Source organism: Spermophilus citellus, assembly GCF_964194105.1.
Source record: "Spermophilus citellus genome assembly, chromosome: X".
In the NCBI taxonomy this organism is placed as follows: Eukaryota; Metazoa; Chordata; class Mammalia; order Rodentia; family Sciuridae; genus Spermophilus; species Spermophilus citellus.
The window spans coordinates 147,584,915-147,724,748 of record NC_138190.1 but is presented as its reverse complement, the minus strand read 5'-3'; the positions used below and the strand labels follow the sequence as shown (position 1 = coordinate 147,724,748).

At 47.1% G+C, this 139,834-nt stretch overlaps 8 protein-coding genes, 1 long non-coding RNA gene and 1 pseudogene across 33 annotated transcripts; 6 read left to right on the top strand and 4 right to left on the bottom strand.

Annotated features, from left to right (window-relative positions):
* Nucleotides 1-3,598: 3,598 nt before the first annotated feature.
* LOC308639576 (olfactory receptor 13H1-like) lies at nt 3,599-4,536 on the bottom strand (annotated as a pseudogene). The gene has a single exon. The product of its transcript is annotated as an olfactory receptor 13H1-like (transcript).
* Nucleotides 4,537-19,455: 14,919 nt separating this feature from the next.
* Nucleotides 19,456-20,394, top strand: LOC308639830 (olfactory receptor 10V1-like; the record flags this gene model as incomplete). The annotated part of the gene is made up of 1 exon (XM_081278167.1): nt 19,456-20,394. One exon carries the CDS (start codon nt 19,456-19,458, stop codon nt 20,392-20,394), a length of 939 nt encoding a protein of 312 aa, XP_081134293.1.
* A 14,834-nt stretch (nt 20,395-35,228) lies between these two features.
* Nucleotides 35,229-38,243, bottom strand: LOC308639698. Its single transcript, XR_014020100.1, has 2 exons — nt 36,200-38,243; nt 35,229-35,564 (listed from the first exon to the last, which is right to left on the bottom strand). It is a non-coding gene; the product is annotated as an uncharacterized lncRNA (long non-coding RNA).
* Nucleotides 38,244-47,758: 9,515 nt separating this feature from the next.
* IKBKG (inhibitor of nuclear factor kappa B kinase regulatory subunit gamma) lies at nt 47,759-93,296 on the bottom strand. Of its 8 annotated transcripts, none has more exons than XM_081278247.1 (11): nt 92,009-93,296; nt 91,764-91,876; nt 58,780-58,981; nt 57,000-57,211; nt 53,678-53,796; nt 51,549-51,701; nt 50,495-50,591; nt 49,316-49,459; nt 48,985-49,127; nt 48,706-48,767; nt 47,759-48,394 (listed from the first exon to the last, which is right to left on the bottom strand). In XM_081278247.1, exons 3-11 carry the CDS (start codon nt 58,964-58,966, stop codon nt 48,252-48,254), a joined length of 1,260 nt encoding a protein of 419 aa, XP_081134373.1. In that variant the 5' UTR covers nt 58,967-58,981; nt 91,764-91,876; nt 92,009-93,296; the 3' UTR covers nt 47,759-48,251. The 8 variants fall into 8 exon arrangements, with proteins under 8 accessions (XP_081134373.1, XP_081134372.1, XP_081134370.1 ...); XM_081278246.1 differs by lacking the exons at nt 91,764-91,876; nt 92,009-93,296 and adding exons at nt 90,456-90,495; nt 90,530-90,628; XM_081278244.1 differs by lacking the exons at nt 91,764-91,876; nt 92,009-93,296 and adding an exon at nt 62,999-63,464.
* Nucleotides 63,622-79,443, top strand: G6PD (glucose-6-phosphate dehydrogenase). 4 transcript variants are annotated; one of them, XM_081278231.1, is made up of 13 exons: nt 63,622-63,760; nt 64,739-64,866; nt 73,476-73,513; nt 73,609-73,717; nt 74,640-74,857; nt 76,354-76,512; nt 76,743-76,868; nt 77,285-77,378; nt 77,490-77,676; nt 77,934-78,169; nt 78,262-78,338; nt 78,465-78,557; nt 78,651-79,443. In XM_081278231.1, the coding sequence occupies exons 2-13, from the start codon at nt 64,747-64,749 to the stop codon at nt 78,739-78,741; spliced, it is 1,548 nt and encodes a 515-aa protein (XP_081134357.1). In that variant the 5' UTR covers nt 63,622-63,760; nt 64,739-64,746; the 3' UTR covers nt 78,742-79,443. The 4 variants fall into 4 exon arrangements, with proteins under 4 accessions (XP_081134357.1, XP_081134356.1, XP_081134358.1 ...); XM_081278230.1 differs by lacking the exon at nt 63,622-63,760 and adding an exon at nt 64,004-64,176; XM_081278232.1 differs by lacking the exons at nt 63,622-63,760; nt 76,743-76,868 and adding an exon at nt 64,005-64,176.
* FAM3A (FAM3 metabolism regulating signaling molecule A) lies at nt 90,788-102,829 on the top strand. Of its 3 annotated transcripts, XR_014020127.1 has the most exons (11): nt 90,788-90,920; nt 91,198-91,270; nt 93,332-93,445; nt 94,005-94,028; nt 96,650-96,773; nt 96,903-96,961; nt 97,352-97,402; nt 97,720-97,804; nt 97,887-98,013; nt 99,020-99,295; nt 102,703-102,829. XR_014020127.1 is itself a non-coding variant. In XM_081278257.1 (10 exons), the coding sequence occupies exons 2-10, from the start codon at nt 91,258-91,260 to the stop codon at nt 99,113-99,115; spliced, it is 693 nt and encodes a 230-aa protein (XP_081134383.1). In that variant the 5' UTR covers nt 90,788-90,920; nt 91,198-91,257; the 3' UTR covers nt 99,116-100,710. The 3 variants fall into 3 exon arrangements, 2 of the variants coding, with proteins under 2 accessions (XP_081134383.1, XP_081134384.1); XM_081278257.1 differs by lacking the exon at nt 102,703-102,829 and having other exon boundaries at nt 99,020-100,710; XM_081278258.1 differs by lacking the exons at nt 90,788-90,920; nt 91,198-91,270; nt 102,703-102,829 and having other exon boundaries at nt 96,595-96,773; nt 99,020-100,710.
* A 669-nt stretch (nt 102,830-103,498) lies between these two features.
* SLC10A3 (solute carrier family 10 member 3) lies at nt 103,499-107,593 on the top strand. Of its 10 annotated transcripts, none has more exons than XM_081278242.1 (4): nt 103,499-103,658; nt 104,262-104,295; nt 105,169-105,545; nt 105,804-107,593. In XM_081278242.1, the coding sequence occupies exon 4, from the start codon at nt 105,931-105,933 to the stop codon at nt 107,362-107,364; it is 1,434 nt and encodes a 477-aa protein (XP_081134368.1). In that variant the 5' UTR covers nt 103,499-103,658; nt 104,262-104,295; nt 105,169-105,545; nt 105,804-105,930; the 3' UTR covers nt 107,365-107,593. The 10 variants fall into 10 exon arrangements, with proteins under 10 accessions (XP_081134368.1, XP_081134362.1, XP_081134361.1 ...); XM_081278236.1 differs by having other exon boundaries at nt 103,499-103,928; XM_081278238.1 differs by lacking the exons at nt 103,499-103,658; nt 104,262-104,295 and adding an exon at nt 104,418-104,634 and having other exon boundaries at nt 105,169-105,269; nt 105,369-105,545.
* Nucleotides 107,594-108,234: 641 nt separating this feature from the next.
* UBL4A (ubiquitin like 4A) lies at nt 108,235-111,083 on the top strand. Its single transcript, XM_081278259.1, has 4 exons — nt 108,235-108,360; nt 108,560-108,665; nt 108,902-109,110; nt 109,213-111,083. Exons 1-4 carry the CDS (start codon nt 108,313-108,315, stop codon nt 109,321-109,323), a joined length of 474 nt encoding a protein of 157 aa, XP_081134385.1. The 5' UTR covers nt 108,235-108,312; the 3' UTR covers nt 109,324-111,083.
* A 5,825-nt stretch (nt 111,084-116,908) lies between these two features.
* On the top strand, nt 116,909-119,278 carry LAGE3 (L antigen family member 3). Of its 3 annotated transcripts, none has more exons than XM_081276724.1 (4): nt 116,909-117,319; nt 117,362-117,599; nt 117,954-118,082; nt 118,843-119,278. In XM_081276724.1, the coding sequence occupies exons 1-4, from the start codon at nt 116,971-116,973 to the stop codon at nt 118,955-118,957; spliced, it is 831 nt and encodes a 276-aa protein (XP_081132850.1). In that variant the 5' UTR covers nt 116,909-116,970; the 3' UTR covers nt 118,958-119,278. The 3 variants fall into 3 exon arrangements, with proteins under 3 accessions (XP_081132850.1, XP_081132849.1, XP_081132851.1); XM_081276725.1 differs by having other exon boundaries at nt 116,912-117,319; nt 117,380-117,599; XM_081276723.1 differs by having other exon boundaries at nt 116,909-117,599.
* A 3,263-nt stretch (nt 119,279-122,541) lies between these two features.
* PLXNA3 (plexin A3) lies at nt 122,542-139,621 on the bottom strand. Its single transcript, XM_081276627.1, has 33 exons — nt 139,134-139,621; nt 136,721-137,343; nt 135,786-136,325; nt 135,012-135,194; nt 133,675-133,803; nt 133,504-133,604; nt 133,079-133,202; nt 132,840-132,996; nt 132,653-132,752; nt 132,270-132,384; nt 131,927-132,127; nt 131,700-131,796; nt 131,371-131,561; nt 131,141-131,286; nt 130,951-131,071; nt 130,693-130,829; nt 130,434-130,604; nt 130,064-130,157; nt 129,742-129,981; nt 129,511-129,654; nt 129,198-129,432; nt 128,970-129,112; nt 128,635-128,891; nt 128,426-128,492; nt 128,185-128,331; nt 127,933-128,092; nt 127,687-127,790; nt 127,353-127,449; nt 126,889-127,079; nt 126,292-126,461; nt 125,570-125,782; nt 125,250-125,400; nt 122,542-123,598 (listed from the first exon to the last, which is right to left on the bottom strand). Exons 2-33 carry the CDS (start codon nt 137,315-137,317, stop codon nt 123,503-123,505), a joined length of 5,619 nt encoding a protein of 1,872 aa, XP_081132753.1. The 5' UTR covers nt 137,318-137,343; nt 139,134-139,621; the 3' UTR covers nt 122,542-123,502.
* Nucleotides 139,622-139,834: the final 213 nt, after the last annotated feature.

Sequence of the window (139,834 nt, the reverse complement as noted above, 5' to 3'; positions counted from 1 at the left end):
AAAGTCATGGATCAAATGTTTTCTCTCATATGGGGAAGCTAGAGCAAAATAAGGGGGGAAAGGAGATCAGATATCATAAAAATAGAGGGAAGGTCACTAGAGTCAAAAGGAGACAGGGGGAGGGAAAAGGGACAGAAAATCAGAAGAAATGCAAATTAAATGTGATACAATTATGCCATGTGCATGTATAAATATACCACAGCTAATTCATATATATAATTCCTTTTTATGTATATTCATATATATGTATATATTTGTATTTATCCAATTAATAATAAACAAATTAGTAGAAGTAAGACTAGTAGAGTAGAGGAAGGAGAATAGGGAGAAGGAGAAGGGAGAAAAGGGGAGGAACTGGAGCCTGAAATGGAGTAAATTATATCCCATGCATGTATGATTATGTAAAAACAAACCCAACTATCATGTACAATAATACAAGCAAAAAGTATATTTGTAGGGGCTGAAGTTGGGACTCAGTGGTAGAGCACTTGCCTAGCATGTGTGAGGTACTGGGTTTTATTCTCAGCACCACATATAAATAAATGAATAAATAAAGATCCATCAACATATATTTATATTATTTATCTAAAAGTATATATATATATATGTATGTATGACAGTGGAACTGCAAATTAATAGAGCTTAATTTTTAAATTGAGTTAACTAGAGTGAGATTCAGATTGTGAATGATCTTGCTGGTGAAGATCACAACAGACCATAGGATTGTGGAGTTGGTATGACCCCTCTCTACTTGGTAATTCATTTCTGGAAGATCAGCCTGAAGTTTACCTTTTCAGTTTTCTCTATGATCATATGAGCTTACTTAATATCACTCTCAATAAAACTTCTTTTTTCCCAAAGTAGCTAAAATACATATTTTTTCCTCTGCAACTAAACGCAATCAGAAATTATGGTTCTTTACTTTCCTATTTTTCTTTAGTTACTTCACTACCATGATTGAAATGTGTTGTGTTACTCATGGTTTCCTCTGCAAAGTGGGTTTGGGTTACCAATTTTCAATTCTTCATGATTGCTTTTAAATTTTTATAGATGATTCTACATTCATTTGTGTGTTCCATATTTTTTTTCAAAACAAAATAGAAAATATAAGGTTTCTGGCCATAACCCCTGATATTTCTTTTGCTTCATTACTCTCATTCTCCTTGTCCTTTGTTCTCATCTAGATATCTTTTTGAAACTGACAACATGATTGCTGTAACCCTAGACTTTGAATCACAAGTCTTCAACCCCAAATCAATCTGACTATATTACCATATGTTCTCTCATTCTTGCTCATGAGAGGTTGACACAGTGAAAAATTTGAAGCCTCCAATCTAATGTGAATATTCCATGCTGCCTTCACTACACTCAGTACTTTTTCTCTCCTGTGCCCAGGCAGTGTGAATAGATGGCCCACTTAGAAGCAGTTCCTTGTATTTGTATATTACATTCCCACTTACAAATCAAATACCCAGAAGTCTAACAGTATGTTTGCATGCTATAAGGGGATATTTATTGCCTAACAACAGAGTAGACAACTGAAAAGATTCACAATCATCCAGCGCCCATGCTATACAGAGCCACCAGCTCTGTCCACATCCCAGAATGGTGGGATCGGCTACATAGTTGGAGTTTTCATTCATGGACATATGTGTCTACCACAGGTAAAGCTACCAGCCTCTTTGCTCAAACCCAAGCATGGCCTAACCCTCTGTAGTAGATTGCAATGTTTTTCCCAGTTCTGTGTGTGTGTGTGTGTGTGTGTGTGTGTGTGTGTGTGTGTGGTTGGAAATAAACCAAGGGGTGCTCTGCCACTGAGCTACATCCTCAGCCCTTTTTATTTTGAGATAGGATCTCATTAAATTGCCCAGGCTGGCCTCAAACTTGTGACCCTCCTTCCTCAACCTCCTGAGTTAGTAGTATTACAGGAGTGCACCACCATACCCACTTTTCCCCAATGTTAATCATCCCTTTCACTCATGTCCGTAGTCACATGACTTTGAAGTTCCTCCCTCTAGTGTCAGGAAATATACTTCTATATACCACTTGAGCTTGACTGTGTAGCTACTAGAATTTGGGAAAAGTAACAACATGCTAATTTTATTCCATCATCATGAAAAGAATATGTCCAATTTCCAGATTACCTTCTGGTCCTAGACGAATGAGAGAGTCATGAAGTAGGGCTATTCTAGCTGTGCAATATTATATAGTGTGGGTTTACTGTCACTTGTGATTTATTTACACATTGCTTTATTGATGGGAACTTAAGGCTTTCACTCAAAATTCCCACAAGTCCAAAGAGTGCTTTAACAAGCAGTTTTGCACAAACATATTACATCCACATATAAGCATTTCTGTGGTGTTGAAGGCATGATAAACATGCAATGCCAAAACATTTTTTCCTATTTTCCTGGAATTCATGACTAATTTCCCAGCCATGAAAAAGAGAGTCCTCAAAACACCTCCATTACTAAATTAAAAGGATATCCCATTCAGTGCCAATACCCTCTATATGGGCCTCCTCATAAAAAGGACAAAGGTGGTAGAGTTGCCTTTGGGGAGAAATCACTCAATCTTCCCAAGATTCTCCCTTGTTGAGAATGGTACAAGGACAAGTACTTCAAGTATACAGTCTATGAGAGTCTGAAAAAGCAAAGATTGATATCTTGTTCCAAGTTGGATATTTTCAAAGCTACGGGGTTTGCAGATCTGCCAGAGTACTCTCAAAATAGCAAATGCAGAGGGTAAAGTCACTGGCAATTGAGGGTCACCTCCCCAGCCAAATAGGTCATCCAAACGTTTGGTCTTTGTTGCTACTGAAATTGTCCCCCGCAAAAAAAGGCTGTGCCAATTTTTATTCTCCCCCTCAACTGTATCTCCCCAAACCCTCATCAACACTATTATTATCATTTTTGTTAACACGCTAAATAGAAAATGATATTTTTGCTGTTGCTTAAGTGTGAATGTTCACTTCATTTTTTTACTGGGTTGGGTGCTTGTGTCCTTGTCACCAATTTTTACTGGAGTACTTTATCTTCTATCTTAATGATTTGCTAAGAGATTTATATATTTATGTACAGACTATTGATTATTTTTCTGTTATATACTTGCAAACTTTGCTCCTCATATGGAGCTTGCATTTTCTTTTTATATACAGCAGTTTATACTTTATGTCACTGAATCCTTGTTCTTAGGCCAGGCATGGTGACACACACCTGTGATCCCAGTGTCTCAGGAAGCTGAGGCAGGAGGATTGCAGGTTTAAAGCCAGCCTCTATGACTTGGCAAGGCCCTGAGCAACTTAGTGAGACCCTGTATCTAAATAAAATATTTTAAAAAGGGATGGTGTTGCTCAGTGGTTCAGCACCCCTGGGTTCAATTCCAGGTAACAAAAATTTTAAAAAAATAAAAATAAATCCTTGTTCTTGTGTGTTATTCAGATGCTTTGCAAGCCCTTTTTCATTTCGGAAGTGTCACTCAAAGATTCAAAGTTGCTAGGGCAGCTAAAGTCCTTGAGCTATACTATCACCGCTGGGTGATAGTTTGAAAAAGCTAAGATTGATATCTTGTTCCAGCATGCCATTGTGTCCTTGAGGCATCAGGATGTGGCCCTACAAGTTACTCTCCTGAGAGCAGCTTTCACATCTTTATTTCTCAGAGTGTAAATTAAGGGATTTAGCATAGGGGTCACTACTGCATAAAATATAGAGACAATTTATCTCCATCTTGGGACTTTTTGGTTTGGGGTCTCACATAAATATATATTAGTGTCCCAAAGTAGATGGTGACCACGATCAGGTGAGAACCACATGTGGAAAAGTCTTTAAGCCTGGCCTTCTGTGGTTGGATTCTTAAAACATCCCTGAGGATACAAAAGTAAGATATAAGAATAAAAATTAAAGGTACTGGCATTGAAATGACAGCACATGCCATCATCATAATCTCTAGGGAAATGGTATTAGAACAGAGCAATTTAAAGATGGCTTGGACTTCACAGGAGAAGTGATTGACTGCATTATGCCCACAGAAACTGACAGGAAACAGCAAAATAGGTATAATAGTGATCAGGAGGGCTGTTATCCAGGAAACCAAAGCCATTAAAATACACACTCAAGGAGACATGACTAGGTTATACCTGAGTGGGTCTGAAATAGCCACAAATTGGTTGTAAGCCATAATGGCAAGAAGGGAAACACTCAGCCAGTGCCAAGAAGGCTTGGATAGAAAGCTGGGCAAAACAAAAGCTGTAGGAGATGGTGGGGAAGTTCTGCAATGAGTTTACCATGATCAGAGGCATAGCACTGATGGAGAACAGAAGATCCAGCACAGACAAGTTACCAGGAAGAAATACATTGGGTTATGCAGCTGAGAGTTGACTCCAACCAAGAAAATGATCATACTGTTTCCTGCCAAAGTTACTATGTAGAGAAACATCAGTGCCCAAAAGAGAACACTCTGGGATGCTGGGTGCCTGGACAGTCCCATGAGAATGAATTCAGTCACTTTGGTGTGGTTTCCAATTTCCTGGTAATTCATTTCCTCTATCCACAGCTATAGGACGGGAGGAAAAAGCATAGGAATCAACTCTTTGTAAACTACCAAATTGAATAAAGCACATCAACCCTTGACACAAGCTCATTTCTGAGATTTTCAGCCCTTAAGCCTCCAGCAGCTTTAGTAGACCACCCCCAATCCTCCATCAAAAAGAATACAGTAGTCAAGGAAGAAAGACCGGAGGTTATAGCAAGTTTTGTGGCCAACAAGCCTCCTATGTGCTTCCACACCAAGTTAAATGAGACCTGATCACAGATAGAAAGGGACTGCCTCATCATTCAAGGACAGAAGGATAACAGTATAGTGGCACTGAGTCAAAAAGAGAGAAGGAGAAACAGACAGTTGGAAGGTCAGGATATTTAGGGGAGGGATCCTTTGCTCACCTTCCTTCAAAAAAAAATTGGAAAACTACTCACATACACACAGGCATTTTTAAACTAGTATCTGAAATTTGTCATGTTTAAATACTTGAAAAGATATGATTTCCTCTCACTGTGAATATTCATAATTTAAAACTACCCCTTCATGGATATTCCTTGGAAAGACTTTAGCAGTATGCATACCTGGGTTTGAAGAGTGGGCACTAAGAACATATATTCTGTCAAAGGCCACTGAAAGGGCTTGTTCCATAGGGAGCTCCTGGTGAAAAGGCTGCTGCCATGTCCTTCATCCCAGAATAGGATACTCATTTTGGAAGGTGGTCACTTCTTGTTGCCATTAGGGCCAATGCTAACTTCATGCATGTATGCTTGAGTGAAAATACTGACCCTCCTCTTCCAGGGACTCCATCTGGAGGTCTAACAGAAGTGGCTTCTTTGCATTCAAAGAACCCTGCAATATTGAGGTATTGTCAATACTATTCCCAAGGAAAAGGTACCAACAAGGTCTTCACCAAGAACTCCATGGGTTGCATGTATTTCCAAAAATGTCATTCTAGCACCTCCCCGCCAGGTGTAAGATGAAATCATCAACAAATTATATCTGTGAGATGGCCTGAGCAGGTGACTTAAACCAACCCAAACACTCAGTGACAGTGGGGAGAAATTCAGACCAAGAGTCCCTTCCTGCTCTTGGCACCAAAATTTATTTTATCAAGATTAATTCTCCTTTAGGATGAGCATGATGAGCTTTTTGTAAACAACTGTCAAATCGTCAATGCTTGCCCAAATTCAATGATTCTTTGGACAACCACAAAGTGTTCACTTACCTAAAGTGTTAACTTCCAGTTCTCCTGGAGGGTGGGAAGAACTGTGGTCTCTGTTCAGAAAATGGTTTCCTTTGGACAGAGGCCAACAGACCCATCATTGGTGATGTTAAGGACCTAAGACCTGTATACGTCAATAGTTAATAAATTATTTCTAATTGCTTCTTCAGAGATAAGATGCTTCTCTCCTATTTCTGTAAAAGCAAGCAGTGAGCTAGGAAATGAGTATGTGGACAGAGATGAATATTTCTTTTTTCCCAAGGGGTGAGCTAAAATTCACTCTCTTTCCATAACTATCAATGTTTCCCAACAACTTGGTCCCCAGATTCTGAGTTCCTCATGGGATAGGCACAAGAGACATCTCTCTAGTCAAAAGTTTTCCAAGGATATCAGAGGCTTAGGGGATACCAACAAAGTCATCTAAATCTGAGTTAATCTGTAGCCCTCCCTTGCAACCCCATTGCCTACAGTTCAGAGTTGTAGCAAAGCCAAAGTAAGTAATATTAAAGTCCAATCCTCTTGCTAGAGATAAACAAAAGCCAAGTGTATCTGGCACATCTCCTGCTAGACTCACACTCTAGAAAGAGAGACTCTTCCTAATCACATGTCTCACAAAGTGGCTCTGGAAAGTAATCACAACAGTCCAATCTTGAGGAAAGGAAAGTTGGCTTGTGAGGCAATGTTGATGGCTTATTAAGCAGACAAAGACTTGGGAAACAGAAAAGAATCTTGGCAAGAAAGCCTCAGGAGAAACAATTAGAAGTTTATGCCAACTATAATACTGAAGTTGTGAGTAGCCTCTGTGGGCAGCCACAGTAAATGTGGTCCCTGGTGAAGCAAACAAACTGACTCTTTGAGCCAAAGAATTATAACAAATAACAAGTTCATGCTGCAATGTCACAGCCCAATGCAAGGGCTTTCTCCACTCCTTGTCCAAAGTTATATCTTAGGAGTACTCTTTAGACTCCTTCAGGAACCAGTGATTCTTATCCAGACACCAATATCAGACACACTGCCATTATTTATTCTGCATATCTTCTATGTCAGGGTCTGTGCTGGCTGCTGGGAGGGAGGCAAAGTCAACAAGAGTTCACAGACTAATAAGAAACTAGACACAGATATATAAAGCAGACATTAAGAATTAAGCATTAGGGCTGGGGATGTGGCTCAAGCGGTAGCGCGCTCACCTGGCATGCGTGCGGCCCGGGTTCGATTCTCAGCACCACATACAAACAAAGATGTTGTGTCCGCCGAGAACTAAAAAAAAATAAATAAATATTAAAATTCTCTCTCTCTCTTTCTCTCCCTCTCTCACTCTCTCTTTTAAAAAAAAAGAATTAAGCATTAAAGTAGGACATGGTAGTGCCTGTAATCTCAGCTCCTGAGGAGTCTGAGGTAGGAGGATCACAAGTTTGAGGCTAGCCTGGCAACATAGCGAGACCTTGTCTCAAAAGAGAGACAGAGAGAATTAAGCCTTAATTAAGGCTTAGGATTAAGAAACATGAAAGGAAAACTGGATGGGCTGGGGCTGGGGCTCAGTGGTAGAATGCTCGCCTAGCACATGTGAGGCCCTGGGTTCGATCCTCAGCACCACATAAAAATAAATAAATGAAGATGTTGTGTCCAACTACAATTAAAAAACATTTAAAAAAGGAAAACTGGAGGCAACACTTGACTGAGGGGTGCAATTGAGCTGCAGCCAAAAAGATCACCAGAGTTCCAACTTCAACTCCACCACTTCCTGGCTGTGTGATTTGGGGTGAACTATGATACTTAATCTGTCTCACCTTTACATTTATCTCTTCGCCCTATTTCATTGTTTATAGGAATAACTAAAAGAATATATGTATAACTAATCCACTAGTACGTGCTATGGTTTCGATATGAGGTGTCCCCCAAAAGCTCATGTATGAGACAATGCAAGAAGGTTCAGAAGAGAAATGATTGGATGATGAGAGTCTCAACCCAATCAGTGAATTAATCCCCAATAGGGATTAACTGGGTGGTAACTGTAGGTGCATAGGGTATGGCTGGAGGAGGTGGGTGTTGGGGTGTGGCTTTAGGGTACATATATTTCATATCTGGAGAGTAGAGAATCTCTTTCCTTCCTGATCACCATGATATGAGCTGTTTCCCTGTCACACTCTTCTACCATAATGTCCTGCCTCACCTTGAGCCCTGAGAAATGGAGCCGGCCGTCTATGGACTAAGAGCTCTGAAACCATGAGGAGCCCTCAAATAAATCTTTTCTCCTCTACAGTTGTGCTGGTCAGGTCCTTTAGTCACAGCAGTGAAAAAGCTGACTAAAACAGCACAAGCATCCATTCAAGAAAAAGCCCAACACTGACCCACTCCCATAAGGGAGGTCTGATCCTATGGCAATTCATACAGGGTTAGTCCATCATTAGCAACAACATGCAGAGTATCAACAGTCTATGCCAGTACAGTTTCTTTGTCTCTCCTTTAGTGCAGTTATTTAGCCCTACCATGTTCCCCATAGATGTTTAATATAAGTAGGTGGAATAAATTCTGGGAAATATGAACTAGATAATTAAATATAAAATGTAAAACATGGAAGAAGCAATAGGGAGGTCAGTCAATGAAAGAGTACAGAAACAATTTTTCAAATTCATATGGAAATTTAGTTTGTGATAAAGGAAAAATTCAATAAATGATAAAGGCCACATTCAATAAGTGGCATTTTGGACAACTTGCTCTCCATTTTTAATACACACATGAATGTTCACAAAGTGGATCATTACCTAATTCCTTATATAAAAATAAATCCTAGGTGGATCAAAGAGTGAAAATGGAAAAATTAAACACACAGGTGGATATATTCATATTCTCAAGTACTGAAAACATTTTGAGCTGAGAAAACATAAAGGAGAAAAACAATAATGTGGTTACATAAAATTAAAAATGTATGTGTAGCAAATGAAAAGTGGAAAATAATCATAAAAGTTGGACAGGGCTAATTTTGTTAACAGAGGGGGAAGTTGGAAACAATTTAAAATGTGCACAACAAGATCAACCATGGGAAAGAAGGGAGGATCCAGATGACCAGGGAATCTGCTCTGGCCAGAGAACAAGGCACTAAAGGAAACGGAAAGACGGGACGGGGGCAGCATGCTGAGCCACTATCTGCAGCCAATGGAGGGCTTCCTGTTGGGCTTATTGTGCTAGGTTCTAAAGATGTACCTGATTTCAGAAAATTCCAAGGACACCAGGGCCCCAGATGCCATCACTCAATGAACTGCTCATTCCAGAAGTGAGAGTTCAGAGGTTAGAGAAGAAACACAGAAAAACAAAGTAGAAGAAAGATGCTGTATGTTTAGTGTTCAACTTTGAGTAACTCATTTCCTTAGTCTTAGGCTGATTTTCCATATCATTTCCCTACCTTCTGGACCTACGATGCAACCTGGCACCAGGGCATGGTGGCAATGAGGCAGCTTTTACTAGTGAGAAAACAGCATAAGAGAAGGTGGAGAAAGGAGCCAAATAGAAGAAGATCTCCATTGAATATTCCTTCTTGATATTCCCAATATCTCCCAAGTTCTCTCATGGGCCAGCAGTGCATGAGAGACTATCCAGCAGGTGTATCTATCTCTTAATGGGTATTTGAGACACAGAAAGAAATCTAGAGGATGTTTTATAGCAGGAGGGTTTCAAATGATCCCACACCTGGACTGTCACCTGTAATTGGGAGCTATTGGTCATGTTTGTCACTATTCCAATAGAACATGCAGAAGAAATTGTCTTCAAAGAAAAGGAAGAATGAAATGGATGCACAGTGATGAAAGACACAAATAAGTAGAGAGTTCTGATGGTGTCTGGGTCTGGAAGCCCAGCTATAGTTCTGTCATACACTATCCCCTATCTGGTAGTCATAGAAATTCTCATGGTTTCCTGGGCTATTTGGAATTGGTTTCTGCTACTTTTGACCAATAAAATCTTAACTAGTGCATCTGTTAACTCTTCCTTAAAGAACAAGGTATTGGGAGATCAAAGGACTACAGCAGACACCATTCATTCTAGTCTTTCAGGCAAAATAAAGAGAGTCAAAAAATAGCTCAGAGTCTCTGGGTTCTACTTTGCCAGCTAAGAAATCTGGTTAAATGTGAACAGCCCAGGACACTGAAAGAAGAGAGGTACTTTTAAAGACCCCTATGAACTTGTCCTGGGAAGAACTTACCATGTCTCTTCCTTGCTGGCTATGATTCATTGAATTGTGTCCACCAAAAGATCTTTCCACACACTCCTAGAACCTGTGAATAGGGCTGGGGATGTGGCTCAAGCGGTAGTGCGCTCGCCTGGCATGCGTGTGGCCCGGGTTCGATCCTCAGCACCACATACAAACAAAGATGTTGTGTCCACCAAAAACTAAAAGAAATAAATATTAAAATTCTCCCTCTCTCTTTAAAAAAAAAAGAACCTGTGAATACAATTTTATTTGGAAACAGAGTCTTTGCACATGTAATCAAGTCAATATGAGGTCATTATCATGGACCCTAATCCAATATGACTGGTTGGACTATAAAAAGAGGAAAGTTAGAGATAGACTCATACAGGGAGGCAGCCATGCAACAACAGAGATAAAGATTGGAATGATCTGTCTAACATCTAAAAGCCAAAGAACACCAAAGAATGCCAGCAACCACCAGAACCTAGGTGAAACAAGGAAGGATTGTTTTTACTATAAGCCTATGGAGAGAGCTTGGCCCTTCCAATTCCTTGGTTTTGGATTTTTTTTCAGTGACCAAAATACCTGACCAGAAAACTTAGAAGAGGAAAAGTATTTTGGATTCACAGTTTCAGAAGTCTCAGACTATGTTTAGCCAACTCCATCACTCTAGGCCTGAGGTAAGACAGAACATTATGGCAAAAGAGCGTGGAAGGGAAAGTCACTCAGCTCATGGTAGCTGGGAAATAGAAAAGGAAGAGCTAAGGGCAGAAAATATAATCCCCAAGGGCACACCCCCAGTGACCCACCTCCTCCAGCCATGTCCCAACTGCCTATAGCTTTCACTACCTCCCAATAAGTCCATTCAAATTATTAACCCGCCAAATGGATTAATCTACTGATGAATTCAGAGCCCTTATTATCCAATCATTTAATCTCTGAACATTGCTTTTGGGAGACATTCCAGACCCAAACCCTAATAGTAGTAGACTCCAGAAATTGTAAGAGAATACTTTTTTGTTGTTTTAAGTCGTGGAGTGTGAGGTATTTTGTTCTGACAAGCCTAGGAAATTAATACTAGTGTGAAAATTTATAATCCACAAACTGTTCCTGGAATGTGATAAGTATTAATATTGAGTATATACGAAAATAGCGTGTGTTTACATGTACTGAATCTAATGATTAAAAATATGAGATTTCATTTGGTATGTCTCTATCCAATTTTGCTACTAATTTTATTTTATTTTTCAAAAGCATCAATGTATGATAGATTGGAAAAACAAAACTAAAAAAGAAAAGTGCTTCACTAAAGAGAATTGAGAGCACCACATAACATAGCTAGCAGAAAATCCTCAGAGTTTCTAGTAAAAAACAGCCGTTGTTTTCTAGTTTGCTGCTGAACCTACTTTCTCTATAACTTATATTTCACTTGTAGTTTTAGGAGAAGGCTAGGAAGAGGACTTAGATTCATACTATCAAGTCACTGTCTTGTCCAAAACTTGTAAGTACTTATTGTGCTATTGTACCAAAGTTAAAATGCCCTTATTAATTAGGATGATTCAGAAGTGCTATATTTTATAGATTCAGATAAGGTAAGACCAGTGGTGGTAACATTTTTTAATGTTACGCCCCCCAAAAAAGAAAGAGAATAGAACAACAAAACCAAAAACCCAGGGCAATGTCCACCATATAACTAGATAACAAGGTATTCTCATGAATGCCAAAGGCTGGGATGGCTAGGACCAACCCTGGCACCAGCCTCTGTAGAATCTTGCATCAGAGGAAAGGAAGCAAGGGAGCACCTGGTGGATCTAGAACTCCAATACTGACCTACCTTAAGGCAATTCTAACTATGGAAATTTTTGTGGTTGCCACAAATAAAAGATTAGAAATGAAAAGAACCTACTGATATGTAGCTAACACTTTTAAAACACAAAGAGACTGTGATTTGTAAGCTCAACTGAGAAAAAAATAATAACCAGATTGTTTCATCACATTTTAACCCAATACATAGAGATGGTTTTATTGAGGAGAACATAGTGTCCAGGTCATGTAATTGCTATGGCTTCCTTACTCCCTCCAGGGGCAGTGGAGTTTTTCTCCAGAAAGCTCAAGTATTAGCTAAGAGGGAAAAGGAATGATGAGATCCCCAATTGGGAAAACATTCTTGCATATTGGGCACTCCTATTTATAAACAATTTGGAAGTTGAGAATTTGGGGAAATCTGGAGGGTCAATAAATGGCACAACTCTTCCCTGCCAGAGTGAGTTCTTAGGCCATTGAGAAAAACCATAGTCATGCCAGCTCTACATTGGGAAAGGCTGGTTGGTGGATGCAGCTTGCTATAGGAACTAAATAGGTTTGTTAATTACCTAAATGTCCCCTTGTCTGGGCTCGAAACAACCCATTGCAGGAAGATGTTGGGTCCACACTGCAAGTTCACGTCCCCAATACTGTTACTTCTTCCAAGCTGGATGAAAAGGAAAGGAAAAAAAAAACCAATCACCCGTATTCAGAACTTTTGAAAAATTAACCACTTGATCAAGAAATGTGGACCCACTGCATATTTCACTGCATGTCCATAGGGCATCTCCTTCCAGAGAAGAGAAAGAAGAGTTACCCCCAGCATGCACACCTAACATTTCACATATTTTTATACCTCTTAACTCATTGAGCTTAACTATTGAGTCTGTGTTGTACCTGTGGCCAAAAGTTTATTCATTTTTTCCTCCACATTTTTACTGGTGCATTAAAGTTTTACATAATGTGGAATTTGTTGTCACATATTAGGTATATGCATACCATATAACAATATGATTTGATCAGTATCTCTCCCTAGCACCTCCACTCTTCTCATCCCCTAGTAAAAGTTTACACTTTATTCTATTTTCCAAACCCAAATTATTTCTAGCCACCATTGCCCAACATATCTCATGAGAGGTCCTGCAACAAGATCAAATGACAACGGGGCTGGGGATATGGCTCAAGCAGTAGCGCGCTCACCTGGCATGCGTGCGGCCTGGGTTTGATCCTCAGCACCACATACAAACAAAGATGTTGTGTCCGCCAAAAACTAAAAAATAAATATTGAAATTCTCTCTATCTCTCTCTATCTCTGTCTCTCTCTCTAAAAAAAATAAAATAAAGATCAAATGACAACTATTGCATTCTGTAATAATAAAAATCCAGAGTTGGGGTTGTAGCTCAGTGGTAGAGTGCTTGCTTGGCATGTGTGAGGCACTGGTTCGATTCTCAGCACCACATAAAAATAAATGAATAAAAATAAAGGTCCATACATCTAAAAACACATATGAAATTTTTTTAAATACAAAATAAAAATCCAACCTACAAGATATTCCACAATTAATTTTCCTGGGGAGACAATAAACTTTAAGATTCTCCTCACAGAAAAGCAAAGCAGGAGGCATCACAATACCAGACCTCAACTTATAGTAAAGAGCTATAGTTTAAAAAAAAGCATGCCATTGGCACCAAAATAGGCATGAAGACCAATGCAATAGAATAAAAGACATAGAGGGAATCACACATGAATACAGTTATCTGATACTAGACAAAGTTGGCAAAAATGTACCTTGGAGAAAAAATAGCCTTTTAAACAAATGGTGCTGGAAAATTTTGAAATCCATATGTTGTGGAATGAAATTTAACCCCTATCTTTTACCCTGTGCAACATTCAACTCAAAGTGGATCAAAGACCTAGGAATTACACCAGAAACCCTGCAACTTCTAGAAGAAAATGTAGGCCCGACACTCCAACATGTCAGCACATGAACCAATTTCCTCAACAAGACTCCTAAATCACAAGAAATAAAATTTAAAAAAAATCAATGTGGGATGGCATCAAATTAAAAATCTTCTTCACAGCAAAGGAAAGAGAGTGAAGAGAGAACCTACAGAATGAGAGAAAATCTTTGCCATCTACATCTCAGATAGAGCATTAATCTCCAGAATACATAAAGAACTCAAACACAACACCAAAAAAAAAAATAACCCAATGAATAAATGAGCAAAGGAACTGAACAGGCACTTCACAGAAGAAATACAGTCAATAAATAAATATATTTATTTATATCTCTATCAATTAGAGAAATGCAAATTAAAACTACACTGAAATTCCATCTCACTCCAGTCAGGATGGCAATTATCAAGTATACAAGTAACAATAAATGTTGGCGAGGATGTGGGGAAAAAGACACACTCATACACTGCTGGTGGGACTGCAAATTGATGCAGCCAATATGGAAAGCAGTATGGAGATTCCTTGCAAAACTGGGAATGGAACCGCCATTTGACCCAGTTATCCAAGTCCTCAGTACATACCCATAGGACTTAAAATCAGCATACTACAGTGACACAGTGACACAGTGTCACAGCCATATAAATGTTTATAGCAGCTCAATTTCCAATATCTCAACTATGCAACCAGCCCAGTGCTGTTCAATAGGTGAATGGAAAAAGAAAATGGTATATATACACAAGAAGAATGACATTATGGCATTTGCTGGTAAATAGATGGAGCTGAAAACTTTCATGCTGTGAAACAAGCTAGGCCTAAAAAGTCAAAGGTCAGAATGTTTTCTCTGATATGCAGAAACTAATCCAAAATAAGGGGGGAGGCAGTTAAAAAAGAGAGAGAGAAAGGGAAAGAGAGTGGGGAATTTCATCGAACTAGAGGAAAAAATCAGTAAAGTAGACTGAGGGTTGAGGAGGAGGACAAAGGAATGGGAAAGAAAAGAACAGTGGAATGAATATGACCAAACTTTCATGGTGGGTCCCACTCACACACAAAAATAGACTATCATGGATTAAAGAGGGATCAGTGGAGTAGGTGGAGGGGAGCAGGGAGGAGGAAGTGCTGGTGACTGAATCAGAGTGAATTAGGTTCCATGCTTTTGTGATTATGTGAAGGTGTATCCTGGTGTTATATCATAACTAAAAAGAATTCAAAAATTCTTGAAAATTTTTAAAAGATTCTCCTCACAAATTCAAGTTCAAAGACATTAGAGAAAAGCCTACATTTTTTTTAGTTAAAGTAGAAAGAAATTGAAGTCCTAATTCATTATCTCAAATGTCCCCTCTGCTCAGACTCAAACAGAGGTTCTGAGTGGTTTGTGGAGCCAGAGATTTGCATTTTGAGCCACTATCCACAGGAATGGGTGCTATGCATTCAGTGCCAATTCACTGTTACTCACTATCACTGCTTCAGAATGTCTAGGAATTACTCCAAGACAGAAGCCCCAGTTAAGTTAGGTCTCATTTGAGGCACTTTTCTTTTAAAGCATTAAGTCTATATTTGACACCTCTTCCTTTCCATTCCCTGCTTCAGGCCTCATGGCTAGGTATCGATGATACTAGAGCTGCCTGTTACAAGAGCCCAATATTTCCATGAGCAGGCACTGTCAGCTTCCAAGTGCACATGGTTTTCTGCTGTTTTCCAACTTAGCTCAGGAAGGATCAGTGACTTTGTAACCAGTCCACATTTCCCACGTATAGGGCAAGACCACATCATGGAGCTTTTCCAAAAGCCTGCTCTGTGGGTGCTTAGAACAATAAGGTTTCCATGGCCTTTGTTGCTATTAAAAGCAGTAGGCCTTTAGTTTTAGAAACTGTGACCAAGAGAAGAGAGAGATCAGAGAGGAGGATGGAAGAAGACGAACGTGATAGAGCTAGGAAAGTGCCACATGCCCAGCTTGGAGTGTTGGAAGCCCCTTGTCGGGTGGAGGCAGTGACAGAAAGTACCAGAATGATTCAAGGTAGATTTGTGTGATTCTAAGCTCAAACAGGGCTGTTTGGAATCTCTGTTTTGGGGTACATAAAGGGGCTAGGAAGGAAGCCACCTCACTGTTGCTGCCTAGAACCCAGCAGTGTTGCTGGCCCTCCAAGGAAGTAAAAGCTTCCAAGACATGAGAATGGCTTTGGCTGATTATTACACAGAAGATTAGGCAGCTTGGTAGTGTTACTCTTGAGGTTCCATAATTTATTCCCCATGTCACTCAATGGAGTAAGCCACTTTGATGATCATGAGTTTGCAGACTACAATGGAGATCTTGAGATCCCCGCCCATACCATCTCGTAGTTATGACACAGATGCACAGAATCTTAGCAGGGGGGAGGGTGGTACCTAAGAGGCCACCAGTCTCAGGTTCCACTCCTCTAGCATGACTTGATCACTGAATTGCACCCAAGCCAAACTCATAAGTTTTCTGCCTCTCAACTCAGCCTGGCGGTCTCTTCACACAGTGGTAACTGCATAATTGGAACTACAATTTTGGCAGATTTGACTTAAACAACATTGTCAAGACCTGCAGCATATGCAAGATTTACAAATAAAATAGTAGCCATTAGGGTTTAGGTTTGAATTCAGCTGTGTGACCTAAGGAGACAGTCCCCTCTGTGTCCTCACCTCTCCTAGGACTTTCTGAGTTCTGCTTTCACTGCTATTAAATGCAAGTTACAGACTGGGGCAACTCCTCTAAGGATACTTCCCATCCTAACAGTCATCAGCAATACTTCAGAGGGCTGTTCCCTGTGGTCCATACGGGCTGGAAAGCCACCATCTGGGCTCTGGGAAGCTGTGTTGCCAGGTTCTGGCCATTCAGTCATGCCACTACTCCCCTAAGGATGGGCTCTTCATCCTTCTTAGGATTGCCAACAGCAGCAAGATCTCTAGCAGGATTGTTCCCCAGGTTTCTACTTCAGGCATCCATCTGGCTCTCCAAGGTAACCCTAGGCCTCTTCTCTAGGACTATTCAGTGACATGAAAAAGGAGCAGAAAAGGATACCCTAGCAGCCTTCACAGCCTGGCCGCTGCTCTGTGCTCTACGCTGGGATATGCTTTATACCATGGAGTATAATAAGAAAAAATAGCAAACTGTTTCAATGTCAAAGTAGTAATGGTGATTAAATTATGATTACTTTTATTTTTTATTTGCTTTCATTTATATATTATTAATACATATGTGCTATTAATATTTTATTTTATCATAATAAATCAAATTGTAATGCATCCATCCTATGCAATGCAGCAGTTAAAAAGAATGAAGTAAATCACTATGTGCTTTTTGAGAACCTGTATCAGACATATTAATACATGGCTTCTTCCAAGAATAAGAGCAGTGTGTATATTATGATCTCGTTCATATTTTAATGTGTGAGTGTGCTGATTATATATGTCTGTATGAGTGTGCCTGTTTGTGCATGTGTGCACTGTGAGTATGTGCAGGTGTGTGTCTTTACGTGTCTGTATACATTTGATTGTGTGACTGTGTGTACATATGTGTGTGGTGCATATGAGTCCATTAGTGTGCATTTCTTTGCACAAGACAGATGGAAAGGAAATGCTGCTTACTGCTAAGAATGGTTCTCTCTGAAGAGTAGTGGAAAGGACTGAAGAAGCAGAAACTTTGACATTGATTTTCACTTCTTACTTGTGTTTGGATCATATGTAACTTTTACTAACATCTTTGTATTTTTCAGTATTTTTAAGGTTTAGGGTCCAATGAAACAAAGCAATCCCCACATCTCTGCAGCACACTGACATGCAAGAAAAGAGTGAAAGTGATGGGGCGTGGCAAAGCTAAAGCCAAGAAAGACACACAAAAACCAAGAAGCATATTTTCACTCATAGAGTTTTCAAGGGAGGATGAAGGGGGTGTTGAGAAGGTTGAGCATGTGCAGAGTGGGAGGCTGGGCTGGGTCACAGAAGGAGTGTGATCTCAGGCTGGGTTGGCCTCCATCCGGACAGAGGACTTCAGACAGGAACTTATTGTGGGTTTTAGGACAGGGCCAGCAATGGGGAGAGGACCAAGGGGTGGGTCACCAGGGAAAGATTTTGTGACCATCTACTTTGAAGTGAAGTGAAGAGTGGACACATTGTTCTCTGGGGATCTGTCCATCTCAAAGACTTCAAGTGCAACTGACTGGGAAACAAAAACTGCAACCACCATCTATACCAAGCAAAGCTATCATCAAAATTGGTTTTGTGGTTTCATTGGCCCCACACTGAGCCTCAGAGTTTCCAGTAGAAACACTGTGTCCTGAAGAAATAAGCTCATTTAGGTGGCAACTCCATTCCCACAGGGCCCTTAACCCTTATTAATTCTTGATTTGCTAAATCTCTAAAATCTTTAGAAACTTTTTTCTATTTATCTGTGAAAATGGATGCACAAGAATAAATTAGAGGCTGAAAATAAGGTTTCCTGTTTGTAACTTAGGTCTTTTGGAGGCAAGGAGGAAGTGAATGTCCCTGAAATCTGGGAAGCAAATCAACCAGAGGTATGTCACATTCCACTCCCCATTGTCCCTGACCTCTCCTGACTCAGTCCTAGTCATTCCTACCCTGCAACCCTGCCCAGCCCTTTGCTCTCTGTTTTTCTCACTCTATGCCTAACCTGGAACTAATCGTGGAAGATGCAGAAATGAGCCACAAGTATTAATTCAACATTTATTTATACTCCTAACAGGTGCCAGCCTCTGTATGAGAGGCAGAATAAGACCATTCTTGCCATCCTGAAGCTCACAAACTACTGAAGTGGACAGAAAAATAAAGAATTACAGAATTTTCTCAGCACAGCAACATATGCCTATAATCCCAGCAGTTCAGGATGCTTCAGCAAGAGGATCTTGGGTTCAAGGCAAGCCTCAGCAATTTAGCAAGGCCCTAAGTAACTTACCAAGACCCCATCTGAAAATTAAAAGGGCTGGAGATGAAATTCAGTGGTTAAGTACCTCTGGGCTCAAACCCAATACAAAAAAAATTATAGAACTTGGTGATAAACAACATGATTGGGGAAGCCCAGAGTACTATGGGAACATAGGGAAGGGACCAACCCATCTGAGCAACTGAAGAGGCCAGGAGAGGTGTCTAGAAGGAGGTACCACATAAAACTAAGGCTTCCCTGCAATTGAGGAGCCCAAACAGTGGAAAGGTGGCAGTTACTGCAGGTTATGTGTCCTTCCTTTCTACTGTACAGTTCACAGCCTGTCAGCTGCAGGAATCTTGGGAGTTTGGGAGTGGTAGTAAGGATAATATAACTAATGTACAAAGTCAAAAGTGTGTAAGATGAACTAACCAAACCTTCCTTCCTACAGCAATGTCAGTGACCCTGCAGGCCCAGTCTCCATTTCAACCTACTGATTCATCAACCTTAGCCTCTCACTCCCACTGCACACAATTCTTCAAAATGTAGGACAGCTCGGATAGAAACAGTGTCATTAGGTCTATGAAAAATAACTTCATATTCGAATTCTCTCATCTTGGTTCATCTTTGTAATAACTCAGCAGGTGAACCAAAGTGACCTAATGTCAGCAGTTCTTCATTCTCCATGAAGAGTGGGCAGAATTGGAAAGCTAATAGAATGAAAGCAAAGGCTAAGCCTAAAAACCCTGGCTGCACTCCCATCTGTGGAAAGAGCTCCATAGCATCCCACAGCTTGGAGAATTGCTAGCAAGCTGTCCTTTTCAGCCCAAGAATTCTATAAAGGAGAATATAGGATGGACCCATTGCAGAAAAACCACACCTTAAGCTCTGAGTTTATTATCTTGGGCTTTGGGGACTTGGAAGAACTGAAAATCTTCTTTTTTGTACTCTTTCTAGCCATGCACCTCATCACCCTAGCAGGACACACAACTATTGTGCTCATCACCCTCATTAACACCTGTCTCCAGACCCCCATGTATTTCTTTCTCCGGAATCTGTCCACCATTGAAATTTGCTATATATTAGTCATTGTCCCCAACATGCTTGCCAATTTCCTGTCCAGGAACCAGCGGATTCCCTTCCTGGGCTGTGCCTTGCAAATGCACCTCTTCATCGCCCTGGGTGGAGCTGAGTGTTTCCTGCTGGCTGCTATGGCCTATGACCGCTTTGTGGCCATCTGCAACCCCCTGCGCTACACACTCATCATCACAAGGGCCCTCTGCCTGCAGATGCTGGTTCTTGCATGCATCAGTGGCTTTGCACTCTCACTCACCCTTACCATACTCATATTCCTCCTGCCCTTTTGTCAGTCCCATGAGATTAATCATTTCTTCTGTGACATTCCTGCCGTGCTATTCCTGGCCTGCTCTGACACACGAGCCAATGAGATTGCAGTCTTTCTTGTCTGCATGCTCATCCTGCTGTTTCCCTTCTTGCTGATCCTGCTCTCCTATGGATTCATTATTGCTGCCATCCTCAGAATCCACTCTGCTGAAGGCAGGAGCAAAGCCTTCTCCACCTGTGCTGGCCACCTGTTGGTGTCTCTTCTACACTATGGTTGTGCAATATTCATTTACATTCGCCCCAAATCCTGCTACACCCCAGAACAAGACAAAATTGTGTCCTTAATCTACACCAATGTAACCCCCATGCTCTACCCTATGATCTATAGTCTGAGGAACAAGGAAGTAAAGGGTGCCCTGAGGAGACTCCTGGAGAGCCCCAATCGATGAAGCAACAGCCCATCAAGTAGAAGGGGATGATGTGGCCCACCAGGACTGACCTGACCTCTTTCAAGAATCCAGTCATCTCACTATGCACCTTGTGGACCCATGCCTCCCTATGAGGACTTCTGCATGGTTCTCACTGCCCCCTTTTCTGGGTGGTCAGAAACATGGAACAGATCCTAAGGTTTTCTGGGACATGGCAGTCCTGCAGTGTTTGTAGATGTTTTTTGCCCCCTCATGGGGGATTCCATTTGTCATCTGGAGCACTATCAGAAATGTGGACACTGGCAAGCAGAAGGTTACAAGAGGACCCAAACAAAACTTCTTTGGCCACAGAACCAGGAGGGATAGAAATAGAAGGAGCTCCCAGAACCAAATAAGGTAAAGTAAAGCAGAAAGGCAAAGCCAGCTCAGTCATAGAATTCCTGCACCACCAGAAAATAACCTAAACATTACTTGATATACAGCAGTGCAAACTGAAGCAACGGCACTAGCATTAATAGTAGCCTATGACGTCACTTCTACTTCTTGGCCAACTGATGCCCCTTCGTCCTTCAAATCTCAATCAAAGACTTAGCTGTTCCCCAAAGCCCATGAAACCTGCTCCTTCCTGACCCACCCAGCATACCCAGCTGCCCCTCCCCTGTGGCCTCATGTATATCATTTAATGCTGAAATGGCTTTTCTGCCTCCCTTACTGTTCCTAGAAGCCCCTTGAAAGTGAGAACTATGATTAATCTGTGTCATCCCAGTGTATGGCACATAATCAATGCTCAATAAAGATCGTTGAACTTAACTATGCATCCCCATGAGTGATTCAGGGACAAAGGTCAGGTGTACTAATCCTGAGAAAGGGCTTGTTGTCTCCACTCCACCCCACAGATTGGACTAGATGCCTTGAATTCCTGTGTTTCCCTCCACTATAGTACTTAGGAGGAAATATTTATTGAATAAATTAATGAGCACCTCGAGTATACCAGATACTGGGTTTGATGATGAGTATACAAAGAATTTTAAGACAAGGTCTCTGTTCTCAAGGAGCTCACAAATTAATCTGAGTTACTAGGCACTAAAACAATTCATTTTAATACAATAATTACTTTTTATTTCTTCACGAAAAGGAATGAATCATCCATACCATCAAATATAGGAACACCTACATGCTGTTAAAAGGGTCAAGAAACAGGGAGCCTAGGTCCTTGATGGGTCTTTCACTGAGCAAATAAAACACCACCAAGACACCTTCCTCTGGACTCTGTGTTCAATCAACAATATATTTCTTTATGGATTGAATGAAAAAGAATTCCCAAATGAGGCATGAAACAAAAATCCTATAAACATCAACTGTAACCTCCTACTGTTTCCACCATCATGCCTAGGTGATGACCCTGCCCTCGGGGCCATAGCTCAGGACACAACTGGGCCCTTCCACATTGCCCCTCCTCCTTCAAGCTACACTCTCCCCTTCAGAGCAGGGCAATGCTGCAGCTTGGAATGGACAGGGTAGCAAAAGGGGCACTAGCATGAGGTGCTTTCAGAGAAATTTGATGACAATTTCAGGTTGCTCAAAGGAACTTGAAGTGGTAGCTAAATTAAATCTGTGTGACTTTGGAGAGAGAAAAATAAAATGAGAGCAGAAAAAAAGAAATATAAGAACAAGATAGAGATGGAAATAGTTACTCTCTGAGCAAGTTTAGGTAGGTGTTCCTCCTTCTCTCACTTCAAGAAACATTAGGTCCCTCTGGTCACATCTGTAAATCCTCCCCTAATTTTAAAATGAACCAGTAAAATTTTGACAACTATTGAAGATTTATGAAGCGTAATTTTTTTTCTCTTGGTGTTGGGGATTTAACCCTGGGGTAGGGGACATTTAACCACTGAACCACATTGCCAGCCCTTTGTTATATTTTATTTAGAGACAGGGTCTCGTTGAGTAACTTAGAGTCTCGCTAAGTTCCTGAGGCTGGCTTTGAACTCACAATCCTCCTGCATCAGCTCCCAAGCCACTAGGATTACAGGAGTGTGCCACAATATCCAGTAAGGGTAGATGTTTTAATATTATTTTCTCTACTTTTGTTTAGATATCTGATTTCCATTTTTAAAAAAGTTTTAAAAGCTAAACACTATTGACTAGTCACTTTTAAAAATATTTTTAACTTGTAGATGGACACAATGTTTTGTTTATTTATTTTTATGTGGTGCTGAGGATGAAACCCAGTGCCTCACATGTGCGAGGCAAACCCTCTACCACTGATCCACAACCCCAGCCCTTGACTAGTCACTTTTGTCTACTTGCATAGAATACCCTTGCCTTCAATCTCTCTCTCTCTCTCTCTCTCTCTCTCTCTCTCTCTCTCACACACACACACACACACACACACACACACACACACTCAGACACACTGGTAATTAGGCAGTCTGGCAGCAGTTAGTAGGAAGAGGTCCCCTTCACTCAGAAGCACTGCATAGATTGGGCTCCGGGGTGAAAAGGGAATGAACACCATCAAAAGGGCCATCTCACGCCAGTCAGCATGGCAGTTATCAAGCATACAGACAACGATAAATGTTGGCAAGAATGTGGGGGGGGAAGGCACACTCATACATTGCTGGTGAGATTGCAAATTGGTACAGCCAATATGGAAAGCAGTATGGAGATTCCCCAGAAAACTGGGAATGGAACCACCATTTGACCCAGCTATTCCACTCCCCAGTCTATACTCAAAGGACTTAAAAACAGCATACTACAGGGACACAGCCACATCAATGTTTATAGCAGCACAAGTCACAATAGCTAAACTATGGAACCAACCTAGATGTCCTTCAGTAGGTGAATGGATAAAGAAACTGTGGTATATACACAATGGAATATTATTCAGCATTAAAAGATAATAAAATCATGGCATTTGCAGGTAAATGGATGGAGTTGGAGAATATCATGCTAAGCAAAATAAACCAATCCCCAAAAACCAAAGGCCAAATGTTCTCTCTGATAAGTGGATGCTGATCCATAATGGGGGGTCATGGGAAAAATGGAGGAACTTTGATTGGGCAAAGGGGAGGGAGGGAAGGGGAGGGGCATGGGAGTAGGAAAGATGGTGGAATGAGATGGACATTGTTACCCTAGGTAAGTGTATGATTGCACATATGGTGCTACACTACATCATGTACAACCAGAGAAATGAAAAGTTGTGCTGCAATTGTGTACAATGAATCAAAATGCATTCTGCTGTCTTATATACCTAATTAAAATAAATAAAAATTTACCAAAAACAGAGCCATCAATGGCAGGTGGCTTGTTAGTCTGGATGAAAGAAGTACCTGCAACACCAGCTGAGCTTCTCAAAGCAGAGGGCCCCCACCCCTGCTGTTCCCAGATGGGTTGGTCCTGACCCCTGAGCGTTATCTTTTACTGTCCCCAAATTGTGGGAGGAGGGATCAGAGAAGACCAAGGATGCAAGGCACACAGTAGTGTGGGGGCTTCCTGGGTCCAGCACAAGAGCCCTCAGGGGGCTGGAGGCCTTTAGTGGCCTCCAACAGGAAGGGCAAGGACAGGCCCACCAGCCCTCACAGGTAGGGCCAGACCCTCCCATGGTCCTCATCATGTGGGCCAATGCCACCCCCTCCCCCTCCCCAGAGGGACAGCTCCACTCAGACATTATTTCTAAGAAAGGGACCCAGGAATCATGCAAAATAAGGTAAACAGTCTTCTCAACACACAGGTAAGAAATAGTGCCTACCTGACCTCAGGTGGACTAGGGAGAGTGATTAAATGGAAGTTGAGATAAGAGATGAGGATGCTGTGGAAATGCCTGTCACCAAGACAGAGAAAGAAGGAGAAAGAAACATTTGGAGAGTGGGGTAAACACAGTGAGTTTGGTTAGGGGTTGGTTGGTTTTAAGTTGCCCATGGGGCATCCAAGTTCACATAACATACCGTCAACCCTCTAGGTATGCAGATGCAACGAACCTCAGGTCAAAAGTACTCAAAAATTATATCTGTACTAAACATGTACATACTTTTTTTTATTATTCCTTAAGCAACACAGCCTAAAAACTGTTTCTATAGTATTTTTATTGTATTCAAAATCGTAAGTTGGGCTGGGGATATAGCTCAGTTGGTAGAGTACTTGCCTCCCATGCACAAGGGCCTGGATTCAATCCCCAGTACCACCAAAAAAAACATAAATACTCTAGAGATCATTTAAAATATACAGGAGGATATGCACAGGATACAGTCAAATATAATATCATTTTACATGAGGATTTTAGTATCTTGGGGGGGGGGTCCTAGAACCCATCCCCTATGGAAATCAAGGGACGGTTACACTGGTTTGAAGCTCAGAAATTTAAGATCTTGAGGATCTAGCAAAAAGCTATGTTTAGTGATCATTGTCCTTGAATTTATATATCCTGACCCTGCTACCTCTTAGGCTTAATCATTAAAGACTCTGCCTAATGTGTCTTAAAATATACTTATTATGTTCTGAACAAGTCATCTCTAATTTCAAAACACAAAAGATGTGATTGCCAGAGTATTTGGGCTAGGACTTGTGCTGTGGAGAGGAGGGGCCATCTTTTGCTGAGCATTTCCTGTGTGTCTATGTGTGTTTATTGAAACAAAAGTGTACGTGAGTAATTGGAATGGATGGAAGGAAAATATCTCATTGTGTAATGTTGATGAAAGCTGATGAAACAAGCTATCAGTTGCTCTCTAGAGGAATGACTTTCAAGATACGATGAGAACTATGTGTAGAATTTAGAAAGGGTTACTTTTAGGAAGCAACTCAAAGCCACAAAGACAGATTTGTGCAGCATTGGCCCCGTGGTGTCTAACCTGACCCCAAGCTTCAAGTGACTTCAGAGACTTCATCATAGCACAGTATTCCTCATTGCATTAGAAAGAGGTGCCAATTAGAAAAACTTTCAGAGTAAAAATTCAGCCCCAAATGAATTGTACAGGATAATTAAAACTTCATCCAAGTATTTCACTTGGGAACTAATTAGAAGTTTTTCTCACCAATTGAATAACTTTCTGGATGTGTTTGTTTGTTTGTTTGTTTGCATGCAAATGTAACATGTTAGAGTCACTGTTCTGCACACTAAACAGGAATTAGCTTATTTTCCCAGAAATATGCCACCTTTTCATCTTTAATGGTAAGATTGGTTGATATTTATTTTCTTTTCCAAAGTTGCCTATATTTTCTATGACATTATATATATATATATATATATATATATATATATATATATATATATATATATATTTGAAACCCTATATCTAATAAAAGGCATGGTAGAGATACAATGGAATTCTAAAAAAAAAAAGAGGTCATGAAATGATGGATAGATGATGATAAAGAACAAAAGGGAAAAATAGAAAATAATAAGCAGTATAGTAGATTCAAACTTGACAATATTACCAATTGCATGAACAGTAAATTTAAATATTTTAATTAAAAAGCAAATTGTAGGGCTGAGGTTGTGGCTCAGCTGCAGAGTGCTGGGTTCGATCCTCAGCACCACATAAAAATAAATAAATAAAATAAAGGTATTATGTCCATCTACAACTAAAAAACAAAATATTTTTTATAAAAGAGCAAATTGTCAGACTGAATGAAAAAGCAAAACAAAACTATGTACTAAGCATCATAAATTCACTTTAAAGGGCTGGGAATATAGTTCAGTGGTAGAATCCTTGCCTAGCACATACAAGGCCCTGTGTTCCATCCCCAGGACTGCAAACAAAAATAAAAAGGAAGAAAAAAAGAAAAGAAATTCACTCTAAATATGAAGACATAGGTATGGTAAAAGGAAAGAGATGAACTATGCAAACTTTAATCATAAGAAAGTTTGATTGGCCATATTAATAGTCAAAGTACATTTCAGAACAAGAAATATGATAGGATGGAGGACATTTGCTAAAGATAAAGCAGTCAATACATGAAGAAACATAGTAACTTTAAATATGTATGCACTATATATAACAGAGTTTCAAAATACATGGAGTAAAACTCACAGAAAAGAAAGGAGAAATAGATAAATACACAATCACGGATGAATATTTTAACACTCTTCATTTAGCAACAAAATTGATAGAATAATATTGCAGAAAATCAGAGACAGAACAGCAAATTAAAATTTACATATGTAATAGGAAAGAAGTAATTTGAACTAAATGAATAAAATGTAAAATAGATAAAGAATACAGAAAAAATCCATGAATCTGAAAGCTTTTTAAAATATTTTTTGTAGTTGTAGATGAACAGCATACCTTTATTTTATTTGTTTATTTTTATGTGGTGCTGAGGATTGAGCCCAGTGCCTCACTAGGCAAGCACTCTGCCACTGAGCTACAACCCCAGCCCTGAAACCTTTTTGAATGCCAACAAAACCGATATAAAGAATAACCAGTGAATATTAGAAATAATATTTATAAATAAGTTTACCAATTTAAGATGAAATGAACAAATTCCTTGAATGACACAAATGGCTATAACTGATCTGTGAAGAAGTATAAAACCTGAGTAGTCCTAAATCTATGAAAGATGTTGAGCATGCTTAGGTCCACATGACTTTGCTGATCAATACTATCTACTATTTAAAGGAGAAATAGTATCAATTGTCAGGAGCTGTCCTGGATGCAGACACCTTTAAGTCCTAATGCACCAGGTTTTGACCAATTATTGCTTTCAGTCTGGCACGGCAGTGCCAGGTCACAATAACTTGGGGTTACCCCATTCAGATAATGAGGTGTGGCTCCAGGTGTAGGCATCATCTGCGGGGGGTTGACATACACTCACCTGTTCCTCTGTAAACCTGACCCCTTGCCTGATTTGAATGGCTTCTCCCTAATAAAAGGGTTCAGCACATGCTCCTCTCTCTCTTTCTTGCCTGTCTTGCCCCCCTTGTGGGAGCTGCAGTCAAGGAGCAGTCACTGAACCCAAAGAAAAGGTAGTCTCTGTGTCTGTGTCTTTATTTATTCCCTATAATTCACTTGGAGTAACCCTGATCTGTTTAGTCATGTGACGTGACAATCAATCCTATACAAATTCTTTCAGAAAGTACAGGAGGGGGAAGCACTTCCCAAATCATTTTATGAGGCCAGCATTACATAATACAAGAAAAGAAGACCACAGACTATCTGGGGATGTAGTTCAGTGGGAGAACACTTGTCTAGCATACCCAAGGCAATGGGTTCAATCCCCAGCACTACAAAAAAGGCTACAAACCAAGATCCCTCATGAAATCATAGTGTATGCAAAAAAAAAAAAAAAAAAAAAAAAAAAAACTTGATAAATTTAACAACCTGAAGCCAGCAATTTATAAATAGGTTGATGTGTATCAATACCAAGTGTAATTTATCCCAAAAATTAAGGATCAATTTTGTTTTTAAAAAACCAAGCCAGGCATGGTGGCACACGCCTTTGATCCCAGTGGCTTGGGAGGCTTAGGAAAATCGTGAATTCAAAGCCAACCTCAGCAACTTAGAACTTAGCAAGACCCTGTCTCTAAATAAAATATAAAAAAGGGCTGAGGATGTGAGTCAGGGCTGAGGATGTGGCTCAGTGGGGTTCCTGGGTTCAATCCCAATACCCAAAAAGAAAAAAAATCAATAACATGAACAATAAATAGAGGAAATAGAGGAAAAATACAATCATTTCAATACATGTAGAAAAATCATTTGACAACATTCTATCAATATTCATGATTTTTTAAAAATTCTTAGAAAACAAGGAATAGGAGGGACCTTTCTGGACCTAATAAAGGGAATCTGCAAAAATCCCATAATTAACTTCACACCTAGTTATTTTTTAGTTCTCGGCGGACACAACATCTTTGTTTGTATGTGGTGCTGAGGATCGAACCCGGGCCGCACGCATGCCAGGCGAGCGCGCTACCGCTTGAGCCACATCCCCAGCCCCTTCACACCCAGTTAAAGGCAGAATTTCCTCCCCAAATTTGGGAACAAAGCCTGTATGGTCACTTCCACCCCTTGTATTCAATGTTGTTCTGGGTACCTGTAATGATTAATTTGAATTGTCAACTTGATTGGATTAAGAGATGCCAAGGATTAAGAGGCTTATGGTGTATTGATGAGGGTGTGTGTAGGAATGACTGGCATGTGGGATAGCCAACTGAAATGGAGACTCTCCCTAAGAGTGGGCAGAACCATCCAATAGGATGATGGCTTGGATAGAATAAAGGTTGGAAGAATAAGGAAACAGCAGCAAATGCAAGCTTGATTGCTGCTGAGACCCTCTGAAGATATCAGACACTCGTTCCTTCACTCTTCCAAAGCAGACTCTGCCAGTGATTCCCCAGAAGCCTTTGTTCTTGGACTAGGGTAGCACCATTAATCCCTCTTGTTCTGAGGCTTCAGCCTCTTGGACTGTGCAGCTAGCGACTGGTTCCTCCAGCTCTCCAGCCTGCAGATGGCCATGGTGGACTATCCAGCTTCTGGTCGCTTGAGCCAACCTAAGAAGTCCCCTTTTTGTAATTATACTTCCTGTCGATTCTGTTCCTCTAGAGAACCCTGACTAATACAAGATCCTAGATGATAAACTAGGTTAAAAAGGAAAATAAAAGTTGTACAGGTTAGAAAAAAGAAATAGAACCATCTTTTTTTCTGACATGTTTGCATATTTAAAATTAGTAGTAGTACTAGTAGTAGTAGTAGTAGTAGTAGTACCGGGGATTGAACCCAGGGGCACTTAACCACCAAGCCACATCTCCAGACCTTTTTATTAGTGATAGGGTCTCACTGAGTTGATTAGAGCCTGTTAAGTTGCTGAAGCTGAATCCCAAAGAAACAAATGCCGAATGTTTTCTCTGATATAACGGGGGTGACTCATAGTGGGGTAGGGAGGAAGAGCATGGAAGGATTAGATGAATTCTAGATAGGGAAGAGGGGTGAGAGGGAAAGGGAGGGGGCAGGGGATTAGCAAGGATGGTGGAATGTGATGGTCATCATTATACAAAGTACATGTATAAAGACTTGAATTGGGTGTCAACATACCTTATATACAAACAGAGATATGAAAAAAATCATGGTATATATGTGTAGTAAGAATTGTAATGCCAAAAAAACAAAGTACATGTATAATGGCATAAATTGGCGTGAACATACTTTATACACAGAGATACGAAAAATTGTACTCTATATGTGGAATAAGAATTGTAATGCATTCCACTGTTGTTGTGTATTTAAAAAATAATAAAATCAATTTTTTAAAAAGTTGCTGAGACTGGCTTTGAACTCATGATCCTCCTGCCTCAGCCTCCCAAACTGCTGGTATTGCAGGCATGTGCCACCATGCCCACACATATGTGAAATTCTTAAGTAATGTGCAAAAGAAGAAAAAAGTGAAATTTTAAAAACCTGTATCACTTACAATAGTATTCCCAAACATGAACCACATAGTGAAGCATTTGATAAAATATGTGCAAACTACAGACTATTGAAAAGAGAAACTGAAGAACACTTACAGAAATGGAGAAAAATATACTTTGCATAGATTGAAAGACCCAGTCTTAAAGTGCTCATACTCACCACAATATCTATAGTACAATCCCTCAAATCTTAATCATGTAGAAATTAAAGCTTATTCCAAAATTGGTATAGAAAGGCAAAGGATTATGGATAGGAAAACCACACTTGAAAATGAAGAATAAGGGTTGTGGTTGTGGCTCAGAAGTAGAGTGCTTGCCTACCATGCGTGAGGCACTGGGTTCAATCCTCAGCACCACATAAAAATAAAAAAAAAATTTTAAATGAAGTTATTGTGTCCACCTGTAACTAAAAAATAAATACTTAAATTAAAAAAGAGAATGAAGAATAAAACTTGCAAAATTGGAAAACTCATACATGACTAGCAGAAATGTAGATTGGTACAAACACTGGAAAACAGTTTGTTGGTTTCTCTTATGAAGTTAAATTTACACTTACCATATTACCCAGCAATCCCATTTTGTCATTTACTCAAGAGAATTTAAAAAGACTTGTGTATAAAATTCCATATCAGATTTATTGATAAGAACTGCAACTTGGAGACAACCCAAATTTCCATCAACTGGTGAATGATGATGGACATATAAGTAAAAATGCAAGTAGCACTGATTCTCCCTCAGGGCCATGTTCTGTCCCTTCTCTCTCTCCATCTCAGAGACTCATCTTTCTTGTTGTCTGCATGGGGTCCTCATTTGTTGCTCCTCCTCATGACTCTGGTGCCCTGTGAACAGCCCTGTTTGGGTGTTAAATGGGAGCACCTTTCAAGAGAAGGCAGGAGAATCTGCACGCTTCCTCCCCCTGACCCCAGGAAGATCTCCTCCCTTTTGCCTTCCTCTAGGATTCTGTGCATGAATTTAGGGAGTAAACAAGCACCACAATGAATAGAAGAAACACCTTTGGGAGGGATGATGCAAGAGATAATCCAAACAAAGGAGGATACTCTGGGAACCTCAGGGAATGAGGCCTCAGATGAGAGATGAGTACAGTGGGTACAGCGGGGGTTCAGGTCCCAGGTGATTTAAATATCTCAGACAAATGGTTATTTAGAGGCAGCTCAAGTTAAGAAAGGCTCACCCTCTGGACACAAGCCCTTGAGTCACTCTGAGGGTCCCCATGAAGCACCTATAACATTTCTAGGCAACTGATGAGCAGATCTACCTGACAGTTGCTGTTTTGGTTCTTGATATTTGCTGCCTGGATTTTATATTTCAGTGCCCATAAACTTGAGTGCACACGTCAGTTGCTCAGACTTTGATTTAAATTGTCTGGATTCAGTTCCAGCTGTAATGCAGCTGGATTTCTGAACCAGCCCAGCAGAGGGTCAGGTCCTGGGGCATGGTGAACACACTGGGTGTTATTTCCTGGGGTGGGAACCTGCTGGACTTGTGAACAGTTTTGTCTGAGCCTCCTCATTTTACCATGAGTCCCATTCCTCTAACCCTGTGACAACCACTGTGCAAGTTTGAGAGAACAGAAGCAAAGTTGACTCATAAGTACTCAACTTAGAATTATAGAATATGAAAGTTTGAAGGAACCATTAGGAACATTGTGTTAGTCACCTTTTCATTGCTGGAAAAAAAAACCTGAGAAAAACAACTTAAGATGAGGGGCTGGGGATGTGGCTCAAGCGGTAGCGCGCTGGCCTGGCACGCGTGCGGCCCGGGTTCGATCCTCAGCACCACATACCAACAAAGATGTTGTGTCCGCCGAGAACTAAAAAATAAATATTAAAAAAATTCTCTCTCTCTCTCTCTCCTCTCTCACTCTCTCTTTAAAAAAAAAAAAGATGAAAGATTTTTGGATTACATTTTCAGAGATTTCAGTCCATGGTTGGCTGGTTCCAAGATAGAAACATCATGGTTGAAGGATATGGCAGAAGAAAGTTGCTCAGTCCATGGCAGCTATGAAAAAGAGAAATAGAGGGAAAGAAAGGGGCTGGGGACAAGAAATACCCTTCCAGGGAACCCCCTACCCCATGACTTACTTTCTCCAACCATGCCCTACTGCATATAGTTTCCACCACTTCCAAGAAGTTCATTCAGCTACTAGTATGTTCACAAGGTATGTTGATAGCCACATGGTTCATTATACCAGCTGGGTGAGTGACTTTTGTGTCACTGTGACAAATGCCTAAGAAAAACAACTTAGAGGAGGAAAGATTTATATTGGCTCACAGTTTCAGAGTTTTCAGTCTATAGGCAGCTGACTCCAATGCTGAGGTGAGGCACAGTATCTTGGAGGAAGGACATGATGGAACAAAGCTTCTCAGCTCACAGGAGCCAGGAAGCACAGGGGGCAGAGGGGACAAGATATAACCTTCCAAGGTATGCCACTACTGACCTACTTTCTTCAACTAGGTCCCATCTCCTATAGTTTCCACCAACTTCCGACAATCCATTCAAATTATTAATCCATCAATGGATCAATCTGCTGATGAGGATTAATCATAAGTCCTCATGATCCAGTCACTGCCCAAAAGCCCCACCTCTGAACATTGTTGCACTGGGGACCAAAGCTTCAGAATATTAGCTCTTAAGGGACATCCCAGATCCAAATATTTTCACCTGAGGCTTGAATTTCTTCTATACCAAAGAATCAAGCTGGCACAACAGAAAGGCCTTGGTGACATTGCTCTTTCTCTTTCAGTGTTCATTTGTGCACCTCAGGCTAAAACAGCAAGTCTAATTTCTACCCTTTCTACAACAAGCCCCCACTCCAGCTCAGCACCTTGTCTCAGCTTTCATCTATTTCTGGCCCTGACTGAACCTCAGGTGTCTCCTAGGACACCATTGGTCCACCAGAAAAGGAAGCTGCTCATATCCTTCAGCTTGGGGAAGTTGGGTTGGCATTCCCTCTGCTTCCACTGGGACTTCCAGACCAAGTCCCACTTCTAAGGAGACTCTTTCTCCTCTGAAATAGGACTGACTTCAGCACTGCCTGGCTCTGATACCCTCTCACTCTCTCTTCTCCAAGCTCTTTCACATGAGAACTAGATACCTATAAAAATAGCTCAACTAAAGAGCAAAGAAGAGACAGGCAACCACATAGACCATGATGTCAGACAACTAAGCAGACTATAGAGCTAATACCCTCTTGCCAGCCTCCCCTGCAGCTGGAGGTAACCATGTGACATGGTTCTAGTATGGGTTTTGTTTGTTTTGTTTTTTGGTACTGGGGATTGAATCCAGAGCTTTATCACTAAGCCACATCCCCACCCTATTTTTATTTTGAGTCAAGGTCTTGCTAAGTTGCTTAGAATCTCACTAAGTTGCTGAGGATAGACTCAAACTTGTGAACCTCCTGCCTCAGCCTCCCAAGGTACTAGGATTACAAGCTTGCACCACCTCCAACACCATTACAGTGGGAATCAAATTTCAACATGAGGATAAGGGAACCAGATCACATCCAAAACATAGCAGCAACCCAAGCTTGCTATAACAATGTTGTGATTTTTTTCCTCATTAAAAAATCTTTATTTTAATTCCATTATGGTCATAGAACATACCGTGTATAATTTCAATCCTTTTAAATTAGTTGACACATGTTCTATGGTCCTGAATATATATAGTCCACCATGATGAAGAGTGCATATGCACCTGAAAAGAATGTGTATTGTGTTGCTGTTGTTCTTGTTGCTATTGAGTGAAGTGTTCTACAAAGTGTGAATTAGTTGAGTTGATTGATGGTGCTGGACATGGTGGCATGCAGCTATAATCCCAAAGACTCAGAAGCCTGACGTAGGAGAATCACAAGTTCAAGGCCAGCCTCAGCAACTTAGTGATACCCTTTCTCAAAAAATAAAAATGTATCCCAGTCATATAGCACCCATGGGTTCAATATTCAGTACCAGGAAAAAAAAAGTTGAATGATGGTGTTGCTCAAATCATCTGCATCTTTATTTTCTGTCTACTTGTCTCATCAGTTAGAGAAAAGTGTTGACAATTCATTAGGACATTATGAGCAAATGTTTCAGGAAGAATTCAATCCCTCTGGCTACTGCGTGGAGACTAGACTGTGGGGATGAGCACAAAAGAAGCAGGGTGATCAATGAGGAGCCTGTCATAATAACTTGTGCAAGTATTGATGGTGGCTTAGATCAGACCTGTGGTAGTATTCAGGGCATTATGAACTGGTTGACTATGCATATATTTTGAAGATAGAACAAATAGGATTGAGAAATTGGGAGTTGAGACAATACCAAGGATTTTGGCCTGAGCAACTGGAAGGATGGAGTGATCTCAGATGTGATGGAAAAGATAATAATGTAAAGCATGTTTGGGTGAGTGGAAATAAAAGCAGATCATGTTTTGAGAGATTGCATGAATATTTTATTTATTTATTTATTTATTTGTTTTGTTTGTTTATTAGAGTTGTAGTTAGATACAATACCTTTATTTCACTTATTCATTTTTATGTGGTGCTGAGGATCAAACCCAGGGTCTCACATGTGCGAGGCGAGCACTCTACCATTGAGCCACAGCCCCAGCCCCTGAATGAATATTTTCACTGAAAAAAAATAAGACACACAAACAAGTTGCCTAAAAGCATTTTTTTTTGGTACTGGGAGTAAATCCAGGAGCACTTAACCACTGAGTGACATCCCAAGCTTGTTTTTGTATTTCATTTAGAGACAGGGTCTCACTGAGTTATGTAGGGCCTCACTAAATTGCTGAGGCTAGCTTTAAACACATGATCCTCCTTGCCTCAGCCTCCTGAGCCACTGGCATTACAGGCATGCACCACCATGCCTGGCTGAACATCCAATGTTGATGGAGATGTCTCTCAATCTCAGGGTCTGCTCTTAGCACAGCAGAGTCCACTAATGCTACTAGAGTTAAAATGTATCCCCATGACATACACTGTAATGACCTATGGGGCATTTTGCATTTTAGAGGGAGTCTCTTGGGATAATCTCAATTTCATGTTGTCATCAGCTCTTTGTTCACCAGGTTTTTATCTGACAATGGCAGTATGTTTTCCAAATACTATGTACCCTGGGTGGTGCAGCTTAGGATAAGTGAGTAGGGAACAAGGACCCTCCAGTGATATTCTGCTAACATCACTCCTTACTTTCAACCACTCCTGGCAAGGCTCATGTCTTAGGGATTATATATTTATATGCAACTAAAATACTAAGAAAATATTCCAAAATCTTGACAGTAGTTAAAGCTGAATGATAGGACCCAATTGACTATTTTTCTTCTATTTCCTAAATTGTTTTCAATTACCTTGTACTGCTAGAATAACTGAATCTCAGAACCTCCCTTAAAACCTGAGAACAATGGCAAGAATATTTGGAGGTTCTGGATCTTAAAAGAAACAAAGACACTGGAATAGCATCTCAGATTTATTTTCTGGAGTAACAAACATTTGATTACAAAACAAAACAAATAGATCCTAAAGCCTAGGAGCCAAATTTAAAAATAAAAATAGGCCCCCCCAAAGCAAAGTAGGATATCCTACAGTATTTACTGTAGGAATCATCAGCCAAGGGAAGGACTTACTGCCTAAAATGGTGCTCAAGGTAAAGCTTAGTCCTATTCTCCCTGCTGAGGCTTAGTGAAAACTGGGGGCACGAAGCGCTGCAGGATCCACACCACCAAGGAAAGCCAGTCAAGACAGAAGGAAATGAAAGTTTGGAGTTGGCCAGGATCTTCAGCAGTTAATCATCTAAAAGGGAAAGAGAATATCAAGTAAGGGGGCAGGAGGGGCACTTTCCTTGTTTTGCCTCCTCACACAGGTGCAGAGCACCCCCCTTATTCAGACTTCATTATAGTGCTCCCTTGGACTAAGACTAGCCCTGGCCACTTGCTGTCATCTTCTACCAAGCCCTTTGTATAACTGACACAGCAAAGATGGGGCCATTCACATTGAGCTTCTTCTGAACTGGCCCTCAGAGATCAGCATGTGCGTCCACAGGCTATGGGAAAGGCTGGCAGTGTGCAGGTACAGATACTGGTTAAGACATCACCCACACTATTGATTTTACCTGTGCTCAAGGTGTTCGTCTCACTCTGAGACTTGCCTCTGTTGTCTGCCACCTCCCACCCGATACCCTTAGGCTACCCTGGACAGCATCATCCATTGTCCCCTGACTCCCTTTGGGCTGGTTTTCCCCATCACTTCCCCCATCCTTCTGCCCAGGCCATGCCCTGCCCAAACTCTACAGTTACAGTTCTTTCCTGCTCCTCTCTCAGTCGTCACCTGCCTGAGGAAAACCCCTCCAACTATCCCTGGTCTGTCCCCTAGCTGCCCAGACCACTGGGAGGATCCTGAAATAGGATACAACTGAAACAATCAGTTACCTGGACCTCCAGCGGCTGGCGCAGCATCTCCACCAGGCCCTGGCGCGTGTGGAAGGACACCAACTGCAGCATCTGCCTCTCCTGCGACACCAGGGCCTCCAGGGTCACCTGGGCCACCAGGGTCACCAGGGTCATCAGGATCACCAGGATTCTCGGGACCTCCTGGGCCACCAGGACCTCCTAGGCCACCAGGACCTCCAGGGACACCAGGACCACCAGGACCAGCAGGACCTCCAGGATCTTCAGGACCCTCAGGACCCTCAGGACCCCCAGGACCGCCAGGGCCAACCGGCCCGACCTGGCCGGCGGCACCACCAGCTGCAACCACTGCAACCACTGCGACACCTGCACCTTCGTCTGCTGCCTGCATGGCTCCTCCTTCATCAGCCTCAGGGAGCCCAAATACTCCCGCCTTTTCCACCGGAAGCTGTGTGACCTACTACTCCCAACACGAAGCTCCGTTTCTTAGTGCAATGTAATGCGGGATATCCAGAGCGCCTGCGCAAACACACCCGCTGGCAAGGCCTCCTGTCCTGTAATTGGTTCGCACCAACATGACCCGGAAGAACCCCTATATTTTCTAACCAATGATCACTCCCTCATAAAGCTCCACCCTCTAGAATAGGAGGCGGGGCATATCTAGTGCGACTGCGCAAACAGATCCCCATAGGCTGCTTCTGAAAAGTGGGCACTACCTGAAGTCTCAGACACTAGTAGGCCGTATAATTAATGGATTTCCCAGTGTTGCTATGTACAGCCTACGTACAGCCAGTTCCCCAGTCCACATGCCCAAACACTAACCCCTGAGACTGTTTAGCATATGACTGGTTCCCTTCAATCCCACTCCACCCCAAGCACGCCAGGGAGTCCTAGAAGATGCCTGATGCCCCTGCTGACTGGTCCCATGTCTCTCTGTTATGTGAGGGAGGCAGGCTTCTCTAGGCCAAACTGGTCCTGTCTCCCACATGTGATCCAGTCCTGGGGACACATGGCCAGGGATGCAAAGCAGCCACTCCTGGGTTCTACCTGTCCCCATCCTCAGGGAGCACCTAGGCAAGTTCTTGGAGCTAGGGTGAGCCTTATTCCTTCAGCTAGACTAGGGGCTGTAGGGAGAAGCTACTACCCCTTGGGCACTGGTCTATTTCTGTGTGTGGAAGTGGATCAAGTCAACAGGAAAGGTACAGTTGGAGGTGGGCAGGGTGGGACCAGCATTGCCTCTGAGGCATGTGTCTGCAAAGGACACTATTATATTAGAAGGTAACTGGACCAGGACTAATGTGGGGCAGAAGTAGTTCCTTAAATACAAGGCTGTTGTGTATGTCTGCCCTGCCTTCTTGTCTAGATGTTCAATGACCAAAAAAAAAAAAAAGGTAAAAATGAAAAATCCCCTAAAGTCTTGAAATCTCTGTTCTCTAAAAGTTTTGAGACTGGTAATGGTCAAGATAAATAGCTTAAAGAAAAGACAGCTTTTACCAACAACCTGCTGGACAAAATCCTCATTGTCATCCTTGTCCTCAGACTCATCATTTCTGCATCTGTATATTCATCATCTTTTCTTTTCTTGTTTTTTTCAGCCATAACAGTTCCATTATTTTTACATCACTTTTCTGTTGGCTGCTTATAGGACAACATTGTTCTAGGTTTTTCTCCATCTCTATCTCTCATTGGCTCATTGTTCCCAGTTTCTGTGTAGCATCTCAATGGAGAGGGAAGGATGCTGTCCTGGGCTATAGTGTGGTGCTCAGAACAAAGGAAATGGTCAAGAGCTATTGAAATCAGTGCTATAGTGGGGAATATTCATTGCTGAAGACAAAGATAAAAGGGGCTCCCAATTGCAGAGGATCAAGCATGGATCTTGATTTGTAATTAGCATTCTTCTCTAAAGAAAACACAACTCGGGGGATAGTAGGAGATAGGAATGGTAGCAGAATACAACAGTCACTAATATGCCATTATGTAAAAATGTGAGTGTGTAACAGATGTGATTCTGCAATCTGTATTTGGGGTAAAAATGGGAGTTCAAAACCCAATTGAGTCAAATGTATGAAAGATGATATATCATATATATCATGAGCTCTGTAATGTTTTGAACAATCAATAAAAAAAATAAAAAGACTTAAAACATAAAAAAAAAAAGAAAACACAACTCATTAGACAAATGACCAATTCCAGAGTAAGGCAAAAAAAGTACAAGATGAACTGGAATATCTGTCCCAGAAGAATAAGGAAGTGTTCTACAATCAACAGGGACACATTTAGTAGGACTAAGGGGGAAAAAAGAGAGAGAACACAAATCAAACAGAGGCACATTACTAATGACCTTATATAAATAGCAAGTATGCATGGAAACCAGGAACCATATATGATTTCCTTTATTTCCCTAACCTTCTGTACTTCTGAGTCAATCAAGAATTAGGAGCAAGGGCTGGGGTTGTGGCTCAATGGTAGATCACTTGCCTAGCACACTGGGTTTGATCCTTAGCACCACATAAAAATGAAATAAAGATATTTTGTCCACCTACAACTAAAAAATAAATATTAGAAAAAGGAATTAGGAGCAAGCCAGACTTAGTGGCATATGTTAACTCATGGTGCCTGTGAATGTGAGTTTATTTGGAATTTGGGTTTTTGTAAGCATCATCAGGTTAAGATGAGGTCATACTGAAGTAGGATGGACCCTAAATGCAATACAACTGATACCCTTGTTTTTTAAAAGAAGGAAAAAGGCAGAGAGAGAGAAGAAGTCCATATGAAGATGAATGCAAACATGGAGTGATATGTCTATCAGACAAGAATTCCAAGGATGGCCAGCAACCACCCGAAACAAGAAGAAAGTCATGCAACAACTTCCCTACAACTTTCAGAGAAAGCATGACATGGTGACACCTTAATATCAGGCTTCTGGCCTGCTGTACTATAAGAGAATAAATTTCTATTCTTTTAAGCCACCCAGTTTCTGACACTTTGTAGCAACAGCCCTAGAAAACTTATGCATCTTCCAAGTTTCCAGTTTAACACTTCAGCTCCACTTGACACCTTAAGCTCTGATTTCTCAATCCCCTAACAGCCAGCCTCAGCACCTACCTGCACATATAAGAGAAAATGTATGGGCACTACAGCTGTAACAGGCATAGGGCCACAGGGCTGGTCTTAGGGAGCTTACCTGGAAGTAGAAGAAGGACTATTAAGAAAGGAGAAGGAGATGTGGGGTGGAGGACAAGAGAAGGGAGAAGGGAGTGGGAATCGAGGTGTGATGTGTGCATGTATGGAAAGGGCACAGTAAAATCATTAATTTGTACAATTAGCATGTTGATTACAATAAAACTAAGTATATAAAATACAAAAAAGTATCTTATTGATTGTATTAAAAATAAAACATTTTACCTGGGCATGATGGAGCACACCTGTAATCCCAGCAACTCAGGAGGCTGAGACAGGAGAATCACAAGTTCAAAGCCAGCTTCAGCAATTTAGCAAGGCCCAAAGCAACCTAACGAGACCCTGTCTCAAAATAAAAAAATAAAAAGGGCTAGGATTGTGCTCAATGGATATGGTAAAGATACTGGGGATGTAGTAAAGTGTTCCTGGGTTCTAATCCCTAGTACCAAAATAAAATATTTTGTTTCATCCATAATACAGAAAAAGAAGGTATATCTGATATATACAGAAGAACATCAATATTTCTTTATTATAACTGGTTTTATCCCCACATCCTAAAGATAATTTATAACATTATGTCTACATTAAACTCACCTCACAGCTTGTATGCTATTCTCAGTACCATTCACTTGCCTTATCTCACCTCATGATCATTGCCACCACATTCAAGAGTATTTCATGCCTCCTAATCTTGCACCAAAGATAGTTTAGTAATAAATGATGTTTAAGTAATACTGGCACAATTTTTAAAAAAATCTTCACATAATGGCTACACTCCACTTTTTTACAAAAAAAAAAGGTATAAAATCTGTGACAATTACACAGTGAGATATGGCAGATTATCATATTTATGGTAAGTATCAGTAGCTCCCTGTTCATAAATACGAATAGCTCTCTTGGAATAAAGTAGTATGCCTATTAAGTTAATCTATGTACATACAGTTATACTGATTTAGTTTAAGTAAGACAAAAACAAAAGGAAATAAAACTAAAAACCAAGCTGCCTACAAGTGTGATATAGGAATATAGGGAACTTTATCTATTAAAAAAAAATGGTACTGGGAATTTAACCCAGGAGTGCTTAACCACTGAGCCACATCCCCAACTTCTTCTATGTTTTTGTTTTGAGATTGGGTCTTGCTAAGTCCTTGGGGTCCCACTAAGTTGCTGAGGCTGGTCTTGAAATTTGCAATCCTCCTGAGTTGCTAGGATTACAGGCGTGTACCATCGTGCCTGACTATAAGATGTTTTATAAGTATTAAGAACCCTGGCAGGGCTGAGGATGTAGCTCAGTGGTAGAGCACTTGCCTAGCATTTGCAAGGCCCTGGGTTCAATCCCCAGCACTGAAAAAAAAAAAAAACCTTGGCAGACACAATTCTCAATTATTCTCAATTTTGTCATTCTGTTATCAAACATTTTTTAATTTTTTGGTAATAGATGGACACAGTATCTTTATTTTATTTATTTATATGTGGTGCTAAGGATGGAACCCAGTGCCCCACACATGCCAGGCAAGTGTTCTACCACCGAGCCACAACCCTAGCCCTGTTATCAAACATATTAATAAAATAGACTCTAAAAAAGCAAATCTTGCCAGGCATGGTGTCATGCACTTGTGATCCAAGCAGCTCAAGAAACTGAAGCAGGAAGATCACAAGTTCCAGGCAAGCCTCAGCAACTGATTGAGACCCAGTATCAAAATAAAAAATAAAAATAAAAAAGGGCTGGGGATGTGACTCAGTGGTTCAATCCCTGGTACAAAAATAAATAAATAAATAAAAACTTTCTTGCACAGGACACTACCACACTCAATGGAGGATCATTCTCTCACACTGTCCCAAATCCCTCCAGAGTGTAACTGCCCTCACTTGAGGCCCTTGGGCTCAAGGGTGCCCAGGAGCGAAAGATGGAAGCAGAAGGGACAAGTAGGGAAGCTGGCAGAAAGATCCATTATTATTTTTGCTGTTCCCATATGCTTATGCCAGCAGCAACTTTGAGAGCTTATTTGGAAGTTCTAGCAGGGAAGCACACCTACTTGCATATCCTTGACTAAAGAACAAGGGTGGTCCACCCTCTTTGATCATACAGCTTCAGGAGGGATGCATATAGAGAAGTGGGAGAAAGGACACCCAGCTAGCCAGCTAGATCTGCTAAATCAACCCTGGTGACCGTGGGGTGACAGATGTCACAGCCAGATTTCTCTCATGTGTTTAGCTGCATCCTCCTGAAAAAAAAAAAAAAACTCAAGGTCTTTGATAGTTTACCTTTCTAAGATGATGTTTCAGGTTTACTGTGAGCACCTCCTGCCTCATACCTGAAATAAGCCATTTCTCCAGAGAGCCCTGGTTCCCCCTCAGTGGGAACATTTCAAGACCACAGTCTTGATGCCACCTGCTACGGGGTTATCATTGCTTCCAGGCCATTTCAGGAGACAAATAAAGAAAACCTGTAGTTTTTAGAAAAATAAAAATAAGGGGTTGGAGTAGTAGCTCAGGGGTAGAGCACTTGCCTAGCATGTGTGAGGCACTGGGTTCAATTCTCAGCACCACATATAAATAAAGGTATTGTGTCACTCTACAACCAAAAAAAATTATATATATATATATATGATAAAAATGAGTTCATGCTGATAGTTCCAATTCAGATTTAATACCTTGGATTTGTCACTTTCTATAGTTTCCTATTCCCTGCAGGTGTTTTCAAACCTCTTTTTTTCCCTTTAAACTTTTTAAGTTCAGTTGTTCTGTTATCAATATCCAATGGCTCCAGTATCTGAAGTTTTTGTCTCATGACACCTTCCTTGAACATAGCACCTTTTCTCATTGTTGTTTTGGTTTTGGTTTTCTGTATACTATTTGTTCTGCAATACTTTTTAGGGTGGACACACAGCCATACATCCTGTCCATATTGGAAAAACCTTATTTTCCAAGTATGGCAAACATTTGTCCACTCTGGCTCTGCCAGGCTGAGAAATTAAATCTCACTCCACCCCCAGGCCTGGGACATTCAGAACCAATGGAATTCTAGGAAGGCTGCTATCTCCCAATCTCCCTGCTTCCTGACTGACAGTATCTACCACAGTTGCCTGTCCAGTTGCTTCTCTGGGGACCCAGTAGCAGCCATCAATTGCCTGCCCTCTAAAAGCACAGACACTCTCACTTGAGGAGGCTTGCCTCTACATGAGGCAGAGAAAGTAGCCTTGGCCCAATACCAGAGCAGATGCCAGTCTTCTGGTTGGTACCATCCCTGGCTGTCTGGGGAAAGGACAGAGTAGTATCACTCAGTTTCATAAGAGGAAGTCAGACAATCCCCTAATCTCCACCTCCAATTCTTCTGCCCTTCTAGTTAGTGAAATAGAACCAAGAATTCATGAAAAAGTCACTTGTCAAACAGCTTTAGGAGATGTAAATGTTGGTCTGTAAAAGTCACTTGTCAAACAGCTTTAGGAGATGTAAATGTTGGTCTGTATTTCTGGGTCTTTATTTCCATTTTCATAGGTGACTTATATGAAGCTAAACAGTGCTCTTAGATGACTTTTTTTGGTTTGGGTTCTGGGGATTGAACCCAGGGCCTCACACATACTAGACAAGTACTCTGAGTTACATCTCCAGCCCTTTTTATTTTTTGAGACAGGGTCTCACTATGTAGCTGAGGCTGGCCTCCAACTTGCCATCCTCCTGCCTCATTCTCCTGAGTATCTGGGATTACAGATATGTCACCACCAATGCCCAATTGACACTTTTTAATACCAGCTTTATTGAGGTTTAATCCATAGATCATACAATTCACCCATCTTGAAGTACACAATTCAATGGTTTGTAGCATATTCGTAGATAAGTGCCAACTATCACCATAATCAATTTCATAACATGCTCATCACCCCAAAAATAAAGTCTGTATCCATTAGCAGTCACTCCATCTGACCCCAAGTCCTCTAGTGCTAGGCAATCACCAACTTTCCTTAAACAACATCTGAAACCTTTACAGTAATAACAACCTAATGGAAAATCGTTTGGGGAACCACCTAAACTAGAATGGCCTTCACAGTTATCCCGTCTACCTAGGGTCAGGCACTGTCCTAAGTGCATGCCATCACCTCAAGGCTCAGAGAAATTAAGTGAGGGGCAGAGCAGGACATGTCCATGTGGTCTCAGAGTCTGTGTTCTTGCCTATTCATGATAAGGCCAACATGATCTAGACATTCAACTTCTGAACAAACTGTTTAAATGTTTATAAGAAGTCCCCCCACAGGTAGTCACCCAATGCCTAAAATAGGTTTTCAGTGCTATAGTTTCTATCATATTAATATAGTAAATTCCAGCAACCACCATTTATAGACAGGTGATGTCCGCAAAAATACTGACAGAGCAATATTAATGACAGTGTGAGACAAGCTCATACCATCAATAAACATGCACTATCACTTCGTGCTGAGCACTGTTCTAGGGATTTTGCCTGACTAGGACGGATGAGGCTTCTGCTCTCCCTCCACTAGAGGGAGAGCAGAAACAAAACAGAAAATAGGTCACTTTAACTGTCTAGCCAAGAATTAAAACAAGGCAACATGATCTAGGATTAAGACTTCAGATGAAGGAGGTGATGTTTACACTCAGAGCTGAATGACAAAAAGAAGGCAATTACACAAAGATTACAGGTCAGAGTCTTCCTGGCAGAAGGGACAACAGGGACAAAGGCCTTAAGACACAGAAATGTTGTATGTTTGAGGAAAGGAGGAAAAAAGAACAGTGTGGTGTGACTGGGCCAGCAGGGAAAGGACATGAAATGAGGTCAAAGCAGCATAAGGCTAAGGATGGAATTTAGGTCTCATGAGTAAGAGAAAGCTGGGCGTGGTAGCACATACATGAAGCCCCAGGTACTCAGGAGGCTGAGGCAGGAAGGTGGCAAGTTCAAGGCCAGCCTCACCAACTTAGTGAGACTCAGGCTTTATGATGGCATGCCTTATAAGGGGGCTGTGTCTCACTAAGTTTTATTCTTTCAAAAAGAATAAAAAGAAAAAGGGGCTGTGGATATAGCTCAGTGGCAGGGAACCCCTGGATTCAATCCTCCAGTACCAAAAAGAGGAGTAACAGAAAGCCGCTGGATTATTAAGCAAAGTAGAAACACAGATTTACCAGATCACTGTGGTTGCTGTGTAAGAAACAGACTGGAGAGCCTGCAGTATCAAGTGAAATCAGTGAGGACAATACCATAATAGTCCAGGAAAAACATGGACTGAGGAGGATTTCACACGGAGCCTGGCTGAAGCCAAAGTGGACTTTAAAGCCCTCCCCTAACTTTGACCTTCCCTTTCCCTTGTCCCAATCTTGATAGGTGGCCCAGCATACACAGTTTAAACCAAAAGTCCAGGAGCCGCCCTTAATTCCTCTTCCACTGCCCCTCCACAGCCAGGCATCAGTCATCTTGTTGGCTGCAGCTCAATACTCAGGACTCTGATGCTACTCTGGCCCGAGTCTCCCTTCTAACAAAGTCACCTCTGCAGATTGGCTCAGAGCTCAGCTCTTTCCCCTACTGTCACAGCTTTAATGAATGTCTGTCCATCTCTTTTGACACTGGTGCCCCTATAGAGAGGAGACTGACACAAAGGAAGAATATGTGACAACAGGGAATGATGGGGGGGAACCTTTTCATTACTAGTAATTCCAATACTATATCCATCCAAATGACAGCAGGATGTACACTTGGGAGTTTCTGCTTCATTTCACACATTATACATAACTTCATCCCCTGGCCTTTCCACACCAACATACTTAAGAACACAACCCATATGCAAGATGTTCAAAATGCTGGATGTACCAGCCATTGGTAGCCAGATGATAATGTGCAAGTTGCTGTCTTAGGGTCAAGAAAGCTGAGGATGCTTCTCACATGTTTGCTTCAACTCACCAAACAGCCCCCTCATAAGGCATGCCATCATAAAGCCTATGTCACACCTGTTCAGCAGGGCCCTACATGCCGTACTGCATCTGTTTCTAGTTTGACACCATTTTTGCTTATTGTTTGTGTTCGTGTTGTTTTGGTTACTAGTGCATGGGAATACTCTTGTACTCTGCTTATTGGCTGTCTGGATTTCCCTTGGACTTTAGCCAAGAGGAGTGGACACATGCCTGAGCAACAAGGTAATGACATGGGTTCTGAGTAGAACATATTTCTAGCTGTATGGATTTATGGGCCTCAACTAATAAGGCAGGCTGGTTCCCTCATGGGAAGAACAATCAGTTGTTCCACAAGCCCAACCTAAGTAAGGCCAGAATAGAAGAAAGTAGAATGCCCTATGTCTGGGCAAATGGTAGGATTCAAAACCTTTGGTCTAATATGTGGCGAAACCTGCCCAGCACTAAGGGGGAAGCACATAACAAGGGCACTCAGCCTCTGGAAAACATATTGAGTCCTAACCAGTCAGGTCTCATCCTAATTCTGACTCAACCAGTCCAGGGGGCCCAGGCCAGAGTGTTTTTCAGGCTTGCAGATAACTCTGCTGTATAATCCACCTGGAAAAGTTCCTCAGTGTCCTTGGGTCTCACCTTCTTTCTATGCCCCTTTCAGAAGAGGGTGCTCATCAGGAAGGAGCTCCTACACGCCTCTGTTCACCCTCCTGAGAAGCATAAAACCTGTCCTTACACAGCTAGTGGCCACTACACAAGGTGCAAAAGGTCCTATTGCAACCTACCTTATCTGCCTCTCCCAGTCATACCTGCTGGCCCTGGCAGTTGTGTCCACTTGGAGACAAGATGTCCCCCGAGTTAATCCACACCAAATTCTGTAGCCTGGTGGCTACCACCACCCTGGGGACCAAGTCCTGCTAGCAGATCTGCAGGTCTTAGAGTTACCTGCCTTTGGGTTGCATTTGCCCTGATCTTTAACATCTGAATCAGATAACCTCATACTGGGTTGAATGGTGGCTCCAAAAAGATAAGTGTAAGTCCAAACTCCAATAACTTGTGAATGTGGCCTTTTTTGGGAAAGGGGTCTTTATAGATGTAGTGAAGGTAGGGATATCAAGATGAGGAGATCATACTGAATTACCCCGATAGACCCCACATCCAGTATCTGGTATCCTTAAAAGAAACAGAAAACATAGAAGAGGCCATGTGACAAAGAGGCAGAGATAAGAATAATGGGTGTACAAGCCAAGAACTGTCAGCAACCACCAGAAGCTAGGAAACAGGCCCAGAACTTATTCTCAGAGCTCCAAAAAAAACAACTTGACTTCAGGTATCTGGCTTCCAAGAAATGAAAAAATAAGTTTTTGTTGTTTAATGGCACCAAGTTTCTGGTGATCTGTTAGAGCAACCACCAGGAACTCATGCACCACTCCAAAACAAAATAGTGCTCTTACAGAAAAATTACAGGAATACGATTTAAGTGCAGTACCATGAGCAGAGAACCTGTCTGGGTATTTAACACTTCCCCAAAGTACTGTGTGATAGACATGTGGGCATTAGGAAATAGAAAAGTTTTTCCCCACTTCCTATAGATGCTAAGAAAGCTCCCAGCTGAGGCTTATTTTTAAAAGTCCTAATATCCTAATTCTAGTCATTCTTCTCACTATCAAACAGCAGAAAGCCCTGTGAAAAAGCCCAGGGATAGATCTACATCTTGTTCCTAACAAGGGAGCTTGGAGGGCTGAGGGAAGGAGGGCTCAGGACTGAGAAGTGAATGATACATAGATACTGGAGTGTTTCTCAATTTCCAACTTCCTTTCCTTTACTAGAATTGCAGAGTTAGTTCCCATGGCTTCAATATCCTAGGAAATATCCAGACCTTTACAAAACAAGTGAAGAGTCCCCTATTCTTCCTCATCTGCCAATCATTGTCAACTGGCTTCCATCTGTAAAGCCAAGGAATCTGGGGCTGATACAGCATCAGACACTTCTAGAATGTGATGAACCACAACAACCACTCACACTGGGCAATACATGCTTGGCAAAGACAAGGGCACACTTTGGTGTTAGAAAAAATAAAGTATATGCGTGTGAAGCATCCATCAGACCACAAAGTGCTCACAACTCCAAACCCAAAACAATGGAAGGGGGAAAAGGATAATGTGACTATGTAAAATAAAAAACACTCAAGGCCAGAACACTACACTGACAAAATCAAAGGGGAAAAGAAACATGCACTTTCTGTTACAGATAAGAGCTAATCTTGCCAATGACAAAAGAGCCCCTAAAAAAATGAGGAACAAAAAGTAACAATCTAATAGGAAAATGGATAAAAGATATGTACAGCCCATTCACAAAAGAATTAAAAAGGGTACATACCCCTTGGAAAATATGCTTAAGTTCCCTCTTAGTGAAGAGTGGCATGCCCAGCAGGTGGCAAAAATACAAAGGTCTACCCACCTCTTGCTTAGCAAAGATACACATGATTAGTGCATAAGCATTTTCGTTGCACCATTATTTATGAGAGCAAAAGGACTACAAACAACCCAAACGCCATCAGCAGCAACTGGTTCAACCAACCCTGGTACAGCTGCAAAGTGGAGTATCACATGGCCCAGGAGGAGAGGCTGGAGCTCAGAGCCAGCAAGTCGGTAGCCAATGGAAGGAAAAGTGGTCCTCCCTGAGAGTCCCTGGCCCAACCTCTCTGCATGGATGGGAAAAGAAGGATGGATTAGCCACCAGACACAGGTAGTTCAGGCAGATAGGACAGAAGGAAAAGAGCAGAGAATCAGGTCTGACTCAGGCTTCATCTTCCCTCAAAGAGGGGACCTGCAGACCAAGGGGCTTAAGCAAGAGCTCTGCAGCAAGCTCCTAGGACTTGCTCATTATCCACCAAACCCTTAATTCTGAATTAGGCAGGTGGGAGAGGAAAGCACAAATCGAACTGTCCTGGGTGTGGCGTCTTCAGGCAGCCTTGCATCTGCTGGCCCTACTCGATGCACTCCATGACATGTATCTGTAGGGTGTCCATATCAGGAGCCTGGTACTGGCACTTAGGACAACAAAAGTCAGGTGGCTCCTCAGGGGGGCTTCTCCTTTGGTTGGGTACGGCCGGGTGAAAGGAGTGGTGAGCTGAGAAAAGAAAAGAGGCACCAGGAAGTGGGTCTTGTGTACAAGCTGGGTACTAATCAGAGGGAAGGGGAGGTTGACAAGGTACCAAAACTGGATAGGACTGCCATGTTCAACCATTAGGATCAACACCACTGTGTGACCAGGAGCCAGCACTACCACCACATTCTCCCCTTGGCCTCAGGGTGGGGCAGGGTGGGGTGAGTGATGGGAGCAGCAGGGATACCCACCTTCAGGGCTGAAATGAGCCTTCTTCTAGAGCGGTACACTGCCCTCCCCACCCACCTCCTGCAGAACAATGCTCACTCACTCACCTGGGGTAGGGGGTAAAGGGGGCTGGGAGGCCTCTACATGCCGCTTCCTCATATCCTCAATCCTTTGAAAACAGAAACCGTCCAATCAATGCATGCATTTTTGTGAGGCTCCTACCTGGGGCAGCAGAAAAGGCCATTGGAAGGATAGGGTGGACGGAGAGGAAAGGGAAGTACAGGGAACCTAATCTGAAAGCCAGGGGTCATCAGTCTCCTGCAATTACTACTGGTCACTGCCGAGTGCTACGCCCACTCCTCACATGGCCACTCTTGGAAGCCTACCTGGCTGATTCCTGGCAGCTGGCTTTTAGCTTGCTATACTCCCGCTGCAGCTGCTCCAGCTGCTCCTGCAGATGCTCTTTCTTCTCAGCCAGCTTCTCCCGGGCCTCCCTCTCAGCCTGGAAGTCTGCCTTGTAGATATCCGCCTGGCAAAATTCAAGAGAGGGACACGCCCACCACCCATTGGGCACATCATGATAGGCCTGGGGTAACAAAGTGAAACGTCCTCATGCCCTCTGTGAACCTCTGGCAACACAGAGGGAGCAGATACATCAGCAAGTAACCCCAAGCACACTGGGAGGTCAAGGATCGCAACAAGGAGGAGAGACCTCACCTGGGCCTTCAGGACTGGTACCGTCTCCATCACAATCTTATGCTGCTCAGCCTCTTCCTTTAGTTTGTCAATCACTTCCTGCTTGGCCACCAGGGCCTCCTCAGCCTGCTGGAGCTGCTGCCTGAGATCCTCCAGCTGCATTCCCTAGAGATTGGCAAAGGGCACTGACAGAGCCTCCCAGAACAGGGCAGGGTGGAGCCATTACCCAGGTAGGCCACTGCTTCGAGTGAGAATTGAGGACAAAAGGGAGCCCTGGCTGGCCAAAGCTGGGACAACACCAGCTCCTTGGACTTCAGGGCCAATCACAAGATCTCAACGTATGCAAGAAAGCTGCATCCTGGTACTTCCCCACAGGGCTTAAGAAATGCTGAGGTTTTTTTCTCAAGACATATTAAGGATATTGGGATTGAGGAGAACTCTGAGGCCATCTGGTTCATCCTCCCACCAAGGCACTCATTCCCTTCACAGAATCCTTCAACCCTTTAAGGACAAGAGCCACACTCCATCCTGAGGCTGCCCACTCCATATGCTACCAACTACAGACCCACCATCTAAGCCTCAATCCATTAGTCCTTCCACTCAGCTATCTGATCAAAGGTCCGCTCATCCCACACAGACATCCCTCCCCATAAACACACATACACACTTCCTCCGCTCCCCCCACACCCCGCCTCCGTCCCAGGATTTCGCTCCAGAGATTAAGTGCCATTTTTGTAACTAACTTTTCCTCAGGTGACCCGGTTTCAGGCTTAATCCTCATAAATCTCCGCAGAGTACATCTGTGGTTGACAATATCCTTCTTAAAATGTGATTGCTAAAACCGCACCCAGTTTAGGTCTTGTGAGGACAAACTAGAAAAGTTTCGGCTCTCTTTCCATGCTGGGATACAATCAATACTAGAGCTTTTCCTGGCTCAGGGAAAATTTAGCCAAGAACTACACTGGTGAGGGCTGAATGTGTCCCTAGGCCAGCCCACCCTGGGGCCTGGCAATGTGCCCCATATCCCTGTGGCCTTCTCTGAACTGTCACAGCTGCAGCCTAAGGAAGGTCTAGGGCAAGTCAAGTATCCCCCCCCCCAATCTAATTCTTTCAGGTCTCAAGAACTGTGATCTTGTCTGTCTTTGGGGAGACAGGAAGAGGTGAAGTCCTCTCAAGACAGCGCAGGCTGGCCATACTCACTCGCTTGCGCTCGCTGCTCACCATACTACTCTTGATGTGGTTGTCATAGTCTTGGAAGAGCTGATGATAGGCTACCTGCAATTGGGCCAGCTTCCTCCTGCACAAAAAAAGGAGCTTTCATTGGAGAAACCACTTTGTCCCAGCCCAGGCATGGCTTCCCTGCCTCTAGCTCTACCCTCTTAATTCTTGTCATATCACAAACCTGGAATGGGGCCTTCCAAGGGTACATCTGGACTCCTAAGGTCATCAACTCTGAGGCAGGCTTTGCTGACAACAAATATTCACTGCAACTGACTTGGTTACTCAATAGTTCCTATCAGTTTCCTTAAAGCCAACAATTTTAAATGTTTATAATAAGGACTAGGGGTGTAGCTCAGTGGTAGAGTGCTTGCCTAGCATGTGCAAAGCCCTGGGTTCCATCCTCAGTATTGCAAAACAATAAAAAAATTAATAAAATGTTTGTCATAAGGTGGAACTATCCTGTAATCTTCAAAATTGTCAACTTCATGAAAAGCATAGAAAGGCAGGGAGAGTGTTCTAGATTAAAGGAGACTGAAAAGGCATGCCAAGGAAAGGAACTTGGGATCCTAGACCAGAAAGCAGTAGAAGGGCTGGCAAGAACATATGGAGAATACAAAGGGAAATATGAATGCAGACTGAACCAAAGATAATATTTTTGTCTTAGCCAGGTGCAGTGGTACACGTCTATAATCCCAGTGACTCAGGAGGCTGAGGCAGAAGGATGGCAGATTTGAGGCCAGCCTCAGCAACTTAGCAAGACCCTGTCTCAAAAAAATATAAGAAAGGACTGGGGATATAGGGTCAGCCAGTGATATAGCACCCCTGGGTTCAATCTCCATTACCAAAAAAATTTTTTTGTCTAGTCTCAAAGATGAATTATTTGACTATGATAACAATGGACTCTACTATTAGCAAGGCTACGGGGGAGAGTCAACCCTCATCCACATCCAGTCCCTACGAGGGCTCCCCAGAAGGCAGGAAAAGCCACAGGCCCATTGGCAACCCCCAGTACCACCCCTCCATACCAACTCACTTCTCCTCCGAGGCAGCCTGACGCTCCATGCGCAGGGCGGCCTCCACACTCTGGCTCTGCATGCGCAGCTGGTCCACCTGTACACTGTGTTGCTGCTGCAGTGCCTCCCGCTCACTCTCCAGCTGCTTGGCCTGCTCACTGGCGGCCCGCACCCTGGCACAAGGAGGAAGAACACATTGAGGGGGCATCAAGAAGGACAGCATGGGCAAGGGGTTAGGTTCTGAACACCCTGTGACTGCAAGCTGACTCTGGGTGGCAGAGTGGAGGCACTGCCACCAAAAATAGGAAAGAAGACTGGGAGCCAGGTGGAGAACAGATGATAAGGAGCTCCACCTGAGATAAATTTGCTCCAGTACAGGGGCCCAGGAAACAACCAAGTGCAGATGGCTAGGAGACTAAAAGCCAAGAGAAGGGGGTGAACTGAAAAAAGGATGGGCCACCTGCATCCCAAGCCGCCCACTACAATGTGAGAGGAACCTCCAGGAAGGTGCTGGGGCCTCAACAAGAGCAGTCTCAGGGAAGGGGTGTCAGGACAGACTATTCTAGAAAAAATAGGGAGACTGCCCACCTGAGAATGCAAACACTGAACTCAACAGCAAACCAGAGCTCAGCTCCAGCCCTGTTGCTGCCCACAGCTCAGCTGGAGTCCCAGCTGTTTGCAGGCTCAGTTCCCACACCTGGATCACAGGGAGTTGTAAGACAGGACGTGACATCAATGGCCCTGGTAGGGAATTTCTCTCTCCATCTCACTACAACAGCTCAGGCTGTCTCACCTCAATCACCCCATGATCCCCAAATCCTCTGATCTGAGCCTCACAGCTTCCTTAATCTCCAATTTCAAGCTCCAGCCTCATTATCCTGCTGCTCCAGGGCCTTCAATAGCCACTACCCAGGCACAGTGGCATATGCCTATAATCTCAGCAACTTGGGAGACTGAGGCAAGAGTATCTCAAATACAGGCCAGCCTCAGTAACTTAGCAAGACCCTGCCTCAAAATAAAAGATAAAAAGGGCTGAGGGTGTAGCTCAAATCCCAGTATCACATAAAAAACAAACAAACAAAAAAAGCCACCACTGCAGCAGCAATGGTGGATGTTTCCATGTGGCCCTGTGGTAGCCTCCAGCTGAAGGTCACCACAACTCTGACAAGGCAGGCCTGAACTATCAGGCCTTCTCCACTTCTGCCTTTGCTCATGCTTCCTCTTCACCTCCACCACCAGCTCTTTCTGGACTGGAGTCTAGTTACCCTCTTCTGCAGAAAGGTTTCCCTGACAACTACCCCATGTGCACAATGACCACCTTAATACTGCATTAAGAGGGCTGAGGCCACCATGTCAGCTGCATCCAAATGTCTGGAGAGCAGCAGCAGGGCAGTATAAGAACCACAGCACTATCCCTGCACTTTGACCAAATGATCCCACTTAAAATGACCAAACTCACTTTGCAAAAGAATAACAGGCAGGCCTGAGGCAGCTAGCTTTCAAGGTTGACCCTCAGCTGGTGCAAGTTCCCTGCACTGCTCTGATGCTTTCCCTGCTGATAAGGGTGGCTCCTGTGCCCAAACTCTGTATAAACAACATTCACTAAGGTGAGCACCCACACATTCTGCCAGGATTCAGGAATTTTAGTATGTGCCTTGGAGAGGGTGCCAACATGAGTAGCCCCCAGAAGAAACCCAAGGTGCTAGCTCCATTAGGCACATGTGGGAAGTGGTTTACTCTGTATACCTCAGAGGGGTACACAGAGAGCCTGAGGCAGGCTTCTCCAGTCTTCAGCTAGGGATCTTATACTAGAGGATCCCACAGTGCACCCTACCCCTGTGATAAACCTCAGCCTGGAAGGCAACTATGTGCTGCGTCCTGGGAGTGCTTCCAGAGAATCACCTATCAGAGTGTGGCCTTGGGGGCCCATGAAAAGCCTCCAAAGGAAATAACACAAACTCTAGCAAAGGACTGGAAAGCCTAGAAGTAATAGCTAGGAGCCATGTCCTGGATACCTGGACCAGAACTGTCAAAAATCTGCCATAACAGACATCTGCCCTCTCATAGAGGAATCCCCAGAGGCTTCTACACCCTCCTCATTTGAAACCCTGGAAGTGGCCTCCAGGACTGGCTTTCCCTCCCTACTCACCTGCCCTCCAAATCCTGCCGTTCCTTGATGGCAGCCTCTAAACGACTCTGGCTCTCTTGGAGCTCCCCCAGCAAGGATGTCACCTGGGCTTTCACAGAGGCCTTGTCCTCAGCCATCTGCTATAGGAGAAAAGGTCACCTCCTGTTAGTGCTACTTTCTGCCCAGCTTCCCACTCCTGGCATCCCCAGTCCATAGGGGGCAACCTGCAAATGACTGAGGCATGTGCACCCTCAGGGCTTCTCTCCTGCCCTCATCACTTTCCAAACCCAGACACCCCAGAGCCTCATGAGTGTGATGGCCACCTGACCTTCCCCAGTGGTCCACCTTGACCCTTGCTGCTGGATGAGATATATTTACCAGTCTCTTCCCATCCCTCCCCAACTCATCTCATGCCTCACCTCCAGCAGCTACCCAACCCTAGCAAGGCAACTGAGGCAATGTGAAGGGATCAAGTCCCAAGAGTCCATGCCTCCTAGTCCTTCCTGCATCCCTGTGGATAGGGAACACGGGACCCCAAAGAGACACAGGAGCATAGAGGTATCTGGAGTCCTGTGTGGCTCCTGACAGCTCAGGTACTACCCTGGCCACCAGACCATAAGGGCTGAACCTGGAGGCCATGTGACTATGGCCCCAGCAGGCAAGCTCTCTTATCTTTGAGAGTCGATGCCAAAGGAGGCAAGACTTGAACAGCAACAAAAATATAAGCCTAGTCTGTGGGCGTAGGGCCCTTAGAAGGTGGGAGGTTTCACAAAGCAAGAGTGGATACTGAATCTTTTTAAATACTAATAACAAAAACTCTCTGTGCACAGTGGCACATGCCTGTAATCCCAGTAACTTGGGAGGCTGATGCACAAGGAAGGCAAGTCTAAGGCCAGCCTCAGCAACTTAGCAAGACTGAAAATAACAAATGAAAAGGTCTGGGGATGTAGTTCAGTGGTGGTAGGGGGACTTTCTGCAAACACTCCATTCAAACCCTGCATTTAAGAAACTTAACCCAACTAGGAAAGCTGAGGCAGGAAGATGGCAAGTTCAAGGCTAGACTGGGCAACTTAGTGAGATCCTGTCTCAAAATAAAATTAGGCTAGGAACATAGCTCAGTGGTGCCCTGGATTCAATTCCAAGAGAGAGAGAGAGAGAGAGACAGACTTAATCAAACTTTAATAGGGCTTTCAACAGCCTAAGGCCATGCTAGTGAGATGCACCAGGCAGCTTCCCAGATGCTGTATGGAAATGCTCACAGCTGTTAAAATAACTATCTATTCTGGCCAACACCTAACATAGATCACTGACCTTTCTTGGAGCATTTACTACAAGAACTGTCAGCTATGAGTCCTTCCTCTGTCTCAGATATCTGTGTATCTTCTACAACCTATCAGTGTCTACCTCAAGGACTTAAGAGCTATTCCTTTGAAATGGAATCATCAAAAAAGATGTTTCCACAGTCTCCCAGTCTCTTTGGGAGAACATAATCCTAACTTTATTAACTGCCAGCTCAGAGACACACTGGCTTCATCACCTAGATGCTGATACCCTTTGTCATTTTTCACTTGGGCCCTTCCCCGCACCTGACACTCTAATTCATAGTCTGCCCCCTCTCTTTCAATGCTAGGGTTGGAACCTCAGGCCTCATGCATACTAAGTACACTCTCTACCACTGAGCTACATCCTAGCCACCATTCTCTCTTTAAAATACTGGTCAACTATAGATCTCAGCTCTTTTCCCTACTGACAACAGTTACTGAACAAAATCTGTTTTCACAGTTAAAAGGAATGCCCACCTTTATTTGACACTGGTGTTCTTATAAAAAGAAATGCACAGAGAGAAGGTCACATGATGACAGAAGCAAACACTGAAGAGATGCAGCTGCCAGCCAAGGAGCACCAACGACTGCCAGGAGCCACTAGACACTGGGAGAGGACCTTGAATGGATTCTCCCTTGCAGTCCTCAGAAGGAATCTACCCTAACCACATCTTGAACTCAGTCTTCTGGCCTCCAGAACTGGGGGAAAACAGATCTGTTGTTTAAGCCCCCAGTGTGTGGTACTCTGCTTCCGTAGCCCTAGCAAACTCTTTACACTTCCACAAATGAGAAACAAGCACCTTGAGCCAGAAGTTCCCAGTAATGAGGCACACAGCATATGCCTTTCCTCCAGGGCTGGCAGTCTGCCTGCATCAGGTGCCCCCCACTCCCATGCCCCCACCTTGCCCTTCCCGGACAGCACATATCCTGCTCAACTATTGTCCCAGGATCTTGAGAGCAGCCAAGCCAGAAAGGCCCTGAAACACCCTCCTCAGCCCACAGTAAGCATGCCATCCTTTGGGGACAGTACACTGAAGAGCCAACTCACAGGTCCATGAGGTGGCCACAGCCTGAACCTCCCAAAGTTGAGTCTGGGTCCTGCCCGGCTCCTAGAGGATGACCTCTAAGGCTCTTGAACATCCTGCCTGATGAGCATGTCTGGTTCACCTGGGTTTTAGGGCCCAAGCCAGGTAATCTATGCTGATGCCATGACGCAGGTGGGGGCCTTGGGCCACGTAGAACTGGATAAACTTTGGGGTAGCTGGTGCCTGAACCACCCAGGTCACCAACTATGGTGCTCAACGCCTACACGATTGACCCCAATAAAACCCCAGACACACTGGTCTCATCATTTAGATACTGACACTCTGTCATTTTTCACTTGGGCCCTTCCCCCAACCTGACACTTTCATTCATTCACTCTTGGTCTTTAGATACCAGGGACCAAGTGAGCTTCCTGGCTGACTATACTCCATGTACATTGTTCCACATGGCTAATGAGAGAAGCAAGCACTGTCTGCAGTGTTCCCTGGGAGGCCACCTAGAAGCTCACACTGGCCTCTCCTGGTCCTTACTCTATGAACCTTGAACCTCAGCTGACTTTAATCCATATCCTTCCACTTTAATAAGCTGTAGCTGTGAGTATGATGGCTTCTCTCAGGTGAGTCCTGCAAATCAAGCCTGAGGGTGCTCTGGGGGACCCCTGACCATGGGTTCCTTGTGGGAACACCGGTGTCCCTATGGTTTACAGAACATAGGTGAAAGCCAGGATACAGTGGTCCATACCTGTAACCACAGCAACTCAGGAGGCTGAGACAAAAGGATTAAAAGTTTGAGGCCAGCCTCATCAACTTAGTGAGACTCTGTCTCAAAATAAAAAAATAAAAAGAGAGGGGGATGTGGCTCGGGGGGTTAAGTGCCTCTGGGTTCAATTCCTGGTACAAAAAAAAAAAAAAAACAGTATGCAGGTGTAACTACAGCCCCAAGCTCCAAGGAAAGAGCCTGCCCTGCCTGCTACCTACCTGCTGACATAACTTCAGGTCCTCCACCTCCTTCAGGGCCTCCTCCCTCTGCTTTCTCAGGTCCAGCTTCTCCAGGCTCAGTCTCTCCACCAACTTCCTAGCCTCCTGAAATTTGTGCATGAGGAACTCCTTCTCCTCCCTCTGGCTGACTTGGAAATGTAGAAGCTCCTCACAGCGCTCCCGCAGCATCTGGTTGCTCTGCCGGATGGCATCTGGGGGCACAAGAGACAGCAAAGGGGAGGTGAGTCCCGAGAGTCAGGCAGCCTGGAGCACCAGCCCCTGCAGGAGCTTACACAGGTATGAGGCCTACAAGGCCCAAGGTCTGAAGCTGGGCTAACCATCACAGCACCCTCCCATAATACTAGGTGACCTCTCCCTAAGATAGATGGCTTCTAAACACTCCCCTTCATTTTTTTAAACACTTTCAAAATCAACTACTAATGATATGCCCGTAAGTTTCTGAAATACCACACTAAACATGTGAGCTTCACTTTAAGGAGGATGGCAAGTTCTAGGCCAGCCTGGGCAACTTGGAGAGACTCTGTCTCAAAATAAAAAATAAAAAGGGCTAGGCTTATAGCTCAGTGATAAAACACCCCTGGGTTCAATCCCCAAAAAGAGAAAAAAAATAATACACATTTGGGACTCAGAGTGACAACAAAAAGTGCTGGGTGCCCCACCACTCCCAGTGCCTCTCCCTCCCCCAGCAACTGTGAGCCAGGCCATTTCAAAGTCCCTACAGCAAGTGTCCCAATTAACTAGAGGCCACCTGGGTACTTGAGGCCCACTCAAACCAAAGGACTAGCAGGCCAAAGGAGGAAGACTACCCCCAAAAACCAGGTGGCATGATCATGAGCTGGAAGGAAAAGGATGAGGGGGAGGGAGACAAGGATGTTCCACTTGGTGGGAGGCAGGTGGGAATGTGCATCTGCTCTCTGAAAGCCGGTGAAGCTGAGCAGCACAAGGATGAGGAGAACTGTCATGGAGACATGGATGCTGACCCAGGAAAACATTGGTGCCCAGCCACACTAGAGGACAGAAGGCTTTCTGCTGAGGCCTCCAGAGGACTGCCTCAGTTGCTCCAGAAAGCCACTGTCCCAGCCAAGAGCCAAGCCCCACCCACAGAATCTGGTACTGCCCACTTCCAGGATCAACAATAGTTAATGATTGATCACTGCATGGATACAGAGACCTGGCCAAGTTTGGCTCAACTTGAAAAGGTCATTCCAGCTCCAGAGTTCCCTGTACTCATAGCCCACTTCTCCCTCTGCCCAGCCTAACTTTTTTCCCTGTCTTTCTCATTCCCAATATCAGTCCTGAGAACACTCTAAACACATTTCCTGAGCCAGGCATAGTGGCGTGCACCTGTAATCCCAGCAGTCAGTAGGCTAAGACCAGAGGATCACAAGTCAAAGCCAGCCTCAGCAACTTAACAAGGCCCTATCTGTAAATAAAATATAAAAAGTGCTGGGAATGTGGCTCAGTGATTAAGCACCCCTGGGTTCAATCTCTGCTAACAAAATAAAAAATACACACTAATCCTGCACACTAATTTGCACCTAAATGTACTTCCAGCAAACCCCAACTGAAACCAAGCCAGAGGGCGGCTAAGCTTGAAATGCTAACTAGAGACCACCTGGGTATGCTCTCAGGCACATACCCATCCAGACCTAACAAACATGAAGGTGCAGGTGATAGGAATAAACGTTCCACTCAGCAAAGGCTGGACCTCCTAACTTTTCACTCCACTCCACCCCACCACCCCAACCACTGGACCCACCTCGGAGCTCTTGATTCTCCTCTAGACAGCGCTGGAGGGTCTCAGGGATGCCCTGCTCCGAATGTAGATGTAGCATGGCCGGCTTTCCCAGAGAAGACTCTTCACCCAGCACGTCCTGGTCCCCTGCTGGGCCACCACTGGGCTGCACCATCTCACACAGCTGATTCTTCCAGAGATGCCTGCTCATCCAACAAGTCAGTGTCTGGAAAAGAAAAGCAGGCATCACATGACACCATACAGAATTCTCTTACCCAGCAGGACAAGGTGGTTACTCTGTGCAGAAGCTCTGGGCCCATATTTGCAGCAGAATGCCAACCACTTCATCTAGTATAACCAGATGCTGAAATGGAGTTTTGGTCTGAGGTAGCACACATTCCCACTCCAAAGGGAGGGGATTAAGACTGGGGATACAGCTCAATGGTACGGTGCTTACCTAGCATGCACAAGGCCCTGGATTCAATCCCCACTACAGGAAAAAAAAACACAAAAATCCAAAGGGAGAGGATTATTTATAGATGGCAAATGCCAGTATTCTGGGAATCCTACCCTATCCCTTCCCACACTTCTAAGAAGTGGAGGGTCAAGGCCTCTTACCCTCACCTAGTGTGATAAGTTGAATAATAGCCCCAAAAAAAGATATGACCATGACCAGGCACAGTAGAGCATGCCTATAATCCCAGCAGCTTGGAAGGCTGAGATCAGAGGATGGCATGTTCAAGGACAGCCTTAGCAACTTAGCCAAGACCCTCAGAATCTTAACAAGACCTTGTCTCAGAATAAAAATAAAAGGGCTGGGAATGTGGCTCAGTGATAAAGCATCCCTGGCTTCAACCTTTGGTACAAAGAAAAAAAAGATATGGCCATGCCCTAAACTTTGAAACCTATAAATGTAACTTTATTTGGAAAATAGGTCTTTGCAGATGTAGTTTAATCAAGGATCTCAAGATGATATTATCCTGGGTTATGTGGGTGGGCCCTGATTCCAATAACAAGGATTCCTGTAAGAGAGAGAAGAAAAAGTAGAAAACAAAGGGAAACACACAGGGAGGAAGCCATGCAGAGATGGGAGTGATGTGAGAACAAGCCAAGAACAATTGCACCACCAGAACCTAGAAAAGACAAGGGAGGATCTTCTCCTAGAACTTGCAGAGAGAATATGGCCTGTTCACCCTCTGATTTTTAACTTCTAGCCTCCAGAACTGAGAGATTAAATTCATGTTATTTGAAGCCACCCAGTTTCTTGTCATTTTCTGGCAGTCACAGAAACTCTTACACAGAAGAGGGGCTTCAAGAATACCATGCCAGGTCTAAGGAGTGTTCCCTAGAGTTGGGAAGATAAAGGTAAGAAGAGACTTGTAGTGTCTGACATGTACTGAGAAATTTGAAATAGAGAGCAGGACCTGAGACAGCAAAGCAGAGTAGGTGAGCTGCTCTTGTTCGCTTGAGTTTAGATAGAGACCATGAGGAGCAGTATCAGATCCACCATTTCATATCCACCCAAGAAGACTGATTACCAGGAAGTGGAGGTCAATCCCAATGTAAGTTTCCAGCAGCAGGCCTGATGCTAGGAATGTTGACTTTAACACTGATTAAATCTGGTTGTTTTACTGGGCTAGTGGTGCACACCTGTAATCCCAGTGATTCAGGAGTTGGAACAGGAGTATCCCAAGTTTGAGGACAGCGTCAGCAACTTAGACCATGTCTCAAAAAAATAAAAATAAAAATGACTGGGTCCCAACAGCTGGGGAGGCTGAGACAGGAGGATCACAAGTTCAAAGCCAGCCTCAGCAATGGCGAGGCAATAAGCAACTCAGTGAGACCCTGTCTCTAAATAAAATACAAAATAGGGCTGGGGATATGGCTCAGGGGTTGAGTGCTCATGAGTTCAATCCTGGTAAACCCTCCCCCAAAAAAGAGAGATCTGTAGAGGTAGCTCAGTGTCAAAGTACCAATGGATTCAATCCCTAGTACCAAAAAATTTGACTGTTTTGATTGTTAGCACTTACAACATCTCACTTATACCCCCACTGACCCAAACACAGCAGCTGACCTGACATCTCCATCTTTTTCCACATACTTTCTTCCTTGGCTTCCATTAACAACCCAGTCTCCTGGTGTCCTTCCCACTTCAAAGACTGATCCTGCTCAGGCTCTTTCACTAAGTTCTCATACCTTCATGTAGAGGTACCCAGAGCTGTCCTAGAACCACTTCTCTTCTCTAACTATACTCAATCCTGTAGTCATTCCAAAATAACACCCAAAAATAGACCTCTTTTCTGAATTCCAGACTCACATATCAAACTTGATATACCTATTTGAATGTCTAATAGTCCTCTCAAAACTAACTTCTCAGGGCTGAGAATATAGGTCAGTGGTAGAGCACTTGTCTAGCATCCATTAGACCTTGAGTTTGATTCCCAGCACCACAAAAAAGTGAATGAATAAATAAATAAATAAATATAAATAAATAAATAAATAAATAAATATAAATAAATAAATAAAGAGAGAACTGGGCATGGTGGTGCACAGCTGTAATCCAGTGACTTGGGAGGCTGACTTAGAAGGCCAGCCTTGGCAACTCAGTGAGAGACCCTGTCTCAAAATAAAAAAATAAATAAATAAAGCATTAAAAGGTCATGGATGTAGCTCAGTGGTAAAGCACCCCTGGGTTAGATTCCCAGTACCAAATAAATAAATAAATGGGGAACTCCTAAGTATATACCCAAGACAAATGAAAATATGTCCACATATGAATGCTCATAGTGGCATTACTCAAAACAGCAAAAGAATGGAAACAACCCAAATGTCCATCAACTGGTTAATAAACAAAATTTAGTACATCCACATGCTACAACATAAACAAATCTTCCAAACACTATGGTAAGAAAAAGAAACAAGTCACAAAAGAACACATGTTGCATGATTCCATTTATGAGAAATGTACAAAATGGACAAATCCACAGAGGAAAAAAAAGCAGTTTCCAGGCTACTTAAGGAAATGAGGTGAGTGAGGCCAGAAGGGTGCTTAAAGGGCCCAAGGCTGTTTTTTAGGGTGATAAAAATGTTCTGGAAATAATGGTGATGGCTATACATCAGTAGATATGCTACAAACTATTGAACTGTACACTGAATAGGTCAATTGTTTAGCATGAGAATTATTTCTCAAAAAAGATGTTATGGAAAATAATAACGGAAGAGAATTTTGAGGAGTATAAATTAAACACTTGGTTACTAGTTGATAATTGTAAAGTGAGAGATGGGTTTATGGAATTTACTAATCTTTCCACTTTAATACATTTTTTAAATATTTACTTTTTAGTTTTCGGCAGACACAACATCTTTGTTTGTAAGTGGTGCTGAAGATCGAACCCAGGCCGCATGCATGCCAGGCGAGCGCGCTACCGCTTGAGCCACATCCCCAGCCCACATTTTTAAAATTTTTAATAATAAAATGTTCACAGCACCATTGTCTCTCACACCTGGAATACTGCAATAACTTCTTAACACACCATCCTGGTTCCAGTCTTGTCCCCTACAGTCCATTGTTCTCATGGTGGCTATAAGATCTGCCTAAAAGATAATTCAGGCTGGTGTGGTGGTGCACACCTGTAATCTCAGATACTCTAGAGGTACTCAAGAGGCTGCAACAGGAGAATAGCAAGTTTAAGGCTAGCCTGAGCAAGTTAGCAAAACCCTGTCTCAAAACAAAAAATAAAATGAGCTGGGGATGTAGCTCGGTGGTAGAGTACCTCTGGATTCAATGCCCAGTACCAAAAATAGGTAACTCAGGTCACATCCCTCCTCTACCATGAACCTTACCTTGGCTCTCCCTTGCTCTCAGTATAAAAGTCAAAGGCCTACAAGACCCTATACCATCTGGTCTCCCCATTCCTCCCTCTCCAACTATGCTGCCCACGTTCCCTGTGCACTTCCTCCGTGTTTCTAGAATATACCAAGACGACCCTCTAGTTCTCAAGTCACAGAAATGGTATGAGGGCAGGTAGAGAGTAATTGTTTTGCAAGTGAGCAAACTGAGGCGCGTGAGGTAAGACGCTTAGCTGTCAAGCTATACTCCAGTCCTTTTTAAAGACTTGCACACAAATTTGATGAACAGGAAATGTCTCAGGACTAGAAGAGTTCCCGCACTAGAGACATGGTGAGACAGAGACCGCCGCGGCAAGAGAGGAGCAGAACCAGTCCCACTCGCCGCCCAAATAACCTGGGTCCTGGTGTTCTAGAAGCGCGAGGCCGGAACCGGTAGGGCCCAACAGGAGAAGCCTGGACATCAGAAGACGTTTCAGAGGCAGCAGAACGCCCGCCGATGGAACCCTGTCTTGGAAGAAGGGGACCACACCTGTCACCAGTGTAGGTCAGACGTGAGAAAGACTGGAGCAGCGGGCTGCGAAAGTTTCCTGGGCCCGGACACTCGGAGAAACTCCCCTGTCCGGAGGCCGCCCTTCCCTTCCCCGATATGGAAACCCCCGCTTCCGGCTTCCGGCGTCGTTGTCCTGAGATCCGGAAGTAAAATACACAATTCCTGACCCCAGGAGTACAAAAGGCTGGCAAGAGATGCAAGGCCACTGCAAGGCCATTTCTTGTTCCTGAGGGAAGCCAGAACCCGCTAGCCTAAACTAGCCAGCAGAACACTCCCCAGGGACAAGCGCCAGTCTCTACTTTTCAGGGCTTTACCATTTACACTACCCCTACTCTGAAGGCAGCGCATCCAGACGCTAGGCGTTCCTCGACGGTCCCACCCCTGACACGGGAGGGGCCAAGATCAAAAGGCAGAAAGCCCCGCCCAGAATCCAGAAGGGTGCCTGGGAGGCGTGGCCACGCTACTGGCGGAAGTAGAAAACCAGACCTTAGGGTGAGGCTGATCTGGCAGTAGGGACGCGGGGAAACTGCCTGGGACTGCCCCGTGCCCATAAAGCATCCCGATCTCGTGCAGTGAGGACAACCGGCGGATCAACCATCAGTGCAGGTGCCCGAGGGGCGGGGCTGTTCATGCGCGGGACTGGTCAGGGATGCGCGCGCACTTATCCTCGCCCCTCCTCCCTCCCTCCTCTCCCCCTCTCCCCCCCTGCCTCTCTCCCTCTCTCCCTCTCTCCCTCTCTCCCCCTCTCCCCCTCCCCCCTCCCCCTCCTTCCCTCCTCCCCCTCTCTCTCCCTCCCTCCCCCTCTCCCTCCCTCCCTCCCCCTCCCTCTCTCTCTCTCTTTCTCTCTCTCCTTCTCTGGAGAGGGGCCGGCAAGGCCCCGCCCCGGGCGCCTCGCCTGAGGCCGGTCAGCTCAGCTGTGGCGCCCGCCCCCACTGGTTAAATGGGCCGACGGGGCTCAATCCCCGGAAACGGCCGTGCATTCCGGGGCTGCGAGCGCGGCGGGCGACGGCGACGAGGCGCAGGTAACCGGGCGGGCCGGCGCCGCATCGGCAGAGGGTGTGCTGCCCACCACTGCACCACGCGGCCTTTTAATAGGCGCTCTTTTTCTAGACAGTCTTAACCGATCCCTTTGTACCCGCGGTTCCAGATTGGGACCTTGAGGGCCAGACCCCGAGAGAGGAGGGGACTTGCCGGAATCGCCCAGCTTGACAGGGGGAGGGCTGGAGCTAAACTCCATCATCTGCACAATCCAACGTGCTCCAGTTCATTGTGGAGTTTCTGGCAAAGTCCACAATGAGATGGTCCAGGACATGTAGTGCGATGCTCTGGCAGGATTTTTATCCACTTGCCCAGAATTGATGCTGCAGCTAAAATCCATTCATGCTTTGAGTAATTTTGTAATGTACACCCTGAAAAAAGGCAGCCTGGGAGAGTAAGGCTGGAACCCAGAGGCAGCAGTTTCTAACCCACCAACCCCGCTGCCCCACCCCCACCCCCACCGTGACCATTCCCAGAGAATGGTTTCAGTAATCCGTCATGACTCAAGAAGGAGACCGACTTGTCAAGGAGCCTTTCTTTCACCAGAGAGCACCATGGCAGAGCAGGTAGCCCTGAGTCGGACCCAGGTGTGCGGGATCCTGCGGGAAGAGCTGTACCAGGGTGATGCCTTCCACCAGGCTGATACACATATATTCATCATCATGGGTGCATCGGTGAGTCTCCCCCAGGCCCCAGTCTGAAAAGTCATACTTTGAATGTGGCATTGTGCAAAACACGTCTTACTCTGTGCCTCAGCTTTCCTGATTGAGTTTTGTGGGACTGCATGGGCTCTGATAAATTGAGCTCTACCTGTTGCCCCTGCCTGTGTGCCACTAACCTCCCTACACTACCTGGTACATACTTGTGAGATGTTTCTAAAGTCTGGTCACCCATTCAGTATAACCAGGAGTCCTAGAGCTGCCAGGTCCTAAAGGACCATGACTTCTTCCTTTTCAGTGAGGAAAACAGATGCAAACAGGGAATGCTATTCATTCTGAATTCTTTTTAAACCAGTTTGTGACTTGACAAATGTCACATGGTCAGTTCTAGAAGAAAAATCTGGAGCCCTGTCTCTGCCTCTTCTCTCTGTACCAATGAAGTTCCCTGATCATAAATACTGGGTCTTTCTTTGAACACTTCCTCTTTGCCACAACTTCCAAACCCTCCTGAAGAGCTCTGCCCACCCCACCTGGCCTCAGTTGTCTAGCTGGCACAACTGAATTTTGCTCTGATTGGAAAGGCCAAAGAGTAGAAGCAAAGGCAGAGGAATTGCATATTGACAGTACATGGCTGGACAGGAAAAGGAGTGTGGCCTTAGTGGATCTGTGGTCCCTGATGAGAGCATCCTCCCTTGTGTGCTGTGCGGCAGCAAGACAAGTACAGTGACTGACTGGACCAAGGTTTAATGGCAAAAATGGTTTCAATTCTTTACTTTTAGCCCTGGATATGTCCCGAACTCTGCTCAACATTGTGTGATCATCTTCACCCTGAACTTATTGTGTAATCTTGAATAAGAGTTCCATGAGAACTAGTTAGTTCTTGACAAGGTAGGTGCAACACGGTGCATGTTGTGAGACCCTCCATGCTGGAGGAAATCTGTGGTTCTTTGTTCATACAGAACATGCCACCCCCTTTTCAAACCTGCTCCCTGCTGCCACTATTATATTTCTTTCTTCCCCCTGTAGTAGTGGGGATTGAACTAAAGAGTACTCTACTTCTGAGCTACACCCCAGCCCTTTTTGTTTTGAGATAGGATCTTGCTAAGTTGCTGAGACTGACTTGTGATCCTCCTGCCTCAGCCTTGCCAGGACCTGGGATTACAGGTCACCACCATGTCCAGCCCACCATTGTATTTCTGATCAGAACTTAGAAATAATGAGGAGGAGAGCAAGGGAGAAGGGCTCTACCACTAGAAAAGCAAGTGCAAGCCACCCCAAGCACTGTACTCTGACACCTAGGAACCCTAAAGTCCCCTGGAGGTACCCAATTGGGGCACACAGTGGGACAGGCTTGGCCTCAGACAGTCCCATTTGAGGAGCCATACTTGTGACAGCCACAAACCTTAACACCTCAGAATCTGACCATTAGGCCTTCATTCCAAGGATCAGACTGGAGCAGCAAGTAAATAAGGATGATTTCCCTTCCCCATCCCTACCCCATGTTCTCACAATCACAGGCCAACAGTGACCTAGACCACAATGATGGATCATAACCCCAGACCCTCAACTCTTGGATACCTCACTGAGAGAATCTAAGCTTGTTGACTACAGCAAGCGTGTGTGTGTGTGTGTGTGTGTGTGTGTGTGTGTCTCCAAACCTCAGTGTTTCCTCCTAGCAAACAAGTCTTGGCCTTCTTAGGCTGATGTGTATGTTCCTGCTGGCCTTGGGTTAGGCAACTGTGTCTAATTGCAATCAGTAGGGTTCCCCTTTGCTCTCCTCTGCTCTGGGAGTGAGAACTAGAGGCTTCTAGAACCGAAATGGGAAGTGTTGGCTCCAGCAGAGGGGAGTGGAGAAGACAAGGGATGTTCTAAAGAGCCCCATTGTTTCTCCTCCTCACACCCACCCCCCCCCCCCCGCAGGGAGGGCCTGGAGTCCATGCAGGGGCATTTACACCCAGACAGCACTTAGAGTAGCTCCCATTCTTAAACCTCCTTCCATGCCTGACAGCTCACTTGCTGCAGGAGATAAGCAGGGTACCAGCTGTTCTGAGAAACCAGCATGTTCTCCATTCATTCAACATGTAGCAAGTACCTCTTTCAAACCACAACAGCCACAGCCCCTTCCTCATGGAGCTGATAGACTGTGGGAAGCCAGAGCCCCAAAGGGAGTAAGCAGACCAAGAGGGGCTCACAAGAAAGAAGCCACCAATGTGCCCCTGTGTCTCCTGCCCCCTTCAGCACACAGGTCCCATGAAGAAGGCCTGGAGAGTAAGGCCTTCAGGTAAGGGCTGGGGGTGCATCCCATATGAAAGGAAGAGGAAGTACCCACAGTCCTAAGTCAAGAACAAGCTCAGTATGACCTAGAAACCAAAAGGAGACCAGCAGCTGGGCAAGCAGGACACCCCAAGGCCAGCTGGGCCCAAGCGGTCATCCTCTGCCACTTCCTCCCTTGCAGGTTTACCCAACCCTCACGTACATGCCCAGCTTCCTTCCTGAGAGCGTCCTGATGCTGTTACCAAATGGGGCTTTGAGCCACTCAAGGTTCTCCTATTTCTTAAGACTCCAACCCACTTCAGGAAGAGAGTGGAGGTACTTGCTGTCCAGAAAGCACTAGCGTGCAGGAAGGAACCTTGGGCATTAAAGGATATCCTCCCCTGCCTGGGGACCTTGGTGAAGCTGGAGAGTGACACTTCTATAGGAACAAGGGAAGGAGAATCCCACTGGGAGTCCATGTGGGCAGAGCATCTCACTGCAGGACCCTCTCCTCCCTGGGTCTCATTTTCCCCACCTGGACCATGATGGCCATGGCATGATGGGTGCTTATGATTTATCCAAATGACCTGGCTGTTCCAGCCCCTCCCTCTTCTTAGGACAGACACTTCAAGGCTGACTTCCCCCTTGGGCTGATAAGATTCTTGCTGTATCATGATGTCATTGGCATTCCCCCAAAGGCCTGGTGACTCAAGAGCACTGGAGTATAGGAGGGAGGCCCTATTGTTGGTTTTTCCTGCCTGAACTTACCTCAGCAGAGCCAGGTTCTCTCACCCCAGTGGCCAGGAGCCAGCTGGGCCTCCACCAAAGCTCAGGGCTCCACCTTGGTGAATCCTTAATGCCAACAACTCTTGGGGACAAGATGGCTCATTCCTTCTACTGGGCCTCCACCCTAAAACCCTCACACCAGAACAAAGGGTTGCAGTGATTTGGGTTTATAAAACAGGAGGCCGAGGACAAACCTCAGGTGACCACAGGCAAGTAGTAGCCCAACTCTCTTTTGCCCTACCTCTTCCTAGTAAGGTGAAATTTGTCCTTGAGTAGACCCCTTCCCCACCATGATTCTTGGGCAAAGCAAACAGGGTAGCAAACCTGAGAGGCTTCTACCTGCTGTAATTGTGCCCACCCCCACATGTTTAGATTTTAGGTCTCCCTGTATTCCTTGCTCCAGACGATTCTGGTGAGAGCCTTGCAGAACAACAGGAAGGGCAGGGCCAACCCACCCTGAAGAGAGCGGCTGCCCCCCCCCCCGCACCCCCACTGTTCTTGGTCTACCTCACCTCTCCTTTGGGTGACTTGGAGCTCAGCAGATTGTGGGTTGCAGGGATTGAGCTGAAACAAGGTGAGCAGGTTCTATCTCTAGTTAATCCCAAAGGGAACACAAAAACAAATAGCTCCGGGGTGTGGGGCAACTGTGACTCAGCAAACCAATCCCCTGCCACCAATCCATTGCCTGGAGTCTGTCCTGATTCCTCCCAATCCATTGGAATTTTATCATAAGCAAACATTGCCTTTTAGAGGGTTTTGCAGGCCAGGATTCTTACTGTTTCTTTCAGGGTCAGTTCCCAGCAAGCTGGCCCTTTCTGGAGCATGTGGAGTCCACATTGAACCATCCAGACATAAGCAGTGTCCTTACCAGCCCTGCTGAGGGAGAAAGCCAGAGGCAGGCATTGACAGTGCACTGAGAAACTGAGGGCCATGTTGGGGGAGCCCCTGGCCCAGGGTTGGGGGTCATCTGAGATAGACCTTGAGGGATCAGCAAGGGCAACCATATGATATGGTAGGTTAGAAGCTTCACTCAGCAGAGATCTGAATGGCCTTCGAGAACTCAGTAGACCTTTGAGTGGCCAAACTGGGCATCAGACAGGGGATTGATGCAGATGCATGAGGAGGTCTGACAGGCAAGCAGAGACTGGCTGGCAGCAATTCTGGGATATTTTCCTGAACACAGTCACCATAGCATTGCAGGCCAGGGAGGCCAGAGGTTCACATGAGTTTGTTTTGTTGTTGTATGATTTTAGTTTTGTTATTGTTGTTATGTGTTTTGGTTTTGGTTTGGTTTTAGGACCAGGGATTGAACTCAGCACTACTTTTCCACTGACTACATAATCATTCATTTCTGTTTTGAGACAGGGTCTCACTAAGTTGCTGAAGCTGGCCTCAAACTTGCAATCCTCTGCCTCAGCCTCCCAAGTAGCTTGGATTATAGGCATGCACCACTGTGCTCAGCAGTATTTTGATTTTTTTTTTTTAGATCAAGATACATCTGCAGGGGCTGAAGTTATGGCTCAATGCTAGAGCACTTGCCTCACATGTGTGGGGCACTGAGTTTATTCCTCAGCACCACATAAATAAATAAAATAAAGGTATTATGCCCATCTACAACAAAAAATTAAAACAATTTAAAATTTTTTTACAAAAAGATCTGCAGGGAAGGTTTCTACAACTTAATTTTGCATGAATATTCAAGTCTTTTATCTTATCCCTGGAGATGGATTTCCTGTCTGGATTGAGTTGAGATCTTGGTTGGGACAGTGCTTTGTGCCTGTGCCACCCACTCACCTCTCCCCACAGAGTGGCAGGGCCCCATAAAGTGTGGGTTCACAGACCAGACCTTCCCACAGTCTTGATTATAGGGTCTAAAATGAAAGGGCCTTGCTCCATTATTGTTCAAGAGCCCGCTCGCTGGTCATTCTACCCCTTCCTCTTCCATCTAGTTTGTCAGGTTACAAAATTAAAGCTTGTTAGGCTATTGATAGTAACTGGGTGACTGAACTGGATGAGCAGATTGGCTTGGAAAGGAGGGATGTTGTTATTCTTCCTGGTGCTTCTGCTGCCCAAGAGAATGAGGTGTCTGCATAGGCCATTTTAATGGAATTGTATCATTGTCTCAGTAGTAGGCCTGAACGTTTATTTCTAGTTCTGTTCTTTTTCTGGTAGCACTGAAGATTGAACACAGTGGTGATCTACCACTGAGCTACATCTCCAGCTTTTTATTTTTTATTGTGAGACAAGGTCACACTGAGTTGCTTAGGCTGGCCTCCAACTTGCAATCCTCCTGCCTCAGCCTCCTGAGCAGCTGGGATTACAGGCATATGCTGGCTCTATTTCTAGGTTCTTTATAGCACTTACTTTTGTAGTCTGGTGTGGTGGCTTGCACCTGTAATCCCAGGGATTTAGAAGGCTGAGGCAGGCAGATGGAAAGTTCCAGGCTACCCTGGGCAACTTGGGGAGACCCTGTCCCAAAATTAAAAGGGCTGGAGAGCTGGGGCTATAGCTCAGTGGCAGAATGTTTGTCTAGCATGTGTGGGGCACTGAGTTCAATCCTTAGCACCATATAAAAATAAACACATTCTGTCCATCTACAACTACAAAAAAAAAAAAAAAAAACTTTAACAAAAGGGCTGGGAATGCAGCTCAGTGATACAGCATTCCTGGGTCAATCCCCTATACCAAATAACATTTACTTTTGTTAGTGGAATTGTTCTTCTCCTCCAACTTCTTGTTGCTAGTAAGTATAAGGCAGGTGGTATGTGCCTATTAATTTTTTATAATTTTAATTGGAATATATGTTGAAAAGAATACAGACTATAAGGGGACAGCCTGATGACTTTAAAAACTTGAGACACCTATATACCTTCTACCACATCAAGAAACAGAACATTATCTGCACTCTTAGGGGAATTTCTAACCCACTCCCCACCCTCTGATCAGTTATTATTTTTGTCACTCTTTTTGGTACACATGACAATACACAGATACAGAACATTTTCATCTTCCCTGAAAGTTCTTGAGTGCCCCTTCCCATCCCACCCCCTATTCCAGGCAACTACTGATTTAATTCCTGTACTAATAGGCTAATGTTGCCCATTCTAGGACTTTATTTAAGTGAACTCAAAGGTTTAATCTTTTGTGTCTGAGTTCTTTGACTCAGCATAATATTTTTTGTGACTGGTCAGTGTTTCACAGATCTGTAACATGTTCCTCCTCTGTTGCTGAGTAATATGTCTTTGTTTCTTCACCTGCTGATTCATTTGGGGTACTTTCAGTTTGGGTCTGTTTTCAATTAGATTGCTGTGAACATTCATGCACAGATTTTTGTGTGGCCTCCTGCTTTCATTCCTCTAGGAGTAGAATAGCTTCCTTTAATGAGAAGCTGCCAAGCTACGTTAGAGAGTGCCTGACCATCTCATTTCTCCCACCCACATACGTGAGTTCACACCAACACTAGGTGTTCTCAGTCTTCTAGATTACGATCATTCTCATGAGTGTGAAATGCTATGTGGTTTGCATTTTTTCTGACAACTAACAATCTTGAATACTTTTAATGTTTTTAGTAGCCATACATTTCTCTTCCTTATGAAGCATCTGGCCAAGACACTTACCCATTTTTAATTGGGTTGTTTTCTTATTGTATTGTAGGAGCTGCTTGTATATTCTGGATGCAGATAAGTTGAGTGAATACTGTCTCTCAGTCTGTGGCTTGTGTTTGTTTGTTTGCTTTGGTGCTAGGTATCCAACCCTGGGCCTTCTGCATGCAACGCATGCATTCTGCCACTGAGCCACCCCTAGCACCTCCATGTTCTCAATAGCATTTTTTGATGAGACAGTTTTTAATTTCAGTCAAGTCTTAATTTTTCAGTTTTTATGATATTGCTTTCTGTGTCCTAATAAATTTTTTCCGGCTCCTATCTAATGATTTTTAAACCTAGAAACCTTGCTAAACTCTTATTAACTCTAATTATTTATCTGCAGATCGATTTCAGGTGGGTTTTTAATAGACAAACCATCATCTACAAATAATGACAGTTTTACTTCCTCCTTTCCAAACCTAAATCCATTTTCATTTCCTTCCTTGTTGGACTGGCTAGTTCAGCATCTACTAAAGAGCCAGTGCAGGTATTCTTTTCTTGTTCCTGGTTGTTTACAGGGAGTTATTTCAACGTTTCCCATTCTGTATTGTGTCTGTAGGGTGTTCCATAGATGCCCTTTATCAAGTTAAGGGATTCCCCATTTTTCTACTTTGCTAAAAATTTTCATCATGAATAGATAATACTCTGAAACCCTTTATCTACATTTCTTGAGTTTAGCAAGGTTGCTAGATTTTAAAAAATCAATATGTAGGAGTAGGCAAAGATTTCTCAGTTTTTCCTTTACTCTCTTCTCACTGACTGATTTTTGTTTTTTATATCACACCAATCTTTTGTTTCCCAGATAAATCCACCTTTGTTATGATGTGTTACATATTTTAACATGGCAGAATTCAGTTTGCTGACGTTTTCTATAGGATTCTTGTATCTGCATGGGTATATGTGAAAAGTTTTCCCATGTGCCTTTCTCATCAAATCTCACGGCCAAGGTTCTGCGAGAACTAGAAAGTGGCTTCAGGAAAGTTTCCCTTCTTCTGTCTATAGGAGGAGTTTGCTTCAGAATGAAATTCTCTCTTCCCTGATTTTGGTAGAACCCATTGACAGTGCCAGGAGTTATCTTGGTGGGAAGGTTTGTTATCACTGCCCTACTCAGGTCCCTTGCTCCATGTTGTAGGTTGAACTTTTGTAGAAATGTGTCCATCTCATCTAAGTCGTTACTGATGGAATAAAGTTGTTTATAAACTCTCTTCTGTGCTTCCCATCTGTAGTTCTGTTCCATTGTACCCCCAATTATTTGTGCCTGTTGAAAAAGCCATGTTGCAAAGGGTTTTCTGGCTGTTATTAGTCTTTTTCAAACACCAAATTCTAACTTTGTTGATCTTTTCCTTTCATTAGTTTTCCATTTTATTAACTTTTCATTTTTTTTTTATTTTTTAAGTTGTAGATGGACACGATACCTTTATTTTATTTGTTTATTTTTATGTAGTGCTGAGGATTGAACCCAGTGCCTTAGACATACCAGGCAAGTACTCTACCACTGAGGTACAACCCCAGCCCGACTTTTCTTTTTCATGATTTCTTTCCTTATAATTTTCTTTTTGTTTTGAAAGTCTGCTATCCTTTTCCTAACTTCATAATTCGAATAGGTAGCTCATTGTTTCTGAGTTACTCTTTTTCGTTGATACAAGGTTTAAGGCCACATCTTACCAGTTTTGCTATTTTGCACCTTAGTCATCTTTCTGTTCTAATGAACTGAATGTCCGGGTTTCTTCTGGAATGCAGGAAACACTTACGCCTTCCAGATGAAGGGTCCAGGCCCACAGCAGGCTCAAATCTCAGGGCTTCTCTGGCAGTGTATGGGGACAAGATAGATAAGCTTGTGGCTGAGTGATGACCTGAGTGCGTCCTCACATCACTAGGAGGGGTGATGATCTAGGTCATGTTCATAGCTTCCCCTGACCACGCCTATTCTCCTTGTCACAGGGCGACCTTGCCAAGAAGAAAATCTACCCCACCATCTGGTAAGTGCATTCCCCTGGGCCTCCCCACCAGGGAAAGGCCTGGCCCTGCACTCCCTGGCCTGGCCTGGCTAGGCACAGCTGTGCTCTGCACTCAGGTGGCTGTTCCGTGATGGCCTTCTACCCGAAGACACCTTCATCGTGGGCTATGCTCGCTCCCGTCTCACAGTGGATGACATCCGTAAGCAGAGTGAGCCCTTCTTCAGAGTGAGTGGCTTCAGGGTCCCCCCAACCTTGTTCTGTTCTCTTCCTTAGCCCCAGCAGTGCCAGCCCCAGGTGGCCCAGTGGGAGATGCCCCTGTCCCATCTTAGGATGCATTTCCTTTCCCCCTTCCTCACTTGACTGGCAGAAAGATAGGATGCCTCAGGACAGCTGCCTGGCACTCAAGCCTTAGCACCTCACATCCTTGAGGGCCCCAAAACCACCCACTCGACAGGCACCCAAAAGCTCTGCATGCCTACTCTTGTTGCTTCCTCCATTATAGGAAGAACTCTAGGCACAGAGAGGGAAAGAGGTCCCTCTAGCATGATAACCCATTTCCCAGCCCCTCTCTGACCTAGATTTACTCGGTCCACCCTGATGTGCTCTGGGGCCACATTAGGATATACCATGAACTAGAAAAAGGATTCCCTCCCTCACAGGTACCTCTTCCCTACAGGAAATCCTACTACACATGAGCATTTTTCTTAGCAAATTGTAGTTTGGTGTGCTAATTTTGGTAAAAGATCTTTCTCCACTATATTTCTCCAGGTCAGATTTTTCCTGAAATACAACTTCTGTCTTAGGGAAAAAGGTCCTAGGGTTGTACAGGGGTGATTATACAGGTTTCAAGCCCTGCATGGGGCTGCTGTGCCCCATCTCTGCACAGTAGTCCTGCCTGCCTCAGCCTCCCTCCCCATGAATGCATGAATCTGCCAGGGTGGGGTGAACAGTATGAAGGGCCAGGACAGCTGACTTCTAAGAGAACCCTCCCAAATCTCCAGGGAAGCCCATCATGGCTGTGGGATAAAAGAGACAAATGCATACAAACAAGACCCTTCACTTTCCTGGGGCAGAGCAGACATGGACTCTCAAGAAGGTAGAAAAGTGGGGCTGACATTGTGTCTATCTGTCCTTCCATCTCTCCTAGGCCACCCCAGAGGAGAGGCCCAAGCTGGAGGAGTTCTTCACCCGCAATTCCTATGTGGCCGGCCAGTATGATGACCCAGCCTCCTTCAAGCGCCTGAACAGCCATATGAACGCCCTTCACCAGGGGCCACAGGCCAACCGGCTCTTCTACCTGGCCTTGCCTCCCACAGTTTATGAGGCTGTCACCAAGAACATCCATGAGACCTGCATGAGCCAGACGTAAGGCCTGTCCTTTGCCTTCTCTCCCTGCCCCCTTTGTTTGACCTGCCTTGATGTGGTCTGCCCTAGCCACAGATCCAGCACTGGCCTGAGAAACAAGGGTGAGGAAGGGGGATGCCCCATTTGTTCTATATATGAATTAGCTCTCCAAATAAAGGGAAAGGCTATAAATACATTATTAAAACCTCTGCCAGGTTTGTGTACAGCATGAAAAGTTCCTCATTACAGATGAAATGGTCCCTAGCAGCAGTTCCCTGAAGAACCACAAGATGGCGGTGTTGCTCCATGAAATGCTCCCTTCCACTTGCTCATTCTGTTGCATTCACGTTTTCCCACAGTCCCTACCATGAGCACCAGGTGGCAGTGTTGCTCCACAAGAAACTACTTCCAATCCACCACAGTCTCTTTCCTGGTTTTCAATAAGGAAAAACATGTTTCTTTTTTTTTTTTTTTTTTTTTTTTTTTAATTTTTAATATTTATTTTTCAGCGGACACAACATCTTTGTTTGTATGTGGTGCTGAGGATCGAACCCAGGCCGCACACATGCCAGGCAAGCGCGCTGCCGCTTGAGCCACATCCCCAGCTCAGGAAAACCATGTTAATAATTGCAGGGATAGAAAAGGACCTTTTTTTTTTTTAATGTTTTCTAATTGTAGATGGACACAATACGTTTGTTTTACTTACTTATTTATATGTGGTGCTGGGAATTGAACCCAGTGCCTCACACATGCTAGGCAAGTGCTCTACCACTGAGCCCAACTTCAGCCCCAGGACCTTTTCTCTTTTTCAAACAAATGGCTTTATGCACAACCAGAGACATGAAAAATTGTGCTCTATTTGTGTAATATGCATTGGATTACATTCTGTTGACCCATATAACAAATTAGAATAAATAAATTTTTAAAAAATAAAAATAAATTTTAAAATGGGCACATGCTTGTAATCCCAGTGACCCAGGAGGTTGAGACAAAAAGATCACAAGTTTAGTGTCACCCTCAGCAACTTAGCTTATAAGTTTGAGAGCAGCCTGGGCAATTTAGCAAGACCTTGTCTCAAAAAGACCTAGGGATGTATCTCAGTGGTAGAACACCCTTGGGTTTTAATCCCTAGTACCAAAAAAAAAAAATGGAGAACCTCTGACCTTGATGCCCCTTCCTCTAGCCACTGGGCCACTCTTGACCCACCAAAGACCCATTGTGAGGCCAGAGAGGAGTAGGGCCACCTAGGAATATGCCAGCAGTGCCACCCTAGCACCCACAGTGGTTAGGCTGAAAGCTGTTCAGTCACCAACAGGGTAGTGGGAAGGCTTCTGTGGTGTTGAGCCTGGCGTTGAGTACTGGGGAAACAGAGGTATTCTTAGGTATGACAGGTCTCTGTGCTTTGAAAAGGGGGCAAGGGCCAGCAGAACTTCCCTGAGTCACCTAGGAATGCAGAGGATAGAGGTTCTGCTCCCTGGACACAGTGTCAGAGTGACATGGCTTTGGGCTCCTGGCAGAGGCTGGAATCGCATTATTGTGGAGAAGCCCTTCGGGAGAGATCTACAGAGCTCTGACCAGCTGTCCAACCACATCTCTTCCCTGTTCCGTGAGGACCAGATCTATCGCATTGACCACTACCTGGGCAAGGAGATGGTTCAGAACCTCATGGTGCTGAGGTGGGGGCTAAGTCCTGGCCTATGCCTGTACATGGGACAGGGTGGAACAGTACAAGGCCAGGGGTGGGTACCCACAGATGATGCTGCCCCAAGGACAAATTCCTCAAGAATGTAAGCAAGGGTGGTGGGCTCCAGGTCTGGGTATAGTTCTGCTGACTGCTCAGATTTGGCTGCTGTGCTGCAGAAGCTAAAGGACAGTTCCACCTGGGGACTCTTCCACCTCCCCACAGATTTGCCAACAGGATCTTTGGCCCCATCTGGAACCGGGACAACATTGCCTGTGTGATCCTCACCTTCAAAGAGCCCTTTGGCACTGAGGGCCGTGGGGGCTACTTTGATGAATTTGGGATTATCCGGTAAGAGCCTGTCTCGTTGCTCCCAGGAGGCCAGCATAGGGCATGGAACACAAATCTAGTCATCCTACAGGGCCACTCCTCCCTGTTTTGGTGATTCCTCCTCACAATCTGAGATCGAAAATCTGAGTGAGTTGTCACATGTGGCTAGAGGGGTAGGACCCCTATCCAGCTGAACATCCCAGGAGTTTCCTGGGTCAGTGACAGGGTCAACATCTACTTTTTTACTTTGAAGGGACCTGGAAGACATTGGGGAGCAGGAAGCAAGTCTCACAGCCTGTGGGAAGCCTTATTTGAGGACCCTGGGCTCCATGGAACCTGGGCAACAGGGAGAGGAAATGAAGCAAACCCATTCCTTATGTCTTCCACCCATCCTGAAAGTAGTGCTTGACCAGAGCTTTGGCCTCTTCTGTCTCCAGGGATGTGATGCAGAACCACCTTCTGCAGATGTTGTGTCTGGTGGCCATGGAGAAGCCTGCCTCCACTGACTCAGATGATGTCCGTGATGAGAAGGTAGGTGAAGGTACAAGATGCACCTGCCAGTCCTCAGTGGTCATTTCACACCTGCTGCCCTGTATCCCATCTTGTTATCCAAAGGGTCCACTCTCCCTGCCTTTCTCCCAGGTCAAGGTATTGAAATGTATCTCAGAGGTGCAGGCTGACAACGTGGTCCTGGGCCAGTACGTGGGGAACCCCAGTGGAGAGGGTGAGGCCACCAAAGGGTACCTGGATGACCCCACAGTGCCCCATGGGTCCACCACTGCTACCTTTGCAGCTGTTGTCCTCTATGTGGAGAATGAGCGGTGGGATGGTAGGTAACACCTCTGGGGCCTGGTGAGGCAGGGCTGGGCCTTCCCTTGTGGAGACCTTCTCAGTGGGGTCAGACACACTGACTGCTCAACGGCAGGGGACTCTGGAGGGGGAAGCCTGGTGGGTGTGGGACATGGTACCCTGTCCATACACCACATACACATTTACACACACATACTTAGACTGAAGTTCTCACTCATTCTCACTCCCTGCACTACTGAGAGAGCCAGTCCTGAGACCAGCCCTGCCCCCACCCAGGGGTGCCCTTCATCCTGCGCTGTGGCAAAGCCCTGAATGAGCGCAAGGCCGAGGTGAGGCTGCAGTTCCGCGATGTGGCCGGTGACATCTTCCACCAGCAGTGTAAGCGCAATGAGCTGGTGATCCGAGTGCAGCCAAATGAAGCCGTGTACACCAAGATGATGACCAAGAAGCCTGGCATGTTCTTCAACCCTGAGGAATCAGAGCTGGACCTGACTTATGGCAACAGATACAAGGTGCCCACAGGGAAAGCTGGTCAGGAAAGGCCTCCAAGGGATGGTCTAGGTGGCCACACACCATGGTATCAATAAGACCCCCTCTCCCACAGAACGTGAAGCTTCCTGATGCCTATGAGCGCCTTATTCTGGACGTCTTCTGTGGGAGCCAGATGCACTTTGTGCGCAGGTGAGGGTCCCCAGAAGCCCAGTCCCAGCTGTCTCGTGGGAGAGAGGATACCAGGCAGTAGGGTGGCCTTCTCTCTCCCTCCCCATATGCCCCACTCCCCACCAAAGCCACATTTTATCCCCTTAGTGATGAGCTCCGGGAGGCCTGGCGGATCTTCACACCACTGCTGCACAGGATTGAGCGAGAGAAGCCCCAACCCATCCCTTACACATATGGCAGGTGAGGGAAGGATATGGGACTAGGGGAGCAAAAACAGCTGGGAACATCTCTGCCCTGCCCTCACATCTTGCCCTGTACTTGTTCTGTTTCTAGCCGAGGCCCTGTGGAGGCAGATGAGCTGATGAAGAGAGTGGGCTTCCAGTACGAGGGCACCTACAAGTGGGTGAACCCCCACAAGCTCTGAGACCCAGGCACCCACTCCCACCCTATCCCATCTGCCCCCTGTGTTTGTCCTTCCCACCACCCGACCTCACCTCAGGAGAACCCCATGATGGGAAGACTTCGGGACCATAGGCCTAACATTCCTCAGCCCCAGGCTTGGGCCACCACCATCTTTCCCTTGCTGCTGATGCTACTGCTTTTGCTACCATTGTGGCCGCCGCCGCCGCTAACATCAGTACCCCTCCCTGGGCCCAGCTACATTCTTCAACCATTAAGCACCGATGACACTCATCATGACTGTCCTGAGCCAGTGCCGGCCCTGTCTGAGCCACCAATCTCTCCATGGAACCTGAGTCACTTCCTCCCTTTACTCCAACCTCCAGAGAAGAAGAGTGGCCCATCAGTCTGTCCCAGGACTCCTCAGGACAAAATGTTAGGGACAATGGGCCATAGTGGGGCAGTGGCCAAATCACACTCCCCAGTGGCTATGAGCAAGCTCCTCTGAACTTGAGGAAGTGACCGAGTGCATCCATGTGAGATCCCATGGGCACACTAGCCTCAATGCCAGTTGACATTCCTGGTCACCAGGTAGAAGGGACCTCACGCTGCCCAGCAGGGTCTTGTTCTCCCAGATGTCCCTTCTTAAAAATTCTGCACTCCGTGGAAAGGCAGAAGCAGCAGCTAAGAGTCCCCTCAACCCCTGCCATTAAATCCTCAAACAGCCCCACCTGTCCCCTTGTCATTTCCTCTCTGCCACCTGGAGTCATACAAGAGACCTGTCACTTACCCATTCCCTGTGTCACCCACTATGCCTCCTCTAGCACCAGCTCCATACCTTCTTTCTGGGGATCCTTGCCTCGGGCATCTCCCATGGCAGTGTAGCCAGGAACCTGGGCCTGAACACCTCCCAGTCTCCCTACATCTATTCCCATCATCAGTCTGCTCCACTTCATGGGTGTTTGTCATAGAAACCAGCTTGAGGTGCAAGGACAAGTCACAAAGTGGGTGCTTACAACAACAGAAATGCATTCTCTCACCATTCTGGAGATCGGAAGTCTTAAGGTCAAGGCATGGACTTTAGGCATGTGCTGAAGGGCTCCTGGTATTCCTTGGCTTGTGGCAGCCTCCATGGTCACAAGGCCTTCCCTTGTATGTCTGCCTCCCTCTTAAAGGAAGTCTCATATTGGAACAGGGGCCACCTTCCTGCAGTATGATATCTTCCTACCTCAACTAAGTACATCTGCAAACATCATATTTCCAAATAAGGTCATATCCTTAGGCTCCAAGTGAACATGCATTTGGTTGAAACCAGTACTCTGCCCCCAGTAAGAACAGCATCCCCTTAGCACAGCAGCTGTCCTGCCCCTTCTCCTCTGGGCTGAACACTGGGTAGATAGATGGACAGGAAGTGGTATCTTGGGCCCTGCGCTGGTGACCTGGGTTCTGGTAGATGAAGCTGAAGGTACAATGGTCAGAGGGCAGGATGTTTTATGGAGTGGGCAAAGCAACAGCCCAGAGAATGACCCAGTGAGGAATAGTGTACTCTAAGCAGAAGTGAGGACATGTATCTGGGTCATATTCCCATAGAGGGGAGACTGGATGAGGACTGTGACATCAGGGCAAATTCTTCAGGCTGTCAGCAGGAGGCTGACTGGAGTGAAGCCAGCTTAGACTCAGCATTTCTGTCCCCACCAACCCCACTTGGGAAAATGGGAGTTCAATATGTTGCCCAGGCTGATCGTGAATGCCTATGTTCCAGCCATCCTCCTGCTTCAGACTTCCAAGACACTTCTTAGACTGTCACTGAGAACCAGCTGCCCTCACACCTGCACACATTCCCTGAGCTGGGGTGGTAACGGGCTGGTTAGGGTAAGCAGAGCAGGAAGGCTCCTGCCTGAGACTTGTAGAAGAAATACATAAAGCAGAATGTCAACTGTAACATGGGCTCACTCCTGTCCACAAGCTGGACACTGTAGTTTCCATCCTGTAAATGAGAGGTGATGCCTCTGGATTGTGTAAGGAGGGAAATTACCAACTTCACCTGGAACCTGACTCGGGAACAAGGGATCTTGATGGGAAACAGGTATGTCACTGGGCTCTTAAGGGTCCTTTCTAGCACAGGTCCTTACAGAACAGCCAACAGAACTGTGTGGACAGCGTTACAGTCCAGGCTTTGGTTACAGTGGCAGGCCTTGATCCTCTGTCCTCCTGGTCTCTGGTCTACTGGAGAAGGAACCTCAGGGGACCACAGCAAAGGCTGAAACCCAGGAGTGATTTGGAACTGGGAGCTGGCAGAGCAAATATGTGTGTGAGCAACAAGCCATCGTACCTCCATACTCTCACCTCCTTTAGGTCCTAAGAATGTCACTGTACCCATTATGGTAGAGGGAACATGGTACAAGTATCCTGCTGTGATTTATATGAGGTGCCCTCCAAAAGCTTATATGTGAGACAATGCCAGAGGGTTTAGAGAGCTGGGTATGGTGGCACACGCCTGTAATCCCAGTGGTGTGGGAGGCTAAGGCAGGAGGATGGCAAGTTCAAAGCCAGCCTCAGCAACTCAGTGAAGCCCGAAGGAATTGACTGAGACCCTGTCTCTAAATAAAATACAAAATAGGGCTGGGGATGTGGCTCAGTGGTCTAGTGCACCTGAGTTCAATCCCTGGTACCCACCCACCCACCCCCAAAAAAGGACTTAGAGATAAAATGGGGGTTGTGAGAACCTTAACTCATTACTGCATTTATCCCCTGATAGGATTTACTGAGTGGTAACTGTAGGTGGGTAGGGTGTGGCTGGAGGAGGTGGACATTGGGAGCATAGTTTTGGAATATATATTTGCATCTGGAGAGTGGAGTCTCTGTCTGCTTCCTGATCATCATGTGAGCCACGTCCCTCTGCCACACTCTTCCACCATGATGTTCTGCCTCATCTCAAGTTCTGAGGAATGGAGCCAGCCTTCTATGGACTGAGATGTCTGAAACCATGAGCCCCAAATGGGAACTCTGGGTGCCTTCTCCTCCTCTAAAATTGTGCTTGGTCAGCTCTTATAGTCACAGTAACTAAAGAGCAGACTAAATATATAGTTTTTCTAAGTAATACCAGAATGGAAAAGTTAAAACGGTGGTGATTTTGGTCCCTTAAATCTTGTGCAATTTCTTCTGGTGTCATGTTATAAGCATATCTTACATAAAGTTCAAACAGCCTACAATCCAGATATAACTAGTGAACAGAGACACCTTTCAGGGTGTTTTGGTCACAGCGGCAAAAATAGTGACTGAAATGTATCCCTCCTCCACGGCCCTAGTGTAGCTATAGAGCGACTTGCCTTTGACTCTGTGATGCAGCTGCAACCGGTGGACCAGGCTTTGTGGAAGGCACGGAATGACCCAAGACTGATGAACCGGGAGGTGGCCCAATCAGGCAGAGCTATCCCTGAGGATGCACCCACAACTTGCCCCATGCACCACCAGAGGGCATCATCCCTCGCCCTGGGATGGAGCCTTCTAAGTCTCAACTGCTGTAATTGGCAGTGCTGGGTCTTCAAAGCCTCAGATGTAGGCCTGAATATGACATTGAACCCTGGGGGAAAAAAAGTGAAGGCAAAAGAACTAGTTCAGACCTTGCAGGGCTCTTTTTGCTCAGAACTCTGTTGTGAAGCCCCTGGGGCAACATCCCAACTTTTATAGGCTGTAGGGGACCTAGCAGGGCTGTATCCTGGGAACCTACTTACATGGCATAGCTGAGGTGAAGGCTCTTATGTAAGGACAGTAGGGTGACCCCAAAGTGTAGGAAGAACCTAGCTCCATGTGGGCCCCCCAACATTTGAGCAACTAGTGTGAACTGGGAAGGACAGCAGGTGGGGACCTCCTAATCTGATCCTGTTCTACCTGGCTACTAAGACAGGGACAGGAGGGCCTGGTGAGACATTCATCTGTCTCCTGACCTCTGGGTGCCTAATAAATAAAATGAGGGTCTTGATGAGGACAGTTCATTGTTATCTCAGCTGTAGGACATTACAATGAGGTCCCAGGTAAGGACATTCAGCCCTGAGTGTCTACACTGAGGCACAAAAGCATGAGAAAACAGGTAAGGACATTCAACTATCACTTTATCTGTGAATGAATACATTCTGACACAGGCTTTTGGGTTTCACTGAATTGGGCAAATGTCATCTCAACTCTAGAACCCTACACTGGAGAATAAGGATACAGACACAATGAGGGGAATCATCTGTCACTTCAGTTCTGGGTGCTGCATTGGTGCTGAGGTACAAGGCTCAAGTCAGGGCTTAAAATTGACACCAAAACTACAGTATGCCCACTAGAACAGAGATAGTAGGTAGAGTCCCGAATGAGGACAGACAACTGTCATGTCAGCTCCGGGTCTGGTTTACAAAAGACACAACATTTCAGGAGCATTTCAGGGGTGGGAGCTCCTCTGTGCCCTATACATGAAGTGCAGCAATAGACACTGATTCCACCTCAGCTTTATGAAGCAGGTGACAGAAATCAACTAGGACCCCAGATCTTGGTCCATATGCTGGAAAAAAGAATGAGGGACTGGGTCATGTCATTCAATTATCACTTCAACTCTGGATCATGAAACCTAGATAGAAGCATGAAAAGCCAGATGGGGAACATCAATTGCCACCCTCAGGTTTATACTAGAATACAAGCAAGAAGACACTTAAACAGCACCTGAGCTCTCATGCTTACACTGGGACTGATGCATGCGGTAGAGGCAGGGGCAGTCAACTGTCACATCTAGGTGCCAACACTGAACAAAGATATGAGGGCCCAGTTGAGACTATCAACTGTTACTTCATGCTGGATGCCTGTACTGGGACAAGGGCATAAGGGCCTAGGTGACCACAGTCACTTGAAAGCACAGATCTTGGTGCCAACATTAGAAAGGAGAATGAGAGACTGTTGAGATCATCCAACTGTCCCTTCATCTCTGGATCACTAAACTTAGGCAAAGGTATGAAGGACTAGGTGAGGATGAGGGGTCAACTGGCTCCTCATCTCTGGATGCCTACACCATGGAAAGGATGACTTAAGTAAGGGCCCTCAACTGTCACCTAAGATCTAGTTGCCTAATCTGGCCTGGAAGCAAGAGGCCCCGGGTGAGGATAGCCAACTGTTGGCTCTTAGTGCCTACAATGAGGCAAGGACAGAAGACCCATATGCCCCAGTCATTCCACTCTAGGTATACACTGCCTAGGAAAAACAAAAATTTTCACAAAAACTTGCACACATGTGCTTAGAGCAGCATTATTTATAATAGCTGAATAGTAAAAACAACACAAATTTTCATTAAAAATGGATAACTGGGCTGGGGATGTGGCTCAAGTGGTAGCGCGCTCGCCTGGCATGCGTGCGGCCCGGGTTCGATCCTCAGCACCACCTACAAACAAAGATGTTGTGTCTGCCGAGAACTAAAAAATAAATATTAAAAAAATTCTCTCTCTCTCTCTCTCTCTCACTCTCTCTCTTTAAAAAAAATTCTCTCTCTCTCTCTTTAAAAAAATGGATAACTGAATAAACTAATAGAAATAAACAACAAACAACTGATCACAAAATAAAAGAAAAAAATAATCCATGCTACATGGATAAAGCTTGAGCGTTTTGTAAGTGAACGAAGTCAGACACAAGGCCACATGCTGTGTGATTTCTGTTATATGTGAATATACACAGAGAGTCAATCAATGTTTCCCAGGGTTGGGGGACCACAGAAAAGGAGTGACTGCTACTGGGATGTCAGTTACTTTGGGGAGCAATGGGAAACAGTTTGGAACCAGACAGTGCTAATGTATGCATCAACTTGTGCCTACACTAAAACACACTGAATTGTACATTTAAAAAGAATGAATTTTCATAGAATTTGCAGGGAAATGGATGCCATTAGAGCAGATTATGCTAAGTGAAGCTAGCCAATCCTTAAAAAACAAATGCCAAATGTCTTCTTTGATATAAGGAGAGCAACTAAGAACAGAACAGGGAGGAAGAGCATGAGGAAAAGATTAACATTAAACAAAGACGAGTGGGGGGAGAGAAAGGGAGAGAGAAGGGAAAGCATATGGAAATGGTAGGAGACCCTCAATGTTACACAAAATTACATAGAAGAGGATGTGAGGGGAAAGGGGGGGGAACAAGGGAGAGAATTGAACAACAGCAGATGAGGTAGAGAGGGATGATGGGTGGGGAGGGGGGAGATAGTAGGGGATAGGAAAGGTAGCAGAATACAACAGTCACTAATATGCCATTATGTAAAAATGTGAGTGTGTAACCGATGTGATTCTGCAATTTGTATTTGGGGTAAAAATGGGAGTTCATAACCCAATTGAGTCAAATGTATGAAAGATGATATATCATGAGCTTTGTAATGTTTTGAACAACCAATAAAAGAAATATTAAAAAAAGAGAATGAATTTGGGGCTGGGGATATAGCTCAGTTGGTAGAGTACTTGCCTACCATGCACAGGGTTCAATCCCCAGCACCACAAAAAAAAAAAAGAATTAAATTTAGGGCTGAGGGTATAGGTCAGTGGTAGAGTACTTGCCTTGCATAAAAGGTCCTGGGTTTAATCCCCAGTACCAGAAGAAAAAAAAACAGAATTTTATAGTATGTATATTATATCTCAAATTTTTAAAAGAATGCAAATTGGACATATAATTCATTGCACTAGCTCTGAGCCTCCATCCAGAGGCTTTGATTAACATTAAATATAGAAGATATTAACAGGTTTTCTTTAATGATTCTTAATTACTTGTGTTTTGCAAATTTACATTTTTGGGCAGCATTGGGATGGAACTCAGGGCTCTGTGCGTGCTAGGCAAACACTCTACCACTTATCTACATCTCCAGTACCCCCAAATGTACTTTTTTCATTTCAATGGAGCAATTTTTGCATAAATATGGAAATAAATATGCAGGATGTGTTCCTTTGATCTATTAAAGGGTGGTTTTCCACCCTTCTCTCTATTTTTTTTTTAAAGAGAGAGTGAGAGAGGAGAGAGAGAGAGAGAGAGAGAGAGAGAGAGAGAATTTTTAATATTTATTTTTTAGTTCTCGGCGGACACAACATCTTTGTTGGTATGTGGTGCTGAGGATCGAACCCGGGCCGCACGCATGCCAGGCGAGCGCGCTACCGCTTGAGCCACATCCCCAGCCCCCTTCTCTCTATTTAATGTCAACACTCTGCTTCTCATACCTTCAGAGGGCCTGGCCCGGTGTCTCGTTGCTTTTTTTCACCTTTTTTTTTTTTTACATGTTCCCTTTTTTTTTCTCCTGTCCTTCAACATCATGGGTGGGAGCTAGACAGGCCTTCGTGCTAGACTCCTACCTCAGACAAGGTAACTTCAACTTCCTAGCCTAGATTTGCAAAGTACTGAGCTGGATGAGAATTTCAAAGGTACCCTGACCCCTTCAGACTGAGTCCCAGGAACAGGAAGCTTGACTTCCCACACTCACACCAAGGGAAGTCTGCCGTGCTGGGGTACTAGCTCTGGCAAAATGAAAAGACAAAAAGAACACTGAAAACTCCCACTCACTCCATCCCTTAATCTAAACCTAGCCCACTGCTAGTGGCTGAGCCACAGATGGCAGGGATGGAGAGGATCTGCACATGCCCCTGCCTGCCCTCATAGAGTAGAAAGTAAAGAAGACAGGGCATGGGGCTGGGGCTGTAGCTCAGTGGTAGAGCGCTTGCCTAGCATGTGTGAGCACTGGGTTCAATCCTCAGCACCACATAAAAATAAATAAAATAAAGGTCCATCAACATCTAAAAAAATTTTTTTAAAGCAGGACAGGAGGAAAGAAAAGAGAAAAAGGCACGAATGGGGTGGGGCTTTATCCTCCAAGTTCACTAAGTTCAAGTATCCAGAAGAGATCATCTTTCTTATACAACAAAAGGAGAAACTCAGAAACTGAAGCTCTGAGACTTGATCAGACTATCCCAGGGCCACACCCCAGGACCAGAGAGGAGGCCCTGGTACAGGTCTCTTGCCTCCTAGAGCTTCACCCTTTGCTTCACTTCAATGCTTCAAGGAATCTTTGCAGAAACAAGGAGCTAACTACATTCTGGCTTTCCATAAGGAAGGAATTTACAAGGCCAAATGTTCAGAGAAAACTAGAACTCAGTGATATAAATTAGCACCCCCACACACTTGCCTTTGCCCTAAGGCATTTGCCCACAAACTTTTCCTTGACAGCCTTATAAAGTGAAGGGGTCAGCAACTGAATCATGAAAAATATCAAATCCTGAGGGCCCAAATGGCTACACTGTCAGGGTGAGACTAAGCCCAGAACTGCAACAGAACCAGGGCTCAAACTGCCTGGGGTGTCCTTGAACCTTTCACTTGGTTTAAGGGGGTCTTAGATGAACAGGACCCCTGGGGCCTGGCAGAAGCAAGTGAACCATCTTGGGAGAAATAGTCCTTCCTCCTTAGACCTCAAATTATTCCTACAAATACTACTACTACTACTATTATTATTATTATTATTATTATTATTATTATTATTATTATTATTTTGGAGATGGGGATATAGCTCAGTGGAAAAGCACTGGAGATTGAGTGCTTTTCCACTGAGCTATATCCCCACCCCTTTTATTTTTAAATTTTGAGACAAGGTCTCATTAAATTGTGCAGGTTGATCTCAAACTTGTGATTCTCCTGCTTCAGCTACCCAAACAAATGAGATTGCAGGTGTACATCAGTGCACCAGGCTTAGAACACAGACTTAAATCCGTTTCCAATGTTTTTGTTTTTTGCAGGGCTGGGACTTTAACCCAGTGCCTTTGCACATGCTGGACAAGTAGTCTACTGTGCTATGTACAGTAGTGCACAGCTGTAATTCCTGCAATTTGGGAGGCTGAAGCAGGAGGGTTATAAACTCGAGGCCAGCCTCAGCATGTTACAAAGACCCCATCCCTGGGGCTGGGGCTGGGGCTCAATGGTAGAGCCCTTGCCTAGCACAGCTGAGGCACACAGGGTTTGATCCTGAGCACCACATTAAAAAAACAAATAAAGGCTGGGGATGTGGCTCAAGCGGTAGCGCGCTCGCCTGGTATGCGTGCGGCCCGGGTTCGATCCTCAGCACCACATACCAAAAAAGATGTTGTATCCGCCAAGAACTAAAAAATAAATATTAAAAATTCTCTCTCTCTCTCTCTCCTCTCTCACTCTCTCTTTAAAAAAAACAAATAAAATAAAGTTATAAAAATTTTTTTTAGAAAAAGACCCTATCTCAACATAAAATAAAAGATCGGACTGGGGATTCAGCTCAGTGTAAAGTGTCCCTGAGTTCAATCCCAGTACCCCAGTACCCCAAAGTAATAATAATTAGCTGAATATGGTGATGCACACCAATGGTCCCTCCTACACTGAGGTAGGAGGATCACAAGTTCAAGGCCAGCCTCAGCAACTGAGGAAGACCCTAGCAACTTAGTAAGACCCAGTCAATCCGTAGTACCAAAAATGAAGATGAGGAGGAGGAGAAATAAAAGGGCTGGAGGGCTGGGGTTGTGGCTCAGCAGTAGAGCACTTGCCTCGCATGTGTGAGGCCCTGGGTTTGATCCTCCGCACCACATATAAATAAATAAACAAAATAAAGATATTGTGTACATGTATAGCTTTAAAAAAAAGGCTGGAGATGTAGTTTAGTGGAAGAATGCTCTTGATTCAATCCTCAGTAGTATTTAAAAAAAAAGTCTATTTTCTAGTCAACAGTAATGTGCCAGTGTGTTATTCCTGGTTGTGATACTGTACTACAGCTATATATATCACCACTGAGGAAAGCTGGAGCTACAAGAGCACCGTTTTTGCAACTTCTATAAGTGTATAATTACTTCGAAATGAAAAAATTAAAGAATTAAGACATTATAGTTGTCCACAGTGGTGCATGCCTGTAATCCCAGTGACTAGGGAGGCTGAGGTAGGCAATTCACAAATTGGAGGCCTGTCTGGGCAAGGCCTGGGAGGCCCTATCTCAAAGTAAAACATAAAGAGGTGGGTATGTAAAAAAAAAAAAGAGGTGGGTATGTATCTCAATGGTAGATTACCACTGGGTTCAATCCCCAGCACCCAAAAATAAAGAATAAAATAACTAAGGTATGGGGGTATAGCCCAGTGGTATATAGCATATCCTTAGCATACACAAGGCTTGGTCCCCAGCACTAACAACAAAAAGTATAATTGAATATTTAAATTGTCAAATGTCATGTTATATATATTTAATTCCAATACAAATATATATAGTATTATTTTATGTTTCTGTACACTTATTATCCTATGGTATGTGTCAGTCCAAACTTCCTTTTTTCTAATTGTACCCTCAATGTCATTCTCCTCTTCCCAAGTCTCAGAATTGCTGACATCCTATTGGCCAACAACTGAAAAAGATTCTATTTGTTGAGGACTCAGTCTCTGCTCTCTTTGGTGGAGGCTTCAGCCCTTTCTCTTTAAGTTTATATCCATTTTATGTTCTCCTAAGCAGGTATCCCCAAAACTTTATTCAATTGTTTGCATACTTTTTTCTTCTGCATAAAATTGTCAAAAGAACACCTAACAGGTCTAGAGACACCTGTCACAGTCTTCCCACTCCCATTTTGTGTTGTGTGCTATTTAAGAACTGTTGGAACTGTCTTGAGCTAAATGCTGACTTTGAATGATAAATGACAGTGTCCCTCTGTCTGTCAACCTTCATGGGGATTGAAGAGTCCCAACAGGAAAAGCTGGAATATGGACAGGGCATATGTGTTCTATGTAGCACAATGGTCAGCACCAAGCAGGGTGGATAGGGTGAAGAGCTGTGGGGTTCAAGTGTAACCTCCTTCTGTATGCACATCAGGAAACAGTCCTAGGGTTTGGGTTGCTGTCCCGTGGTAGGGTATATGCTTAGCAACTTATATAGGTCCTTGGTTTAATCCCCAGCACCAAAAAGAAGTCCCAGAGAAAATAAGGGACTCCTGCATGCTGTCCTTCAATGCATATCACCTGTGTGGTGTCCCTAGGGAAGGGGGGAGTTGTGTGTAGACCCTAAGAAGACTCATTAAATCAACTTTTCCTTGTGTGCTGCAGGCAAGGTATAAACACTATTATCTAGGAACTACTGGTCTGCAGGTGCCTTGGGCCTTGTTGTTGGTTCAGGGATGTACATAACTGACAGCTAGTTGTACTGGGCCCCACTGAGGATACCATAAGGCCCAATGTTTGGTACCAGAGAAATATGAGAGGCCACCAAATTTGGTGACAAAACCCAAATACAAATCCATGACCATCAGAGAAGACTGACTGCTAAAATAGATCACTTTGATCATGTTTGTGAGAAGTGTGTATGAGAGTGTGTTGTGTGTGTCAAACTAGAATCTACTGGATTCTAGCCAGAGTAGTGTCATGCCTGGTTCTATAAATTGTATTTTGGATTATTTCCTAAGGAAGGAGGTCCTGTAAGTTTGACCACCGGGTCAAAGGTTAGGGATATTGTTTTGATTCCGCCCAGCTGCTGCTTTCCAGACATATGGGAACAGCTGACAGAGTAGTCCCAGCCCTCCCAGTGAGGTAACGATCAGGGCGCAGTTGAGGACAGAGAGTTCAGGCTGGAGTAGGCAAGAGCTTTCAAATGTGTCGAAATAGCTTTTCAGATGCCCTTGTCAAACTGACTGATACGTAAAGCAGAAGGAACGCACTTCTAGACAGAATGCAGACTGGAAGGAAAGGCATCCAAAGGCTTACCCTGGTTGGTTCTGGCTTGTCGGATTCTGTTTTCCCCTATATGGTACCTGTGGCACGTTACAACAATTTCTAATGTCCAGGTCGTCAATACACCCAGACCTCGGATAACTGACAGCCTCAAGGAACAAACAGAGGGGAGCGCTAGCGCACCAACTCAGAAAGGTCGTTTCTCCCACCGAAGGATGGTCTGAAGGGAGACCCCGGGACGTGGCGTCAGCATAGAGGGGGCGGGGTAGATACCGGTTCCTCCCACTTGGCGGCTTTGGAGGTGGAGCTTGCGCGGGGCTGTGGCTCCCTCATGGCACGGCCCCTGGCGGGCGGTGCTTGCGAGCTCTGGCCCCTCCCCCGGCCGCCATTGCCAGGCCTGCCGGGTTCCTCTGCGCAGCTTCTTCTCCTCCCTGGGTAGAGCCGGGCACCGGCCCAACGGGGCATTCCCTGACCGGGCCCACGTCTTCCCACGGCCAGGCAAGTCCCCGGCCAGCCCGGTCGCCGTCCCAGCCTCGGGAGGAATGGCCTTAGCCCCGAGTTTCTCTCAGGAGTGACCTGAGTCCGAGACACCTTCTGCGCCCCAGTCTCGGAGGCTTCTGTTTGCCAGCGGGTTCCCGACGCCCCTCCTGGGCACGTTCAGGACTGGTTTGAGAAACAACATAACACCGATTGTGTTGCCCCCCCCAGCAGAGGCCCGGGACAGACTTGCCCCCGGCCCCTGCCCAAGCCTGCTCTTCTCCTTTGTTCCTCCCAGAGCGCACTGTCCCCAAACAGTGCACCTGCCGGCGGTCCCAACCCAGCGGGAGAAGTGGACATGAGGTTGGCAGGTGGGTGGCTTCCACGGCGAACGGGAGGAAGGCCCAGGTGTCCCGACATCTGTGTCAGGAAGGGTCCGGGTGAACCACTGGGGTTGGTTGAGAAAATGGAGGACTGTGAACAAACACTTATTCGGTAACCTTGAGAAAAATCCTCACCTCTGAGGACTTCAGCTTCCCAAACTATGAGATAAAGGATAATATAAATTTCACCCAACTCAGATAACAAGCCGACTGCTTTTTGGAAAATGAGTTGTGACAGAGGCTCCAGAGAGCATGGCAGCGGGGTGCAGATGGGTGCAGAGTACCCATGGAGAGGTCTACCCTTAAACAAAAACTGACAAAGCTGCCTGTACGGTTGGATATGAACCCAAATGGCAGCTCTGGTATCAGCTGCACAACTAAGATAAAGATGCCTTATGGAAGGACAGCCTGGGATAAGATGGAAAGTAGAAACTAAGAACTGGAGTTCAGATCTGCTAAGGTCACAGCTTGATGTACTTACCAACTGGATCTGGGTAGTGAGGAAGGGACTGGGAGGGTGGAGATACAACAGAGCTCAGGGTTGGAGGTAGACAACAAGAAGTCATCATTACATGTTGTTAATTCAACACCTGGCTGTAGATAAAATCACCAAAAAAGAAAATACAGATACAGATAAGAAGGCAGCCTGGTACAGAAGGCTGCCTCTGTCCAGTTTTCTCCACCCTCCCCCTTTCTCAGGGACCTAGTTATCACTGTGGGTCTTACCTGGATCAGGGCCTCATCCATTCTATACCAGCAGTCTACCACTCAGTCCTTCTGTCCAGCTTAAGGGGAGGTAGAGGAAGACCATCTAACCAAGGAGAAAAAGCAGCATATAGGTCAGGAGACTGCTTTCCTGGAAGCCAGCAGGGAATTGTTTTCATCAGGAGGGCATGAGTAGTCCACTAACAGGTCAAGGAAGATCAAAGCCAATGGATAACTGGAGGCATGACATCATGACAGTTATTTATGGGTGGCCTTGGCTACCAGATATTTGGTTGGGATGGTGCAAGGCCAAATTGGAGCAGGCTGTGGAGAGCGTGGGAGGTAAGATGATGGAAAGGCAGACTGTAGTTGACTTTTGGGTGGGGGGGGACTGTGATTGAACCTAGGGCCTCACACATGTTAGGTAAGCAATCAACAACTGTGCTACATCCCCAGCTCCTATAGTTGACTTTTAAAGTTTGATGGGGAGGGCTGGAGTTGTGGCTCAGTGGTACAGCACTTGCCTATCACATGTGATGCACTGAGTGTGATCCCCAGCACCACATTAAAAAAAAAAAAAACTAAGTAAAGTTTGATGGAGAAAAGGAAGGCAAGGGTAAATAGCATGAGGATGGGGTTTTGAAGGAGAGCTTTTTCTTCTTTCAGTATTAAGATTAGCAATGTTGAAATGTGGGAGGGTGAGGATAAAGATCCCTATTACAAGAACTCTGAGAAGGGAAGGGAAACAAGGATCTAGTTTGCAGCGAGTGAAGGGACTGGTCTTCAAAAGGCATAAGGACCCTCCATCAAAATAGGAGGAAAGAAGCTAGACATGTGGCTCAGTGGCACAGCTCTGTCCTAGCATGTCCAATCTCTGGGTTTGATCCTCAGCATCTCTCCCTTACACACACACACACACACACACACACACACACACGCACGCACGCACGAACAAGAAAAGGGGTGGCAGATGGGTGGGGCACAAACACCTTGGTTGTCTCAAAGGTATCCATTGGTGGTCTCAAAGGCAAAAAGCTGAGGGAGGTCCTAGAAGAGAATCCTTGGAGTCCTCTGGAACACTTGAATTCTGAAAAGCCCCTCCAAACCTTCCAAGGAAACCTTTCCAGGAAAGCCTGGAAGTTTGAAGTCAGTTTCATCCGTCCACCTGCCAGGGAATTTGAGTTTCCCTCTTGGGCCTGCGGGATGGGGTCAGTTCCCACCTTCCCATCCTCTGGTCACTTCTTCCCAAGCAGAAGGGGAGATCTCATCATGAGGGGTCACGGGATGGTTCCAGAGGTCACCATCTTCTGAGGTAGGCCTGCCCCCTGTCTGTCCTGCCTCCAGGCCCGCTCCGCGTCGTGGCCCTAGTTGTCACTGTGGGTCTTACCTGGATCATAGTCAGCATCCTCCTGGGTGGGCCTGGCAGTGGATTTCCTCGCATCCAGCAACTCTTCAACAGTGAGTGTGGGACCCTCCCTTGCTTCACTGCAGAGGTCCCCAGGGTGGCCTCCTGGTCTTGGGACAGATGCCCAGGGTGGGATGCAGGCAACTTGGGTTCTCCACCCCCTCCCCCACAGGGTGCCTCTGGCTGCCCTCAGCCTACCTCCTGGGACCAAATGCATCCTTTCCCCTACCAATCAGGAGCTTCAGCTAGGAAAGCAACACCCACTAATTATAGTCATGTGTCCAGTGGAGTTAGTAAGGTCAGAGTAAGGGATGAGAAAGCTTCCACTAAAAGTTGGGAATGACACCCTGGTTGATGCCTACAGGCTGTCTGCTGGGCTCTGAGATGGGGAAGGTGACTGGTGATACATCACCTGACCATTCTTTACAATTCCAATTCACCCTCTTTCTGGAGCAGAAATGGTGTTAAGTTTTGCATATGAATATCACTTACGCATAAGCAGAGAGCATGCCCAGGGCAACCTGGTTTAGTCCCTGGCCCCTGAGCCTCACTGCCCTGCTGTAGGCTCTTGGAGGCCTCCATGCTAACAGAAACAATTCTCTGTACCCACAGGCCCAGAAAGCTCTGTGACTGCAGGTAAGGTTCCAGTTACCTCTCAGCTTCTCCCCTCTTCCTGCCCCTCAAACTGCCTTTGTAACACCCCTGCTTCCCCTAGTCCCCCAGCATTTCTGCTCTCCATCGCTCCCTCCCCAAACTAGCTATCACAGCCAGCTGTGCTGTGAACCTAGTAAACAATTTACCTGCTGCTAGAAAGCAGTGGTGGGACAGGTTTACAGTAAACATTCCTATTCCAAAAAGGATAAATTTTGAGGAAAAAAAAAAAGAATCACTGATCCCAAGAAGACCCTAAACCCAGCAGGCAAGGTTTCAAGGCCTAAGAATACTCTATGGTGTGATGCTCTACTCTCTGGGCCTGCTGGGGTGACCCTCTCCTCTGGAACAAGACATGTTCTCACTGTCTGGTTCTGTACCCTCTCTGGCCTCTGCATCCCCAGGTCTGTCTTCAGAATCACCTGTCCCTTTCAGTTCAGACTGTCAGTATTTCTGCTGGTATAAAATACTAACAAAACCATTTTTGGTCTCTTGTACAATTTGTGAGGGTCCAAGTTATAAGATGAGATTTCTCCACAGATCCTACCTAGAAAACCACATTTTAAGTCCAGATTTCTGAAAGGATGGAGTGTACCCACAGGCTACCCACCTCATCTCTTTAGCAAAGCTTGGCCAGCCACATACCCTTGGTATTCTCTCTAGAGGATGCTTTCTCATTTTGCAATATGATTAGGCTGATTTCCCAAATCTTTATATTCTGGTTCCTTCATGGTTTACAATTCTTTCCTCAATTTCTCTCTCTGCTCTCACTTCACTGTAAGCAGCAAGGAGAAACCAGGCCACACCTTCAACTTTGTTAGAAATCACCTCAGCTAAATATCCAAGTTCTCCTTTCCACAGGACACTAGACCATAAGACAGTCAAGTTCTTTGCCACTTTATGAGAAGGATGGCCTTTCCTCTAATGCTTAGTGATATGTTCCTTATTTCCCTCTGAGACTTCACCAAAAGCACATTTTTTTTTTAATTTTAGAGCTGGGGATTGAACCCAGGGCCTCACACATTCTACCACTAAGCCACATCCCCAGCTCTTTTTTAAGTTTTATTTTATTTATTTATTTATTAGTTCTGATTAGACCCAATACCTTTATTTTATTTATTTATTATTATGTGGTACTGAGGATCAAACCCAGCACCTCGCATGTGCTAGGCGAGCACTGTATTTCTGAGCTACAACCCCAGTCCTTAAATTTTATTTTGAGACAGGGTCTCTCTAAGTTTCCCAGGCTGGCCTAGAACATATGACGCTCATATTGCAACCTCCACAATAGCTGGGATTATAAGTGTGCACCACCATGCCCAGGCCAAAAGTAACTTTAATGTTCATAGTTCCAACAACATTTTGTTTGTGATAACATATACATTCTCTAAGACAATAGAAGCTTTCTCTGTAGCTCTCTTGTCTTTTTGAGCCTTCATCAGAATCATGTTTATAATCCATTTTCTTTTTCGGGGGGGATGAGATTTAAAATAGGGCACTTTACCACTAAGCTACATCCTCAGCCTTTTTTATTTTTTTATTTTGAGACAGGGTCTTGCTAAGTTACTTAGATCCTTGCTGAATTGCTGAGGCTAGCCTCAAACTTGTGCTTCATCTGCCTCAATCTCCTGAGTCTCTGGGATTACAGACATGTAACACCACCCACAGCTTATGGTCCATATTTCTACCAACAATCTTTTAAAGGCAATCTAGGCCCTTTCTACCATGCACCTCAAAATTCTACATCGTATACCCACCACCCAGCTCCAAAGCCATTTCCACATGTTTAGGTATTTGCCACATAAGCACCCTCCTTCCTGGTACCAAAATCTACATCAATACCCTGGGGCTGCCATAACAAAGTATCACAAAGTTGGTGGCTTAAACAACAGAAATGTATTTTCTTACAGTTCTGGAAGCCAAAACTCTGAAATCAAGTTATCAACAAAGCTTATGGCTATGTCACTCTAATCTCTGCCTCCATTTTCATACAGCTGCCTCCTTCACTGTGCCTTTGTCTGTTATCCTTATAAGGACACCAGTCATGTTGCATTCAGGACTCAACCTACTCCAGTATGATCTCATCTTAACTAATTTATCTATAAAGACCTTATTTCCAAACAAGGCCACATTCTGAGGTACTTGGAGTCAGGGCTTCAACTTGTCTTGTGTGGGAACACAGCTCAACCCATAACAGGCTGTCCACCCATCCTCACCCTATGGAAATCAGACTAGCAGATCCCTATGCTTTCCTCATCTGCTGTAGTTCTACCACTTTGGTCTAGCTGTGTACCCTGTGTATGTATTTGGGTCCCCAACCTAACTTTCTCCACCCCTGCTTTGTTCCTGGCTATGTAAGGGCTCTTGACCTCCTTTCTTTTCTCCCACCAGTAGCGCAGAAAAGCCTCCTTGAGTCCCTGTCACCTTGCCAGCAGAACACAGAGTTTCCATGAAGTGTCCCTGGCCTTAGCCTGAGCCATGACCCCCACTGAGTTCCCTGCTATATGGTCACTTATTTGACCCTATGGCTGGTCCTGACCTCCCCACTCAGATCTTAGGTGACACCAGGGCCAGGCCCATGGGTCATACCTGCTGTCCCTGCTCAGAACCACGGGCCAGGAAGTACAAGTGTGGCCTGCCCCAGCCATGTCCTGAGGAGCACCTAGCCTTCCGCATGGTCAGTGGGGCTGCCAACGTCATCGGACCCAAGATCTGCCTCGAGGACAAGATGTGAGCTCCTTGGGATACATGGGGTTTGGGAAGTGGGCTGGTGGAATTGAGACTGGTTCCACAAGGGCTGAAGGCTGTGCAAGGAAGAATGGAGCAGATGTGCCCACTGGAAGTCTTCCATCCCTTTAGGCTCATGAGCAGTGTCAAGGACAACGTGGGCCGTGGGCTGAACATTGCCCTGGTGAATGGTGAGTTCCCCATGCTCTGGGGTCAGAGTTGAGACCAAAGAGGTAGAAGCCATGCCATGACCTGCACTCTGTGCATTTCCTCCCTAGGCGGCTACTGGGTGTTTTTCCTGACCCTTCCCTCTAGGAACTCTCAGGGAGGTCTGGGAAGGGATCTGTGTGACTCAATGAACCAAAGCATGATAGCATTGAAGAACTAGAAGGGTCCAGGGATTTGAAGGGCACTTCATGGGAGCCCCTGGAGGGCCTCAGATGCCAGGCAGAGGCTCTACAATTCTGAGTGAGCTACAACTATCAACAATGTGTTCTGAGTGTGTTTTGAGGGCCAAGGTGGTAGAGTGGAGTGACTCGGGCAGCTCACCCAGGAAGACTCCCTTCCTCCTCTCAACGCAGGGGTCAGCGGTGAGCTCATTGAGGCCCGTGCCTTCGACATGTGGGCTGGAGGTGAGTGGCTGTCAAAGATTCCTACTACTTCACTGACAAAAAATGACTGGGTGAATTTCCCCTGTGTCCATGTGCTTGGGCTTTTCAAGCACTTGCCTGGGTTCCCAAAAGGCAGCAGGAGGGGAAAGATCATTACCTCTGTCCAGAGGCTATGTTTTTTGTAATAGGATGTTCCCAGCTTCCTTACCAATTTGTCCCTGTACATTTGTACATTGGCACATCCAGGGGCCAATCCCTACTTGGGTTTTATCAGTTAGAGAACAAGGATTGGTGGGAGAAGGGGTGCTCAGTGGGTCCTGCCTTCTGCCACCCTCCAGATGTCAATGATCTGTTGAAGTTCATTCGGCCACTACATGAAGGTACCTTGGTGTTTGTGGCATCCTACGACGACCCAGCCACCAAGTAAGTGAGTGTCATGGTCAATCTCAGTCTTGTCCCTCTACAGTGACAGCTCACAACTCACATTTCTTCTTCTGTGTGCTAGGATGAATGAAGAGACCAGGAAGCTTTTCAGTGAGCTGGGCAGCAGGAATGCCAAGGAGCTAGCTTTCCGCGACAGCTGGGTGTTTGTGGGGGCCAAGGGTGTGCAGAACAAGAGCCCTTTTGAGCAGGTACAGCAGAGAACTCAGCACCTCTGCCTCCTAGCCCTGGAAGCCTGGCCACCCCATCTCTTCACACCACAGCCTACCCTGAATTTTTTCCAGCTAGGCCCTAAGCAAACAGACAATAGCCCTGTCCCCCATCTGTCCCTGGGTGGCCCTGGCCCATTTGCCTTCTGCACAAGGAGGAGCAGTAACTTTGACCTTCCCTATCCTATGTGCATTGCACCCTAAAAGGTCTTTAAATGGCAAAGTTTGCACAGTGGCAAGACTCATACCTAAGAAATCATCCTCCCAACACCTTCATGATGCTTAGTACTGTCTTAGTTCTCTCAAAACCCAGTATCCCCAATCCACACCATACACCCTTGCTGCCCTCTTGAGTCCACATGTCAGGCCCTGTGCTGGGGCTGGGTGAGAAGGAGCCCCAGTCACCATCCTCATCTGTGGGAGGTTCCCAGTCCAGCAAAAGCCACAGCATCCCCAGATCTGCTCTTTTTTAAATATTTTTTTTAGTTGTAGATAAACAGAACACCTTTGTTTAATTTATTTATTTTTATGTGGTGCTGAGGATCAAACTCAGTGCACTCTCACATGATAGGCAAGTGCTCTACCACTGAGCTATAGCCCCAGCCCCAAGGTCTGATCTTTATGACACAAATTTCTAGAAGGCTCTGGCTAACAAAAATATAGCTCAAGCTGCCCCCTTCACCATGGGAATAAAATGTCCCCATGGCCTTGTTCTCAGTACAGCTTCTGATAACTCCTTATGGTGGGGTACACACGTATTATCTCCCCTCCAAGCCCATAAAAGTACACAGAAATTCACCCCCAAGCTGCCTGCCTGCAAGGGAATAGGTCATTACAGCTGTTGTCATTTTTTCCTGGGGCAGAGGGAGGGAACCAGTGCCTGGAGAGCACACAGGTGGTCTACAACACAAAGGCCAGAGTCCTGGCCCACTTCTGTCCCCTGTCCCTAAGGGCCAGACCATGACTTCTTGCTCCCTCCATCTCACAGCATGTGAAGAACAGTAAGCACACCAACAAGTATGAGGGCTGGCCTGAGGCACTGGAGATGGAAGGCTGCATCCCGCGGAGAAGTGTGGCCAGCTAGCACAGCCAATCACCAGGACCAGGCCGAGGGAGTCTGCATGGTGCCAACACAGAGTCGAGGTCTTGCCCCATGCCCAGGCAGGAGGTTCCCCAGCCCCAACACATCAGGGCTCTGAGGCAGTGACCCCAAGATGATGGGGACTGTGGAGCTGGCCCATCATACTTTGTCATAGGAGCCCAGGTACCCATCTCCTTTTCCTAAAGCTGGTCCCAGTCAGCCCCCACTTAGCCCTTTCTTCCACTCATGTCATCTCCTTCCCAATTCCCAAGTGCCCCTGGCTGCAAATGCTCTAAGTGCCCATTCTTCTCACTGTAGTAGCTACTTGGCAGGTTGGGGCATCTTCCAGAACCTCTCCCTTCCAGACCCACTCACTATATTGTGGTCCAAACTTGCTTACAGTGTGATTGCTTTCAGTGAGCCAAACCTAGTAAGCACTTTCACATGCCTGCCTGCCTCTAACCTCACTCTCAGCAGGAGAGGGGCCCTTAGAGCAGACTGGCCTTGGGTAGTGAGGTAGCCAGAGCCTGGTCACAGCCCCTAATGTAGTACATGGCAGTATGCGGTTTGTCAGAGGGCCCACCTTCTAGATGACCTCTTAATAAATTGATGGCCCACAATGGAATGAAATGCATTCAGATGTTGTCCTCAGTGGAGAGTCAGGGGTGGTGTTATGTGCATGGAGGGGGTAAGTCCTAGAGACTCAGCCAACCTGTCCCCACAGCCTTAGTAGACAGCCTTTCTCTATAGGGCCCCTGCCATTGACAGCCCCCCCCCCCCCCGTGGCTAAGATGTGACTCAAGGGGTAAGCAGAGTAGTTCCCCAGTTGGTGTCACCCATAGCCTTAACTGGAGACATGGTTCTGTCTTCTGGGACCCAAGGAAACTCACCAACTTCCTCCCACCCACAACACACCTGTAGGGACAAGTAAAATAACTAAAACCAGTCGAGGTGCTGACATACCAAATAAGGGGTATAGAAGCACTCTGAGTTCCAAAAAACAAGAAAGGGTGGCTTGGACTTCCCAGATGGGAGGAATCAGGGCATTGTGGTAATTTGAGAAGACAGTCAGGCATTCTTGAAGTATCTGTGTTAGGGGGTGATGGACTTAGGATCCTGCTGTGCAGACAGGCTTTCTGAGCCTTCAACTCCTAGGTATTAAGTGCTTCCAGACCCAAGGAAAGTACTGAGTGCAAAGCAAACCTTCAGAATGAAAGTCAAGGGCAGATAGATATCAAGTTAGAGGCATGGGAGTGCCCAGGAAAAAAAAGGCCCACCAGGAAGAAAGTAGTTTTTATGCCAGAACTGCAAAGATCAAACCAGAGAAATGAGGACAGCTCAGCCTGCATGTAGATGATGTTCGTAGCAGCCAATGCCCAGCCCTGAGCCTGTGCCAAGCTCATAATAGTGTATTCCCTTTTTCTAGGAAACATTTTAGAGCTATTTTATGTTCACAGCAAAACTAAGCAAAAAAGATAGTGTCTCCCCTCATCCTCCATTTGTTAAAATCAATGAATCTACATTGGTTTACATTAGGGTCCACTCTTGGCATTGTACATTCTGAGTTTTGACAAAATTATGTAATGACATGTACCCACCACTATAGTATCAAAGGTGTATTTATTTCTAGAAAAAAAATTGCAGTCTGGGGATTGAACTCAGGGTGCTTTACTACTGAGCTACATCCTAGCCCTTTTATCTTTTACTCTGAGACAGAGTCTTGCTAAATCACTGTGGCTGGCCTCTAACAACTTGCAATCCTATTGCCTCAGCCTCCCAAGTCACTGGGATTACAGCCATGTCCACCATGCCTGGCTCATTTCTTAAATATCTTACTATGGAAAATTTCAAACATCTCCAAAAGTAGAGAGAATAATATGATCAACTCCAATGTACCCTTTACCAGGCTTCTATAGTGATCAATACATGGCTAATGTCTCATCTGCACACCTGTACTCCCTATATGTTGAAGCAAACCCTACAAAATTTGGCCATTATCCTCACTGTACAGAAAAAAGTAAAGGACCCTGTAAGCTTAAAGAGTTACAATGGAGCCTAGAGGTTAGAAGCTAGGTGTATACAATTCCACAGGTTAGTAGCTTGCCCAAGATGAAATGGAACCTCACTGAGGATACTCAGTGTAAGGCTGGGAAGTGTACAGACCTCATTATGCCTCCCAATGTGCTGTGATTGTCCAATTTTCCTCCATTTGTCCATTTGTTCACCAAACATTCACGAAGTGCCTGTGTAGGACCAACCACTGTGCTGCAGAGTAGGAACACATGAGAGAGCCAGAGTGATGGCTCCTTCTTCCTTGAGGCTGTGCCCCACTGGGGTGTTGCCCATGTAACAGATGTAAACAGCAGGCCCACTTTATTCCCCAGTTGGCCCAACATGGGCCAGGAAGCTGATGGTGGGGAGCAGAGTCTGGATGAGTTTCCTGCAGTCTTTTGCCAGGATATCATGCTCCTCCTACACAAGGTCAACCCTTTAGCAGTTCAGACATATTCAGTTACAAGTGCCAGAATCCAAACTAAAACTGATCTATGAAAAAAAAGAAGGATGGTATTTATTGTTCCTTTAATGGGCCCCCAAACCCCTGGGTGCTTCTAGCTCCAATAATGTCACTAGGACATGGGTTCTTTCCATTCCTTGGCTCTGCTTTTCTGTGTTTGCTTCATTTTTCCAATATACTGTCTTCCCAGGTAGTGGGAAGGAGGGAAATAGTAAAGGTGCCAGTGTAGTAACACTAGAAAACAAGACCTCCCACCTTCCCAGTAGTTTCAGTACAAGTACCTAGGGACTAACTCCTTAGTCTAGATTGGATTATGGGCTTATTCTGCCACAAAAATGAGTGGTTTTAATTGGCTATATCTGGGCATGTGCCTGCCCCAGGAGCCAATGTTGGGATTATCACATTGAAACCATGTGTACTGAACTGAAAGCGGAGAATGGATGGTTCTTTCAGAGAAAACATATATTCTATGACTTTATGCTAGATAGGCAAAAACAACAGCTGTCACCATACATCCCTGTGTCATATACTTTTATATATGCTTGTATATGCCCTCCATGCATGCTTACTTATCACAAAATATTTCTGGAGGCCCCTACCTGGAGAGTAGGAGCTAAGCTTGCCTCTCAGAGTCAGCACTGTGGCCCTTTAATACAATACAGTGGTGGGTCTCCCATCTTAAGTACATTCATTTTGTTCTGGTTGTTGCTATCATTTGTTGTAGCGGTCCCTCAGTCCAGATGACTTCTCTTTTGGAACTAGATATCCTTGTTCCAGCCTAGCCATCTCATGTATCCTAGCTCCAAGTACCACCTGTTTCTGTCAGGAATCTCCCCCTCACCGCTGCCACAGTACCATTTGAGAAGGATAGTATGAATGTTCCAGGATGCCAAGTACATGCACAGAAGTGGTGTACTTATTGGTTCTCTATGGCTAAAGAACAGCCTGGAGTTAGAGCTGCAAATGTTTTTAATGGCTTATATATCAAAGCCCTTTAAGCATGCATGCCCAACATTTGAACATTTGCTTATATGTCATATACACATATTAAACTATACAACATTCTTTTTTACAGTGCTGGGAATCCAAACTGAGCCTGACAGGCTAAGCAAGTGTTCTACCACTGAGCTACATTTCTAACCCCAAATACATTTTAAAATAAATTTCCACACAAATGAATTTAAAATCATGTTTATTTGAAAAAAAGGTACTACAACACTTTGCACCTCCAAGGAGCAAGTACTTTAGGCACCACTGCTCCATCACAGCCATGACAAAAGTTCGTTTTATTATTTTTTTACTTATTTATTTCTGAGGTACTGGAGATGGAATCCAGGACCTCATACATACTAGGCAAACGCTCTACCACTGTGATGCACACCCAGCCCAAAGAGGTTAATTTTAGAACAATGCAGACTGATTTTTTGTTGTCCCAGCAAAGTTTGTAAACATACAACCTCCCCACTCCATTTTTTTTATCTAACACTGGAGATTGAACCCAGGGGTGCTTAACCACTGAGCCACATCCCTAGCCCTTTTTACATTTTATTGAGGGACAAGGCCTTGTTAAGTTACTGAGGCTGGCTTTGAACTCATGATCCTCCTGCGTCAGCCTCCCGAGCCACCAGGATCAGAGGCGGCGCCACCATGCCCATCTCTTTTTATTCCTTTTCTGTAAAGCCACCGGACCTTAGTAGTACTAAAATGAGTCACACCGGCGTCGATGACCACAGAAAGCTGTAATTCACTGTGCCCGGTTACAATCAGGTGTAACTCAGGAAGCAGTCAGTCCACTGCTCCCTTGACGGCTCGTCGCTCTCAGAAACGTCACATCCGGTTGGAACCTGTTATGGTTGCCAGAGGTGAGCGGACCGCTGAGGGAGGGCGGAGATCTGACGTGCAGGCGGAGCCTTGGTGGGGCGGGGTGGGGCGGAGCCCTTGGTGGGCGGGGCGGGGCCCTGGCGGGCCGAGCTCGCGGGCGTCCGCCGCCCCGGCAGGCGCTGGTGTTGAGCTTTGCAGCTACGGCGGCAGGTGAGAGCTTTTGGCTGGGTAAAGATAGGCGGGAGGCAGACTCTGGCCCGTCAGCGCTCCGCGATCGGCCACGCGCCACCCCGGCCCGACCAGACCCAGCAGGGAAAGGCCACCGCACATTGGCGAGGCCTGGCGGGGCCCAGGAGTGACGTGAAGGCCCCTGACCTGAGAGTGCCCAGCGGGTTGTGCGTCCTTCTTTCTGCCCGCTTTCACCCCCGGTTTTCACTCGAGCTCTGCTGGTGCTTCACCTGACAACTTCTAGACTCACAGGTGGGGAGGAGCCCAGGTCAGCACTGCCAATTACCCTCACCCCCAAACACTCCACCGCTGTGGAAGAAGCATCAGGACTGGCATTGCCTTCCCTGCCTTGGGGTGCGTCTGTTCAAACTCTTCCAGCCCCTCAAGCAGAAACCCTGTGGATTGGGGCCAAACTCCTCTTGCAGTGACTCAAGGCGGCCAGCCCTGCTGAAGGGATGGGATGGGAGGTGAATGGCCCTTAGCCTATTGCTTTGAAATGGTTTATATTACCCTGGTGCCTGCATATTTTTTCCCTCCACTTGACTTCTCCTACCCTTTGCTGGTTTTCCTGCCTGGCACCCCCAGCAGTGAAACACAAGGTTGGACCAAGGCCTCCAGGGTAAGTGACCTAAACTCCAAGCCAGCAAGGGCCATGTCATCCTGTGGCGGGGGAGGGGAGACTTTCCCAGGGAAAAACCTTTTGCTGAACCTCCCTCCACTCCCACCTTACCCTCTCCTCAGTTTCAGATGGGAGTGGGGGCAGAGCCAAAGACTAACTAGGATCCAGAGAGGTGGTGGACTCTGAGACACTACAGGGACAAAGAAATGGACTGCTGTGAATTATAAACATTGTGTGCCCATCCTGGTTGCCCCAGTTCTAGCAGATGATGTGATACTACTGGGGTGACTGCCCAAATTAAAAAGAGGAGGGAGGCAGACCTCCTCCTTTCACTCTGAGGTACCCCACCCTCTGGAAACACTTAAGCCCCAGTAGGAATTTCAGGCTCTGGTGGAGTTTTGGGGGAGGCCCAGTACTCTGAGCACAGCAGATCGTATGTAATTCAGCAGTTTTAGAAGCTCAAATTCTGGGACTGTCAGAGAAGTGGGAGCTCTTACAGAAGGAGAGGTCCCTCCCAGTCCCTCCCAGTGGACATGTGCTTCTATATGACCCATTCCTGCTACCCCTTCTGGCAACTTCCCTGGGATCAGGGAAACTGCTTCCTACCAAGATCCCTCTCTCATTACTATAGGGCAGGTACAGCAAACCAGGTAGCGACAGCAACAGTTTTCTAACTGCATGCCAGTGGCAGATATCAGCCCCTCAGACCTTTGGTACAGTGGTCACCCACTGCCCACATCACTTTACCACCACTTTGTACCTGGCAAATGACACTCATATTCCCCAACCTACTCTCCCAGATCTGTACCAAGACAGTGTTTCCCATCATTCCCCTTTGTTCTCATCTATCTTGTCTCCTTTTCACCCCCCCAGGTGGTTTTCAAAGATTTCATCCTCACTGTGGTATCACAAAAGCCTTGCTTTATCTGCAATGTTTTTTTGTATCAGAGATTGAACCCAGAGGCACTTAACCAGTGAGCCACATCTCCAGCTTTTTTTTTTTTTTTTTTTTGAGATGGGGGTCTCATTAAGTTGCTGAGGCTGGCTTTGAACTTGGGATCCTCTTGCCTCAGCTTCCTGAGCCACTGGGATTACAGGTGTGTGCCACTGCACCCAGCTTATATCTGCATCTTGAAACCAGTGTTGAACAGGCTAATGGTGACAGGACTGGAAGTGGCTGTCCTGAATCTCTTGGTATCAGGACATCTCTGCAAGGTCGCTGAGGTGGACAAACCCAAGGAAATCAGCAGGTATCAGCAGGTGAATGGGAACTCCTTCTCTAGGTGGCACCTCTGTATGAGGAATGGGAAGCTTGAGGCAGCTGTGCTGGAGGAGGGGAAAGCCAAATAGCACTCAACAACAAGCAGTAGGCATTGCCTTTCTATTCCTGAGCTTGGGATTAGGGGTCCTGCTGAGTCTTCCAGCAGTGGACTTCCAGAAACCCATACTCCTGGGCTTATATCTGCTCACCTTCACCAGCCACCTCTCTGTATCCCTTCCCTTCTCAGAGAGAGCCCTGCCATCTGGAAAGCAGCACAAGACCAGGACCTACTGATGGACCTTTTTCAGGACAACCCAACAGCCGTGGTGCTTTCCTAAGCTGCAGGAGACCTGGGCACACCTTCTGGAAGAGCCATGATGTTCAGGAGGGGTAGGGGCAGCTCTCAGCAGTGGCCTGGCCTGAGAGGGCAGTGTGGTTACATAGGCCACCTAGGCATGCTCAGAGCTGCCCTGCTGCTCATCAGCTTACCATGGGGGGCCCAAGGGATGGCCAGTGCCAACCTCAGCACTGCTCTGGGCCACACTGTGCCATTGACAGAGGGTCGTTACTTGAGCATTGGAGATGGCTCTGTGATGGAGTTTGAGTTTCCTGAGGAGAGTGAGGGCATCATTGTGATCTCAAGCCAATACCCAGGCCAGGCAAATGGAACAGGGCCTGGCCCCACACTGAAGGTCACATCCCTGGACACAGAGGTGCTGACCATCAAGAATGTGAGTGCCATAACCTGGGGTGGTGGGGGTGGCTTTGTTGTAAGCATCCATTCGGGTCTGGCTGGACTGGCTCCACTCCATATCCAGCTCGTGGAACCTCATGAGGCCTCACCCATGCTGATTGAGGAGCGGAGAGATTTCTGCATCAAGGTGTCACCTACTGAAGATACCCCTGCTACCCTCAGCACCAGCCTGGTCCACTTCTCGGAGAACCCAATACTCTACATGCTCTTGCCTCTTATCTTTGTCAACAAGTGTTCATTTGGTTGTAAAGTGGAACTTGAGGTTCTGAAGGGGCTCCTGCAGAGCCCCCAGCCCATGCTTCTGGGCCTCTTGGGCCAGTTTCTGGTCATGCCCTTGTATGCTTTCCTGATGGCCAAAGTCTTCATGCTGCCCAAGGCCCTGGCTTTGGGCCTCATCATTACCTGCTCATCACCTGGAGGTGGGGGGAGCTACCTCTTTAGCCTCCTTCTTGGAGGGGACGTCACCCTGGCCATCTCCATGACTTTCATCTCAACTGTAGCTGCCACTGGTTTCCTGCCACTGTCCTCAGCCCTCTACAGCTATCTTCTCAGCATTCATGAAACTCTCCATGTGCCCATCTCCAAGATCCTGGGGACCCTGCTATTCATTGCCATCCCTATTGCAGCAGGAGTGGTGATCAAGTCCAAGCTCCCCAAGTTCTCTCAGCTGCTGCTTCAGGTCATCAAGCCCTTCAGCTTTGTGCTCATCCTGGGTGGCCTCTTCCTGGCTTACCGCATGGGGGTATTCATCCTGGCAGGAGTCAGGCTACCCATTGTACTGGTGGGCCTCACTGTGCCCCTGGTTGGCCTCTTGGTGGGCTACTGCCTGGCCACGTGCCTAAAGCTGCCAGTGGCCCAGCGGCGGACGGTCAGCATTGAGGTAGGGGTGCAAAACAGCCTACTGGCTTTGGCCATGCTACAGCTGTCCCTTCGCCGCCTTCAAGCAGACTATGCCTCCCAGGCCCCCTTCATTGTGGCCCTGAGTGGTACCTCGGAGATGTTGGCCTTGGTCATTGGCCACTTTATCTATAGCAACCTGTTCGCAGTTCCATGAGGCACCTGGGTCAAGCTTTTATCGCCCAACCACCACACTCCATCCCCTGTCCCCACAGTTCTTGTGTACCAAAGGCCTTTAGTTCTCATGCACTATGCACTCAGACAAATCCAAGCTTATTTTTTTTACTGGTTTTTTATTCTCCAGCTTTCAGTGCCAAAGAGGCCATGCTGAATTAGGTAGGTGGGCAGTGCCCAAAAAATATATTTCAATAAAAGAGAGAAGCAAGCTCGGGTCCCTTCCAGTTTTTACCCCTTGGGACCTGGAGGTGGGGGAAGGAAAAGTGTGTGTGGGTAAGTGTGGGCCAGGGTAAGGGTGAGCTTGAGTGGCACAGTGACCCCTGCCCTGGCTTTCTCTATCAGTTCTTGCCATTTAGCCCCTCACTGAGTGAGGTGGCCTCTTGGTTCTGGATGAAGGGTGGGCAGATGGAAGCAGAGGCATGGCTTCCCTACGTGCTCTCAAGCTCAGTCGGGTTTCTGCAGCCAAACTAGAAAGGAGGCAGAAGAACATAAGGCACTATGGTCAGCTTGGCAGGACTGGGCCTGTTGTGTTACTGAGAGACACAATCTGGGGTTGTACTGACCTGCCCCACTAGCAGACTGCGAATTTAGAGGGGGCTGGGTCACCGGTACAGGCGACTGGATTTCCTGGTCATTTCTTCTCCCAAGCCCCAGCTGGTACCTCCTCCCAGTCCTGGCGGGGTGGACGCGCCAACTCCCTGCACAGTTGCAGCGAAAGGACCCGTCAGCCTGGGAGGTCCCAGGGTCTTTGAGAGTCTGCGCCCCACGGCAGCTAACTCCTCTTCGAGGGGCGGGGAGGGGGCGGGACCTAGGGGCGTGGGCAAGGCGCACGGGCGTGCCCCTCTCACGGCTTCCGGCGGCGGCGGCAGCGCGCGACTGGGGGCCGTTGGGGTGCGCACTGGCCCTAGTGGACGCCTCCGCGGCCGCCATGCAGCTGACGGTGAAGGCGCTCCAGGGCCGTGAGTGCAGCCTACAGGTAGGGTCACCAGGCCCGAACACCTTCCCCGGCTTGTGCAGTCACAGCCTCCTGGCACAGGGACGGGCAGGGCCCGAGGACGGGAACGGGGCGGCCGGACCAGGGAGGCCGGGAGAATTGCCCTCTGGAGGGGACGCGAGGCTTTTGTCGCTCAGGGATGGCGGGCTCAACCCCTGCCTCCCACCCTCGGCCCGGTCAGGTGCCGGAGGACGAGCTGGTGTCCACACTGAAGCAACTGGTCTCCGAAAAGCTGAACGTCCCCGTGCGCCAGCAGCGACTGCTGTTCAAGGGCAAGGCCCTAGCAGGTAACAGGGAGTGGATACACCCAGGGAGCCCCCGCAGGAAGTCGGGGGATGGGGTGTACAGGCTAACTCCGGCAGCGTGATGGATCTGGGCGCTGGCTCTTGCGCCGAGGGAATCTGTATGCACCACAGCCAGATGCTGCAGCGCTCCGCTCTGCTCTGACTGCTTGAGGCAGTATCATTTCCGGGGCCACTTCCACGGCTGTGGGTAAGGAACCCCACCAATGTCTTTTTGGCAGATGGGAAACGACTGTCAGATTACAGCATTGGGCCCAATTCCAAGCTCAACCTAGTGGTTAAACCTCTGGAGAAGGTGTTACTTGAAGAAGGCGCCGCCCGGAGACTGGCCGACTCCGCATCTCCTCCTGTCTGGCAGCTGATCTCCAAAGTCCTGGCCCGCCACTTCAGTGTAGCAGATGCTAGCAGGGTATTAGAACAACTGCAGAGGGTGAGAAGGGACATCTAGTCCCAGCTAGTCCCAGCCCCTGACTGTCACAGCATATCCCTCCCCACTGGCACTGCCTGAATCCTCTTGGCCTTCTCTCCTCAGGATTATGACAGGTCCCTGAGCCGCCTGACACTGGATGACATCGAACGCTTGGCCAGCCGCTTCCTGCACCCTGAAGTGACTGAGGCTATGGAGAAGGGGTTCTCCAAGTAGCATTCTTGGATTATGGGAAGGAGCCCGAGGCTAGGCCACAGCTGCATGTTGCATTAAATGTATTCTCCTGTTGCAGTTTGGCTCATAATAACAATAATAATAGCGGCTGGTATGTACCAGGCTCTTGCTAGGTGCTAGGCACTACTCAAAGCACTTGACCAGGGTTCTCTACCACCCCTGCAATAGAACTGAGACAGCACGGTGGAGGCACCTAGCAATGACATGGGAGAGCCCAAATCTGAGTCCAGCCAGCTTGTAGAAGTGCCTCAGTGTGAGAAGGAGGAATGGGCTTTAGCATTTCACATTTAGCCCACTGAGAATAAGCCCTTGAGTGATGTGCTCCCAAGCCTGAAAGGGTAAGCAGTTGGCCCCTGCTGCCCAGTCTTGTCACCTGACCTCTGTGGAGTGTGGCACAGCCCTAAACAAATCTCCACAGGAGGGCAAGTGACAACCATCCCTGGGCCTCCTCAGCTGCTGCAGCCAGTGTGCTCTTGATAAAGGAAAAGCAGGAACCTGGGAGTCAGAAAGTCACCCCACCTCTGTGGCATGACTTGAAACGAGTTTCTGTGCTACTTTGGTCCCTGACCATTGAGTCTGTGCAGACCTGAACCAATTTCCTTCCTCCTTACCCCAGCCCAGGGTGGAGAGTCCTTACAATGATCTTCCACCTTCTATTCAATAAACAAACCGAAGCCAAAAGTGAAGCTATAGCCAAGCATGGGCCAGAGATGGCATGCCCTTGGTGACACAGCTCTTCTCTGGGGCACCCTATCTGCTTGTCTCCTCCTGGAGATGAGTAGTTCTCGCCCATAGGGCAGACAGGTCACTTAGCAAGACAGTGTCACAGCTCGGACTCCATCTCGGTCTCTGCACCTAGTGCTTGCCCACAGTATGAAGACGATGCTTCCCATGCTGCCTGTATACAGGGGCTTACACTTTGCACACACCTCATTGCCTGAGAAGAAACCTCAGGGTGCTGGAGAGAGCCAGAAGTATGGACTCAGTAGCAGTGGTTCCTCTTTCATCCTGCACTGTGCATGGTGTTAGAGGTCATGTAAGTACCTACCTTCTCCTTGGAGGAGGCCCCCAGGGGTGGTAGAGATTGGAAGGCAGCCATATGTATTCGGTTCTTCCACTTTCACCTTCTCCATGTGGTCAAGGCTGGACCTGCCTTCCCTGCCATAGGCCCTGCTGCCTGGTCCTTATGGGGTGAACACTGGATCCCCATACTGGAAAGATGAACAGAGGCCTGAGATCAAAGAACAGACAGTGGCCTCTGGCCCTTCCTGAGAGCTGGAGACATCACATAGCAGGTATCTGCTTAGGAACATCTGTGGTCTGCCGGCTTACATGATAAACTTACAGTACTCTCATTTATTTTGAGTCAGGGAATGTATTTTGAAAATTCACACTAAAGGTGCATGTGAGACTTTTATCCAAAAGGAACTCTTAGCTAGGCTGGTTTTGGTTTCCAATAATTGTTTTAACAATAAAGGAAACTTAATGGCTTAGGAAACTGAAAAGTCCAGGGTCCTGCAGTGGAGGAAGAAGTTGACCAGATATCTACTTTCTCTCTGCCTCCCTGTGCATCCTCCACTATCTGCTTTATCCCAGGCCAGCACCTCTGGGGATCAAAAGGTGGCTGCCTGCAACTTCAGTGGAACTCTTTGTTCACTGCTGGTGAGGAGCACCTTCTCTCTGTAGATTAGCTTCTGTCTCAGATGTCCCCAGCAAATAAATGCTATTGTTATTGGTCAGGACTGCGTCTTGCATCCAATTATTTTGGCCAGGGTGGAGGGTGGTGGCCAGCTCCCTGGAGATGTGTATGTGGTCTCGTCTCTGTATACATGGGCTTCCTGGAGGAGAGCTAAACAGGTTTCCTGATTGGTAGCTGCAAACAACAACTGTCTACTACAGGGGATGTGTGTATCAGAAAGATCAGGACTACTTGGTGGGAGTGAAGGAGGGCTAGAGGGAGGTTCAGACAGCAAGAGTATTTTCTGAGATTTGCAACTTGCTGTGCCCTATACCGCATGTTTTCAAAGATATTTAAACTTTAGACAAGGATTCATTGTCCCCATTTTATAGGCAAAGAGACAAACCTTGACATGGTTATTGAGTTCCTTATGCCAGTGCTTCTCAGCTCTGGGTGCCAGAGGCTGGAGCATGGTGGTTGGTGGTTCCCTTCAGCCAGAGATGAGAAGGAAATGTTCCTGATATATTTGGATGGTATAGTTGGGGGTTTTGCCAAGTGGCTACCTGTGCACTGAGGGTTCTAAATGGAGGGTCCCTTAGGCATCACACTCAAGCCTGTGAGAGGCTGTGGGACAGTTACAAAACTGGGGAGTCTGGGTAAGAGCACAGGTCTAGGAAAGGCTCAGTGTTGTGTTGTTGCCTTGAAAGACTGCGGGCACCATCTGCTGGGTGGTCAGACATATAGAGGTCAGGAACTCAGGGGAGATGGGGTTGGACATGGGGACTAAGGAGTAAGGGGTACCTCAGGGTATGTGCTGGGAGTTTTGCTGATAGAAGACAGGACCCGAGAAATGAAGAAGATACCCTTTGATGGTCAATCACTGAATTGTTCTAAGCCTTTACTATGCAGAGTTCATAGCTCATTTCAACTTAACCTGACTACCAAATACTGGGAAGTGGAGGAGCCACTTGAACCCAGGCCTGGTCTGATCTTCAAGCCTATGTAAACATGCTGCTTTGCCCAGGAATTATCTATAGACGGGAAGTCCTAGAAGCTATTAGAATGGGTGAAATGGTTTTCCAGAGATACTGGCATGAAAAGGGAAGATTCAAGGAACTTCTTTTTGTTGATTTTGGTACTGGGGATTGAACTCAGGGCATATTACCACTGAGCTACTCCCTATCCCTTTTTATTTTTATTTTGATGCAGAGTATCACTAAGTTGCTGAAGGCCTCTAACTTGCAATCCTCTGGCCTCAGCCTCCCTAGTCCCTGGAATTACAGGCCTGCGCCTTTGCACCCAGCTGAGAAATTTCAACTAGAGAGGAGGCAGAGGAGTATACCTCCAACACAGGAAGACAGAGACAGCTGGAGTGGGCTTAGGGGAGGCCATCTAGTGCTGCCAAGATGTGAAGCAAGGATAGAATGGAGACTCCTCCGGAATTAGTAATGAGGTTGTTGGCAATGCTGGATGAAGAAAGCCACTATATGGTGGACCTGGCAGTGAGAGAAGATAAGGAGGTGGCCATAGTAACTGGGGACCCCACATTTCAGGCACTGTGCTCTCTGAGACAAGTTTCCATCCCAAAATGGTGTCACTGCCCCCTGCCCAATACCAGGAAACCCAAAACTGGCCCCTTATATAGGAAGCTTAGGACAGTACCTGAGCCCCAGGAATGTGTGATCAGGATAATACAAGGAAATGGCAGCATGAGTGAAGGGCCCAGATACAGTGGCCTCTCCAAGACAGAAGTAGTCTTTCAGCTGGAATAAGATGTTTGGGAGGCCATTTCTTAAGGGACCACAAGAGGGTCAGAATCAAGGGGAGCAGCATTTGAAGTGAGGCTTATTGAGTCAGAGGTGCCCAGGCAACAACATTTTTTTATTTTTATTTTTTAGTTATAGTTGGACACAACATCTTTATTTATTTTTATTTGGTGCTGAAGATCGAACCCAGGGCCTCGCACATGCTAGGCAAGTGCTCTGCTAAGTCACAGTTCCAGCCCCATGATATCCTACTTTCTGGCCCTACAAGATGCTCCAGGTAGCTGGGCATGGTTGCACATGCCTGTAATCCCAGGAATTCAGGGGGCCGAGGCAGGAGGATTACAAGGTTGAGGCTAGCCTCAGCAATTTAGCGAGGCCCTAAGCAACTTAATGAAACCCTCTTCCAAAATTTAAAAAATAAAATCAATTTTTTAAAATGGCTGAGGATGTAGCTTAGTGTAAAGCACCCCTGGGTTAAATCCCTAATACCAAAACAAACAAACAAACTCCAGGCTCATCATGTAGTTATTCTGGTTATTCCTGTTCAAACCTAAGAATCAGCCATTTCTTTTTCAAAGAGCCCTAGTTCCTTTTAGTAGGGAGTGGTATTTAGAAACTAAGATGTATGTGCAGAATATTCTCATTGTTACTGGGGTGTCATTGATTCCTGGACTCTTTCCACAGAGCTTGGAAACACATATATTTTTAATAAATCACACTTTCATACTGAAACTCCAATTACAATCCAGCATCACAGTTCTTTCACACCTTACCTCATTCCACAGTGAGAATTCTGATTTCTGACAACATCAATATATTTACTCATTTTCTCTACCGGATACAGTCTATCTTAAAAGTATGTTCAAAATAGCTTCACACTCACTTCATCCCTACCATTATCAACTGCAAATATGCTAAGAATAAAGCCAATCCTTTTTGTCCCACAAAGGGACCACAGTAAGAGAGCTGAGCTTAAAAGGTATCGCACTACCTTATCTCTATGGTTTCATCATAAAGGCTCAATTTTGCTCTGATTCATCTACAGCATTTTATTTTTTATTTCACTCTTTCAAATTTACTTTTGAACACGTGAAATATTTACATGCTTCAAAAGTAAAAAATACATTAAAAAGAAATATTCCAAGAAATCCCCTTACCCATCTTAATTCCCTATAAATGACCATTTTGATGATTGTTTACCCTTTTTTTCAAATAACGTCATTTTTATCAGAAATTCTCATTCTTTTTAAAAGAACTTTTTTTAGTTGTAGACAGACACAATATTTTTATTTTGTTTATTTATTTTTTTCTGGTGCTGAGGATCAAACCCAGTGCCTCACATGTGCGAGGCAAGTGCTCCGCCACTGAGCCACAACCCCAGCCCAGAAATTTTCATTCATTTTTATTGCTGTATAGGACTAACATGTGAATATGTTATAGCTTATTATAGTTTATCTCTTTATTGAGGGACTTATGCATTGTATCTAATAGTTTTCTATTATCAATCGTGTTACAGAAATTTTATGTATATGTTTCATTTTGTGGAGTAACTCTTACATGCATGACTGCTGATTCAGAGATAGAGCTGGACATCTGTCTACCTTAGTACTGATTCATCCAACAAGATGCAAATCACCTACTGCATACATTACACTGTACTGAGTGCAGGGGATATATTAAAAAACTAAATAAAAGAAAAGGCACAAAACAATATCAACAATAAACAAAACAAAAATATAATTTCAGATCATTAGAAATTCTATACAGCAAATTGAAGCCAGGTGTGGTAGCACACTTCTGTAATCTGAAGTACTTGGGAGGCTGAGGTAGGAGAATCACAATTGGAGGCCAGCCTGGGCAACTTAGTGAAACCCTATCTCAAATAAAAATAAAAATGGTTAGGGATGTATCGTGGTGGTTACAGGCCCTGGGTTCAATTCTCAGTACTGATAAGAAAAAGAAGAAAGAAAAGAAGCTGGGCTTGGTGGTATACACCTGTAATCCCAGTGGCTTGAGAGGCTGAGGCAGGAGGATTGAGAGTTCAAAGCCAGCCTCAGCAACAGTGGGGCACTAAGCAACTCAGTAAGACCCTGTCTCTAACTAAAATACAATAAAGGGCTGGGGATGTGGCTCAGTGGTGGAGTGCCCCTGAATTCAATCCCCTGTACTGCCCCCCCAGAAAAGGAGAAGGACAAGAAGAATAATAAGAGGAGGAGGAGGATGGTGCCTTTACTCATAAAAAAAGGAGAAGAAACAGGAAAAGAAGGAAGGAATGAAAAAGAAAATCAATCAAAGAGTGTTGAAGGTGTTCAGGGAGAGATGGTTCCCATTGGGGGCTAGTAGTGGAAAGGGAGATAAGTGTGGTTTAGAGATAAACCCAAGAGGACTTGCTTATATAGCTCAGCGTTTAATCATTCCTTATGATTACAAAGAAGGAAAACGGAAGATTGGGGCTGGAGTTGTGGCTCAGCGGTAGAGCACTTGCCTTGCATGTGCAAGGCCCTGGGTTCACTCCTCAGCACCACATAAAAATAAATAAAATAAAGGTATTGTGCCCAACTACAACTGAAAAATAAATATCTTAAAATAACAGAAGATCAACACAACCACCCTCAGAAATTTCATGTCATTTAAAAAACTTTTTTGTTGCTATTGTTAGTGGGGATTAAACCCAGGGGTTCTTAATTACTGAGTCACTGAGTCACATCCCAGCCCTCACCTTCATTTTTTTATTAGAGATAGAGTCTTGCTAAGTTGCTTAGGGCCTCACTAAGTTGCTGAGGCTTGCTTTGAACTTTCAATCCTCCTGCCTCTGCCTCCCAAGCCGCTGGGATTACAGGCATGCACCACCATGCCCAGCTAAAAACTCTTTGATTGTAAATGTCACCTTAGGTCCCTAAAAAAAAAAAAAAAACTGGAAAACATAAAAAAGTAAGTTAAAATCATCTACCATCCCATCACCCAGAGATCCTGAGTACTTACACACTATCGTATTTTTAAAAATATTTTTTAGTTGTATACGGACATGATACCTTTGTGGGTTTTTTTTCATTTTGTTTTAATGTGGTGCTGAGGATCAAACCCAGTGCCTCACATATGCTAGGCAAGCCTCTACCACTAAGCCACAACTGCAGCCCCAACACAGGTGTATTTTCCAAGGATTTCTATGCATACACTATATGATATACTAAATTGGTATTTTGGTTATTACAGTTTTTGCACTGTTTTTCCACATATTAGACCTATTCCCACTGCGGATACTTTGGTTGCAGTCCCTGTTGACTTGCCATGTCTGCACTGGTAGGCTTCCCTTTCACACAGTCCAGTCCAAAATGCTCCTTCTAATAATCAAATTGGATTGGTTCATCATCAACTGAAAAGCCCTCTTGTGTGGGCCAATGGGTGTGGGGTAACAAAGCCATATCCCTAGGGAGGATACAAGACAGGTCATACTACTCACTCTCTGCAAATCTCTGCAGGGGTGTCATTTCTTGGGGACCACTGAAGCTGGAAAATAGCCAGGGCAGGTATCTGGCCGCAGGCCAGGATTCCTCACCCAAGACCACCAGGTAAACTGAGGTAAGACCAATTTGCATTAGTGCATTGAGCTCTTAAGGGTACTCTAAGGGGCAGGGCTTCGTGAAGGAGAGCTGATTGGCTGGGCAGCCAAAGACGTCTCCCGGATTGCTGGGCCGGGTCAGCTGGGTGGGAAGCAGTAACACGCCCATTGGAACCATTTGTTTGCCTGTTTGAGCAGCCACTTTAGGAAGCCCAAATCGCCTCCTGCTCTGATGCATGGAGTTTTGTGAGGGAACCTTAGTCTTCCAGGCCCGAGGGTAGCACAGCTAGCTTGAAGGGAACAGATCACACACCTGATGGCCTTGTTAGGGAATATTCGCAAAGGCCCCCTGGGATTGAGTCGTGTGCAAAAGGGCAGAGTTTTTGGAGGGGACTTCAGTATCTCTGGCTGATGGGATCAACGAAGGTCCCTGGCTGAGCCATCACGGCAGGAACTGACTATGCGACAGGCCGACTCACCGTAGCTGGTCTGCGCAGGCGCGGGAGGGGTCAAGCGTTAGGGGAGGGGTTTCAGACAGGAACCAAAGAATCTCGGCACTCAGCGGAGAGGACGAGCTGTTGGACTAGCGCTCGGAGGGTGGGGTGGAAGGCGGAGCAGTGGTGGACATGCAGGCCCCAAACGCAAGTACAGGCAACACGGCGGGCCGTGAAGGCGACGCGGGCCGTGAAGGCCACTCGGCGGGCCGTGAAGGCGACGCGGACCGTGGAGGCGACGCGGGCCGTGGAGGCGACGCGGGCCGTGAAGGCCACTCGGCGGGCCGTGAAGGCGACGCGGGCCGTGGAGGCGACGCGGGCCGTGGAGGCGACGCGGGCCGTGAAGGCCACTCGGCGGGCCGTGAAGGCGACGCGGGCCTTGAAGGCCACTCGGCGGGCCGTGAAGGCGACGCGGGCCGTGGAGGCGACGCGGGCCGTGGAGGCGACGCGGGCCGTGGAGGCCACTCGGCGGGCCGTGGAGGCCACTCGGCGGGCCGTGAAGGCCACTCGGCGGGCCGTGAAGGCGACGCGGGCCGTGGAGGCGACGCGGGCTGTAGAGGCAGCGCGGGCCGTGAAGGCTACGCGGGCGGCCGTGGAGGCAGCGCGGCGGGCCGTACCTGCCAGGGTGCTCGCTGCTGCTGCACCTGCAATACTACTGATATAGTGGTAGCTGCTGCCCGTGCATGTTACAGTGCTGCACCAGGTTCTGGCACAGACGGGTCTTCATCAAACAGAGGGCGTCTAATCCGGCCACACATGTTGTATCCTACCCCAGGAGACAGCGGGTCTGACTGTGGCAGGGATACAGGTAGCTTGGGGAAAAGAGAAGGGCAGTGGAGGTAGCAGGTCGTCCTGGAAAAGGAAACCCGCTATTGCTCACATTCAAGCAGAAGGGCCGGGCCGGGCCGTCTGGGCATGAGGGGCGGGTGTTATGAGAGCAGAGAATGAACAGGGTGAGGCTGTGGTGGGTTAGGACCAGGGATGACCTGAGGAGTGTGGAGGGAGGTCTGAAGGGGTTTAGATTAGGGTGGCCTGAGATGGGATGTGGAAGGACCAAGAGGCTTGACATACAGAGAAACCGAGTTTGGATGGTGCCCTTACTCAGTCTCCACCAGTGCCCTCAGGGTGCCTTTCCCCAGCCCTCTGGAAGCACAAATCGCCCACGGATCCCTGGCTCCAGATGCTGAACCACACCGAGGGGTGATTAACAAGCAACTTATGGTGAGGGGCAACGTTCTGGCCATGTAAGTCACAGAAGGGGCTGACAGTTAAGGGTGGGTGCCAAGTGGCTGGGGATACTACATTGGAGACATGCAGACAACAAGGTTTAGTTCTAAGGAGAAGGAAGGGTGTACTGGGCCACTCTGCCTAAGGGGTTCTGTAATAACAAGTCCCCAAAGGTGTTATGCTTTAGATGTGAAGTGTCCCCCAAAAGCTCATGTGTGATATAATGCAAGAATGTTCAGAGGTGAAATGAGTATGAGACATGTAACTATTTCTGTTAAAGTCAGATTTTCATCCCTGTAAACAAAAGACCTAACAAGTTTATTTTGACTCATGGTTTCAGAGGTTCAGTCCATACTCTGCTAACTCCATTGCTCTGCAGGTGAGGTGAGGCAGAATACCCTGGCAGAGGGACATAGCAGAAGAAAGGCACTCAGGACATGACAGCAGGAAGCAGAGGGAGAAAGAGAAAGTTCTGCTAACCAGAGACAAAATATAAACCCCAAAGCACATCACCAGTGACCCACCTCCTCCAGCCACACCCCACCTGCCTACAGTCACCATCCTGTTAATCTGTACTCCACTGATCAGGCATAACTCTCATAATCCAATCATTTAACCTCAGAACATTCTTGCATTGCTCACAGATGAGCTTCTAGGGGACACCACATATCCAAACCATAACACAAAGGTTTGGTGTAATACATACCTGAGGAGCAGAGCTACAAAGACAAGAACTTACTACCTCCAACTCAATTTTCTTTTTCCCTCACTTTTTAGCAAATGGACATCTGAAGATGCTCGCCTCCTCCGGATTTCCATCATCAACTGTCTTGAACAGCTTTCCCTGGTGTTGAGGACCATGCAGCTCTTTGGGCCCCCCATTCCCCGCTAAGCCTGGGAAAATGGATCCAGTTTAACATTATGACCCATTTCTAGGCAGTACATGGTTCCCTAGGGCAACGATTCCCAAAGTACTTGCTACTTAAGTATGGGGATCTAAATAAAAATTTATTAAGATTAGCCCTGGGGCACTTAAGAGTCCTCTTTTTTTTTTTTTTTTTTTTTGTATGGTGCTGGGGATTGAACCTAGGGCCTTGTGCATGCTAGGCAAGCACTCTACTCACTGAGCTATATCCCCAATGCCAAAAGTCCTCTTTTGTTTGGTGTTTTACATGTTTCTTAATGCAGAAAATAAAACTAAGTTAGTCATCTGCATCAGTTTTCTTAGCCTCTGTGCCTCCACATTTTCTTGCCTTTTATCCTTGTGTTGGGGGGGGGGGGCGGGTTCTAGGATTCAGATAGTACTACAAATTAATTGAAGACAATTTCAGAAACAGAAGATGATCTGGGGCCAGCGGCACATGCCTGTAATCCCAGCAGCTCGGGAGGCTGAGACAGGAGGATCATGAGTTCAAAGCCAGCCTCAGCAAAAGTGAGACCCTAAGCAACTCAGTGAGACCCTGTCTCTAAATTAAATACAATATAGAGATGAGGAACTCTTCTTAGGTTTAGAGTTCTATTCATATATGAAATATATAGCAGTAACATACAGTGCATAATTTTCACAAACGTAACATTCTTTCCTGAGTTGTTTTCACATAACCTTTTCTGATTTCTAAAAATTTTTCCAAAAACACATTATCAAACAAAAACATGAGATGCACTGTAATGTAATTGTTGAACATGTAGACCATTTCCCACTTCTTCCCCCATTTTTTTCTTTTGGTACTAGGGATTGAACCCAGAGGCACTTTACCACAGAGCCACATCCCATAACCCTTTTTATTTTGGGGGAGGGCGAGTACTGGGCATTGAACCCAGAGGCACTTTACCACATCCCATCCCTATCCTATTTTGTATTTTATTTGGAGACAGGGTCTCACTAAGTTGCCTAGCTCCTTGCTTTTGATGAGGCCAGCTTTGAACTCAAGATCCTCCTGTCTCAGCCGCCCAAGCTGCTGGGATTACAGGCATGCACCACTGTGCCCGGCTATTTTTTTTATTTTTTCAGATAAGGTCTCAGTAAATTGCTTATGGCCTAAGTAGCTGAGGCTGGCCTTGAACTTGTGGTCCTCCTGCCTTTGCCTTCAGAGTTGCTGGGATTACAGGCATGCACCACCATACCCAGCCTTCCATTTCCCACCTTTAATAAGTAATGGTTTCTCTGAGATTATGTATATAATTGAATGGATGGTTATTCCCTTCAGGTACTTCCAAGAATTAGAATTACTGAGTAAACCATTTACTTTTCAATTAACTGTTTAAGGCTCTTGATTTACGGTACAAAACTGCTCTCCAGAATATGAACCCACCCATCAGAATGGTGGCTGCTCACATCCTATGTGCCACTGACCCACCACCAAAAGAAAACACCACCACCACCTTCCACCCTGCACAAACACTCTGCCTTTGTGTTTGCATGAGAAGAACAGCCGCCCAGAAACATTTGAGTAGGAATTTTGTGGCTTCCCCACCTTGTGAGGAAAAGGGCTGGGACAATTGGCTCAAGGGTTTGGGGGTGGAGTTAGCTCCTGGTGAGGTATGGTGCTAGAGTCACTCTGACAGCCCTTTTGCACACGCCATCCGACTCTCCCGGTAGATAATCACGTCTTCTGAGAATAGAGGCAGTTGTGCCTCTTCTTTTCCACTCTGGCTTCCAGTGATTGATTTCCCTCCCCAACGTGGGTTGCATTTCCCCATGTCTTTGTATCCCAGGTAGTGTTTTCTTTCTCTCTTTGTGGTCCTGGGGATGGAACCAGGGTGTGCACATGGTTGGCCAGCACCCTGCCACTGAGCCACACCCCCAGCCCTTTGCGCCTTACTGTGGTTGAGTCGTCTTTGGCTAGCTCTGGTTGACTGAGGTACCACTTATGTATGTACTATAAAATTTACCCATTTCCCACACACTGTCCTGTGAATTTTAGCAGGTGCTGATAGTTACCACTGTTAGGTGCAGGGCAGGCTGTACTAAGTTGTCTGCAGGGCAGGTTGAACAAACATTAGCTGCAGGATAGCCCGGGCACTCAAACCCCACTCTGTCTGGTCTGGTCCTTTATCACCTGTTTGCGTCAAGTCTGAACACTCAACCCCACCCGTCTGGTGCAGTGGAAACCGACATCTGACCTCTGCCCCGTCTGCCTGAAGGCAGAAGATGACACTACTGTACGATCCAATCACTGTACGCCAACAAGGCAGCTTGCAGACCCAAAGACCCCATTAGATTTTGGCTATAAAAACTCCCTCCTGGGCTGGGGATGTGGCTCGAGCAGTAGCGCGCTCGCCTGGCATGCGTGCAGCCCGGGTTCGATCCTCAGCACCAAACAAAGATGTTGTGTCCGCTGATAACTAAAAAATAAATATTAAAAATTCTCTCTCTCCCCCTCTCACTCTCTTTAAAAATAAAAAAAAATAAAAACTCCCTCCTGCCAGGCCCCCCCTTGCTCTCTTTCTTCTTTTGCGCATCTCTCTCTCTCTCTCTCTCTCTCTCTCTCTCTCTCTCTCTCTCTCTCGCACTACTGCAATAAAGATCTCTTGGTCGCTCTGAGTGTCGTGGTCACTTTCAACCACCACCACAATGTGGTTGGCGCTATGGACGGACTACCTGCGTCACTCTGTGGCTTGTATTCCTAAGTCAGGACCCAATGCTCCTCTGTTCCAAACCCTCCAGTGGGCTTCCCTCTCACACTCTTGTAGCCCAGTGGTAGAACACTTGCCCAGCATGCACGAGGCCCTGGGCTTGACGCCTAGCACCTGCATCAAAGGAGGGAAAACAGCACAGGTCCCTTACAGTGGCCTGCAAGTCCAATATGATCTGGCCTGTGTCTTCTCTGGCCTCCTCCACTCCCACTCCCCTTCTGGCTCGCTCCCATCCAGCCACCTGGGCCTCTCACCCTCCACAAAGCACACCAGACAGACCCACGCCTGCCTGGGGGCCTTTGCCTGTTTGTAGCTGGCTTCCCCAGCATTCTACCTGGTTCACCAAAACGTCATCCTCAGTGAGGCTTTCCTGGCCACCCCACTTAACACTGCATCCTTCCTTCTCCCCACCTGCAATGCTCTTAACAGGTGTGGGGGCTAAGACATGTGAGCTGCCAGGCTTTAAGGAGTCTGGGTGCGGCTGAATCCACTGGAGGGTTTTAAACACGGTGGGAACTTGCCTTACATCTTAACAGAATCCCTCTGCCTCCCACACTAAGGATGAGCCGAAGGGGGGCCGGGATGGAAGCAGGGAGACTGGCATCTGGGCACCTTCCATCTGGGTGGGGACCGTGGAGGCGAGGAAAAAAGAGCAGACTCTGAAGATATCTTGATGCTGGAACCACGGAAATTAGCCAACGGATGGGCTGTGGCCTTGGACCCCCTCGAATCCTCAGAAACTCTGTGAAGAGTTGCCCTTTCATCCCATCACGGGAGTCCAGCTCACCCAGACCCCAATGGGTCTACCCACCCTGCCCAAAGACAAACCCGCACGCTGACCCCATTTCCCCAACATTTAATCAGGAAAGATCACAACTTGAACAAAGAAACTCATGCAACACCAGAGGAGAGATTTGGGGCTCTGGGACCCGAGATGGGACCAGATTCCTCAGAGGAGGCAGAAGACACCAAGCAGTAAGGCACTGCCGCCTTGGCCCCTCGGGCGACTGAGCGCACCAGGGGGTTGTGGGCAGGGGCAGCTGAGGCTGAGGGGCTCCAGGGCAAGTGCAGACAACACTGAGGAAGTCTGGCAGTGGTGCGGGAAGAAGGAGCGTTGTGGAGTCCCCAGGCCCAGCTCAGGCCCCGGCACAAGTGTTCTCCAGGTGCTCAGGCGGGACTGGGTCCTTTGAGAACGTAGTCTGATTCTACAGGGGGACATTGTGGCCTGGCTTGGCACAGACAGTCTGAAGCAGTTTCAGGTGCACTGGCCCACCCCAAGTCCTGCTGGTACCCTGGCCCTCTTCTTGGGTCAGGTGGGGCAGCCACACCTAAGATGAGGTGCAGAGACTAGGTCAAGGCTGGCAATGTCACAAAGGATCCTGGATGGGTAACAGAGCCCAGAACAACTCAAGGAGAGGAAGGTCAGGGAGGTTGGCAACACTCCATGGGGACACATACTTACAGATGGAAATCGATGTGGAATCAAATTTAATAAATAGGTGGTTGGGGTATAAATAGCACAGAGGGCGGGGCTATCCCAACACATGGGCAGGAGGGAGGGGGTATTGCTGCTGGGGGGGGATGGTCCCATTATCCCCTCCCCGTGCAGGGCCCAAAGCAAGGCACTAATGAAGGGGGCCCAGGTGTGCTGGGGGCATCTTGGCTCAATGATCTTCCCCACAACACCTGATCTGGGGCTCTGCCCCAGATACTCAGGCTGGAGCCAGCCACACCCCTTGATGGGGGCAGTGGACAGCTTGGCTCAGGACTGAGAAGCCCCCTACCACCAATTCCACCACCCTCAGCCGTTGCTGGACACGAGGCTGATGATCTGCTCCAGCTTCTGGCGCAACTTGTGCTTCCGACAAGACGCATCCCTGTCCAGGGCAGCGAGAATCTGGAGGAGAAGGGTCCCCTGGATCTGGACTCAAGGGAAAGGCCCAGCTCTCCCTATCAAAGCCCCCCACTTCCAGCTGGGCTCTTCTGTCCTGCATGACTCAGCCCATCCACTCCCTGCAGCCCCTGTGGGAAGCTCATGGTTCAAATCTCTCACCTCTGAACAAACCCACCAATTCACTTCGACTCCCAGCACCTTCCAATTATGGAGCTTTCTACTCTGTATGGCCAGCATGCAGCCCCTTCCCAAGTGTAGTCTAGACTCACTGTATAGACTGCCCCCTTCCCATGGCCTTCTAGCCCCAAACCTCCTCCACCCAGACCTCTCTTGTTTAGGTCTCTGTGATCTCATTGCCAGACCCAGGGAGTGTGCTATAGCTCCATCCTCCTTGAGCAGCTGCAGAGAAGGCCGCTCTCCCCTTCTTGACCCTGAAGGGGGTCCTTCCTCAGGCTGCAGGACTCCTTGAGACACTCTTGGGTTCCCTCCCACCCTGCTGCCAGAGCCTCTTCTCCTCTCTGATCTCTGAGTAGCCCAGGGCTGCACGCTTGGGCCACACACCCTTCTGAACGCACTCTGACTTCCCTCGGTAAGCTCACCCACGGTCAGGGCTTTAAATGCCTTGTACTGGCTCACGAAGGTGCATTTCCAGCCCACACTTTCCCCCAAATTCCAGACCCAATATCCAGATGCCTACTTGGCATGTCAAGTCTCTTAGCCCTCTTGGCTATAGAACAGTACTTGGTTCAGCCTCCCCAGACAATCCAGTCTACCTGGGCACTCTTCCTCCTACCCAACCTGAGAGTGCTCTGAGGTTTCCCCAGGGCTTTCCCACTTTCCACGGAAGGCCTGAGTGGGGCTGAAGAACTCCCGGTCTCTGTCCCTAACCCTATCATAGGACTGTTCCACCCACAGTCTTTCCATCCTGCGTTTATGGCAGTGGAGCCTGTCCTGCCAATCGCTTAGGCAAAACACCCTGCAGTCACCCTTGGCTCCTCTGTTTCTCTCCTGGCCCACATCCAATCCTTCAACCAAGAATAAATCTTGAAGTCCACAGGTTTATGCCCCACCCCTACTAACATCTCCAATTACAAAGCCCACAAGTCCTATAAATGGCTGGCCCCACCCACTTCTATCCCCATCCCACACCCCTAAGGCCATCCATTCCAGTGCTCAAACTGTATACCCTCTTTTTGCTGTACTGGGGATTGAACCCAGGCTGTCACACATGTTAGGCAAATGCTGCACCACTGCCCAGCCCTTTTAATTTTGAGACAAGGCCTCATTACATTAGAGGATGGTCTTCAACTCGTGATCCACCTGCCTCGGCCTCCAAATAGCTGGGATTACAGACATGCATCATAGCATCTGGCTCAGCCCCTTAACTTTTGCCTAGTGGGAACCCTGAGCTCTAGCCAATGGCTTCTCTTCTGTGTCCCTCAAATCTCAGCCTCCATGCAGAGTATCATCTGTGCTGACCCCTGGGCCTGGCCAAATGAGGAGGAAACCATAAATAGTCTAAAGATGCACTCTGTATCCCTTCTGTCCCATCTGCCTCCTTGTAGTACTCCCCAGCCCCCATCAGCCCCCTGCCTTGATCCTGGCTGAACCTTCAGGGTCAAGTCACTAGGGGTCTAAAGGGTGCACAACACACCTCCTGGCGGTACTTGGTGACATAGAAGTAGAGCTCGCTGAGTGCACTTAGGACATTAAAGTCACTAGCATGGAGGCGGGACTGCTCCACAAGGTAGGCATCCATGTCTTGGTCACTGATGGAAGCCATCTTTGCAATGTCTCGGTAGTACCTGTTGGGACCCTGAGTAGGTTAATCAAGCAGATATCACAAATTCCAAAACCCCTGCCCTTGCTGCCCAGCCAGCCTCAGGGGCTTTTTTCCACGGCTGGCTCGCCTTACACAGGCTGCCTACAGTGGGGTAACTCAATCACCCACAGCACTCTCCTCTTGGGGCCCACCTCTCCACCCAGCTCTTGTAGTTGGGAATGTCCTTGGCATAGAGTAGCTTGTTGGAAGGTGAGTCCTTGCCCAAGCGGTGCTCTGATGTGGAACAGGAGTCCATGAAGGTCTGGGCCACCACTGACAGGCAAGCATCTGTGATGCTGTTCTTGTGGATGTCAAACACGAACTGAGGGTTCTTGATCACATTCACCCAGAAGCGCAGGGGCAGGCTGAATAGAGGGACACATATCCAAGGCTCCTAGTGGCCCCATGGACCCACTACCACCACTGCCTCCCTTCACACTTATTCCTGTCTGGCCAGTTCACATCTTGTCCTGAGGTGGCAAGAGACACATATGGCATTTGAAGTTTCAGTTGGACTTCAGGCAGTGAGAAATAAGAGGAAATGGCCCCTCTGTTCTCAGTAGGTCTCAACTCCCTCTGCAGCTTTCACTTTTACCACTGCCACCACCTATGACAATAAGCACCTCTACCCTGCACAAGACCCTGGAGGGCAAAGGGCCACATCTCAGAACTGGCCTCACTGCCCACATCCCACTCACCCAAAGTACCCAGCAACATCTACCTACAGACTCACTTGCCTCCAAGCCAAGCCACCATCTTTTCCTGCCCCTGCTGGTCACCTTTCCTCCATGGGGCCCAGGTCTTGGCAAAGCCACCAGCCTCTTCCATCCACCCATCCCCAGGAAGCCATCAGCAGCCAGGAATAGGGCAGTACCAGTTGCTCTTCCAGGTGTGGCGCACATCAGGATCACTGATCTGGCGCTGATCAGCCTGCTCATCCAGGAAGTCAAACATGTACTTGATGGCCAGGGGCAGGGCCGAGCCCCGATGGGCAATGCTGAATACTGTTTCAAATAAGTCATCCACAAACTTCTGCAGTGTGCCCTATGGGGAACAGTGAGGACACAAGCTATGAGGGACCTAGGTCAGATTGTTCCTGAAGCCTAGCAAATAGGCAGAAAGTCTTGGCAAACAAACAGGCTTTCCACCTGGCATGGTGGTGTACAACTGTTATCCCAACAGCTTGGGAAGCTGAGGCAGGAGGATTGCAAGGATCACGAGTTCAAAGCCAGCCTCAGCAATGGTGAGGTACTAAGCAACTCAGTGAGACCCTGTCTCTAAATAAAATACAAAATAGGGCCGGGGATGTGGCTCAGTCGTTGAATGTCCCCCCCATACACAAAAAAGAGAGGCTTTCCTATAAGGCCCAACTGAACCTTGGGTTTAGAGTTCTTATTCAAAGCCCTGAGAAAGTGGCTGGGGCTAGAGGGTATTTGTGCGGAGACTGAGATGACATAGGGCAGATGCACACCTTAGTGGCCAAAAGCCGTGTTAGATAGATCTCTGAGACCATCTTGCTGCCACGGTCCCCCTCTCGGTGGTCGGCGTGGTCATGATTCTTTACCAGGTGCCATAGTTTGGTGCCCGTCTCCTGGTCAGGTGTGATCATGGGTGCCCGTGAGCGGAGGCTATCAGGGCTGCTAGCAGTGCGGAGCAAGCTCTCTGGGCAGAGAACAAGTGTGACCCTTAGATCACTGGAGCCAGTGGCCATTGCCCAACTTCTTGCCCCACTCTTTCCCAGGAGCCCAGCAGATTGTCTGCTCTTGCTGACCCATCCTACTTTGAGGCTGTACAGAATAGGAAACCTCCCAAGGGCATTTACCTCCCTGGTAAAGCCTCCAGGGCCAACCCAGCTACTTGGGGGCTCCCCAGGATGGCTTGTGCAGCCTCAAAGGATATAGGGCCAGCAGAAGCCACCATGCTAAGGACACTTACCATAGCGGCTGAGGGAGCGGGTGAAGGTGAAGGAGTTGGCCATGTTATAGGCAGATACTTGTTTGGGCACGAGTGCTACTAAGGAACCATCTGTCACCTGAAGGTCCCAGAGACAGAGAAGGGGCAGTATAGGAAGCCAAAGGCCACCACCCTCTGCACCCAGACCCTTTAGTGTACATATGGGTGGTACTCGGGGCCCTGTGAGGTGGACTCATGAGTACAGGCAGAAGGGCTGGGAAAAGCCAGGACCACTGCTCCTGTGTCCTGCTGTGATTCAGGACAATACCCTGGCTCCCATGTGGCCCTGGGGGTGATCAGGTTCCCAGCCTCTCACCTGGTAGTGGGCCAGGGAGTTGACCCTCTTCCAGTCACACTCAATCTTGGTAGTAACGTCCTCATCCTGGAGGATGATGCGGGCCATGCGGCCCTGGCGCCATTCTGTGGGCCACAGTTAGCCCTTAAAAGCATTCCCCCAAGACTCTGGGTCTATTTCTTTCAGGGAACCAAACTCAAATGGGGAGCATAACAGTCCCCTTGGCATGTATAGGTGGGGACCAGGAGGAGGGAGAGGGTGCCTCACCCAGATCCATATCCTCAGCTTTGGGGCGCTGGGAGTAGGGGATGCCCTTGTACACAGTGTCCAGCAGCTTGTCTTTGGCCTGAGTTATGCTGTCACAGTTGAGAACCTTCACTGGGACCTGGGTGCTGCCCTCACTCTCTGGGCACACACAGTGCAGTGTCTAAGGGTAAAGGGCACCAGAGGAGCATCAGTCTGGGGCAAGGCCTCTCCCCATCCCCACATCTCCTGCCCACGTGTCCCTGTGCTCCTCACCAGTGTCGTGTAGTCAATCTGTTGTCGGATGAGCTTGTCCTCACTCAGAGAATAGCGTGCCTCGCCCGTTATGGCATCAATGGGACCCTTCTCCATCTGCTGCTTGATGGCACAGTAGAGCAGGAAGAGTGGCTCCCCAGCGCACTCCTGCAGTTGGAGTCAGGTGCACAGCTTGCTGCCTGCCTAACAGCCAGGTGTCCCCCAACAGTCCTTCCCCTGCTGCCCAGCCCACCAAGCACACCTTCAAAAACTTATGCAGCAGAAATGTGAACCAGTTGGTAAGCATCTTCTCAGCCACTGACTCTGTCCTAGGGCAGGAGAAGAGTGCTCAGGCCCTGGCCTGGTAAGGCCAGGACCCTGACAAGGAGCAGGGCCAAGTGTGTAACCTAGACACGAATGGGGCTAGCCAGGGGTGAGCTGGGGGAAGGGACCAGGCAGGATAGTACAGACCTGCGCAGCAGCAGCTTTGGGTGGTTCTTGCTCTCAAGGTTTTTCTCTATGAGGTCCGCCAGCAGTTGCTTCAGGAGCCCAGTGGCATAGTCCAGCCGGCTCTGCAGGGCCACCATGGTGAGTGAGGCCACAGTACCACGGTCACGCATGGAAAAGCTGTTCTGGGCCTCCAGCGTGTGGATGAAGGTGAGTACGAAGGCGCGGTTGTGCAGCAGCTGCCCAAAGAGGCGCAGAGCCTTCTCGACATTTGGGGGGGTCTGTGCGGAACAGGGAGTCTCAGAGAGTAGGAGTGGCCCTGGGGGAAACAAGGCATGGGCAGGCTAGGGGTGGCTCACATCCAACTCCTTAAGCACTGGGTGGGCCTCAATGCCTGGGAAGAGCACGCGCACTGCATAGGTCCGATAGTCCAGGAAAGGGATCTGCACCCCATCCATGTGATTTGTTAGCTCATTGATGTCTGTCTGTAGTTCTGCAAAAGCTGGATAAAGGTGTGAGTGAGCTGAGTAGGTAAAGGATGGGCCCCCAGCCCCCACAGCCTGCATCACACTCCCTGCCTCAGGCACCTTCCTTGCACTCCAGGGCCACACGGGACTCCAGGTTGTCCATCTGCAGCTGGAGCCGCTTAAGTGTGCGGTCTGCATCCTGAGTCTTGCGCTTGTAGGCGACCAGCACAGCAGTGATGGCCAGAAGCAGGAGCCCACCCCCCACTGCCAGCCCCACCATGGCTGGCAGGGTCAGCGCCCGCTCAGCTGTGATGTGCAGAGTACCCAGCCAGAACTCCAGGCCACCCACCAGCACCTGTGGGGACAGGTCCAGGGTGAGCCTACCCCCCCTCCCCTCCAGGCTGCCCGGGTGACCTCCCCATCTCCCACCAACCATGACAGGCTGCCGGCCTGTCTGACTGGGCGAGTCACACAGGAGTTGTGTGTCTGAGACGGTGAGTGCACAAGGCTGGCCTCCGATAAGCACTGTATAGTTGAGGCGGGAACTGCCAGCTGCTGCCGGGATCAGGTTCTTGCCCTGGAGGTGGAGGACTCAGTCAGCCCAGGGTTCCCCAGGTCCCTACTTGTTCCCTTCTCTCCCCACCCCTCCCTGCCCCACCAGCACCTTTAGCACAACATGGGAGCCAGGTTTGACATCCAGGACGCCAGAGGGCCCAAGCGGCTCAAAGCTGGGGTCAGGATAGTAAGTGAAGGAGGAGCGATTGAGGGAGCGGGCTGTCTGCACGTGGTCCAGCAGGAAGCCAAACTCATCAGGGTGCTCGCCTTGGGCCCTGGGCTGAGGCTGCCCAAGGAAGATGCCGGGGGCCTTACACAGCATGGCAGTATCGTTGATCACCTGGCATGTCTGTAGGAACATGGGTGGGCAGCCTGGTGCATGAAGCTGTGAGCAATAGAGGCACAGCAAGGCAAAGGCAACTGTTACTCACATTGGTAGTCTCAATGCCACGGTACTTGGCCCGGACCCGGGGCTCCTGGACGGTCAGCAGGTGGGTCCCACTCACAGTGATGGCAGTGCTTCCACTGGGACAGGGATAAGGGACCTCAGGGTTCCTCCCCACCCAGCCCTGGAGAGTTATTAAGGCTGCCATGAGAGCCCAGGGCCTCCCTGACCCTGGATCACCCAGCGGGTGCCAGGTACTGTGTCCTCAGTACAACTCCGCCCCCTCCACCAGGGGAGGCTCAGGCTCAAAAGGACACATCACTTGATGGCCAAGGCCCCACTTACCAGGTGAGGCTCTAGGGAAGAAGCTCAGGGATCTAACCCAGTCTCTGACCCCATCCTCCCCAGAGTCTTACTTAATGATGCTCCAGGTAGGCTCAAGATGAGTGACGGTAGGGTCCTGAGTGTAGGTATAGATGACTCCAGGGCTAGAGATGTTGGCTCGGTCAATGGCAAGGGTGATGGGGGCCTGGCTGGGGCCCAAGGTGGAGACAGGCGAGATACATACGATGGCCTCAGCATCTCTTCTACATGAGCAAGCAGGGTGCTTGAGGCAGGTGACTGGGGACCTTCAGATGCCCTGCCCCCACAATTCCCCTCCAATGCTCAGCCCACCTCACAAACTGGCACTCGCCATCTCTCACGGTTACTGTGACCCTGCTGCCGGCATCCAGAGAGCTGCCAGAGATGGTGAGCCGCGTGCCCCCTGAAGCTGGGCCCCGAGTAGGACTTACACGGTCAAATGTCGGGGTCTGGGGAAGAAGCAGCCCTGAGGGGAGGGAGGAGCCAGCCCAGTGCAGGGGCTGTTCTTCATCCCCCTTGGATGGGGAAGGGAAAGAGCTGGGAAGGGGAAGGGGGTAATGGGCCACACACCACAAAACTGTAGAGCTGCTCGGACTGCGTACGGAAGTCGGCAGAACAGTCGCCTACACAGAGCTCAGCAGGCCCTGGCTGCGGGCTGGGCACCAGTGACTCCTCCATCTCACAAACGATCCTAGAGGTTAGGGAAGGTCAGGGCCAGCCATGGCAGACAGGGGCAGGGTACCCACACGGTCACACTCACCTCTCAGCACTGACGTACTCAGTGGGGATAGAGTTGCAACGCACACCAGCCACTCGCAGGACCACCTCCCTGGAGGCAAGGCCCAGGTTCTCACCCACGATGGTGACCCGGGTGCCTCCCTCCTTGGGCCCCATGAGCGGGTAGATCTGCAGGGTGGTATAGGAGGGGAGGGTCAGCAGACTCCTCACAGGTGCCCAGCAGGAGGTATATGACTGATGGAGGAGGCTGACCTGGATGATGCGTGGGTGGCTACACCGGGTCCCCTTCTGGCTTGGGTGCATCCAGTTGGTCTTGGGGGCTGGGCAATGGGCCCGCAGCTGGCACCTGTTTTCTGTGATGCACCAGCCACAGTTGAAGCGGGGGTCAGCCTTGAGGCAGAGGCCGCAGTTAGGCCGCTGAGCCCAGCACTTGTACAGGAGGGCTGTGAACACAGCGGGTACTGCTGACACAGTAGCAATGGCAGAGAAGCAGGGAGCACTAGAGCCCGCAGACCTGCGCCCTGGAGTGCCAACCCTACCCTGGAGGCAGACAGGCTCTTCAGTCCCATGTCACCCCTCACCTCGGAAGCTGGGAGGCTTGTCAATGGGGAAATCTCCATCCCAGACAACAGAGAAGTCCAGCTCAGTGTCACCATACTCGTCACCATCATAAGAGTACTGGGGAAATCAGACCCATGTGACTCCAGATGACATAAGCAGACCCTCCTCCAAAACTCTTGCCAACTCTCCCTCTCCTCAACCTGTCTTCAGCTTGCACTTGGGTGTGGAGGCCCTAGTAGGGTCTTACCGAGGCATTCTGACACTGCACACTGCTGCTATTAAAGCGCACAGCTGGCACTCGCTGCTGCCGCCCCTGTACCCGGACCACACACTCATAGTTCTTCTGGCCTGACTGGGGCTGTGGCAGGTTTTTAGCCCGCAGGGTGAGAGGCTGCATGACACCCACGGGGATCAGGAGGTCCCCACGAGGCAAGATCTCAGGGCAGCCCTGGGGGGAAAGCACCTGTCAGTAGTACCCTGGGCCTCTACTCTTCTCCAGGCCCAAAGAAACTAAAGAGATCAAATGCAGAAAAGCCAGAGGCCACCTGAGAAGCCCAGCCCCCTCACACAACACATGGCACCCGCCTCACCTCAGGGCTGTGGACCCTGCCCTCCTGGAAGGAGCACTCGTGGGGGTGGCTGGTACACACATGGCGGTACTTACACCAATGGCAGGGATAGGGGCTACCAACACAGGACATGCACCTGGGGACAAGGACTAGCTTCAGAAATAGGAGAGAAGGCCATGCCACCCTGCACTGCCTTCTCACAGGACACACTGGGAAATAAAGGAAGAACATAGCCAGGCACCAAAGGCCCATACCTCACATCAGCAACAAAGAAACATGGGACAGGGATCAAGAAGCCTTGACAGCTGTAGTCCCTGAGGCCCCCAGAAACAGACCCCTGAAGTTCTTGCCTATCCCAGAGCCCCCTTTAGTCCCCAGGGATAGGTGCTAGTCCAGGTACTCACGATTGGAGGACACTGCAGTTGTAGAAGACAAAATCAGCCCCAGCAAACCTCACACCAGTCTCCTTGGAGAGCAGCTGCAGCTGCACAGTGCGGGTGGCCCCTGCAGCAAACCCAGGAGCAACCATCAACTAGCAGGGACAACTAGCCACCCCACCCACCCCATTCCAAGAAGCCCCTACCCACTGACCGTGCCCCCTGGTAAGAGCCTGGAGCTCCTGGAGGGAGGGTGAGGGGCAGCGCAGCTCCCCGGAGGGCAACAGGACAGCCTCGCTCTCTGTCACCTCCTCAAAGGCACAGCTCACACCCACACTGAGGTCTGGCACGTTGCGCATGGCTACAGTCAGCTGGGGGAGGCAGAGGGCTCAGAGCAGGGTGCAGCCTCCCTGTTCAGCACACATGGGTTCAAGCACCCTCCATGCCACTCACCTGCACCCCAGGTGATGTCACTGACACGTTGTTGGGCCTGACTCGCACCTGTACACACCTGCTCAGCTCCTCTGCAAAGCCATGTGGGGCAGAGGCACCAGGACAAGCACCTTCACGGCAGCACCTGCATGGGGAGAGGCCAGAACTGGTCCCACCACTGCCCCAAGAGGGCCTTGGTGGGGAAGCAGTAAGAAACTGGGGGAACAGGAAGACTGGCCAGCTCACAGTGCCAGGCAACATCGTGCCTCAGCCTTGTCCCCTGGGATCCAAAGGACGTCACTCAGGGTGGAGGTTGCACTCATTAGCTGGAAAAACTGGAGGAGGGAGGGCAGGGAAGCTGCTGGGCACAAATAGGGAGAAGCCTCCCCCCAGAGGACAGCCCCAGCAAACCCACTGCCCTGCCACCCTGCACCTGCTGCCCTCACCTGTGCTGTAGCACACACCAACCGCAGTGTGGGTCCCCTGAGCCCAAGCAGGCTTCACAGCTCAGGTACTGCTCACATGTCTCCACTGGAAGCTGACTCACCTGAGGACAGCCATATCAGCACCCAGCCTACCCCTACCCCCCCACCCACCACCACCCACCGTGGGCCCACCTGCTTCTCACTCAGGAGGTAGATGTGCTGGTAATCAGGGCTGAAGAGGAGGTCTCGGAGAATGGGGCTGCCATCCACCACAGGGACTGTCTCATATAGGTGGGCATCCTGGGAGCCATCAACCCGTACCTAAGCCACAAGAACAAGGCACAGGAATGACAGGCCAGCCGGATGCCACTGCAGTCCCCTGCATCCAGGGCACGCTCTTCTTGAGCCAGGACTTTCTATGTTGTGGCTGAGCTGAAGCCATGGCCTGCTCCCACTTAGTGCCTGGCCTGTACGCCTATGGATCCCAAAGCCACAACCCTAGGACACGGAAAGGGTAGAGACTGCTTCCAGAGTCCGCCAGAAAATGCTCCCAGGAGACAGAAAGGTCTGGTGGATGGGGGAGTAGGGATGATAGCCAAATGGTATGACATTTTTTAGGGTGATGGAAACGTCCTGGAATGAGACAGTGGTAAAAGCTGTACAACTCTGCAAATATGCTAAAAACCACGGAATTGTATGCTTTAAAGGGGTGCATTATATGGCTTGTGAATTATGTAGTTCAATAAAGTCATTACAGCAGGGTGTGGTGGTGCACCCTGCAATCCCAGTGACTCAGGAGGCTGAGACAGGAGGATCACAAGTTTGAGGTCAACCTCAGCAACTTAGCAAGACCCTCAGCAACTTAGTGAGACCCTATCTCAAAATAAAAAATAAAAGGACTGAGGGTGTGGCTCACTGGTAAAGCACCCCTGGTTCAATCCCCAGTACCAGAGATAGAGATAGAGAGAGAGAGAGAGAGAGAGAGAAGGGAGCTGGGGATGTAGCTCAGTGATAGAGCACCCCTATTCCCAGTAATGCCAAATAAAAATAAAAGGGGGGGGGGAGGTCCAGCAGTTAAGTAGTCCCAGTGTCCATGAGGAAAATAATGTGGGATGGGAATGGGAACCTAGAAAAACCCTTTCCAGGAAGGCAATGTCTCAGGTGAGAACAAAAGGATGAGGCAGTGTTAAAGAGGGAAAGAGCAGGAGGACTATAGGGCAAAGGGCTGCAAAAACAACAACTTAGCCTCAGCCCCTGCTCTCCTGGCAGGGAGAGGGAGGCCCCACAATACATGTGATCTCTGTCCTCAGAGCCACAGGAAGCAAGCAATTCAGACCAGAGTGGGTGCTGGCACTAGTGAGGATGGGTGGTTGAGGGATCACCGAAAGAGCAGGGCTAGGCTCCTGGGGCTGGTCACTGTGGCCTATCCAAGGTCTTCCAGGGCTCAACTGTGCATTCCCACCCATACCTCTTGTCCCAGAGCTGAGATACTTCCCCCATCCCCACATGCCAAGGGTTCCAGGGCCCACCTTCTTCAGACTGCCGCTGCGTGTGCCAATGAAGACCACAGAGTGCTGGTGGTAGGTGTAGGCAGCCACACTGGCCATACCATCAGTGCTGTCAGCCAGCAGGGGCAGCCCCTCAATCACATTCAGGCCGCCCAATGGCTGGTTCAACACCAACCCACAAAAGTTTCCATTGATCTGCATGGGCTGGTAAAACAGGAGGGGTGCATGAAAGTCCAACCTGGACAGAGGGCATCAGATCTCATGTCCTGCCAGGACACAGGATCTGGAAGTCAAATCTGTCCAGCCAGGTCCCCATAGGAAATTGGAGACTAAGGAGGGAGAATATGGAGGGGAGAAGCCTGGGCCTGCAACAGAGGGACAGGCAGCAACTTGGGAGGCTGAGGGAGGAAGATTATAAGTTTGAGGCTAGCCTCAGGAACTCAGCAAGACGCTGTCTGAAAATAAAATGGACTGGGGATGTAGCTCAGTAGTAGAGGACCCATGGGTTCAATCCCTAATACCACACACAGAAAAAGACAGGGTCAGATTGGGAGACTGTTACTGACTTGAGAAGGAGCAAGGGTGAACAAACTAGGAATGGATGGAGGGGCAGGAAGAAAAAGGTGGTAGTCTATGAGCAGATGATACCCAGCAAAAGAATGGCAGTAAGAAGGAGTGCAGAAAGAAGAGAGAGGGAAGGGGTCTACAGAAAGAAGAAATGGGTGTCAGGAATGAGGTGGCACTCCCAGGGCCATGCCAAGCCTGGGAACACTGTGGGGTGGGCAAGGAGCTCACGGTGTTGATGCAGGGCAGCTCCTTGTTCAGCAGCCAGGGCAGGGCCAATGTGCCCTCCCCACGATAGCAGGACTGGATGCGGCGCCTAATGTGGGCATTGATGTTGCTGAGGGTAAAGAGACAGAGGATGGTCTGCCGAGGTGGGCTGGCCCTGTTCTTCTGGCCCTGAGAGAAGATGGTGAAGAGGACATCCTCATCAGCTGGCACACCCAGGGCCTGGGCTAGAAGCAAGCCAGGTTTGGCCAGGTGGGCGCTCTGCACCAAACGGTACTCCACACCATGCCAGGAACAACCAATGGGGAACTCCACATATGAGTAGAACTCCGAGTCCCCTGCACACATGCGCACAATCTTGGACGTGAAGAATTTCTCGCCTGCTGTGTCCAGCAGAGTCTGCTGGGTGTCTAGCTGCAGTGTCAAGAAGTACACGAAGGAGGCACTAACAAAGCCATATATGTAGTAGATGTCAAAGGCAGGGTACAAGGACAGTGTGTCTGAGGGGATCTTGATCTGAGACGAGACAAACTCATCCTGGTACACCTGGGGAGCAGGCAAAGTGTTAGCATAAGATGAAGCCTAGGCCCCACTACCCACCCCACCTACACCTTCCAGCCCTACTCCAACAACAACACCCACCAGGGGCCTCCGTCATGATCCCCCACCCTGCCTGGACAATCACAGGAACCCAGGCCAGAAAGGCCACAGAGGGAAGGATAACTAGTTCCCCCATAGACGGGGTCCCCACGGTAGGCTCAGGCTGTCCTCCCTTCTTCAGCAGCTTGTCTGCATCTCTGTGACAGTGAGTGGATAAAAATTACCCTCCTGGACTACGGGCTCTCTCAAGAACCAGGAATGAGCAAAGGAAAGAGGGGATAGGGACTGGGGTCATGAGAGGCAGGTGAGGAAGGCTGAGTGGACAGGCACAGTTCACCTACCAGACTGAACATATCAGCACTGTCCTCGTCGCCAATGAGCTTGCGGGAGCTCAAGGTAGGAAAGTACTCTGACTTGCCATCCACAGCAGTACCTACAAATAGCTTGCTAGGTCCCTGGCCCTGCTCCACAATGACACCAGCCATGGAGTCAGGTTCCTGGGCCCCTGACAGGTAGTGTTCTTTGCGGTGATGAGGCTCACCCAGCTTGAAGAGGTCATCCAGGCGAAGGAACTGGCAGATGCCCTGCCAGATGCTGCCACAGGCCACTAGGCGACGGGCTGCATAGTCTATGAGCAGCAACTTATTCACGTTGTCCACGGGCACCAGGCGGTGGGCACACACACGCATGCTGGGGGGTGGGTAGCAGCGAGCATTGTCCTCAACAGGCCCAGTGACGTGGGCCCGCAATTCAGTCAGGTTGGGGGCCAGCTTGAAGACCCGGTTCACTGCACCCACAAAAACCTCCCCAGTCACTCGGTGCACAGCCAGGTGGGTGAGTGTGGTGTCTGTCACCACAAAGGCACGGAAGGGCCTGCTGCTACCCAGACCTTCCTCCATGGTGAGGAAGAGCAGCAGCAGGAGGCAAACAGTGGGCATGGCCAGCAGCTGTGCCGGGTATGGGCCTGAGGAGAGAGGCAAATGGGAGTCAGAGGCCCACACTGCCTGCTTTCCTCCTGGCCTGCCTGGCCCAGGGCCACAGGGGACCAGGGCTGCTCACCCACCACCATGCCAGAATCCCAGATGGTGACCACGGCTGGGAAAGAGGAGAGGCCTCAAGCAGGGCACATGAGTGAGCAGCATCACAGGCAGGCTTGGGGGCAATCAATCATTCCCCACCCCCTACCCCACTCCCACTCTGGAAAGGAGCCAGGAGGCCTTGCCTCAGCTGGGCCACACCCAAGGGGGCAGCACAGTCAGATGCTTGGGAAGACAGGGTGGAAGGCCCTCCTGGAATTGAGACCACATCCCAGAGCTGAGAGCAGCCAGCCCCACGGGAAGGCAACTGTGCGGAAGCCCCAGGCCCCAGATAACCCACACCTGAGCTGGGAAAAGGGAAACACAAGGAGAGAACAATCACAAGCCGGGGGAAGGGGAAGGGATGCTACCCCAGAATGGCATTGCTACCAGGAGCCTCTGGGTAATCAATGCCTGAGGCTGGCTTCAGAGCTACTACATCTCCTGCTCCTGGCCCCAGCTGCCTCCTTCACCCACCCCAGGGCCTCAGCTGGCTGTCCAGAAGCCTGTTGTCTGGGCTCCTTGCTGCAACACAAAGCAAGTCTCATCTGCCCCCATAGCCACACATCGAGACAGACATTAAGTCAAGCTTTGCTCAGGCACAGCCAGAGTGATGCCCAGGCAGCCCTGCATGGCTCTCCTTGCAGATCCAGAGTTTAGCTGGGAAAGGAGAGGTACAGGGGGCTCAAACCCACCCTTGACAGTCCTAGGAGACTTTTAGTTGGGAAGCAACATCCCCAAATGCAGTTGAGGCCTTGGGGAGATGGGGCAGGGGCCATAGGGCCAGTGCCAGGACTGGCACTTCGCCCCCAGGCCACACCCAGCCAGCCCCAGTCTGAAAAGACAGCAAGGCAGTGTAGTGGTCGCCAGTGGGGCAGAATGCAGTGCTTCTCTCCCAGGACCCAATCCCCAAGGGAAACAGAGGGTACCCAGCATGTAGGGTGCAAGAAGCCAAACCAAGGAGGCACCAAAGAGAGAAAGGGAAAACTGCATTTGCTACAACAAGGAGCTGACCCAGCTTGAAATCGCAAAGTTTCAGATCCCATTGATCATCTCTCTGGGGTTCTTTTGTCAGGTTTGCATCCTGGACCCCTAATGCAACAGCCGGAGAAGAATGGAAGGCAAAGAAGAGAGACCGCATCCTGCCCTCACCTCCTTTACACCTTGCAGGAAGACAAGTCTAGGAACAGGCCTCAGACAGGTGGGGAAGGAGTCCTAGAGAGGCAGGATTTGTAGCCCAAGACCCCGCCCCAGCCCCCGTCTGTAAGGTGGCAACCTCGGGCATCACAGGTACCCAGCCCCTCAGCTGTAGCCCTGCCAGCTGAGAACCAGATGATGGGGACAGCCACACGCAGAGACGTGGGTTCAGCGCCCGGTCCCCAGTGCCGCACAACCGTGTTATCCCAGCTAGCCCAGCCCTCTCCAGGAGCACCCCACAGCAGACCCACGAAGACCTCAGTCGGTGGAGGTGCCGCAGCAATGCTCTCAAGGGCCGCCACTCGGCTACAAAGACTCTATCAGGCAAGGGGGTTGGGTTCAGGTTGGCCGTCCCTACCCGCTCCAAAGGCAGGGGCAGTGCCTGACCCCCGAAAGGCCGAGCATGACCCCCAAGCTGCCCGAATCCTTGGCTACCGAGAAGACTGTCCCTGCACGGGCGACGGGGATGGCGACCACCTACCTATCCCTCCGCCGTCGCTGGCTCCGGGTGGCCGCCCGCCAGCCACGTGGACGCGCCCCGTTTGTCACAGCAGCCCGTCCGCGCGCCCCCGCTGCCTCTCCCCGTGCCCTGAGCGCACCGCCGCCGCCGCCCACACACTGGGCCAGTCCGAGGCCGCTGGGCCTTTTAAACCCGGACTGTACCACCGCGCCGGGCGGGGGGGACCAGGGAGGGCCGGCCAAGGGAGCTAGAGCAGAGGGGCGCGCAGGAAGCAGGCCGCGTCTCCCTGGAGCTGGGAGCTTCGAATCGCAGCGCCGGGCCCCCATCACCCGCCAGAGACCTGGCCCTGAAAGCCGACCCCCTTCGTTCAATGGCCGCGTCCGCGGCGCGCGCCACCCAGCACCACCCCCCTCCGCCTCCTGCCTCGGGCAACCTGGAACTCGCGCGTACCCGCGCCACACACCCTTGGGCTCTGGGGCGCGCCCGCCCCACCCGGCCGCCGGGGGGCCGCGCCCCTGGCCACCTGCTGCGGGTGCGAAGTCTCCCTTGTCCTGGCCAGTCAGGTGCACACCAGGGGAGGACTCGCGGTCCTAGCACGGGACTCCCCTGACGGTCACAACCCAAAGGGCCTGTGACTAATAACACGCAAATGACCAGCAAGAGGACTCTTGGCTTACAGCCTCTTACACCTGGCTCCTTCAGCCGTCTACCACGACCTTGAA

Bases quoted from the DNA above. Each gene is read 5' to 3' on its own strand.
- IKBKG (XM_081278247.1), bottom strand. From the start codon at position 58,966: ATGAGCAGGCATCTCTGGAAGAATCAGCTGTGTGAGATGGTGCAGCCC. The intron at 51,702-53,677 runs GTGAGTAGGGAG...TCCTTGTGCCAG, and splicing joins CGGCAGGATTTGGAGGGCAG to GGTGCGGGCCGCCAGTGAGC. The intron at 49,128-49,315 runs GTGAGGTCTCTC...GAATTTTGCCAG, and splicing joins TACCAGTCCTGAAGGCCCAG to GCGGATATCTACAAGGCAGA.
- G6PD (XM_081278230.1), top strand. From the start codon at position 64,095: ATGGGCCGACGGGGCTCAATCCCCGGAAACGGCCGTGCATTCCGGGGC. The intron at 64,177-64,738 runs GTAACCGGGCGG...TTCTTTCACCAG, and splicing joins GCGACGGCGACGAGGCGCAG to AGAGCACCATGGCAGAGCAG. The intron at 73,718-74,639 runs GTGAGTGGCTTC...CATCTCTCCTAG, and splicing joins AGAGTGAGCCCTTCTTCAGA to GCCACCCCAGAGGAGAGGCC.
- FAM3A (XM_081278257.1), top strand. The intron at 93,446-94,004 runs GTGAGTGTGGGA...CTGTACCCACAG, and splicing joins CATCCAGCAACTCTTCAACA to GCCCAGAAAGCTCTGTGACT. The intron at 97,805-97,886 runs GTAAGTGAGTGT...TCTGTGTGCTAG, and splicing joins TACGACGACCCAGCCACCAA to GATGAATGAAGAGACCAGGA.
- SLC10A3 (XM_081278235.1), top strand. From the start codon at position 105,931: ATGATGTTCAGGAGGGGTAGGGGCAGCTCTCAGCAGTGGCCTGGCCTG.
- UBL4A (XM_081278259.1), top strand. From the start codon at position 108,313: ATGCAGCTGACGGTGAAGGCGCTCCAGGGCCGTGAGTGCAGCCTACAG. The intron at 108,361-108,559 runs GTAGGGTCACCA...CGGCCCGGTCAG, and splicing joins GCCGTGAGTGCAGCCTACAG to GTGCCGGAGGACGAGCTGGT. The intron at 108,666-108,901 runs GTAACAGGGAGT...TCTTTTTGGCAG, and splicing joins CAAGGGCAAGGCCCTAGCAG to ATGGGAAACGACTGTCAGAT.
- LAGE3 (XM_081276723.1), top strand. From the start codon at position 116,971: ATGCAGGCCCCAAACGCAAGTACAGGCAACACGGCGGGCCGTGAAGGC. The intron at 117,600-117,953 runs GTATCCTACCCC...AGTCTCCACCAG, and splicing joins CTAATCCGGCCACACATGTT to TGCCCTCAGGGTGCCTTTCC. The intron at 118,083-118,842 runs GTAAGTCACAGA...CTCACTTTTTAG, and splicing joins AGGGGCAACGTTCTGGCCAT to CAAATGGACATCTGAAGATG.
- PLXNA3 (XM_081276627.1), bottom strand. From the start codon at position 137,317: ATGCCCACTGTTTGCCTCCTGCTGCTGCTCTTCCTCACCATGGAGGAA. The intron at 129,982-130,063 runs GTGAGTAACAGT...ATGTTCCTACAG, and splicing joins GTGGCATTGAGACTACCAAT to ACATGCCAGGTGATCAACGA. The intron at 128,332-128,425 runs GTGTGCTTGGTG...CTCCAACTGCAG, and splicing joins TGCTGCATAAGTTTTTGAAG to GAGTGCGCTGGGGAGCCACT.